At 39.9% G+C, this 133,347-nt stretch overlaps 4 protein-coding genes and 1 non-coding gene across 15 annotated transcripts; 3 read left to right on the top strand and 2 right to left on the bottom strand.

The window, feature by feature from the left end:
• Nucleotides 1-10,474: 10,474 nt before the first annotated feature.
• Nucleotides 10,475-10,592, bottom strand: LOC148881069 (U5 spliceosomal RNA). Its single transcript, XR_016106010.1, has one exon. It is a non-coding gene; the product is annotated as a U5 spliceosomal RNA (small nuclear RNA).
• Nucleotides 10,593-24,679: 14,087 nt separating this feature from the next.
• Nucleotides 24,680-90,046, top strand: LOC148881068 (serine/threonine-protein kinase BLUS1-like). Of its 11 annotated transcripts, none has more exons than XM_088963326.1 (24): nucleotides 24,680-25,080; nucleotides 27,032-27,286; nucleotides 27,398-27,522; nucleotides 29,033-29,077; nucleotides 29,402-29,483; nucleotides 29,596-29,664; nucleotides 31,205-31,375; nucleotides 31,459-31,524; nucleotides 32,372-32,440; nucleotides 32,532-32,603; nucleotides 32,732-32,790; nucleotides 32,888-33,166; nucleotides 57,638-57,774; nucleotides 57,978-58,069; nucleotides 58,255-58,314; nucleotides 74,971-75,087; nucleotides 87,156-87,257; nucleotides 87,339-87,390; nucleotides 87,487-87,542; nucleotides 88,346-88,410; nucleotides 88,487-88,538; nucleotides 88,607-88,683; nucleotides 89,435-89,552; nucleotides 89,709-90,046. In XM_088963326.1, the coding sequence occupies exons 1-22, from the start codon at nucleotides 24,916-24,918 to the stop codon at nucleotides 88,628-88,630; spliced, it is 2,214 nt and encodes a 737-aa protein (XP_088819452.1). In that variant the 5' UTR covers nucleotides 24,680-24,915; the 3' UTR covers nucleotides 88,631-88,683; nucleotides 89,435-89,552; nucleotides 89,709-90,046. The 11 variants fall into 11 exon arrangements, with proteins under 11 accessions (XP_088819452.1, XP_088819451.1, XP_088819450.1 ...); XM_088963325.1 differs by lacking the exon at nucleotides 88,607-88,683 and adding an exon at nucleotides 88,695-88,759 and having other exon boundaries at nucleotides 89,709-89,725; XM_088963324.1 differs by lacking the exon at nucleotides 88,607-88,683 and adding an exon at nucleotides 88,684-88,759 and having other exon boundaries at nucleotides 89,709-89,725.
• A 12,449-nt stretch (nucleotides 90,047-102,495) lies between these two features.
• LOC148881067 (AAA-ATPase At2g46620-like) lies at nucleotides 102,496-104,941 on the top strand. Its single transcript, XM_088963310.1, has one exon. The coding sequence runs from the start codon at nucleotides 103,045-103,047 to the stop codon at nucleotides 104,500-104,502; it is 1,458 nt and encodes a 485-aa protein (XP_088819436.1). The 5' UTR covers nucleotides 102,496-103,044; the 3' UTR covers nucleotides 104,503-104,941.
• Nucleotides 104,942-121,964: 17,023 nt separating this feature from the next.
• On the bottom strand, nucleotides 121,965-124,956 carry LOC148881066 (Rhodanese/Cell cycle control phosphatase superfamily protein). Its single transcript, XM_088963321.1, has 6 exons — nucleotides 124,746-124,956; nucleotides 124,488-124,534; nucleotides 123,929-124,021; nucleotides 123,589-123,727; nucleotides 123,388-123,490; nucleotides 121,965-122,231 (listed from the first exon to the last, which is right to left on the bottom strand). The coding sequence occupies exons 1-6, from the start codon at nucleotides 124,954-124,956 to the stop codon at nucleotides 122,117-122,119; spliced, it is 708 nt and encodes a 235-aa protein (XP_088819447.1). The 3' UTR covers nucleotides 121,965-122,116.
• Nucleotides 124,957-125,695: 739 nt separating this feature from the next.
• LOC148881065 (Phosphoenolpyruvate carboxylase family protein) lies at nucleotides 125,696-127,055 on the top strand. The gene has a single exon (XM_088963320.1). It carries the CDS (start codon nucleotides 125,696-125,698, stop codon nucleotides 126,803-126,805), a length of 1,110 nt encoding a protein of 369 aa, XP_088819446.1. The 3' UTR covers nucleotides 126,806-127,055.
• The last annotated feature ends 6,292 nt before the right edge of the window (nucleotides 127,056-133,347 follow it).

Genomic DNA, 133,347 nt, shown 5'->3' with positions numbered 1-133,347 from the left:
GGTAAAGAAGGAAAAAAAAACAGAAGAACTGTACTAGTTGTAAAGAGTAGGGTTGTTTTTCCTCAATCCAGATTCAGATTTCTATTCCGCCCAGGTTCAGCTGTAGAGAGTAGGGTTCGATCTGCTATCTTTAGTCAGTATTCCCGCTCTGATACCATCTTGACAGTATTACTGGCCAGAAATAAGAGGAAGAGAAGGGAAGAGAAGAAGAAGAGAGAAGGGAGAAGAGAAGAGAGGGTATTTGCAATGTAACAGTGTTGGCGGTGCTAGCCTTTATTATAATATATATAGGGCGGCAGAAATAACAAGGGAAAAGACCCTTGTGCCCCTAAGTACAATAACAGACATAACAGAAATGAAAAAACAAAATAAAAAACCACTTTAACTAGTCAAACAAACCCTAGCACCAAAACTAAATTATTTTTACAGTAACCATTTGACTAGTTATATTATTGTATTGTAAACAAAAACAAAAAATTCTGGATGGAAGTGCAGTTCTGTTATTCTCATAAAAAGTGAGGAGAAGAAGTTAGTGAACTGGAAAACATTCATTTACTTATTCACATTGTTAACCTTTTCTTTATTGTTTGTTGGGATATGGAATTTCTTACACTGTTTATGATACTTTGATCTGAAAAGCCAAATGACATATATTCATAAAAAAAAAAAGAAAAAGCCAAATGACAATATCCAATAAGGGCTTCAGCATTGATAAAATTAACTGAACAGTGGTAAAGTGTATATATCAATATACACTTTTCTTTATTCTGATCAAGTTGTGATCAGAATCATATTTGGATTACTGTGGCATGCCTTGAGTTATTTATTTTTAATGTTTATAAGGTTTACTGATATTGGAGTGCCATGGGTTATTTATTTTTTAAAATTCTGATGTGGTATTTGAGTGACAAAAACAGTAGATACGGGTTTTGAGTCCTCTCTCCCTGTCTCATCCCCTACTCCTATGATTATGTTGGGATAGATAGTTGTAATAGTTACAGCCAATTGCAGCAGAGGATGACAGAAGAATTTGGTGTTGGGATAGAAAAGGAACCTTCTCCGTCAAATCAATGATGCAGAGCCTTAGTTTTGGCATCCCCTCCTTCCCATAAAAGGTTATTTGGCCAAGAAAAGTCCCTTCGAAAGTGGTATTTTTGTTATGGACAGCAGCCTTTGGTAAGTGTCTTACCAAAGACAAGTTGATTAGGAGGGGTATTTCTTTGGTAAGTGTCTTACCAAAGAAAAGTCCCTTGTGCAATTCTGATAAGGAAATAGCTAGTAAGCCATCTTTTCTTACACTACTCAGTGAGCAGGCTTATTGGCATCATATGCTGGCCAATCTGCACCTGAAATGGGTATTCCCTAGCACCATTCTTGACTTCTTAAATGGCTAACACATTGATGAATGATGACCTTTCAATTAATGGTAAAATCATTGGGGGCGTGATCCTTGCAGCTGTCATTTGATCTATTTGGATGGAGAGGAACAACAGAATTTTTGAAGGAAAATCCTCTCAAACTGAGAAGTCATACACAATGTGTCAACTAAACTCTTCTATTGGGCAACAAGTTCAAATCATTCAACCGACTCTCTTTTTTGTAATTACTTCTTATACTGATACTTTGCATGTTCTCTCCTAATGTAAACCCACCCAGTCTCTGTAATGGGTTTACCCCTTCAACTTTCTCTATCTTCATGCTGTTCAATGATTTCACTCTCCTTTCTATCCACCTTTCCATGTGGTAGTGTTTTAAAACATGAGAAGTTAAAATAACCTTTCCATGTGGTAGTTATTTGACTTAAATAGCCTCCCAACAGGTGTCCCCACAAGGTATATGACACATAGCAAGTAGGGGTTATTACAAATTTTGAGAAGTTAAGTTTATTGAAATATTTTCAAAAATACATAGAGAGAAATCCAAATGAATAGGACACTCTTAAAGGCTGTTAAGAAACCATCAACCAATCATGTATCATAATAAATGCTTAAAGCAACTAGCATGAATGTACCAAATCAAAAATTGCCGCTAGAAATATTTTTTTTTTTGTAGTGTATTCTTAGTATGATATAATAAATGTTATTTCTTTTAAAAATATAATTATAATCCTAAAATGATTTAATGTACAGGCATTAAAACATGTGAAACTCCTTTACCTAAGATTTGATAAGAAAGATGTGGCTAGAGGTATACTTGTTAGTAAAGATCCTAAAAAGGTGGTGGGTGATGAAGCACTTGATCATGGATGGTGTGAGATATCCTTAAAATCAATAATGATTAATGATTTAGTTTTGTTAAGGAAATGTGGTAATACTTGTTAGTAATGATCAATCTTTATGTATTCATTTTTGTTGAACTTGACAGACTGAAGTTTATAATCCAAAGCGAAGGTCTTGAGTATGATGCATGTGCATATAAGCAATTGTTCAGATGCGATGAGGATAATTGTCAAATTATTTTTGGTGATGAAAAAATTATTAAATGAGTATATTGAACAAAGACTATTATTGATATTTTGTATAAATGTGTACAGGTTTTATTTGTAAAAACTCCTTTTATCATACAGGAACAGGTGAAACTAAAATTTTTAATGGCATTTACTTAAAATTCGAATGATTATTGTACGGCATTGGTTTTTGACACTAACCGTTGCTATAAAATTTTTATAGCAACCATGTAAAAAATCATGATAATTTAAATGAATTGTTAATACTTTATGCAACAGTTTTATCTAAAACCGTTGCTATCTCTACTTGTTCATCAATAATGCATATTTTATAGCCATGGCTAAAACCGATGCTATAGATTTTTGTAGCCACGATCAAAACTATTGTTATAGATATTTGTGGCCACGGCCAAAATTGTTGCTATAGATATTTGTGAAGGGATGAGAGAATTTCAAAAATTTTTCTCTCCCTTTCAACTAGGAATCGTATTCCCTATTTAGAAAGTCATATTTTCAAGGATCAATCTTGAAACAGATCTGAACAAAAGCAGTATGAGAGAATTATACCTGATACGGAGAAGTAATATTTCCCAATTGAGGTATTCACGCCCAATGAAGGATTCAAAGACTGCTTCGACTGAAGATGACGTAGTGTAGGATGGAGCAGAATCAGCAGAGTTCTTTTCCAATAACCTAGTTTTTTGCAAGAAATAGCAGGATGGCACGTGAGCACAACTTCCTATCAATCCTTTCACAAAGAACTGATATCAATATCAAATCTTGACTTCTCCCCTTGAACTGGAGATCGAACTGGCAAGGTAAGCAGTAGGAAAAAGGAGGCAGCAAGAAAGAATTCTGCAGGGTTGCTTAATTCTTTCTTCTGTGATTTCAGCACTAAAGACTTGTAGTGATCTGGTGATCTTGTGTTTTTCTAAAGGCTACCGCCCCTTCCTTCTTTGTAACCCTAAAGGATCAGCTCCCAATCCAATTAGGAGTTGCTGATCCAAATCTTATTTGGATCAGACATCCCTTTAAGTGATAAGGATAAACTCTTATCTTATCTGCAGATTAGATCAGCCTTCTCCTAATGTCATTAGGAGGTTTTCAGATCTAAATCACATTCAGATCTGGACTCTCTGAGTGGATAGGGTTAAGACCCTATCCTATCTGCTAATCCATCTCAGAATTCGCCCCATATTTAACTAATTAAACAGCCCAGTTCAAAATGGGCTTTAGGCCCATTAAGGTCAAGTGCTCACTTAGCCTTCCTATCTGTTGCCCAGTTGGGCTTCCTTATATGGCGTGGGACCCAAGCATTGATCTACACATCAGCCACATGGGTTCAGCCCAGCCTTTGTCACAAGGGCTGGCCAAATACACTGTTATGGATAGTGCACCCCTTGAAACCCATTAAATAGGCTCTATGAGCCCAACACTTACCCTAAGAGGTCCCTGGGCCAAACCACCTTGTAACACCCACAGACTGTGGGCAAATGCAAGATTAGCCCATCAGGTATTATTCTCAATGGTTTTACACTCAACCTCTCAGCCCATAATGATCATACACTGCTCGACAAGAGAGGACCTCTCTCTCGACTGCAAGGAACAGTGTTGCACCCTCTGCTTATATGGATCTTGGGAATTAAAACATTTTGCAAACATTTTAGAAACCATAATATATATACTTTTATATTTCATATAAATTATATTTTGCAAGACAAATCTCAACGATTGAAATCGGCTGCCAGAAGTCTTGGTTTCCATCAGAGAGAGTGCATCCCCGGTCATTACCTTTGTCCGACAAATGGGCTGATCCTGTCACTATGATCACCCACTCAGATGAATTCTAAGACTGTCCCAACATACCCAGGTTTTGACCCCCGCTAAGGATCTCACTGATTGGTACATCAAAGACAGCCCAATCCGGCACCTAGTGCAGTATCATAATCGAGTTTAGGGGTCGGGTGTAACTTTTCAGTTTTGCCCATTAATCTCCAAGGTCCAGGGCAATACTGAAAATCTGGTCCGGTTCAAAGATTCTTTGATCCTACACTGCATGTGCCTAGGGTCTCACCCTAGCAGCTGAGACAGGCCACCCCAACCGAGTTGGTGGCACATCAGTGTCAGCCTTATCAGGATAGGTCTCCCCAGACTGATCCATTGTCTGTGAACATTCTATACTAACACGAGTCTCATTAAGTGTCATGTTTAAGGGTATTACACAGAAACATACTAATGGAACATGAATCAAATATGTACTTTTATTCATTTACAATAAACCCATAATGTACATCATTCTGATTGAAGTTAAGGGCATACAAAACTGTCTAACAATTTGTAGCTTAGGCGGAAATCGTTGCCATAGATATTTGTAACAACGGTACAATATAAATCCGTTGTAATAAATTTTTTTATTAGCAATGGTTAAAACCGTGGCTATATGTATATTTTTACCCACGGTGTACAATATCCGTGGCTAAAGGTTTTAGCCGCGCCAGTATCCGTCACCGAGAAAAAACCGCGGCTAAACCATTGCTAGAGCCATTAGCAACAGTTTTTTGGGTCTTTTTGCAACAGTTTTGCCCATTTCTAAAGCCAAATTTTCATGTAGAGTTTCTTCCACAAGAGGGAACTTTTCCAAATTATTCATCACAAAATGACGAGTGTTTCATATATGAGTCATTGGTGTGGTGTGGTGTAGTTCAACAAGATAGTTTATTTAGGTTTTATTTTGGTTTGGAGGTTTTATTCATGTTAATAGTTTATTTAGGTTTTGATTTGATTATATTGAAACAAGAAACTTGGATAATCAACAAAATCATTCAGTTTTTCATTTGCCCATCATCAGACATGTTGCTTGCAGCACCCGGAGGAATGGACAATGAACATGTTGCTTGCAACACCCGAAGGAATGGACGATGAACATGATCTATTGCCTTGAATAATTGGATTGATAAATTGCCTCGAGTATTTGAATGCATTAATTTTGGATCAGTTAGAAGCTTGATATGTGGGAAATTTGACAGTTCAATTAGATTATGGATCATTCAATTGTTCAAAGTGAGGAAAGCGCTCATGGTCTTTTGCTTTAAATGATGTGCTTCATCATCATTATCGCACCAGATAAATTAGAGCTGATGAAATTTGCAAAAGTTTTGAAGGAGTCCAACAGTCTCAGTCATGAAAATAAAGTCAATAGAACATTTATAAAGTCTCAAAAAAGAGTGAAATCCCTTTAAAAAAGAGAACACGGTCTAAACATAACTGAATTATATAATGATGCAAGAAAAGCATGATTTCCCCAAATTCAAGTAACTGAACCTTTAATACTTTTCAAAATAATGGTTCAGTTACTTGAATTGTTAGGATTTTGGAATAAACACTACAGCTCATGGCCTCATGTTCCAAATCTTGTAAAAAAAAAAAGTAGCTGCTTTAGTAGGCATTAACAATGGAGCTTTAGTTAGGTAGCATAAAAATTGAATCGGTTGAGTTTCAAATCACAGATATACCAATTCAAAATTTAGCTTTAATATATCAGAAATAATGGAGTGCCCCAAATCGGATTAATTGAAATATTCCATAATTAACCGAAATATGTCCACTTTCTAAGTCAAAATATAAAACTTAGTACAAAATATACGCAAGACTCTACAAAGGAAAGAGCAACATAATAATTAAAACTAATAAAACAATCAATGTTTCTAAATGCATGGTTAGAACGTGATGAAGGGTGATTTGGTCTGATCTTGTAGTCCAGGGACATGTGTACGTGACCTAGCCTAGTGAACAGCTCAGCCTGACAGCATGACCGTGACTCGACGGGAGAGACACGCCGAGTCCAACGCTGGCCACTCGGGGAATTAAGCGACTCGCCGGGGACTAAACCTGGCCCATTTGTGACTCCCACCAAGTGTGGAACTTCCATCCCGAGGAAGAAGCACTCCTGGTCTTGGCTAAGTACCTCGGGCACCTCGGAGCAGCCTCACCCCCAGTGCCCCCTTGGTACCGGGACAGGCCTGTCCCAGACAGTCTGGTGCCCGACAACCAAGTGAGCTGTGGGGAGCACTGCCTGACGTCCGTACCCACCAGACCAGGTGGTAGGGCTCTAATCCCTTGCCAGGCGGCTTTCTGCCTACCAAGTGGCGTTCTATTTGCCGCCTCTGGGAAGCCTGACATGCTTGTCAGGCCCGTACCTGGCGATGGCAGTGTGTGGTGGCCACCTGTACCTGCCATGCCTGTCCTGGCGGTAATGGCCAGAGCGGTGGCGGTTATGCCAGGTATAACCTGACTCCAACATAAAAGAACCCGAACCCACATAGAGAAAAGGTATTGAAGCTTAAGCACTTTGAGCACTCTTACTCACTGTTCTCTTTGAGATTTCCTCCAGTTCTAACTTAGCCATCGGAGTATTCCCACTGGGACAATTCCTTGGGAACCCTTCACTTTTTTATTCCTCTCAGGTGCCATTCGTTCCAGTCAAAAGCCATGTCACAGCTAGCTAGAAATGCCCAAATCGTGCGGCATCAAAACGTTTCTAATCTTGACCACTCCAACTATATTTCATATTTAAAAAATGCCTACTCCATTCTTAATAATTTTAATAAAATCCTTTTGGAGCAAATGTGCTAATGAAACGTCACCATATAGTATTCGTAAATTTTCAACTTTTGGTACTTCTGTAAGATGGTGATCACACCATTTGAATAAAGAATAACCAAGGTCTTCCTGTAAATGCATAAGTGACAATATAGTTGTTAAACAATCTTAATAATATCTAATTATAATTTTGAATCTATATAATTAAAGTGTAATTTATAATCTATAGAAAAGCATGTTTGGATGGGTATTAGATTTTAATATGGCACAATTTGTTTGATGTATTTCACATTTCTATGTGGCACACTACGAGGTCTATTTGTTGACACATGAGAAACCATTTTACATCTCGCAACTTAAATATCATCAAATAGAGATCATATCTATCTTTTTTTACTTCAAAACTATCTAGATCTTTTAAAACAACCATAAAAAGTTAGGCAAACATTTTTAAGAACAAATTGAGGGACCCAGCTCAGTTTGCAAGGTCGTCTTTTACTCCAGACTCAGCTCAGTTGACAAGTTTCAACAGCAAGATGGCAGCGGTGGTGGAGCTCGGTTTGCAGGGTCGTCTTTTACTCCGGGACCAGGCTCAGTTGACAAATTTCAACGGCAAGACGACAGATGGTTGCAGGGTTGGGTTTCTCATGCTATTGATGTTGTTGAGGGTGATGGGGGGTGGTGGGGAGGGAGGGAAAGAGAGCAGCTCGCAGTGGAGAAGATATTTGGCCTCACATAATTGTTTTTCATAACTTTTGGCGTCCATCTTGCCATTAGAGGGTTTTCTTCCATAAGTTTCAAATTCGGGTGGTGAAGGTGACATGTTCCAATTAGATTGGTCCGCTTCAACAATGCCTACTTTTACAAAAGAGCTTGTTGAGTTCCATGGAGGGTTGCACAATTGCTAGTATCAAAAAAGAAAAATTTCAAAAATAAAGCTGCAATTGAATCGAGCTCTAATCAAATAATTCAATCTCGAATTTGAGGGTGGCAAATCCATATATTCTAAAACTATATAAGCTCGAACTAACCAGAATTAATCCACCAATCAAAATACATTAGCCATGCCGAAAACAACCATTTTTACACGATGGTGCCTTGAAAACACATATCAAAAATCAACCTAAGCCTTGATTTGATTTTAATTGGATAGAATAGGAATCCACACTAATTCAGATATCTTAATTATCTGAAAACATGTGCAGATTTGTAATCGTTATGCCAAATAATGGAATAATGTTCTAATAATTTTTTTAGTTGATTTTTTAATGATAGGAATTCCCTAAATGAGGTGTGACAAATTGTGCTGTTGCTGAAGCCTCTGCATTTTTCCTTTATAGCTCAAACTCTCATTCTTCTCTTATTTTGTATATCTAAAAAACTAGGTCGATGAATCCAAATTCAAATTAGTAGCATACTTGACCTGAACATGCATGAAACCCTGATGAACTCTTTCAACAGTTGTTAACTTTTCCACTTATCTCAGCAAATTTAAATAGACAAGTAGAGAATTTTAATGGTTTTATTGGAGCAGGATATATGCTTGAATTTGAAGTTAGATCTGCCGTAAACCTACAGCTACTGACTTTGCTGTAGATCCAATGAATGACCACGATGTATTATTTGCACATGTAGTGGTCATGGTCTCGGGTATTAGTAATGGCCATTCAATCCTTAGGATGCATTGGTAGAAAGCATATATAAAGGCCAACTTATATTTACAAAGCAAAGTTGATAGGCATTACCTCCATCATTGTAGTCAAGGCTTGGTGGCAATGGAAGCACACGTTTTGACAAAGAATTCTGGAGCCAGGAAACTCTGGATTGAGGGAGATTGTAAATTGGTTACTAGAAGACCTCACCCACCTCGTGAAAGACTGCATGAACATAGAACATTACATTCTAGTTTCTTTATATTTCTTTTGAAGATATTTGGGGAAGGGTTAATCTTAGATTTTTGTATTCTGTTTTCTTTCCTTTCTATGAAGAAAATAAAAACTACTGTCTACATTACATAAAATACTCTTGACATCCTGCCTTAGAAGCTCCACTAACATACTGTATAAGACAGTGATGTCAAACTCAAAGAGGATATTTAACCATTGGTTTAATCATTAACCAGCAAAAGAAATAGTAAAAAACAGGGATGCTAAAAAGCTCACTAGATAACCAGTTTACTAGTTCAACCATTGGGTTCGATTAGAAATTGACAAACTGGTGTTATATACAACTATCATCAAACATTTTCTAAAAAAGAAATGCACTTTTAGATAGAAAGTTAAAATTATGTGAAAGAGAAACCATCCAATGGCTAAAAATCTTTAGGGCCTGTTTGGTTTGTGCAAAGAGGGGTTTGGAATCAGAATTTGGAATGGCACATTCCAATTCCAGCCATTTGGTTGGGAAGAATCCGAATCACATTTCCATTCCTGGTGGAATAGCATTCCCCCATTTGAGGAAATGGTCATTCCCTCCCTCCTAGGAACGAGATCTCGTTCCAATTCCGATTCCCATCTGAACCAGACAGGCTATGGAAATAGGCCATTCTGATTCCAACTCTAATTATGGAAGCGAACCAAATGATTTTTTTTTTCCAATGACCAATGTGGGTGATGTTAGGCCAGGTTCCATGGTTCAAAAGAGACAGAGGTTTTAGGAAAATGATTTGCCATTGGTTTCTCAATCTCTAACCAACCTTCAAAAGCTCATATCAAATGAGCTAGAAATGAGGTTCTATGTATAAATGCATATAGGAGTTCTGGTTTCATTACATTTCTTGCCAAGGGAATTGAGCAGAGATTTGAAAAGATGAAAAAAAATCAATAATCATGAAACCATTCCTTTTATCTCCACCATTATCAAGCTGGCAATGGCCCAGTCAAAAAGAAAAAAAAAAGCCATTAACAGATAATGGAATTGTCTTTAACAGAGAAAAAACCCATTTGTTCACTTTAGGCTTCACCAGCCAATAAGGCACTTGTGATGACGAAATGTATTTAAGATTTTTTCTTCAATTCTGGGAAACCCATTAAAACTGCTGCTACTACAATTACTACTATTATTTAACTTGTTTGTAGAGTCATGGACTTGGAACTACTTTTATAGACTATCGTCTGATCCTGAAACGCCCCCCCCAATTGGAATTCTTTTGAAAAAGAAAGTTTCACTGAGCTTAATCAAAGAGAAAATGAACCAAGTGTTTTCTACCATCATACAGTTTGTGTCCCGCATTGAATGATATTACAAGCCAAATCCTCACACTCCTTGTTATAAAGAGCAGCACCAAATAAATGTTTTGGAGATTTGTGAGTGGTAAAGAGCTACGTCCATTTCATGCCAAATTATCAGAGGAAGAGGACAAGGTCATTTGTTGAAAAGTCAATGCAAAACCTAAATTGATAGTACTTAGGATGTTGGATTTGTTAGGGCCTTCTCAGAATAGGGAAGAACCCATAAAAAATTGGCGTATGCCACTGTGTCTGGCGAGCACACGGTATTCTCTAGTAAAATGTGAAAGAATAGTTTGCTTTGTGCTCATCGCGCGGTTAAACAAGTATTTTTTTTTTTATTTTTTTTTTCTGACAGATAAAAACACAAAATTATACCACTAGCAAATTCACGAAGTTCTTTATATCAGAAACTCCTTCAGTACAGGAGTTATAAACAAATGACTCTTGAATCAAGGTCTTAGCTTGTTTTGTAAACCATTAAATAAGTTATTCACTCTCCTAACTACCCATTGGGCTGAGACACGGTGGTTTTTGAAGCACCCTTCATTCTAAGTTTGCCAGATGTAGAATAAAGCTAACCCATACCAAGATAAAACTGAGTTGACTAGGTTTTTATCATTAATACTTTGGGATGAAGAATGGATATGTTGGAGCCAAAAAGAATGGAACAAGGTTTGGTGGGCCACATTCCAGTAGGGGTGTCAACTGTATTCGAAAGTCTGATTTTGAATTCGAGATTTGGCTCAATCGAATAGAATTCGAATAATTCGATTATAATAAATGGTCGAATTCGAATACCTTATTTATACTGTTTAAAAATAATCTGTCATATGAGATCTCTCTTTACTTTTCCATAAAGAATGCTTATTTTTGAACTCAGAGCTTAGTGAGTTGTCACTTCTCTCCCTACCCCAATTTCCGAAATCTTCATCTTCTTCCCATTGTAATTCCAACCAAGTTCCAACCAAGTTCCATATCTTATATCTCAACCATGAAGATAGAAATATGTTGATGATTTGGTATGCAAGCTTTGGGATTTTTTCTTCATTTTGTAGTGCAAATCAACAGTTCATTTGGATTTTTTTTAGTAGGTGAAGGAGATAAGTGCAACTGTGAACCCATGACTGATTTTGAGGTGATGTTATCGGGTCTTAGGTACTGACTTCCCTAAGACCCTCACCTCTCTACCTCTATTCTCAGTCTAGAAGAAGTTGAGAACAAGGATTCTCCAATTTCTCAACTTCAAGTAATACAAAAAGCACAAATTCAAGTTACAAATAGGGTGAGAGGCTTACCTCTCATATGTAACTTTGATAGCAATATTCTAGCAATCGAACTAATCAAAAGAGTAGTTGAATGGGCTCAATAGAGGCTTGATATGGACGAATGCTTGAGGATTTCGGGAAAATTTCAGGTCTAAAAAATAGATGGTGGTTTTGGGGGTTTCTCATGAGTGAAAGTTTTATAGAGGTTAGAAGTGTTTCTAGATCTCTCCTCTTCATATCCGTACCACAAGTTCTCTTGAAAGCCCCCCTCAGGTTTCCTTCCTCTTTTCAAAACTTGTGTTGGGTATGTATTTATAGAGGAAGGGAGAAGAAGAGGTCTAAAACTCGTGCAACTACAGTGCTTGGGATTCAACATAGATTTTTTACATAGATAGGCAAATATTTTTCAAAGAAAATTGTGCTCGGTCTTCTTCTTTGGTGAAAGGTTTTCTTTGATTTAAGAGTAGTTTTCACTGGTTTTGCGCATCCAATGAGAACTTGGGGCGTGCATGTCATGGCAATCTCTTATTTGGGCTATCAGTGGCAGAAAATATAAATTTGATTAACTTTTAAAAGTGGTTTTGTCTTTTCTTAGTTTTAAATAGGGGTATCTTTGGGCTTTTGGAGTCTATTAGGATCAATTTCACTGGTTCAAGTGTTTGAATGGGTTTGACATCAGCCATCACACTTTTGAGGTTTCAAATTGGGACAAATGAGGGGTAGTTCAATCTATTGCATCGAAATGGCATTTTCTTAACGGTTAAACAGGCAAATCAAGTCATGAAATTTGACGTGTTGGGTTTTTTGGGTCTCTGAACATAGTGGTAAGGTTTCATTAGCCAAATAGGGTTGGGATGATGGGGATCTATGGCTGACAAATTTAGATCAATGAGATTTGTTGAAATAGAATATTTGTTTGATGATGGGTCAAATGGGGGAACTTTGGGATGAAATTTGGTGGGTATGAACTTTTGAACATCCTGAATCTAATGGAAGTGATGCATATTCTATTAGAGGTGTAGATTGATAGATTTAGTTTGAGCCAATGGTTTATCAGTTAGCGAGATGACCCGTAATGGAATCTCACTTTTTTAATGGTTAAATGGAGGAGTATGGTCGAGAAATTTGATGTGTTAGGTTTTTTAAGATTTTAAACTCAGTGGTGAGGTCTAATCTGTCAAATGAAACTATGATGATTGATAACATTGTAGTTGGATGCCTTAAGGGCATCATTTCAAGGGTATTTTCGGCCTTAGAATAGTCAAAATGTCCATTTCCCAATTAAATTCAATATTGCGACATCTGAGGGTTTTTGTGCAAATCTTGGGGAAAACTGGAGAGTTTCAAACCTGAAATGCAGTTTTTGGGAAGCTGGTGTGAAGTCCAGTTAAGAGAGGGGGTGTTTTTGTGAAAAACTAAGCACAGGAGGGCGCCTCCTATCTGCTAAACCCAGAATGGCGCCCCTCCTACTGTATTAGCATATTCTCCTCTCCTTATAAAACCCTAGGGCGCCTCTCTACTCATTCTTTTCATCCTTAACAAACCTTAGCCACCCCTAACTGCTAAATTCTCACCTTCCATCCCTTCTAATCTCCACCATCCATTCTAAGGCACTCTCGATTTAGCATTCTAACCCTAGGGAGCCACCTAACTTCTAATCTTCACCATTCAGCCTTTAGTCATTAAATCTCAGCCCTATATAATATTGGGTGCCCTCTCCTTTTCTTTTTAGCCTTAGGATCACCTTAGAACAATCCCAACCCTCCATTCTAAACCCTAGGGTGCTCATATTTCTGCAAAAACCCAGCTGTCGCCCCCCTCTTTCTCTCTAATCCCAGTTTTATCCACCATTCTCTATAAAAAGGACCCCAAGGGCCCTGGAAAAGGGGTTGGTCAATTCACCCAGTTCACAAGGCTAAGGTTTCTTGAGGAGTTCAAGGGTTGTAGAAGGGAATGAAGCCCAGTTCTTGTTAGGAGGGGTTCCTACAAGCAGTTCAGCCAATCTTTAACTACCGCTACTGGATTTGATCAACCGTCTTTTTATTTTCTATTATTTCTATTCTAACACTCCTTTGGATTTAATTTTTGTTCATTTTGCATATCTGAATTCGTTTGATTCAAAGCTAAGGTGTCTCGAGGGGTTCGAGGGTTGAAGAATGAAAGGACACCCAGTTCTTGTCAAGAGGGGTTCTTGCAAACTATCCAACCAATTTGCAGCTACCGCCACTGGATCCGAATTTTGGATCACTTTCTTTTTGTTGTTTTCAGTACTCCTTTAATTTCTGAATTTTTATTTTATTTTTATATTGCCGCATAATCTTTTTTTTTTTGTATTTTCGATTTCATCTTTTGAGTAGCTACTTTTTTCTTGTTAGAATTTATTTTTAGCACAATTAATTTTTTATTTTCTATTTGCAATAATTATTTGTTGCTTTATTTAGTTTCCCTTTAATTAGTTATTTAATTGAACAATTAATTGTTAAATTATTTTAATTTGAGTTAAATTTCAAATCTGAATTTAAATTTTAATTTTAATTCAAATCTGAATTTAAATTTAAATTTTAATTCAAATCTGAATTTAAAGTTAAATTTTAATTCAAATCTGAATTTCAATTTCGAATTTCGAATTTCAAAAAAATAAATAATAAAAAGAAAAATAAAAAGAAATAAAAAATTTTAATATTTTAAAAGTTTTGCATTTGCATTCCAACATTTAGGGTTTGATATTCTAGAGCATGCATCATATAGGAAATTATCTTGTTAGTTGTGAATGTGTTAGGTTTTCTTTGTCTTATTATTTTAATTGCTTTTTTTGCTTAGTTTATTTTATTATTTTATGTTATATTGCTGAATTGCAACCTAGAAATAATTTTTCATTCATTGTAATTAGTTGCATTTGCTTTGTTTATTTTGTTTTCTTTTCGTTAATCCATTTAAGGGCAATCCAACTTAAATAAGATATGGTGGGGTTTCATCACCCTTCATTGGCCCTAAAAATCACCACCCTTCACGTGCGGTTCACCCTAAACCCTAATTTAAAATTTAGATAGCAAGATCCTTTAGGGAGCCTCACATTTGGTTCAAAAGTGTGTTAAATCTTAGGAAAACTTGTGATTACTTTTCATAACTAGCAGTTGGTGTCTAAGAAAAGAGGTTAAACGGCTAAGCCTAAGTGGGTTTTGTTGTTACTTAATTAGGTCCTTGCGAGATCAAGGAGAGCCTCCCACATCCCCACCTCTTACTTGGCTAACCAAAGGAAGTGGTGTAATTCCAAGTGAATCTAAGAGGATTCACATTGGTTGAACCAATAGTTTAGGAAACCTTAGGTCAGTCCTAGGTCGTATGGTTGATTTGCTTGCATTTTTTTTTAAATTTAAAAATTCAAATTTGAATTTAAATTTCAAAATCTAAAATTGAATTTAAATTTCCAATAAAAATTTAAAATTAAAAAAAAGAGAGAAAATTCAAATTTGAGTTTAAATTGCATAATTTAAATTTCTATTTTCAAAAAAAAAAAAAAGAAAAAGGGTGGTTAAAACAAAATAAGATAAAATGAAATCAATGGCCAGAGTTTGTGGAATGGGTAACTACTTCTAACCTGAGCCACGGATAAATTAGAACCATGTGTCTCAACAACTGGATAGGATTAATGGGATGGCCTAAAGACTTGATCAAGTCTTTACATTTCGTCAACAAAGTGGCCCACACCCAACCTTGTCATCCTATCCAACATGTTCCATCTGTGCAAAGCCAGGCCCATCATGTTAGCTAGTGCCCTACAGTAGGCCCATGTCAATCAGTCATTCCAGACCAAGTACATGCGGCCAATAGATTTTTCCAACCCAATGCTAACCCATTCTTTCACCTATATAACCCTGGGTAGAAAAATCAGCCTAATTTCACTTATAGGGCTCAAGTCTAAGAAACCACTTTGCCAAACTCAGTGTGAGTACAATGATTACCCTAGGACTCAATTGGCTCAACCATGTCAAACCTACACACAGTCCTAGCAGTACTGCCCATCTATCCATGGCCCAACAATTTCAGAGGCCACAAGTGCAGAGTCAATTCCAGTAGATATACCCTAGGAATCAACTGGCTCAATCTTATCAGGTCTACCCACAACCTCCTCAGACCCGCACAGTTGATAATCAATTCATGCAACTTCAGCAGCTGATCCTAAATCAGCAGCAGTCCATCGATAAATTAGAGAGCCAAATAGGACAGCTAGCCGAAGCCAAGGCGAGGAGAAAAGTAGGGCAACTACCGAGTCAACCGGTTGCAAACCCTAGAAATCGGCCACCGGGTTTTCCTCTACAACGTATTCAACCACTTCCTAAGAATCCTCAGCTTGAAAATACCAAGGCTATTACAACCTTAAAGCTTGAGAGGATTTTAGAGGACCCGTATGAGAAAAAAAGAGTTAGTGAAGAAGAAAATGAGCAAGAAGACCCTAAGTTGGGGGGGGGGGGGGGAAGAAAAAGGAAAGGAAAAATTAGAAGAAGAGCCTATAGTGAACCAACCCATAGTTCCCTTTCCAACTGCACTCACAGCTGGGCCAATGTGAAAGAAGAAAGAGACTCACAATGAGGAGAGTAGGGGAGTCCATATTAACTTCCCTCTTCTTGATGTGATCCAACATATCCTGGCCTATGCCAAGTTCTTGGAAGAGCTATGTACTCAAATGATGGAGCCACGATTGGCCCCACAAAAAGTGATGCTCTCGGTAGATGTTAGTGTGGTCCTCCTAAACCAACTCCCCCAAAAAATTAAAGACTCGGGTGCTCCACTCATAAGTTGTGCCATCTCTAGAATCACCTTTGAATGGGCCCTATTGGATCTTGGGGCCAGTACAAATCTACTTCCGTCCATTATTTATAACATGTTCAGGATCGACGAGTTAAAATCTACCTCGGTAATTCTGCAACTCGTTGATTGGTCAACCAAGACTCCTTGAGGTGCTATTGAGGACATCATTGTTAGGGTAGAGGGTTGTCACTTCCCATTGGATTTTATCGTTCTAGACATGACCCCAATTAAGGAACTGAACCATAACTTGTTAATCTTAAGATGTCCATTTCTAACAATGACCAATGGAAACATCAAATGCAAATTGGGAGAAATGGACATTTCATTTGGGGAGCAAAAAGTCTAAATAAATGTTTTTAGTGCCTCTAAGTATTCAAACCTAGGGGAAGATGAGTTCAGGGTAGATTTAGTGAACGATCTTTTAGATGCCATGTCTACCCCTTGGTTAGCCCAATTTGAGCCCTGTTTGTGTGAAGAAAGCGAGTCTAGGAGTGTAGATGAGAGAAGTGCATGAATGTGTCAGGCTGAAGACATTAAACTTACCGCTGGTTGGGAGGGAAACGAACGTAGTTTTCAGTTGATTTTTGTATATAGTGTTAGAGTTTTTTATTAGAGACCAGTTGGCAAACCTTGAACCCCTCACAAAAACCCTCTTGATTGTTCCCTTTGGCCCAAGTCCCTTTGCAACATCTTAGTTATGCCATTGAGGACAATGGCATTTAAGTTGGGGGTGAGGAGAGAGAGAGAGAGAGAGAGAGAGAGAGAGAGAAAGAATTGAGAAGCTAAGCCTTTAAATATGTAGAATTAAAATTTTACTGAAATTTTAATTTTTTTTCATTAAAAGAGATTCCCAAACAGAAAAAGTTGAAGAAACTGATAAAAGAATATTGAATTTTATAGAAATTGGTAGCAAGTGATAGGAGTCAAAATTGGTCTTATTTGAATATTGTCGAAACCGTTTAGAAATTGAAAAATACCCCCAAGTTTGCCCCTAACAGGATAAGAAGAGAAAGGTTGAGAATAAAAGGTCAGTGGACAAAAATTCTTCAAATTGTTAGAGACAGTGGACCACCCTGAACAGTGCTTAAAAAAAGGAGAATAAAAGGTCGATGGACACCCTAGACTTAGTAATCGAGTCTCTTCACCTAAGTTAAGTGTCAAGATTTGCGTCAAACGGGAAAGGGAATGCCAAAGACAATCACCTAACACATAGTAATTGGGTCTCTTCACCTAAATCAAGTGTCAAGATTCACGTCAAACGGTGGAAAGTAGCAATAAAAATAAGTGTGCATAGCAAGTTCAGGGGTAGAAATCCACTATCATAAATGATAAGAAGAATACCCGCCTGATTTTAAAAATCGATCTCAGCTTATCAAGACAGTTTGCAAATGAAAGGGTATATAATATTTTTAAGCCAAATTTTTGTAATATTTAAAGCAAGACAATTTTACCCCTTAAGCCCAATACGATCTATAAAAAGTTTGAGAATTCTGGAATTATGATACTTGGCTAATTTTGTTAAAGATGATCTTGTAATGGGAATGATCTATATACTCAGTGTAATTTTAAGGCTGCATTGCTAAAAGACTAGCAATGGTTAAGTTGGAGCTGTGATAACTCTATAGTTTGATGCTTTAAAGGCATCATTTCAAGGGTATTTTCGGTCTTAGAATAGTCAAAATGTCCCATTTTCCCAATTAAATTCAATATTGCGACCTTTGAGGGTCTCTGTGCAAATCTTGGGGAAAATTGTGAAGTTTTAAGGTTGAAATTCAATTTTTGGGAAACTAGTGTGAAGTCCAGTTGAGAGATGGGGTGTTTTTGTGAAAAAATTAGCATAGGAGGGCACCTCTTATCTGCTAAGCCCAGAATGGCACCCCTGTATTAGCATACTCTCCTCTCCTTATAAAACCATAGGGTGCCTCTCCACTCATTCTTTTCATCCTTAACAAACCCTAGCCACCCCTAATTGCTAATCCTCACCTTCCATCCCTTCTAATCTCCACCATCCATTCTAGGGCACTCTTTTTTTACCATTCTAACCCTAGGGAGCCACCTAACTTCTAATCTTCACCATCCAGCCTTTAACCATTAAATCTCAGTCCTACATAATATTGGGTGCCCTCTCCTTTTCTTTTCAACCTTAGGATAACCTTAGAACAATGCTAACCCTCCATCCTAAACCCTAGGGTGCCAATATTTCTGCAAAAACCCAGCTATTGCCCCCCTCTTTCTCTCTAATCCTAGTTTTATCCACCCTTCTCTATAAAAAAGACCCCAAGGGCCTTGGAGAAGGGATGGCCAATTCACCCAATTCACAAGGCTAAGGTTTCTTGAGGAGTTCAAGGGTTATAGAAGGAAAGGACGCCCAGTTATTGTCAGGAGGGGTTCCTACAAGCGATTCAGCCAATCTGCAACTATCGCCACTGGGTCTGATCAATCGTCCTTTTGTTTTCTTTATTTTATTTTCTATTATTTTTATTCTAGCACTCCTTTAGATTTAATTTCTATTCGTTTTGTAGATTCGAATTCATCCAGTTCAAGGTTAAGGTGTCTCAAGGGGTTTGAGGGCTGAAGAAGGGAATGATGCCTAGTTCTAGTCAGGGGGAGTTCCTGCAAGCTGTCCAGCCAATCTGCAACTATTGCCACTGGATCCGAATTTTGGATCATTTTTGTTTTTTTTTTGTTGATTTCAATACTCCTTTAATTTCTGAATTTTAATTATTGTATTGTTTAATTCCGAACCTTTAATTTCATCATTAATAGATTTTATTTTCTTACTTTTTACAATTCCCAATTCTATTTTCCTTTTTATTTATCCAGAACGAGAAAATAATAATTTTTCCCTCACTTCCCTATGGGTTCGACCCCTTCCTCACCATGTACTATGTTATTTAAGGTTACGCGTGTATTTAAAAAATTTATAAATCTCTAAATTGATATTTTGAAGTGGTTAACGACACGCTTCTAGACACATCAATGATGGATGATAATTTCTACTTGATGAGATTTGATAAAATAAGATTTAGGCTTGACGACGAGTCAAACGGGGGAATTTTGTGATGAAATTTGGTGGGTAGGCATGGATTAAGATGAGGAGTCAAGTGGATGGTTTTGATTTGAGAAATAAATGGTTAATTTAGGTTTTCTAATTCTAGTTGCAATGTGATTGTTTCCTAGTGATCATGAGGCAATTGATGTGTTGGATCAGGGCCATTAGAAAGGAACTTGATGTGATGAAAAGTGGATGTGTGACTAATTTATAGTTTACTAAGTCTGTAGGCCATATTTGATTGGACATTGATGTTGATATTGAGGTTTTCATTTATCCCATAAATTGTCTCAAAAGAGGAATTTTTTGGTTTGTAAAGTCTTAATTTGATTTGGTTGTAATTTCCAAGTTTTAGAGTCTAAAAGGAGGGTACGAAGAGGTAGGGTCAAGGGACTGAGCAAAATTAGATGCTGACAATGTGTTATTATTTTTAATAGAGTAAGGGAAAATCCCTACATTTCTCAGATACTTCACCTTCCAGACTTAAGCCCAAATTTTATGTTGTTCATTCAAGTAGCTCTAAGCTAGTTTTTTTAGTGGAACCAAATTAATGTTTTTCAAATTATTAAAACCCAAACCTCCATTTTGTTTTGATTGAGTTAATTTACTCCACATGCACCATCTATAAGGATTAGGGTTGGCTTGTAAATTCGCCCACCATAAACTTGTTATTTTTTTTTTCTATTTCATAAATTGTTTTCTAGGGGAACTTTATTACATTCATGGAACGAATAGGCAAGGATTGGATGACTGACTAGATTATGGTTTTCTTTCCTACTTGGCTTAAAGTCGAGGCTTTCCATTTGTTAAGTTTGGCACTGATGTTTTCTAGGATGTTGGTTAAGTCAATATGTTTGTTCCTAGGCCAACTCATGGGGACTCCAAGATACTTAGATCTTGAATCTAATGGTATCATGTAGAGTTGCCTAGCCAGACATGGATTGGAATTGATCAAGAACTTCCTTCAAATTCTCAATTTCATCCCTATGAGCCCTCATGAAAAGAATAATGTCTTCGACAAAAAAAAATGTGAGAAATGCTAGGATCTCCTTTTGACATTTGGGTCCCTTGGAACATTTTTTTTTCAGATTTTTCCATGGCTAGACGAGTTAATTAAGTGCTCATTAACAATTTTTATATAGTCTTTCATGGGTGGAAATTCTACTCCAAGTATCTGATATGGGATTGAGTCAAAGTGATTGGCAAGTTCTGCTCCTAGCATCTTACCAACACAATGCAACTCCTCCTTAGTCCTTACACTAACGAAGTAAATGCCATCTAATCCATTCATTTCTGTAACCAGGGAGATATGCATTGGGTCAAACCATACGGGACCCAAGTCAGCCCAAAGTTAGACTTTGTGATGCATCTAAGCCTAGGACAATGGGACCATCTTAATCCAATACTCCTTTTCCAGTTGGAGCTAGTTCTTTTGGCCTCAATTAGGTTTGTTGCCTTGTACCAACCCAATGGTTTTTAAAAAAAATGTTAAGGAATTTGTATTTTGCTATTTTTTAAAAGCCAAAAATTTGTATTTTTGTTCTTTTTTTTTGGATAGAAAAGAGTGATAGATCATTGTCAACATAATTTTAAATCCAACTACGACACTAAAAAATATAAAAACCCAACCCTTCAAGCCCTTTTTTCTTTCCAACTCATGAGCTACCCTATTTGCAGTCCTATTTACAAACTTAAAAGTCACTTGAGTAGAGCGAATTTTCTGTAAAATATCCTGACACAGGAACACAACATCTCTATCTCCTTCAACGTTTCCAGAGAACCACTGTGACCATCGGTTTTCAAGTCAATAGTTTGACCATCCGGGTCAAACAATTTAAGTGGTTTGAGGTATTTAACACTTGGATTGAAATATTAGTGTTTGCAGGGTATGAGAAAAGAGAGAGGTGAGTAATTGTTGGCTTAGAAAAAAAGAAAGAAAGGAAAGAAAGGAATAAAGGAAAGAAAGAAAGAAAGAAAAAAAGAAAAAAAGAAAACAAGGAGGGGAGAAATAAAATAAAGGAAAGAAAGAAAAAAAAAGGAAGGAAGGAAGGAAAGAAGGAGGAGGAGACTATATTCACCAATGACAACAACAAAAATTGCATCTGTTCAATGAGCTGAGCCAAGTACTAGTTAAGCTTTGCCTCTATATTAATAGAATATGCTTAGGCTCAAGCTCGAGCCCGGCCCGACCATCGGGCCTAGGTCTTGAGTCCGAGCCCGAGCTTCATATAAAGCCCAAAGCCTAGACCCAGCCAAAAATTTGGAAAATAGACTTTTCCTTTTTTATTCAATTAAAAACTTTTATTTATATTAAAAGACCTCAAAACCTAAAAAAATAATGTAAGATCTCACTATTACTTAAAAAAAGAGAAGAAAAATAAAGAAAAAATATTATATATTATTATATAAAATATATTTTTATTATATAATACATTATCAAGTCAGGCTAGGGCTTGGGCTGGGCTTTTTTGAGAAAGCCTGAGCTTGTCCCGTAAAAGGTCGGGCCTGATATTTTAGGCTTGAGCTCGAGCTTGGGTCCTGAAATCCTATCCAAGCCCAACTTAGATTGGGTTGGGCTACCCGACCCATGAACATGTCTAATTGTGATGTTTCTGTCCAACACTTTCAGATCTCTCTCATTCTTTGATTTGAGATTTTTGATATGAGATATTACTTCTTTCTTTCTATCCAATCTCTCTCTCTCTCTCTTCTTTTTTCTCTTAATCTTTATTTTAAAAAAATTATTAAACCTTGAACCATTGCTCGGGTTGAATGGTATAGTTGTTCGATTGCCCTGGTTAGTGGTTCTTTGTTGTTTTTGTGCAAAAAAATAAAAAATAAAAAATAAAAAATAAAAAGGTTCAAGGACAAAATGGAACCAGTGACCTATCTGGTTCATGGGCCAAAAGATTCGACTGTCCGATTCGGTCCGGTTTTCAAAACACTAGCTCTTACAATTAACATCTCTCTGTCTCTTTCTTTGACAAGGAATTGTAACACATAGAGATGGTCTTTGCACCTAGTCTCTTGTTAGATTAGGATTAATAAATCTCCTTAGGAGTCTTTTTTTGAAAAAAAGGGGTAAAGCTGATTAATAAATCTCCTTAGGAGTCTTAGGGGGACCAATTTATATGTGTAATTGTTCCCAATGCATGTTAGGTGTGAACATACACCAAAAAATTAAAACACATGTTGGGTATTGGGTTTACCCAAATGCTCATTTGGGTAGTTTGAAATTGGGTTGATCATGACCTGGTTTCATCATTTTCACCCATTAAAGAAACAAGTAGTTCAAAAGATGTAGGCCCAACATCAAGCCCCACCCTAGCCTATAGACCTTACCATACGTGCAAGTGCAAAGCCCGACTTGGTCCATCGTGACCCCTAGGGTGGAGAGAGAGAGAGAGAGAGAGCTTTATATTTATAAAAGTTCCGGGGGTAAGGATATAACCTTGCCCTTGGCTCCATGGTGGCAAAGAATCCCCCGCTATATAATCTAGCTTTGCCCTTGATGATAAGGATTGGACCATGTTACTAGCATTGACATAGCAAAGTATACCCGACTGTACCCCCTGGTGGGTCAACATGGGTCAAGTAACCTATTAGACTTCTTTCTTTCCTTCTTTCCTCCTTTTTGAAATTTCCTACAATTTTTGTTCTTTTACATGATATATATTTGAAAAAATTGAATATTTTATATTTTTAATTGAAATATATAATTCTATTTTTCATGCAATTAGAATAAAGTAAAAAAGTTTATTTTGAATTGGAGGGTCAAATGGGTTAAATGGGTGGATTAGGGTTAGAGTGGGTTGTGGGTTAATATGAGTGTGTTGGTACTTAATCCACACCCAACCCACCTCTTTGCTTTTTTTCTCCTTTTTTTTAGTGCGAAACCTACCCATTTGCCACCCCTACAGCCTTGGCTCACCATCCCTCATAGTTCCGAATCTTTCCTCAACTGTTACTTACTTATTTCTACTCAATGAAGTGGTAAAACCGTAAAAGTGGTTTGTTTGTCCCAGGGAGAAGACTATTTCTCCTCAATCAATTGATTGGATTTGTGTCGTTAGCAATCTTTCCAACCTTTATTCTTTGTGCCAACCTTAAGTCCTCACAAAATTGGTATATCTCTTTGACGTCTTCGTGTTGGTGGGGGGCTAATATGGAGTCTGGATCTGTTCCTGATAGTGTGCGCCTCATACCGACTTCATAGCATGTGTTGGCTGCTAAACCTGTTTATGGGCCGGATAGTTTGACGGCCCGGTCCAACCACGATCGGGTTTGGCCCTATTATCTAAGCCTGCCCAAATGTTCATTCAAACTCATCCCTGTTTTTACAATCTACACTCAAGCAGCGATCCGGTGACCAGCGAGGCGAGGGCATCTCTCCGAGCTCTGTCCTCAACTATCTCTCAGTAGCGTGACAACATCCCCATTTCTCCGAGCTATGCTCCAGTAGCGGCAAGCCAGCAAACAGTCCCCATTTCTTCGAGCTTTGCTCTTCTCCAAACACTCCCAAGTTCTAACATCAGGTCGACAACATCTACAGTGCAATGACTCAGATCTGAAGCGTTGGTAGTTTAGAAAATTGTCATCCCTGCGGTGAACTCAGATCGATGACATCTTCTCTCTCTCTCCTTAGTTCACCAACCCTGTGGTGAACTTAGATTTGAAGCGTTGGCAGTTTAGAAAGCCGTTGCCCATTGCTCTCTCTCTCTCTCACTCTCTCCCTTAAACAACCTCTCTCTCTCCCTAATTCGCCAACCCTGTGGTGAACTCAAATCTTCAATTGCAATGTTGGGCTTCGGGCTCGGGCCACGAACTTTTACGAGGGGCAGGCTCGGGTTTAAGATATATGCCCAATAGTCCGGCTGGTTTAGGGCATCAATATATTGCATTGATAGCCAATGAAAACCCGGTCCGGCCTATAAACAGGTCTATTGGCCGCACATCCGATCTCGGCTAAAGAAAAACCATGATTATCGGTTTTGGCCCCGGGCTACGACAAATTACGCAGCAGTTAGCCAAAGTGAACTCTGACAAAATTGGCACACGACTCGCAGTACTCGAGTTTCTTAGCAGACTCCTAGGTCGCCCTCACATTAATGCCAAACGAAGATTTTCTGAAGGGGAAAGAGAATCGTGACTCGTGAGTACAGAAGTACCGGACCGTCTTATTTCCACGTGGCAAGCATCCAACCACTAAGTACGGCATCCTATGTCATCTCCCCGACCGTTCGACCAGCCAAAACCCCCCCCTCTCTCTCTCTCTCTCAGACTCTTTTCCCTGGTGTGTCAACGGAAAGATACAAGTCATATACCGTGGAAAAGGGAAAAAAATAAATTAAAAAAGGAAAGAAAATAATTAAGGATTCTTGAAGAGTTCGCGGCAGAAGCTAAAAGAGAAAATAAATCAAAAAAGAAAAGGAAAACTTGGGGGTAGTTTTCCTTCTCCGACTTTTTGTTCCGGCTTCTTGAACTTCTTAGGGCGGTTGTCAGGACATTGGGAGGATGGGAAACGACCGAAAAAGCTATTCTACTAATAAGGATGATTACAGGCTCCTCGAACAGGTTGGCAATGGCGCCAGTGCTGTTGTTTATAGGACTATCTATCTTCCTCGTAATGAAGTTGTCGCTGTTAAGTGTTTGGATCTAGATGGATACAGTATCAATCTGGTTAGTATCCTCACTTCCTTTTACTCACTTTTCTAGTATATATACTTGCTTGATTAATAGTATCTTTGTTCAATTTTTGGACTTCTTATATGAAAGGTTCGATTCTGATGCATGGTTTGGGATTGGATTTGATTGTCTTGAGTTTCGTATGGGTGCGTCATTAATCTGGATTGTGTTCTTTTATTTGAAGTAATGAGATTTGAGATGGCAAGTCTAAGGCTTGATTCTGGAAGCGGATGTTATTGTGTGTGGGGGTGGGGGGGGAGGGGGTTAAATTGATCAATTTTGATTCAGACAAGGATTGTGGACGAGATCTAATATAGCCATTTTATAGGTTATCCAAGATATCCACTGTATCTAATCACTTAGACTTCTCTTTGCATATGTTCTATTATTTAGGCCTTTTCAGATTATCTGGCATAGTCATTATGTTTCCTTGTGTTTTATAAAGTGCATGAATCCCATCATTTCCACTTATGGTGAATTTCTGTCAATTATAATTCTGTTATCAGTTAGCTGCATTCTCAATACTGACAATTAAAAAAATTTAATGCTTAACACTTGTCAAAAGTCTTACATCATTTAGATATGCTTTCTTTGCTTATTAAGTAGGGTGTCATCTATGTTCCAACTGAGTATAAGATCAACTTTTGCCCTTGTATTTTCCGTGCATGGGAACTGTCTCATGTTATCCAACTTTCCGAAACATCAAAAGTGCATGAATCCCATCATTTCCACTTATGGTGAATTTCTGTCAATTATAATTCTGTTATCAGTTAGCTGCATTCTCAATACTGACAATTAAAAAAATTTAATGCTTAACGCTTGTCAAAAGTCTTACATCATTTAGATATGCTTTCTTTGCTTATTAAGTAGGGTGTCATCTATGTTCTAACTGAGTATAAGATCAACTTTTGCTCTTGTATTTTCCGTGCATGGGAACTGTTTCATGTTATCCAACTTTCCGAAACATCAAAAGTGGGAGAGGTTCCAAGATTTACTTTTTCCTGCAAGTTACTTGTCTTTGAGCATTCCTTCATTCAATTTCAAGGGTTCCTTATTGCAAGACTGGGTGTTCTAAGTGCAAGGGTATTTTGGTAAACCACACAATTTGGGAAGCCAAAATCTCTGGAGTTCTTTTTGTTGTTTTTCATCAGGGAATCGTTGGTGTTTGTAGTGAGGATATTGTGTTGCACACAATTGCCTAAGACTGTGGGTGGCAGTTATATGTAGTTATGGAAATAAAAATTGTTGGAGGATAAGAGAAGAAAAGAAAAGAGAAAGGGGTGAGGGAGAATGGGGTTGTCAGAGTTCGTCACTGATCTCAAGCCCCTCTTTCATTAACTTTTATATTAAGTGATAAAATCACAAAGGTGCCCTTAATTAGTAGGGATGACCATGGGCCAAGTTTATGTATGTATGTATGTACATACAAGTTTATGATACACACATATATCTACACACACACATAAGCATACATACCCCTTCCACACTCGTACCCTAATCCCGAATTTTGTCTGGTTAGAACTGGTTATTTTGGAGTCGCTTGGGGAATTTTGAGACCAAAGAACATACATACCCCTTCCACACTCATACCCTAATCCCCATGCTGGGTCAGCTCCACCAATTGACAATTCCACTAGGGACATTTAGATATTGCTCATGGAAAATATCTTAAGGGGGCATTAAGGGATCAATTGTACTGGGGTCAAGTACCTCAAGGAGAGCTGTAACTGATATTTGAGAGGTGACTAGCTGAGGCTAGCCACCTCCTGGGGGAGCAACATTATAAAATTATCATACTATGGTACCTTTTTTAAGCAATAAAATGAATTGATAGTTATCCATCAAAAGACAGATAAGTATGTCAAAAGCCAGAATTGAAAATTTGAGTAAAACAGGTGGTTATGTCCATGCTCAATGATGACTCTTTTGTCTTTGCGTGTTGTAGGATAATATACGTAAGGAGGCCCAAACAATGAGTTTAATAGATCATCCAAATATAACAAGGGCATATTGTTCATTTGTTGTTGATCGGAATCTCTGGGTGGTCATGCCATTCATGGCTGAAGGTTCTTGCTTGCACCTTATGAAGATAGCATATCCAGATGGATTTGAAGAGTCTGTAATTGGTTCTATTCTTAAAGAAACTCTGAAGGCTTTGGAGTACCTCCATCGACATGGACATATTCATCGTGATGTCAAGGTGAGGTCAAACTTCAATTTACATACCATCTTCAATAGCTGAATATTTTTCTGGACAATGTATTTTATAAAGATTAAAGACTAGTTGGTTTAGTAACATTTATCTTTCCAGGCTGGAAATATCCTTCTTGATAGTAATGGGGTGGTGAAGCTTGGTGATTTTGGTGTTTCAGCATGCATGTTTGACAACGGTGATAGGCAACGCTCAAGAAATACTTTTATAGGAACTCCTTGCTGGTGAGTTATCACCTTTTACTTAACAATAATCTGTTTTCAAATAATTTCTTCTCATTTTCTCTACACAATTCTTATTCTTTCTAGTCTAATTTACGATGGGCCATGCTAGCAGGAAAACAAAGGTGCAGTGGCATGTTTACACTTCATTTATACTAGGAACAAAAATGAACTTCAAAATGGTTTCCATGGTGTTTATTTTTCTGGTTTGACAATTGTAAAATAGCCGAGCAGAAAATTACATACTGAACCACAATTTACTAAAGAATTAAATTCAAATCATGTTTTCCATCTTAACCAACAGTCGATTAAGTCACTCTTCATTTGTTAAATGGTAGATTATAATATAGAAACAAGAACTGTTGTAAAATTATGATTTAGGAGGAATATGAAGGTAGCAAAAGCAGTGGTATTGGATCTGTTGTTAATAACTGACCCATTTATTATCCCAAATCTCTTTTTATAGATTTCACTGAATAGGTTAGCTTCATGCTTGATAATCTTGAATAGATGCAACAAAGTTAAAAGCATAAAAAAGGGGAATTTGGATTTAGCATTACCAAATTCATCATTTTTTTTTTTATGAATAACAATGACAAATTTATTGATGGATTGAATTTGAAACCCCTGTCCACCAGGGGACACTAATGGTAGGAAGCTATATCATTAGAAATGAACAATACAGAAAATCAAATCTGCTGCCTCACCCCAGGTCCTTGTGACATCCCATACAAGTTAAGGCCTTTGTATTGGTCAGAAGAAGATGAATTTTCATATTTTACACAAAAGAGGGACAATATGAAATTTTAATTATGTTTAGGCTGTTTGATTGGTGGTTGGTTTGGGAATCCGGGTCCATCTGGAATTGGAGGTGTTTTAATAAATGAAAGCGGAGTGATCATGGGCATGTACTCAGGCCCCAGTGGATTGTGTGATTCTGTAACAGCAGAACTGAATGCAGTGATTTACGGGATGCAGAAAACTATGGAGATGGGGCTAAGAAAGCTAATAGTTGAAGGTGACTCCAAAATAGTAATAAGTTGGCTAAAGCAGAATGAGAAGGCTCCTTGGTATTTTAGAAACAAAATCTAACAATTCAAGAGGTTCTCAAGGGATATGCAGCTGATAATTCAATGGACTCCTAGGTCGGCAAATGGTCTAGCTGATCAACTAGCAAAGCAAGGGGTGAACAGGGCAGTGCGTTTCTGGGCTCAGTTGTAAGACTGAATATTAAATTGTCTTTGTATTTTCTTGGTGGTAGCCGAGTCTGCCTTTGATTTGTACATTTCTCTTTATCTAAGTAATAAAATTTGGTGTTGATGTTGATAAAAAAAAGATTGGTGGTTGGTTTTGTGTCCCATTTGTTTTTGGAACACAAAACAAAACATGAAACCATGACTTGGTCTTTGACATGGGTTTATGGTTTTAGAACCAAATGTTATGGTTCCAGGACCCAGAAATAGAGGGATTATTATTTACCTGGTTTTGTTTCAATTGATCTTTTATTATGCAGGATGGCTCCAGAGGTGTTGCAGCCAGGATGTGGATATGATTTCAAGTGAGTATCATATCATCTACAGAACAAATAGCATGTCTATAGAATTTAGAGTTGTGATTTAGATGCCTAGTGCCTGTAGAAAGCCCTAGCTAATCAAGCCAAATTTTTTATCTGACAACAATTTAGAATTAATTATCATTGTGAAGCATTACATTCTTGATATAGTTTTTGATATTTCCAAAATCATAATGTGTGCCAAAATGTGCTTATTGTTTTTATACTACCAAAATTTTGCTTGTGTTTCCACCAAGCAAAAATCTTTACTTTTGAAGGTTTATTTTCTATACTTCTAGAAATAATTATTATTGTATAAGCATTCTACAGAGCTGACATCTGGTCATTTGGGATTACGGCTCTGGAATTGGCTCATGGCCATGCTCCTTTTTCAAAATTCCCTCCATTGAAGGTAGAAACAGTCATTATTCAGATTTTGAATTACATATTACAATATTGTACTTGGGAAGCTTTCACATAAAGTACTTAAACATCTGACTAATTTTTCCTATTCTTTTGCCAAGGTTCTCCTCATGACCATCCAGAATGCCCCTCCTGGACTTGATTATGACCAAGATAAAAGGTTCTCAAAGGTATCAGTGGCCTTTTTGGCTGTTTAGGATTGATTGTCAAATGTATCCTTCGCTTACAAGTTTTTCATCTGTCCAATGTTTGCCTCATCCATATGCATGGTAATGATGAGAATATAGGTCATGAAACTTAGTCTATTGTATGCTGTATAAGTTGGTTTACTTTGAGCATATGTTGTGCATGCACAGAATTCATTAATTAATTAAAAACAGAGAAAATTTCAATCATCACTTAGCAAACAGAGGTGCGAAATGCAGCCTTAAATGCTTAATACATATTACAATTGTGCCCAGTACAAATTGTCTCTATTCACCCCTTGTCTAGCTAAAGAATCTTCCATCCCATTTGCTGACCTCCTTTCCCAATAAATCCTTGCATCCTTATTTGTTGTCAGCCACTTGAACCTTTGATATTCATATTACAGTGTTAGGCTCCTTCAACCACCCAACTACCAATGGCCATCATAGCTGATTGAGCCCACACCAGATAGTTTGTTCCATCAAACTTAATGGTCATAATCTGGAAAGGGTTGCTGTCTGTCACGCTACCAGCCCCTACAAGTCCTTCCCCAATGGATTTGAACTTATTTCCAACATTCTTCATGCTGAACTAAGCATTTAAGAAAGGTATCACAGCCCGACTTCTTTCTGATAGAAAAGGATTTTCAAAAAAATATGCAGCAGCCAAGCCGTACACAATTTACTGTGACTCAAAACTGGCTATTCCAACAAGGAAAAACCCTAGAGATAATTTGGAGAACACAAGAAAACTCTAACCACTACTTCCAGAAGATTCTGTTGGTCCTCCTCTGGCTGTCGATCTCTAAATCAAACAGAAAGCCACCCAGAAAACATTTAGTGCCACCTTCAAACTGAGGTTTAACCACTAAACCCCAACTGAACAAGTATCTCTGATCCTTCCTGGTCACTGGGCAAAAACAGAATTCAGAAAACTGCTTGAACAGTGCACTGATCTCCACCGACCTCCAAGAATCAAGCGAAAAAGGTCTGAAACTCAAGCCCTAATAGAGTCTCATGTAGCCAGCTGGGTTAAGCATACATACCTAAGCCTAAACCTGCTCTAATACCAACTTGAAAAGGTTGCTATTAGCAATCTTATGTTTAGTACAAAACCTATTCAGAAAAATAGAAAAGAAAGAGAAGGAGAAGAGAAGAAAAAAATGAAAGGAAGAGAGAGCAGACTAATTAGGTTCTGCTGCCCCCCATTGCCTTTTATATATGATTCAATAAAAGAAGGTACAATGACAAAAATACCCCTGTTGACTATGACAGTTAAAAACCAAAACAGCAACCTGAAACAATAAAAAGAAAGATGGGTTGCATATAACTGCATATAAAAAGCATACAAAGTACCAACTAAGGGTTCTTTGCTACATCTCTACACATCCCAACAGAATATTCTAGCATTTCTCTCCTCCCACATCATCCAAAGCAAAGCTTCCCTGATACACCTCCATATGACTTGTGCTTTCATTTGAGAACTGAATAATATTCTAATTAGAAGATTTCCTGTTGTGATCAGTCTTTCAAAGAAATGGTTGCCATGTGCTTGGTGAAAGATCAAAGAGAGAGACCTACAGCAGAGAAATTACTAAAACATTCTTTTTTCAAGCATGCAAAGCCTCCAGAACTTTCTGTGAAGAATGTATTGACTAACTTGCCTCCGCTCTGGGACCGTGTAAAAGCTCTTCAGGTTGGCCACCTAACCAGTGTGCTGCAATGGTCTTTCTTCTTGTATGGTTGGAGTTTTGGTATAATGACCTCATGTTCTTGCAGCTTAAGGATGCAGCACAACTAGTTCTCAAAAGGATGCCTTCAGCAGAACAAGAAGCATTATCACAGGTTAGAAATACTTGGTCATAGTTATGGAAATGATTCTTTTGACATTTTGCTTTCTCTTATGTGTCAAACGATGTAAAATAGAAACTGAGCCTAACTTGTGTTTCCATTCGTATTAAATGGAAAACTTTGCTTTATTGGCATAAAAAAATAACTAATTGGGAGAAATTAGTTGTATTCTTTTATGATTATACATTCATGGTTCAATATCTTAGCAGTTTCTCCAAAATATCCCCAATATAGCCTACCTTCAAGGGTAATAGGTTTATGAACATTCAAGAAATCTCTATTTTTTATCATTAGCAATGATCAAGAAGATATTATTTATGAAATAAGAGATGGGTCTTATCCAACCAGTGGAGAAGGATGACATACAACCTCTATAATACAAAAAGATTCCTGTCCTGGAATTCATCCTGATAATTCAGATTTATCATTTTTTGGCAATGCATCTCCAAAATTTCCTTGCTTTTGGCTACATATCACAACTTATTATCTTCCACCTTTGGTTTCCAATTGTTGACATCTCCATATATTGCAGATATGTGGGGAAGTTCCAGTGGAAAATTTACTGGCAGAGTACCTTCAATAGTGGGGCAGTTTTTGGCCTTCACTTGTCCTTTTAGAATCTTTGACTTGTACCAAGTTACTCATTCTCTCGTTCTTCAGAAAACTATCTTAATCAACTCTGTGATAGTGTCACTCATTCTCTTGTTCTCTTGAATATACTCAATTTTAATTTTGTCATTCCTTTTTATATTTCCTAGTTTCATTATTTGACTCTTACATTTATGGGTGCTTCATCTTACAACCTTTTCTTGGGTGGTGTTCCATATGTTTTTTCTGTCAGAATGAGTACAAACGAGGTGTTAGTGCATGGAACTTTGATGTTGAGGATTTGAAGGCCCAAGCAGAACTGGTGTGTCATATTTTTGTTAAATGTAAAACTGTGAATAGGCATTGTTTTAATTAGAAAAATCTGGACTAGATTTCTCCTATCATTCTGGTAGGTTCAGGATGATGATGATATTCCAGGAATGAAGGAAGATGATGAAAGCATGAGGTTCTTTGTTGATGATAAGGTATCTTTGCTTCCTTACATTTTGAAACTATACTTGGAACTTCTACAATGAGCATTGGTTTTGTGATGGCTGTAATAGTTAGTTTTTATATCAAATAAGGTTATACTAAACTTGGTTATTACTGGCAGGATGCCTCTGCTTCTAGATGTTTGGGGAAACCAATTTCTACAAATGAGATTTATTGCAGGTATTCCTTTTCTAACCTAAATTTGTTTGTCCTAAATAACTATAATTCAGTTTTATGACAAATAAACAAATAACATTCCAACATACTTTTATTGCAGAGGAAGTACAACTAATGCTGAATTATCACAACCTCAATACTTGAACACAAAAAGAGAAATTTCAGAAAGTAATTTGCTTGGATCTGATCATCCAACTAAAAAAGTGAATGAAATAGAGGAATTAAGAAGTGAATCAATAAAGTCAGTCCCTCAAAAGGACCTGCTGCGTTTCCATTCTAAAAGTCAGACAGGCAAAAGTCGCCAAACACAGAGTGGACCACTAATGCCTGCTGTAGTGCTTAACCATTCTCCATCAGAATGGGGGTGTACCTCTGAAAGGTTTGTTGTGGATGCTGTTAATACGTCTTTCCTCTTTCTCCATGTTACAACTGTTTGAAGCATTGATATTGCAGAAAATCAAAAGAAAATAGAATTTTATGATTTTTTTTTTTTTGAATTGCAAATTCCAATTCAACTTCATAATTATCCTGGATTGATACAGAAGTTAAAAGAAGCTAAATCAGATATTAATTTTAAGGCTTAAAGACTTAAGCATGTCCTGAGATTTCAGAAATTGACTTGAACATACCCTGAGGTTTTAAAATGGATTTAAACATACCTTGTAACTCTTTTATCCTTTATTTTCCTTCAAATTTTCAAAAAGAACCAAAGAGAAGACAATGCAAATAAATTAGGCCTTGGGTGCATTTGAGAACTTTTATGGAGTCACTTGGGCATGGTATATTAGCATCAAGTGAAAAACTTGACTCTCATTAACATATGGAAGTCCAAAACCAAACTATAGAAGATCGATCTAGATTGGCAAATAAATTATGGTGCTTGTTGAGTTAACCCTTCACAGAATTGAGAGAAGTAGATAAATGGGGGATCTGAATTTTGTGGGCAAAATCTTTTAGATTTGAACTTCAATATAATGTATTTTCAGGAGCATGGATTGATGCCAGCTCAATGCAATGAGTTAAATTTGCTCTGCATCCATCTGAATTCTCATTTAGCAATTGATGTAAATTTAGATTCGTCTTCTCATGATCATTTACTGGGAGAAAAATCTTAGAACCCGACTAAATGAAGAGAATATAAATGCCAACAGTAAGAGAATACAAAGCAGGGGGGGAACCCCTACAAGTTACAAAGGAGGAAGCTTGTTGCTATACAAATGCTCCAAATACACACCAAATTTAGCTAGGCCATCTGCAGTATGATTGTGTTCCCTAGGAATCCAAACTAAGTTAACATTCAAACCATCCAAAGAATCCCAAGCTTCAGTCAGATAGTGATACAGTCTTCAAGGGCCCCCTTTTTTGTCTCTTAACCATTTTATTGTATTTGCTGAATCACCTGCAATGATCAAATTCTGAATTCCCAAATTCTTTATTGTCCTGATTCCGGTGAGAGCAGCCACCACTTCAGCCTATGTGGAGTCAGCCTAACCGATTGGATCACTAAAAGTCCAGCAGATATTGCCCCTTTGTCCCTTACTGTACCACTGATACCTGCAAGGCCCGGATTGCCTAAGGCACAACCGTCAAAATTAAGGGTTATCACACCTTCACTGATGGATACGGGATGCCTCAAGGGAGTTTGCTGGGGATGAGGCAGAAACAGAAAGGGGTGAATATCTCTGATTATATCATTGATACATTTACTGAAAGTCCTTTATACAGAGCTGAATTCACTCACCAAAGGATGCAAAGATAGTTCTGCTTTTATTGTCAAAGATACAGATGTTTCTTTCTTCCCAAACGCTCCACATTACTGCATGAGGCACTGATTGCCAAAAGAATTTACACCTTTTGCTAAGCCCTGTTCCTTGTCATTGATTCAAGTTGTCCATAATGTGTTTTGGAAAAGCCCAGCTGTACACTGCCATATTCAAGAAGTGGGACCATATCCTTTGAGTAAAGCTGCAATGAAGAAGAATGTGATCTGCAGATTCATCCTTGCTGAGACATAAAATACAAACATAAGAAGAAATGGAGCATCTTCCCAAAAGTTTTTTCTGTAGGAGATCACAAGTATTAACTTTCTTGAGACAGGCTTCCCATACAAAGAAGCAAATTCTTGAGGGGATGTGGCTCCACCAAATTTTCTTGTAAGGAAAAGAGGCATGCTGGTCTTTAGCAGTCAAAGCCTTGAACATAGACTTGGAAGAGAATTCTCCATTTGGGTGAAGGGTCCATATTCGGGTGTCAGAATGAGAGGGGGATATATAGGCATCTTTGAGGGTTTGGATTAAGGCTATTAAATCAGAAATCTGAGTCCCTTGGGGGTCTTCTGAGGTGGAGGTTTAAAGAATTTTCGGCGGACTGGTTTGGGAGGCAAGCAGAAATAGAGGCTTCTTGGTCAAGGGTGAGGTTAAACAGCCTAGGGAAAGAGGCTTCCAAGGTAGATTCCCCCCACCAAAGATCTTTCCAGAATTTAATTGTAGAACCATTTCCCACTTTATACATTATAAAATGAAAGAAAGAAGTATGAATGAAACATATACTTTTCCAAGGATTGGTGGCCTTTATCCTGTTCAAATGGAGATTGCAATCCCACCCGTTTGTATTTCATCCATATTTACTTGAGATGACAGCAGTCCAAAGAGCATTAGGTTCTTTCGGAAATCTACAGAGCCATTTGCCTAGGAGAGAAGAATTTTTCTCTTTAAGCTGTCCAATACCCAAACCGCCTTCCTCTTTTGGTCTGCATACTTGTTTCCAGCTGACTAAATGGTTTCTCTTTTCTCCACTACCTTCCCAAAGAAAATTCCTTTGTAGCTTCTCAATCTGATTTCTGACTTTGGTCGGAATTTGGAAGACAGAGAGAAAGTAGACCGGCAGATTTGATAAGGAGGCCTTTAAGAGAGTAAGCCTACCCCCTTTGGAGAGATAACACTTTTTCCAAGTCGATAGTTTCTTCTTGCATTTCTCTATCACAAGACTCCAAAAGTTGAGGAATTTTGGATTCCCTCCAAGAGGCATCCCAAGGTAGGTAATGGGGAGATTCTCCACTTTGCACCCCAATAAAGATTTGAAAATTTCTAGAAGTTCCTCTACCACTGAGTTGATAGCCACCATACTATTGCAGAAATTAACTCTCAGACCTGTGAAATCTTGAAATATTTGATTACAATTTTAGTGTTTGTGATGTTGGTTGTGGAGGCATCCAAGAATAGGATTATGTTGTCGACGAACTGTAAGTGAGAGATGTGATGTTTATTCCTACCCACTTCAAAACCTTTCACCAAGTTGAGAAGAATTGACTTGTCAAAGAGATAATTAAATATATCCATCACCAAAGTGAAAAGTAATGGGGAAAGAGGGCAACCTTGTCTTAGACCCCTGCTAGCCTTGAAATAACCTTTCGTTTCACCATTTATCAATATTGAAAACCAAGGAGAGCCAATACAATCTTTAATCCACCTGATCCAATTTATCCCATAACCTCTTAGCCTTAAGCAATCAAGAATGCTGTCCCAATCCACTTTGTCGTATGCCTTCTCAAGATCAAATTTCACAAGGACCCCTCGGTATCCCAGAGGATTTTCTGTCTTCCACACACTCATTTGCAATAAGAATGCTGTCCACAATTTGTCTTCCTTTTACAAAAGCTAACTGATTTGGGGAAATTAGATTTTCAAGGACTTCTTTAAGTCTGTTGGCTAGAACCTTCGCCAAAATTTTGTATATGCTCCCAACCAAACTTATAGGTCTAAAGCCTTTAACTTCCAAAACTCCCCCTTTCTTAGGGATGAGGCAGAGAAACGTAGAGTTAAGGCCCTTGTTAACAATGGTAGATGAATGGAAGTCCCTGAAAAACTCTATGAGATCCGACTTACAATTTCCCAACACTTTTAGAAGAAAAGAATAGGGAAGCCATCCAGCCCTGGAGCCCTATCTCCGTCCAATTAGCCTTCTTTCAAAGACATGGTCAGTCCTGAGTCTCCTGACCCGCTTAACTGGTTTTAAATGGTCCTTAAGTTAGTGGATTTCAAGGCTGTTGATATATGTTGTTGTACACATGTTTAGTACCACAAGGGTACTTTTGTAATTTCTTCATTTTTTATGTTGTACGACCATATAAATAATAACATACTGCACACATCTGCAGCATTCTTTTGGGCTCTCAGTCCTCTCGCCTCTCCTCTCTTTCTCTTCTCTTGTTCAACATGGTATCAGAGCTAGTCGTCTAGGCCTGAAGGGTGATGTCGAGCAAATCTGATTTGTTCATCTTCCAAAGTCGAGCAGTCAATCTCTTTATCTCCCAGCTGTATCCATCTGCTGTTCGATCTTAAGCGAGTAGAAGCCTGCCTGACTTTTCATCTTCCAGTGTAGAAAAAAGTTCTGGTTTATAGAGAGTTTTCTATCTGATGTTCAAAGAAGTCTACTTGACTTTTCATCTTCCAACATAGAGAAAGTTCTGGTTTATAGAGAGGCTATCATCTGATGTTCAAGAAGGTATTATCTACTATTCATCTGCTGTTCGGGTGCCCTGGTATTCAATTGATTTTTTTTTTTTTTTGTGTTACTTTGCACCCATTGATGGACTGTTGATGCCCTAGTATTCGACTGAAGTGTTCCTTTTTGTGTTACTGCTGTTCGGCTACCCTGTTGATGGACTGAAGTAGCTCTTTTTTTTACTTTGCTCTCATTGACTGTTCGGCTGCCCTGAAGTTGGCACTGTTCCAGGTCTACCGATTAGGTGTGTGGTGAACTTCACCTTGCTCCTTCCATTCTGTTGTGGGGTCGTATGATCTCTGTAAATCCGTAGGTCATACAGACCTGTTTATGTGCTGCAACAACAATGTTTGTCTTTTCGGATCCTTGTAAAACCGTAGGTCATACAGACCTGTTTACGTGATGCAACAACAGTGTTTGTTCTTGGATCCCTGTGAAACCGTAGGTCACAAGGACCTGTTTGTGTGCTGCAATAGCAGTCTTTCTAGTGGACTGAAGGTCAGGAAGTGCTTGGTGCCTTCTGTAACAACTCTGTGAGGCAGTGCTCCTTCTTTGGGTGCTGTTTTTTAAACCTGAAATCATGAGTGGTGAAGATCCATCCACATCTGGAGTTTCTTCAATGCTGAATGGAATGAGTGGGGGTGGTGACCTATCATTTCCTATGACTGTTGTCCCACTTGATGGTTTAAATTACCTAGAGTGGTCAAGAGGGATCAGGTTATACATCACTACAAGGGGGAAGATAGGCTATATTAATGGGAGAATTAAAGAACCACACTCTGGGAGTGTTGAATATGATAGATGGAATAAGGAGAACAGTATGATTATGTCTTGGCTCTTAGTCTCCATTCAATATCAAATAAGGAAGAATTTCATGTGGGCTGAAACTGCAAATGAGATCTGGGAACAAGCAAAATCTACATATTCAGAACTGCAACACTATGCTAAGATCTATCAACTGCAGGCAGAATCGTCTACTTGTAGACAGGGGAGAGGTGTTTATCAGTATATTACTCTGACTTGACTTTTGTCTGGAAGGAGTTGGACTATTACTAGAATGTTGATTGGAAGTGTGACGAGGATGCAAAATTGTACAAGAAACTTGTCTCCCAACAAATTGTACATGGTCTGAATCCTATGTATGAATCTATCAGTAGGGCTGTTCACAGGTCGGGTTGGGTCGGTTTATTGCGGTTTTTTCAACCGACCCGACCTGGTTGGGTTATCTGACATAGAAACCGAAATCGACCTGGTTGGTTTGAGTTGGTTTCGGTTCTAAGTTCATCCCTGTGATAATATCTTGCTAATTTTAAAAACAGTCATAAATTGAACATCATTTCAGCTCTCCTATGATAAAATGTAAATGAAAAGTTAATCACAAAAGTTGTTCATTAATCACTATTCACTAATCCAAAGTTTCCTGCAACCATTCAAAAACTAGGTGGCTCAGTGGGCTTTGGAACTTCATGTTTGAACTAGGAACTAAGTCGGTTCGGTGTGTGAAAACCGAAACCGACCCGAATCATCAGTTTAGGATTTTGCACAACCCTAAACCGACCCGTGCTGATGAAAACCCGCCCGACTCGGGTTGGGTCGGTCCGGGTTGGTCGGTTTGGTCGGGTTGGGCCTTCTTATGAACAACCCTATCTATCAGAGTCCAAATTCTCAGTTCTAAGGATCTTCCATCAGTTCAGAAAGTTTATGCTCTTGTACAATCTGAAGAGAGTAGACGGAATTTGATGAACAACCTTGGTGGGGATGCAGTTGTGTTGGCATCAAAAGGGGGTGTCTCTACTAGTGTGGGATCTTCTTCCAAGAAAGATCTCCAGAAAAAAAAAACAGAAGATAATGACAAGTTGTGGTGCACTCATTGCCAGAAACCCCGACACACTAGAGATACCTGTTGGGATCTTCATGGGAAACCAAAATGGGCTCAAGATCTGAATAAGAAGCAAGGTTCAGATGTGAATAAAAGGTCCGAACAACAAGGTACAAAGAAATACAACATGGCCAACATGGCTACTTGGGAGAATCAGCCCTCCATCCCTACTGTGACTCAGACACATCTCTTTGGATCTGACCCAAGGGAAGATATTATGAATTCATTCTGTGACCATTTAGAGCTCTATGGTAGAGCAATTCGTCAGATGGATACTCCTCCCTCAACCTCACTTGCATCTATGTCAGGTAACTCTACCACAGCTTTCCATGTTGCTTTTCACACCCTTGACTCTCCATGGATCATTGATTCTGGAGCATCAAAACACATGACTGGTACGTCCTCTTACTTTCAAACCTATCACCTTCTTTCTGGAAGAGACAAGGTGAAACTAGCTGATGGATCATACACTTCCATAGCTAGTCAAGGAACCATCTCTCTTCCCCTTGGGCTTACCCTCTCTGATGTCCTAGATGTTCCAAAATTTTCCATTAATTTGTTTTCTGTTAGTAGTGTTACTAATCCCTTAAACTGCTCAGTGACCTTTTTCCCTTTTCATTGTGTGATTCAGGATCTGGCCTCGGGGAGGACGATTGGTAGGGGACGTATGGTTGATGGACTTTACATGCTGGAGAATAAGGCTGGTCTTCATGTTATAGAGTCTATGAGTCAGTCTTGTAAGAGTCAAGTTTATTTATGGCATTGTCGCCTTAGTCATTTGTCTTTTGAGTCTTTAAAAGTTGTGTTTCCAGAACTGTTTAAGTTAATGTCCATTTCAGATTTCTCTTTTTAAACGTGCCAGTTAAGTAAACATTGTAGAACTCATTTTCTTCAAAGAAATAGTAAATCTGAATTTCCTTTTCACATTGTCCATTCTGATGTATGGGGCCCTGTTACTTTACCATATGAGAACCAGGGAGGAAGTACAAAAAATTATCCAAGATTTTCAGCGGATGATCTTCACTCAATTTCAGACTGAAATCCAAAATTTTCAATTAGACAATAATGCATTCTTGAATGGTGGTCTTGAAGAGGAAGTTTACATGATTCAACCCCCTGGTTTCCTGGCTCAAGGCAATGAATAGAAAGTGTGCAAGTTGAAGAAGTCTTTATACGAGCTGAAACAATCACCAAGAGCTTGGTTCAGCAAATTCCATGTTGCGGTTCAGCAGAAAGGATACAAGCAATGTCAATCAGATCACACATTGTTACCGGTGACTGGAATGATGAAATACAGAGGTTGAAGGGTTTCCTTGCCACTCAGTTTGAAGCGAAGGATCTAGGACCTCCCAGATACTTCCTTGGAATTGAAGTTGCTCGATCAAAAAGGGATATCTTCATTTCCCAAAGGAAACATGTCCTAGATTTCCTTCAGGACACTGGAAAGATGGGAGTGAAGCCAGTTGATTCTCCCATTGACCCCAACCATAAATTAGGTGATAGTCAAGGTGAACCTCTCAAGGATGTGAAACAGTTTCAGAGGCTTGTAGGGAGATTGTTATATCTTTCTATGACTTGCTCAGACATTGCTTATGCTGTTGGTGTCCTCAATCAGTTCATGCATGCACGTAGGTCCACTCATCTTGAAGCGGTAAAAAGAATCCTCTGATATTTAAAAAAGTTTCCTGGTGCTGGCTTGTTATTTCAAAGGCACGGGCATTTGAAAGTTGAAGTTTATACAAATGCAAATTGGGCAAAGTGACAAAAAGTCTACTAGTGGCTACTGCACCTTTATAGGAGGGAACCTTATTACATGGAGGAGTAAAAAGCAAAATGTGGTGGCTAGATCCAGTGCTGAAGCTGAATATCGTGCAATGGCTCACGGAGTAGCTGAAAGTATGTGGATAAAGAATCTGTTGAGTGACTTGGGTTTCCCAGTGGACAAGCCTATGACTCTATCTGTGATAACAAAGCAGCTATAAACATTGTTGCTAACCCAGTGCTACATGATAGAACAAAACACATCGAAGTTGACAAGCATTTTATCAGAGAGAAAGTCATCACATGTATGTACTCCCTATGTCAGCTCTGAGAACCAACTTGCAGACATCTTTACAAAAGGGCTACACCATTCTAGACATCATGATCTCTATGACAAGTTGGACATGATTGATATCTATGCCCCAACCTGAGGGGGAGTGTTGACAGATGTTGTTGTACACATGTTTAGTACCGCAAGGGTACTTTTGAAATTTCTTCATTTTTTATGTTGTACGACCATCCTAGTATAAGTAATAACGTACTACACACGTCTGCAGCATTCTTTTGGGCTTTCAATCCTCTCACCTCTCCTCTCTTTCTCTTCTCTTGTTCAACAAAGGCCTTATAATTAAGCCTATTATTTTGTTAAAGAAAAGTTAAGACACATCTAGATGTATCTTATTATAAATTTTACTTTCAATACTAATTCCATGTTATCTGTCATAGATTAAGAAGACAAGAAAGAGAGGAGAGACCTATGAACAGTTTGAGAGAGGCTGAGTGTATGGGCACCTACACAATGAATTTTATTGGAAAATTCTTTTCTAAGTGCAATTACCAAACTACCCTTACTTCCTAATTGTACTAGATTTTTTACAGCTCCTAGGGAAGCCTTGTTCACCAGTTTCAGCCTTCCAAACCAAACTACCAACAGCCTTTGGAGGAGCAAAGTAAGTTCCAGTGATAGAGATCATACAGAAAACATCAAAACTTATAGGAGGAAAAAGTTCCCAGAGATTCCAAGGCTTTGGTTCTTATTTGGCACAATTATGGCTCAGATTCTAACTGGGAGCTATAATAAATTCTGGGTGTTTTGAGTTAGTAATCAAGTTTAAGATATAGGAGTATGTTAGGTGAGTGTTTTACAGCAAGGATATTTTGGTGATATAGTTGTAAGAAGTCACTATTTTCAGTTTAAATTAGTACTCCTAAGCCAACTGAGAGTAGGATTCCTAATTAGAAACAACCAGCTGCTATTTTAGGTTCTAAATATGGGTGTATTGGTTGTTTCCCAGGACAGTGAAAAAAATATAGAAGTTTATTTCTTTTTGTGGATGTGTGATGCTTCCAAGGTTTGGGTGTGAGGTCTTAACCTTCTTGGAGTGATTCCTAGATCTCTTTCTTTTTAAAGTGCTTTGCTGTTCTGCATCACCCAGTCCACTAACATAAGTGAATACTTTGTTCACTGTTGTTGGTGTTATTATTTTATCTTTGCTGTTAGTGTCTTGTGTCAGCCTAGGATGCTGTCAGCTTGTTCTTTTCTTCTTTTAATTAGTTTATTATCAGGGTGTGCCACCAGGGGTATAAATGTAATCTCCCATTTATTATTATGTTATATCATTATAAATAACAAGCTGGGCGCCTCCAGCAACACTTTTTGACTCGCAAACCATTTTCTCTGTCTTCTCTTCTCCTCTCTCTTTTCTCTCTTTCCAAGAAAGAAAATATGGTATCAGAGCAAGGTTCTAGGCGATAGGAGTCCTTTGTTCTCTTCAGAATCACATTCATCCACCCAGTTTTCTGATTTCTTGGATAGCGAAGGCAAGAAACCCTAATCGGACTGTGTAGAACAACCTGTTCCTGTTTCTTCTGGGTTCTTGGTCGTAGCACCAAGGTAACCCTAGTAAGAGACAACTGATACTGTGAAGACCCTGTTCTCTCTTTGGCCATGCTGTGAAGGCTTTTTTCTTTGGATTTGCACTTTCGAACAGGTGCTGTATAGGGGTGTGTGATTGTTCCTGGACTGTTTAGTGGCTGCTGTGCCTTTCAGTGGTGTTTGGTTTTATGTTTAGTGCCTGGACTGAGACTGTGAAAGGTACTAGTTCAGTGGGGATTGGTCGTGTGCATCTGTAGATCAGTTTCTTGGCTTGTAGTTTGTGTTGCTCTCAATGGCAAATGATGACTCTATCTCATCCGGGGTTACATCAACCCATGGATCAACTGGTATGGGAGATGAAAACATGATGTTTCATATGCCAATTACTCCTTTATATGGCTAAATGGCCTGAACTACCTGGAGTGCGCTAGGGGTGTAAAACTGTATGTAATAGAACAGCAAGGGGAAAAGCTGGTTACGTAAATGGAAGGGTGAAAGAACCCAAGAATGGGACTGCTGAATATGATAGATGAGACCAATAGAACAGTATGGTGATGTCTTGGCTTCTCGCATCTATGGAATCTGATGTGAAGAAGAACTTTATGTGGGCAGATACTGCTAATGAAATATGGGAACATGCTAAAACCACTTATTCTAAGCAAAGACATTATGCTAAGATTTACCAATTACAAGCTGAATCCTCAACCTGTAAGCGGGGGAGCCGTAGTTTGTTAGCTTATTACTCAACCCTTACTTCAGTATGGAAGGAGTTGGACCACTATTAGGCTATAGAATGGAAACATGATGATGTGTTAAGGCCTATAAGATGCTACTTTCTTAGCAACAGGTTTTTGCCTTCTTGTTGGGGCTAAACCACGTATATGAACCTCTTAGAGTCCAAATTTTAGGTAGTAAAGAGTTGCCTTTAGTTCAAAAGGTGTATGCCCTAGTCCAATCTAAGGAAAGTAGGAGAAGTGTGATGGTTACAACTGAGGGGGAGCAACAGGTGGCATTGGCTACAATGGGTGGTAACGATATGGAAAAGAAAAGTGACTCCAAGAAGGTTGATGATAAGGAAAAGTTGTTTTGTACCCATTGTTGGCGTTTTAGACATACACGTGACACATGTTGGGAGATCCACGGGAGGCCAAAGTGGGTTGTGAAGAATCAAGAACAGGGTAAAGTGTAGGGTTAGAACAAGCCAAACACAACACATAATGCAGCAAATGTGGCAACCCAAGATACTCAGACTACTGGTACTACTTGGGACCACTTCACTAGTTCTGACCCCAAGGAAGATATCATAAATTCCTTCTGAAATCACTTGGAGTCATATGGTAGGGCTTTGCGACAGATGGACAATTCAGTTACTGGTACTCCTACTTTTTGCGTCTACATCAGGTAATGTGGCCTCTGCCTTCCATGTCACCACTACCATTGATTCCCCTTGGATCATTGACTCAGGGGCTTCTAACCACATGACTGATAAGCCAAATCTTTTTTAGACTTACAGCCTTTTGTCAGGAAGGGATAAAGTGAGGCTTGCAGATGGATTATTCTCTTCCATTGCAGGCCAGGGATCAATATCCCTTCCTCATGGCCTTAACCTGAATAATGTGTTACATGTTCCTCATCTGCTTATCAATTTGCTTTCCATTAGTAGTATCGCAAGATCTTTAAACTGCAATGTAAACTTTTTTTCTGGTTCATGTGTCTTTTAGGATCTAACATCTGGGAAGACAATTGGTAGAGGAAGCTTAGTGGATGGTCTCTACATTCTTGACAACAAGGCTGGTCTCTCGGTGTCATCCTCAGAGTCATATACTCAGTCAAATAAGAGTTAATTTTTTTTTTTGTGGCATAGTCGATTGGGTCATGTTTCATTTGAAATAGTGAAGTCTTTGTTTCCTTTTTTATTTAAGTCATGTTCAGTGTCAGATTTCTAGTGTCAAACTTGTCAGTTGAGTAAACAATGTAGAACACATTTCATTCAAGTAATTAAAGATCAAGTTTTCTTTTCCATATTGTGTACTCTGATGTATGAGGGCCTACTACTTCTAAGGGCGGGTATAAGTATTTTATCACATTGATTGATGATTTCTTCCGCTATACATGGGTATTTCCCATGTGTAGCAGAGACGAAGTTTCAAAGATTTCTCCCGCTATACATGGGTATTTCCCATTGAGCAATCGACACCTTCATACTCCTAGGAGGTAAGTCCAAATGAATTGGGCCCTAGTGCACATGTTGATACCCCTACTCCCATTTTGGTTGTGGATGACCTTGATATTCCTATTGCTCAAGAAAGGGAGTCAGGTCATGCACTACTAAATACCCCATTACCCAATATGTTTCCTATGATCACATTTCCCCCTCGTACTGATCCTTCCTATCTGCAGTTGATTGCATCATTGTACTTATAAATGTTGCAGAGGCCTTAAAATACCCTGAATGGATAGATGCTATGAAAGAGGAGATTAATGCCCTCCATAAAAATCAGACTTGGGAGTTGGTGGATCTTCCAACGGGGAAAGACCCAAGGGTGAGTTGTCAACTAGCATTGTAAATCTAGGGTTTGTATGAGAAAGGAAGAAAGAAAGAGAGAAAGGAGAAGAGAAGAATGTGTCGAATGGTGTGTTCTTGTTACTGTTCACACCCTCAAAAAGCATTTTATATTTTGAAACAAGAAATTACAAAGAGGTCCCTATTGGGCACCCAAATACAACAACAATACAAAGAGAAAAGGTAAAGACTAAAAACACCCTTGCCTAAACTTTCTCAGCACTCCCCTCAAGCTGAGGATATATGACAATCATGCCCAGCTTGGCAATGTTCTTAGCAAACACTGGGTGGTGAACACCTTTAGTGAGGCAGTTGGCTAATTGGTCTTCCGATCTTACAGAAGGAAGGCAAATCTCTCCACTACCAAAATTTTCTCTAATAAAGTGTCTGCCCACCTCAATATTCTTTGTACGATCATGTTGAATAGGATTGTGGGCAATATTTATGGCTGCTTGATTGTCACAATACAATCTCATTGGGATATTCGCTTGGATGCCCATCTCAGCCAATAAGGTCTTCAACCAGAGTAGTTTAAACACTCTATGAGCCATTGCCCTATATTCTACCTCAGCACCAGAACGAGCAACCACAAATTGTTTCTTATTTCTCCATGAAACCACATTGCCTCAAACTAATGTACAATAACTAGATGTTGATCTTCTATCATCAATGGACCCTGCCCAATCTGCATCTGTGTATGCCTCAATCTTTAGATGGTTGTGGTTGTGGTTGGAATACAACATCCCTTTACCAGGGCATCCCTTCAAATAGGATAAAATTCTATTAACTGCTTGCATATGAGAGATTCTAGGTTCATGCATATATTGGCTAACCACTCCAACACCATAGGATATGTTAGATCTAGTCAAATAGAGATACAAAAGGTGACCCACCAATCTCTGATATACCCCTCTGTTTGGAAGAACTTCTCCTTCAGTAGCACTCAACTTGCGGTTGGGATCAATTGGAGTTTCTACAGGTTTACACCCTAATTTCCCAATTTCATGAAGCAAGTCAAGTACATATTTCCTTTGTGATAGAAAAATTTCCTTCTTAGATCTTGCAACTTCAATGCCAAGAAACTATCGGAGATCACCATGGTCTTTAATCTCAAATTTAGAAGCAAGGAAGGACTTTATTTGGGAGATACCTGTGATATCGTCACCTGTCACAACAATGGCATCAACATATACTATCAACATTGTTACTCTTCCATCAACTCTTCTAATGAATAAAGTGTGGTCTGCCTGAGATTGAGAAAACCCAATCTTTAAGATAGCATTTCTAAACTTGTCAAACCAAGCTCTAGGAGATTGCTTGAGCCCATACAAGGACTTCTTTAAGTGACAAACTTTTCCGTCACTGTTAGGAAAGCTCACCCCAGGTGGTAAGTCCATATACACTTCCTCTTGTAAGTCCCCATTGGGGAAGGCATTATTCACATCCATTTATCCATTTGATATAAAAACCAAGAGTAATGGGTAGCAAGAGAAATGATCACACGAATAGAGTTCATTTTAGCAACTGGAGCAAAGGTTTCCAGATAATCAATGCCATAAGTTTGTGTATCCTTTGGCTACAAGTCGAGCTTTGTACCTCAATTGAGCCATCTACCTTGTGCTTAATAGTGTAGACTCACTTACACCCAATAGGAGTCTTATCCTAAGGACAAGGAACAACCTCCCAATTCTGGTTCTTTATTAGGACCTCCATCTCTTGATTCATAGCTTCCTTCTAGTGAGGGGACTGCATTGCCTCTATAACACTGCGAGGGATGGAAACAAAAGAGATGGTAGAAATATATGCACAATAGGAAGGTGAGAGAGCATCATAAGACACATAGTTAGTAATAGGATATTTGCTACATGCCCTCTTCCCTTTTCGAATAGCAATAGGAAAAATAATAGAATTATCAGGAGGTTTAAGATTACCTGAGTCTGGGAGATCATATTGTGATGGGCATTCTACTTCAGGAACCACCCTCTTACTACGCCTAATGAAAAATTGCTGCTAGAACCGAGGCTGATACATAGGAGGAGGAGGAAAAGGAATACCATCGTTACAAGGAAGAGAGGGAGGAGGAACAAAAGAGACAGGGACAGGAAGGCAAAAAGAGTCCGATCTTCACTTGCATTCTCCCCTGAAGAGAAGGACGGGATGATTGGAAAAAGGAGGAAGACTCCAAAAAGGTAACATCCTTGGAGACATATCTCATGCTAGAGAGAGAATCAAAGCATCTATGGCCTTTCTAGATAGGAGAGTAACCAAGGAAGACACATTTAACTTACTTAGGATCAAACTTATGTCGGGAAGGGCTCATATCATGAACAAAACAAACACAACCAAAGATTTTAAGGGGGAGATTGAAAAGACGTTCATCAGGAAAGAGAAGTTGATAAGGAGACTAAAGATTAAGGGTCCTTGAAGGAAGTTTGTTGATGAGATACACAGATGTCTCAATAGCATCACCCTAGAAATGGGTGGGAACATGAGTCTGAAACAGTAAACCTTGAGCAACTTCAACCACATGCTTATTCTTCCTTTCAGCTACCCCATTTTGTTGTGGAGTATGACTACATGAACTCTGGTGAATAATGCCTCGATCTTCAAGAAATCTATGCAAATGATGTTTAAAGTATTCCTTGGCATTGTCAAATCTTATTATCCTAACTCTTTTCTCAAACAGTGTCTTTACCATATTCATGAAGTTTTGAACCACCATAGGAACTTCATCTTGACTTTTCATTAAGTAGAGCCATGTATACCGACTATAGTCATCAATGAAGAGGATGAAGTATTTATACCCACCCATGCTAGGGATAGCATATGGGCCCCAAAAATCAGTATGAATCAAATGAAAAGCAACATTACTCCTTTTACTACTTGCAAAATATGTGGTTCTACACTGTTTTGATAGATGACAAACTTCACATTCAAAGTTCAACTTTGACACTGAGTCAAATAAGTTTGGAAACAAAAGTTTTACAGAATTGAAAGGCATATGACCAAGACGACAATGCCATAATTTCAAAAGACTCATTTTCTCATTTGAACAAGACTCACTCTGGCTTGATAATCCATGCTCTGAAGGTCCATCAAAGAGGTAAACTCCATCAGCTTCATGCCCACTTCCAATCATCTTCCCTGTGCTTAGGTCTTGAAAAATACAATGGGTAGGAAAAAAGGTCACTGAGCAATTATGGGATTTTGTAAGAAAACTAACATAAAACAAACTTTTATGTAATTGGGGCACATGAAGAACCGATTCAAGAGAAATATTATGAGTGAGTTTGACTTCACCTTGACTCGAAATAGGGGTCTGAGATCCATCAACAACAACAATCTTGCCCTTCCCTGGGGTTAACTTATATGAGGTAAAATGTGAAGGCATACCAGTCATATAGGCACTGCCCTCGGAGTCTACAATCCAAGGACTAAAAGATGTGGAACAAGCAAGTGCAGTACCTGTCTTGGCATATGAACTAGATGGATTACTAAGTCCATAACCAGATGAGGAGGATGTACCACCCATTTCCAACTACAACAGTAAATTCCTAAGTTTGTCCATGAGTTATGAACATTAGAAGGTTGGACATCATTACCAACTGTAGCCAAGTGAGCATTTCCCTTCCTCCCGGTTTTGTACTTTTCTGGTTTTAAGTGAGGATTGGGCTTCCAACACTTTTCCTTAGTATGTCTTGGCTTCTTGCAATAATCACAAACCACATCCTCAGCCTTCTCAATAACATGGTGCTTTCTAGTATTTTTCTTGGATCAAGATGACATAAAGGCAGAGTGATCAATCATAGGAGGTTGCATCATGGCTGTCCTTCTCCTCTCTTCCCCTTGTACAAGGGAGTACGCGGAAGCAAGAGTGACAATGTTGGCACTAAGAATATGTTGCCTAGTAAAATCAAACTCTAGATTCAAGCCAACCAAGAAATCAAAGACTCTATTCTCCTCTATATACTTTCGATATTGCTCACCATCTTCAGGGTCCTTCCATACAAGAGTCTTTAGTTGATTCATTTCTTCCTAGATAGACCGTAGAGAAGAGAAATACATAGTCACAGATCTCTCCCCCTGACGCATACTGCAAACTTCCCTTTGAAGCTGGTATACTCTAGTAGTATTGTTAACTTGGGAATAAGTGCAACAACTCTATCCTAAATATCTTTGGCCATTAGAAGAAACATGTAGTTTCGGGCAATATGAGGTTGCATTGAGCAAATCAACCATGACATTACAAGGGAGTTATCTTGTTCCCACTTTGCATCTTTTGGATCTTCCAGATTTGGCTTCACCTTCTTTCCCGTGATGAATCTCGATTTACCTCTCGCAGTGATTGTAAGTTTAGCAGATTGGGACCACTCTAAAAAGATGGTTCCATCAAGTTTAACAGTGGTTATCATACCATTGGAAATGTCCGCACTTCCCGGGAACACACTAGAAACCATTTGTACATCCTTAGATGATTCCATAATCTATCAAAACACTTTCGCATCAACCAAAAGGTGCCCCAAGTATTTAACCACAGCTAAGGACCCAAGAAACTAGACCACCACACGGTTAAGAAGCAAAAAAGGGCAAAAAAACTAAGTTGGCGCCAAAATAGAGGGAGAAGAAAATCTCCCAAAAGTTATCTAGAGCTTAGAAAAATATGGGACCACTTCCCATTGCTCCCAAGGTAAAAAGCGACCTGAATGGTTTAGGTTTTGCAGCAGGAAAACTGATTAAACAAAGTGTATAAGGCTCGACATCAGGTCTGGATTTTTTGCGATTTTCTGCTTGAAAAATCTATTAAAAATCATAGAAGCTTCGAACGAAGACAAGAGCCATACCAAAGATCTAAAATCAGGGTGAATAAAACCATATATGATTCATGTATTGCTGCCGACACCTATACAGACTGCTGACATCATCGAGCAGCGGTTTGACGTCAGTAGTTCATCTCATCCAAGAGTCAACAAGAAAGGTACTCCCAATTGCCTTAACCTTGCTTTGATACTAAGTTGTCAACTAGTATTGTAAATCTAGGGTTTGTATGAGAAAGGAAGAAAGAAAGAGAGAAAGGAGAAGAGAGGAATGTGTCGAATGGTGTGTTCTTGTTACTGTTCACACCCTCAAAAAGCATTTTATATTTTGAAACAAGAAATTACAAAGAAGTCCCTACTTGGGCACCCAAATACAAAAAGAGTACAAAGAGAAGAGGTAAAGACTAATAACACCCTTGCCTAAACTTTCTCAACAGGGTGTAAGTAGGTGTTTACAGTTAAACATAGGGCGGACAGGACAGTTGAAAGGTACAAAGCAAGATTAGTAGCAAAAGGGTACACTCAAGTCTATGGGGTTGACTATAATGAAACATTTGCTCCAGTAGCTAAGATGAACTCAATTCGAGTTCTTCTATCATTGGCTGCTAACCTTGATTGGGAATTGCATCAACTAGACATAAAGAATGCCTTTTTAAATGGTGACCTGGAAGAGGTGTACATGGTTCAACCCCCAGGATTTTATTCCTAGGGAAGTGAAAATAATGTGTGCAAGCTGAGAAAGTCTCTTTTTGGTTTAAAACAATCCCCCAGGGCTTGGTTCAGTAAGTTTCATATGGCAGTCCAACAAGTAGGATTCAAGCAATGTTAGTCTGATCACACTCTCTTTGTGAAGAGATGTCAAGAACATATTGCTGTGTCAATAGTAGATGTGGATGATATCACCATTACAGGAAATTGGAGCTAAAAAATACAAAAGTTGAAATAGTTCCTATCATCTCAATTTGAGGTGAAAGATTTGGGTCCATTAAAGTACTTTCTTGGAATTGAAGTTACCCGCTCAAAAAGGGGCATGCTCATTTCTTAGAGGAAGTACACCCTTGATCTGTTACAATACACATGCAAGTTAGGTGCAAGGCTAGCAGATACTTCTATGGATGTCGACCATAAATTGGGTGGTTGTGATGGTGAATCTTTGCAAGATGTGAAACAGTTCCAAAGGTTAGTGGGAAGGTTGTTTTATTTGTCCATGACCCGTCCAAACATTGCTTATTCAGTTGGGGTTCTGATCCAATGCATGCATTCCCCTAAGAAACCACACATGGAAGCAGTAGAGAGGATTCTTAGGTATTTGAAAAAGTATCCAAGAACAAGTTTGCTATTTAGTAAACATAATCATTTGAAGGTGGAAGTCTATGCGGATGCTGATTGGGCAGGTGCTGTGGATGAAAGAAACAAGTGGGTATTGCACATTTGTGGGAGGAAATCTAGTGACATGGAGAAGCAAAAAACAAAGTGTGGTAGCAAGGTCAAGTGCTGAAGCAGAGTATAGGGCTATGACACATGGGGTGGTTGAAGTACTTTGGCTAAAATTTTTCTAGGGGAGCTTGGAGTAACTATTCATAATCCTATGTCTCTTTACTGTGACAACAAGGCAGGCATAAGCATTGTCAGGAATCCTGTCCTGCACAAGAGGACCAAGCACATTGGAGTGGACAAACTCTTCTGTTGAGTGGGCTGATTTATGTTGGGCCGATTTATGTTTAGTTTGTTTTCTTTTAAATTAAGAAGTTGTTGGGCCTTGGGCTCATTAGTCTTTTATTTTTAAAAGAATTGTAAGTACTTAGTTGAGTTGCTGCCCTACTAGGAGCATCTTTGTAATATCCCATATTTAAGTTAATTATAAATAAAATGAGGGGCTGGCGGCTAGGGTTATGAATCATTATCCTAGTCGACCTTCTTCTCATTTTCTTCCCTTTCCTCTGTCTATTGCTGAAACACCCAACTTTCTCCTCTTCCTTTCACAAGAAGCTTGGCCGAAATCAACACATAAGGCTTACTACTTGGTATCAGAGCAGGTTGAAGGTTCATGAAGAGATTCACTCCTACAGCCCTAGATCGCTCGACTGCATGGAGATTTAAGAGGCTGATCGAAGCTCTCAGGTAAGCCCAGTTTTTGGATTTTCTTGATGGATCTGTATGCCCTGTACCTGGTCTAGAGTTTCTTATCAGAATCAGGAAAAACTGGAGAAAGGGGAATAGTCCTGATTTTGTTGGACTCTTCAATTTTGACCTAGGTAGTGGCGCTCTAATTTTTTAGGGTTCCTCTGGGTTTTTTGTAAGGGGCAATTCAAGTTCCATGTGGTTTGGAGGCTTCTAGAGAGGGCGGTTGCTTTTTCTCTCCCTTCTCCCATCCCACCGAAAAGGAATCTTTCGTGGGAAGAAAGTCCAGGACACCAAAGGAGTGCCGTTGGTTCCAGAAAGTATTCTGTTTGTTCTTGTTGCATTTTTTGGTTGTTTTCTATACCTCTTTTGAGACACATGGAGGGTCATAGAGTTGAATATAAGCTCAGGAATGAAATGAGACCAGTGGGAGGAGGTGTTGGAGACCCCTTCGGAGCTGGGACCATTACTACAGTTAGGTTGGATGGTACAAACTACTTGGAATGGTCCCAATCTGAAAAAGATGGCCATTGGGGCTCGTGGAAAATTGGGGTATATTACTGGTGAAGAGGTGAAACCCGAAACTGGCAACTCCCGTTGGGTGCAGGAAAATTATATGGTAATGACATGGTTGTGTAATTCTATGTTGCCACATATAAGTAAAAATTTTTTATGGGCAAATACTACTAAGGAGATACGGGATGGGGTTGCAAAAACCTATTCACAAAGGGAGAATGTTGCTAGGGCTTATCAATTGAGAAATCAAATTATTGCCACAAGGTGGGGAGATAGATCTGTTGCAGCCTATTTTCCACCAAGGATGCAACTACCTATCAAAGACATTTAGAGAAGTATAGGTTGTTCGAATTCCTTGCTGGCCTTAACCCTGATATGACGTTGCACGACAACATCTTCTTTCTAGGGATAGTGTCACTCTCTCCCAAGCATATGCCTTTGTGTCAGGAGAGGAGTGCAGGAGGGATGTAATGATGAAAAATCTCAATTCTGATAAGTCTGCTATGGTAAGTGTTGTAAAATCTAAACAGAATGGCAATGAAAACAAAAAGGAAGAAAAAAGGGACTTGGTCTGTGACTACTGTAAGAAGCCTAAGCATACAAGAAACACTTGTTGGAAGCTTCACCCACATCTTGTGCCGTCCAGATTGAAGAATAAGAAAGGAAATGCGCACATGGCAATTACTGGTGATACTCCGGCCCCCCCTACTACAGCTGCTTTGGAGTCCATTGCAGCTACTGCAGTAAGGGCCGAGTTTGAGAGGTTTGGGTTACTTTTGAATCAGAGGGATACAACTAGTACTAGTTCAGCCGTAAGTGGACAACAAGGTACAGGTAGCACAGGTGGAGCTCACTCTACCTCCTTTGCCCACACAGGTAGTTCACATGTCACTACAAACCATGTTTCTGCTTCAGGTAAGGAGAGATCTCCTTGGATTATAGACTCTAGAGCCTCAGAGCATATGACCCATTGCTCCACTATTTTCTCCTCTTATCAGCTCTATTCTAGCAGAGATAGGGTCTCCACAGCTGATGGATCCCATGTTCCTATTGCTAGGAAGGGATCTGTCAAGATTAATGATTCTATTTGCTTACCCTTTGTCCACCATGTTCCTAGATTGAGCACTAATTTGTTATCTATTAGTAGTTTGACTAAGAATCTGAACTGCTCAGTGATTTTTTCTCCTGAACACTGTATTTTGCAGGATCTGGATTCAAAGAGGATGATTGGGAGTGGTCGTGAAGTGAATGGAATCTACCTCCTGGATGCTCTCCCTCTTCACCAAAGCCATCATGTTTGCGGAGATAGTGAGTCAAAATCTATGGGTCAGATTATGCTTTGGCACAACCGTCTGGGTCATTTATCCTTTTCTTCTTTGAGTTGTTTGTTTCCAAAACTGTTTTGAGTCTGTGAGTCTGTCAAGTTTGAAGTGTGAGGGTTGTGAACTTGGAAAGCATTGTAAACACTCTTTTAAACCCAGTAATAAAAGATGTTCTTCTCCCTTTGATGTTATTCATTCGGATATATGGGGCCCTTATAATGTTCCCTCTATGGGCGGCTATCGCTATTTTCTCCTATATGTGGATGATTTCTCTCGATATTCTTAGATTTACCTGATGAAATCACGCGATGAAGTACCATCCTTGGTGAGGCAATTCCACTAGATGGTACTAACACAGTTTGTGACAAGAATAAAGATGTTCAGATCTGACAATGCTAGGGAATATTTTGAGAGACATCTTGCCTCATATCTGTTGGAGTATGGTGTTGTCCATTAGAGCAATTGCTCCTACAGTCCACAACAGAATGGTGTTGCAGAGAGGAAGAACAGACACATCGTTGAGACGACAAGAAGCATGTTGATCATAGCCACAGTTCCGGTTCGTTTTTGGGGTGATGCAGTTCTCACGACAGTATATCTGATTAACAGAGTGCCCTCTTATGTACTCGGATTCAGGACCCCATTCAACCTTCTTTTTCCTCAGGGGGAGATTTTTCATATTCCTCTAAGGGTGTTTGGATGTGTCTGCTTTGCACATATTCATGGCCCTTACCGTTCGAAGCTTGATCCCAAGGCAAAGATATGTGTTTTCCTTGGATATGCAGAGAATCAGAAAGGGTACTGCTGCTATGATCCAATCTTTGGGAACCGGTATGTTACTATGGATGTTACATTTTTTGAATCTACGTACTTCTTCTCAAAGGATCCTTCTCAGGGGGAGTGTTTTGGGGAAGTAAGTCAGCAGTCTATCCCTCTCCCAGTTCCAGTTCCTGTGTCTACTCCTATGCTTGACCACCACCCAATGTCACCCACCTTGCCACCTTCTTTGCGTTCCATTTCACAGCATTACTCACGGTAGAGACTCCATAAGGCGGTTGGTTCCACTACAGCAGAACTCACACCACTTCCTGTCGATCCCTTGGAGACTCCAGATTCGGTTGATACGGATTCAGGTATTCCTCTTGATCCCACTATTTCAATTCCCATTGATCCTATTGATACTGTTACAGATACTTGTCCACAGATGGAAGTATAGAGAGGTACAAGGCAAGACTTGTTGCAAATGGGTACACACAGACCTATGGCATTGATTATCTGGAGACATTTGCGCCAGTTGCAAAGATGACCTCTTTTCGGATACTCCTTTCTCTTGTTGTCTCATACTCTTGGCCCTTGTTTCAATTGGATGTAAAGAATGCTTTCCTAAATGGGGATCTGCAAGAAGATGTGTATATGGATCTTCCAACTGGTTTTTATGATAATGTTGAAAATTGAAAGGTATGCAAGCTGAAGAAGTCACTATATGGCTTGAAACAATCTCCCAGAGCATGGTTTGATAGATTCAGAAAAGTGCTGATTGTTTTTGGCTACACTCAAACTCAATCTGATCACACCTTGTTTGTGAAGCGCAGGGGATCTTTGGTGTCAATTCTAACTGTTTATGTGAATGACATTGTTGTCACTGGGAATGATCTGAGTGAGATTGATAGTCTGAAGAGGAACCTGTATAAGGAATTTGAGATTAAGGATCTTGGAGAACTAAGATACTTCTTAGGCATTGAAGTTGCAAGATCGAAACATGAAATTTTTATCTCTCAAAGGAAGTATGTCTTGGACCTTCTCCAAGAGACAGGGAAGCTTGGAACAAAGGCAGCTAGCACCCCCATTGATCAGAACCTTAGAATCAGTGCATCAGAAGGTGAACCAGTGAAGGACCTTGGGAGATACCAATGACTTGTGGGTCGGCTACTATACTTGTGTATGACAAGATCGGACATCTCCTATGCAGTAAGTATAGTGAGTCAATACATGCATGCTCCACGAGATCAGCACTGGAAGGCAGTTGACAGGATCCTTGCATATTTGAAGGGACATCCAAGCAGAGGCATATTGTTTACTGATCATGGACAACTGAAGCTAGAGACTTATACAGATGCGGATTGGGCAGGATGCATTGATGACAAAAGATCAACTTCAGGAGTGTGCACCCTAGTTGATCTTTTGTCATGGAAGAGTAAAAAACAAATAGTTGTGGCAAGATCAAGTGCAGAAGCGGAATATAGGGCCATTGCAATCAATATTGCCCATAATCCATTCCAGCATGACCAAACTAAGCACATTGAAGTAGATAAACATTTTATCAGAGAAAGGGTAACTTCTGGAGAAGTTTGTCTTCCATACATTTTTTCTGATCTACAGCTTGCTGATGTTCTCACAAAAGGTGTTGTGAAGAATAAGTTGGAACATGATCTACGCAAGTTGGGAATGTGTGACATCTATTCTCAATTTGAGGGGGAGTGTTGAGTGGGCTGATTTATGTTGGGCCGATTTATGTTTAGTTTGTTTTCTTTTAAATTAAGAAGTTGTTGGGCCTTGGGCCCATTAGTCTTTTATTTTTAAAAGAATTGTAAGTACTTAGTTGAGTTGTCGCCCTACTAGGGGCATCTTTGTAATATCCCATATTTAAGTTAATTATAAATAGAATGAGGGGCTGGCGGCTAGGGTTATGAATCACTATCCTAGTCGACCTTCTCCTCCTTTTCTTCCCTTTCCTCTGTCTATTGCTGAAACCCCCAACTTTCTCCTCTTCCTTTCACAAGAAGCTTGGCCGAAATCAGCACATAAGGCTTTCTACTACTTCATAAGGGAAAAATTGGAAAAGGGAGAAATTTGTACTCCTTATGTCAACTCCAAGGAGCAACAAGCTGATGCCCTCGCAAAGGGGCTTCTATACTCATGGCACAATGAGTTGTGTGACAAGTTGGGCATGATAGACATATTCAGCCCAACTTGAGGGGGAGTGTTGTTAGTGTTATTATTTTATCTTTGCTGTTAGTGTGCTGTCAGCCTAGGATGTTGTCAGCTTGTTCTTTTCTTCTTTTAATTAGTTTATTATTAGGGCGTGCCACCAGGGGTATAAATGTAATCTCCCATTTATTATTATGTTGTATCATTATAAATAAGAAGTGGCGCCGCCAGCAACACTTTTTGACTCCAAACTATTTTCCCTCCCTCTTCTTCTCTCCTCTCTCCTCTCCTCTCTTCTCTCTTTTCTCTCTTGTCTCTCTCCAAGAAAGAAAATATTCACCTTCCATCCTTTCCAAATATATCCCTCTGAATTTTCTTAAGTTTGTTTGCAAATACGGTAAGAGGAAGTTTTGATTTTTTTTCTCAATAGTCGAAATGGTTTTTTCTCTTTATTTTTGCAATTATTGTAGTACATTATGGGAGGCTATTTTGTTTTGAGTATGTGTTATTATAGCATTGATACCATATATGCTTCAAATCTGAGAGTTGTGGACCTGTTATTATTAGGTGTGAGATTGAAAGTCAACCAGCAAATGAGAAGGGTAAGCATGACATACGGAGAGCACCCAGCTTTAGTGGTCCATTAATGCTTCCAAATCGAGCTTCTGCAAACAGTTTATCAGCTCCCATAAGATCATCAGGAGGTATTAGAGTTCAGATTGACATAAGAAAAACTAATATTTTTTTTCCATGTTGCTTAACCTTGCTAAACATGAAGCTCAGTTCTTCAGGATAGTATGGCTTTTCTTGCCAATATTTTATTATCAAAAAGAAAAATGTTACTTAAGAAGAACCAGTACGTAAACTTTAGAAAACTTCTGTTACTTATCCTCTTTTCCTCTTATAGGATTCAGAGATTCTTTGGAGGAGAAGAAGACCAATGTGGTGCAAATAAAAGGCCGCTTCTCAGTAACATCGGAAAACCTGGACCTCATAAATGTACCTATAATTCTTTTAATATGTTTTTCCTAAATTAACTAATTCTTACTAAACTAAAACATACATGTAGGATATTCTATTAAGTACAGTTTCAAGGACTTCACTTGTGAATAATCATTCTGTGTCAACATTTTTCAAGACTGTAGCAGCTTTTCTTGTTTTCATGTCAGTCTTTTGGTTTTCAGGGATCATCTCTGAGGAATTCTGCTAGTGTTGGTGATTGGAAAGATGATTCCAAGCAGCTGGTTAGTGTACCTGCTGAATTTATCACCAATTTTCTTAATCCTATTGAAGTCTAGTTTAGTTGGTGTATGACAGTTTATCAATTACTCCAGTTTTGGTTGTTACAATGCCTTGGCAATGTCAGAATGGTTATATTCGGTAAAATAAGCACATGGGAAACTAACTAACCAAAGTTGCATGTTATGTCTTGTACTGATACTTAGTTTGATAAGCTCTGGTCTTATCAGATTACAACTGTATCCAATCTGAGCAGCTCGGAGGGTGCTCAAACCTCTTACAGAGAATTAACTCAGAAAGGAAGAGACAGAAGGGAAGGGAAGAAGGGAGTATTCTCCAATTCATTCTTTGATCAGATCTGGATAAGGCTATATATAGCCTTTTTCCCTGCATACTGGTGTCTAACAACCTAGGTGACGTTGCCTCCTGGTATATATCTGATAGGCAGTTTCCTGGGTTGGACCAATCTGGAGTCAACACTGTTGTGAACTGAATGGTTGGGTGGGGCTCAGTGCTGGGTATCTGCCTGCAGTGTTGGGCCTTGGGCCTTTATCAATCCCATCCCCTTTAAGAGGCACCTAGTCCTCAAGGTTGAAATGAGGGTACTGCTGCTGTACTTTAGAGAAATCCTCCCATGCAGCATCTTCAGGATGCACAGTGTTAGAGCTAGCAGAATCAGGGTAGATTAGTCATTTTATTTCTGTTAAGTTATGTGCTTATGTGGCAGTTTTAATAGAGACTTCCTGTCCCATACTTAAGTGGGGGGCAGTTTAGTCTTTGTACAACTAATTAGAGGCTAATTCATATTAGGGTCGACTGATAGGGTTTATGCTATCAGATTCGAACTACTTAAACACAGCTGTCAAAACATGCTACCAGAGCCATAAACGAAGGAGAAGAAGGCTGTGGCTTCAAGATTTCCATCCTGCGACTTCAAGTTCTCTCTCCTTTTTTTTTCTTCTCTGGGCTGTGAATCTGAGGTACACAATCTGATAGCTGAGGCATCTGTTATTTATTTTTTGTTTTAGGACTGCCTCAATCCCTATTACAAGTATTAGGAAGGTGCGGCAACCCTAGGATATCAGCCTAATACCACTGTCACCATGTGTGACAGCCGTAGTCGTGTGGTGGTGCTTGTGGTGTTTACCCTCTACTGAACAATTTCAAGAGGGTTTGTGTGTGGTTGCTTGAGTGCTGTGTTGTTGTAATGGTGCCTAATATTTCTGGGATGTTAGTAGTGGTGGGAACAGAAAAAAAAATTTGTGCTGAAAGGAGTGGCTGAATACCTCAGCCTAGTAGCTTTCATCAATGTTCTAATCTGGATGGTAGCCGAATCTGGTCAAAACATCCAGTTCTTAACCTTAATTTTTGTCTACATCAAGTTGTTGATTGTGACTAATTGTGAGATTGTTATCAGTGTGTTGTAGTGTTGCCTTGACAAAAGTATTTGGTTGGTGACTGAGAGTTCAACATTAGAGATAGCAGTGGGGGACATAATGGCAGCAATGGGAGATGGTTCTAGTGATCAGAAACCGGGTGTGGTGATCCCTCCGACTATTTGGGTGTGCAGATGACCTCCATTAAACATAATGGTGAGAATTATATGCCATGGGCCAAGTCATTGGAAGTTTTCCTCAAGGCAAAGAGGGAAGTGAAACACATGAAGGAAGATAAACCATCAGTTGACTTTCCAGGGGTTGATGACTGGGAAGAGGAAAATGCCCAAAAAATCATGACATGGTTATGGAATAGTATGGAACCCAAAATAAGTGTCAACTTTATGTTCTTAGATACAACTAAGGGCATATGGGAATATGCCAAGAAGCTTTATTCTGGGCAGGATAATACTACAAGGGTATATCAGCTCTATTAGGAGTATTTCGATCTGCAACAAGGGAATAAAACCCTAGAAGAGTACTATGCCAGTATGAAGAACCTTAGAAATGAACTCAATGTCTATCATCCCCTCACTCCAGATGTTAAGGTTCAGCAACAACAGAGGGAACAACTAGATGTCACTAGGTGCTTAGTGGGGTTGAAATCAGAATATGAACCAGTTAGGGCCCAAATATTGAGAGGCTCTACTCTTCCTACACTTGAGGAATTTTTTGCACGGCTTCGTAGGATTTCTTTGGGATCTACAGAGAATCCCACACAGTCTAACAGATCAGCATTTGTGATAGCCAGAGGAGGTGAACGTGGTACTAGAGGGGGAGGGCATGCCTCCCGAGGAGGTCGTGGTGGTTCCATATTTGACCGTGGTGGTAGTCGTAACTTAGGGTGAGGCCGTGGTAAAGGAAATAGTAACTCTACAAGGAAGTGTACCCATTGTGGCAGGGGCGAACATTCAGTGAATTTCTGTTATGAACTCCATGGCCCTCCTTCTACATGGGCTAATCATGCAATAGCTGGTGGAGTTGATGTCAGTGGTAACCAACAAGCAGATCTAACACCTTCCACATCTACATTTGTTTCCGGGAAGGAGATGGTGAGTGTACCGCGTGATGAGTATAAGAGGTTCCTCTAGGCTACTTCACAGCATACTACAACCACCCTTGCCCACTCAGGTATAGCTTGGCTGGCATCCAAACCCTCTCTTTGGATTTTTGATTCTAGAGCCTCTGATCACATGACCGGGACTCCAGGTGTGCTCTCTTCCCTCTCTGAAACTTCCACATCTCAAACTGTTACCCTTGCCAACAGTTCCTCTTCTCCCATCTGTGGTGTTGGTAATGTTGACGTGGCTTCTCTTTCTTTATCATCTGTTCTATATGTCCCTAAGTTTCCCTTCAATCTTATGTTTGTTACTAAATTAATCAAGACTCTTAATTGCTCTATTACATTTTTCCTTTCCTTTTGTGTTTTTCAGGATCTCAAGATGGGGAAGAAGATTGGTGGGGGGCATGAGGCTGGTGGATTGTATTACCTTGACGGTGGTGGATCGTCAGTTGCACTTCAAACTTTACTCACTCCTCTACAGTGGCATTGTTGACTGGGACATCCATCTCTCAAGGCACTCAAGATACTGGTTCCGTCTTTGAGTCATTTGTTGTCTTTATAGTGTGAGTCGTGTTAGTATGGGAAACATCGTCGGGTTCCCTTCAGTCCTAGAGTTGATAGTCGTATGTTGAGTCCTTTTGCTTTGGTTCATTTAGATGTTTGGGGTCTGATTAAAATAGAGTCTTGCAATGATTGCAAGTATTTTGTCACTTTTATTCATGATTGTTCAAGGATGACATGAATTTATTTAATGAAAGAAATGAGTGAATTATTTTCCATTTTTCAAAAATTCCATGCTGAAATACGTACACAATTTGGTGTTCCAATCAAAGTTCTTCGTTCAGATAATGGTCATGAATACTTTCTTACTTCCTTTCAATAGTATTTAGAATAGCATGGCATCATTCATCAAACTTCATGTGCATCCACTCCTCAACAAAATGGGGTGGCTGAACGAAAGAACCGTCATTTCCTTGAAACTGCTCGGTTTATTCTTCATTATATGAGTGTTCCTAAACAATTTTGGAGTGATGTTGTACTTACTGCGTGTTTCCTTATTAATCGGATGCCCTCCTTCATTCTTCATGGTCGGTCTCCCTTTTCTATTTTGTTTCCCACCTTGTCTCCCTTTCCATCAACACCCCGCATCTTTGGTTGTGTGTACTTTGTTCACAATCTGAGGCCTGGGATAGACAAGCTAGATGCACGCTCTATTAAGTGTCTTTCTTGGCTACTCTCGGACTCAAAAAGGGTACAAGTGTTACAATCCCATTAATTGGAAATGTTATGTTTGTCCTGATGTCACATTTTTTGAGTCTGTCCCCTTCTTTTTAGGACATGAAGCATTGGTGTCTCCACCTTTGCTTCCTCTTCCTCTTCTAGTCAGTGATCCCGTTCCGGGTGTTCTAGTTGGGGTTGACCCTTCACCTCCTCCAGTGCAGATCCCTATTGAACGACCATCGATCCGACACGTGTATACTCATCGACAGACACCGACTCCTCCTCAAGCTTCTACCTTGTCTGCGGATCTTGTTGTTGCTTCTGTCCTAGAACCTTCAGGACTTGATCTTCCCATTGCTTTACGGAAAGGTAAATGTAGTTGTATCCTCCATCCCATTTCCAATTTTGTTTCAGTCTCTTGCCTTTCCGCTTCACATCGCCAGTTTGTTTCTCAATTGTCATCTATTTCTATACCTAAGAATGTCCAAGAGGTTCTTAGCTCACCTGGGTGGTGGCAGCCAATGGAGGAGGAACTCTCTGCCCTTCAGCATACTCAAACGTGGGAGCTCACTACTCTTCCTCCTGGTAAGCATGTTGTGGGTTGTAAATGGGTGTATACTGTTAAATACTTGCCGGATGGTAGTGTGGAGCATCTAAAGGCCAAATTTGTTGCTAAAGGTTATTCACAATTATACGGGGTGGACTATATGGAGACCTTCTCTCTAGTGGCTAAGATTGGCTCTGTCCGTGTCTTAATTTCCCTGGTAGTTATGTATGATTGGCCCTTGTTTCAACTTGACATTAAAAATGCCTTCCTTCATGGTGACCTTATGGAGGAGATATATATGGAGCAATCACTAGGGTTTGTTGCTAAGGGGGAGGATGTTAAGGTGTGCAGATTGAAAAATGCAATTTATGGGTTGAAACAATCACTTCGTGCTTGGTTTGGGAAGTTTAGTGAAATGGTGAAGAATTTTGGAATGAAACAATGCCAGGTTGACCGCTCGATGTTCAACTATGATTCAAAAGTCGAAAACATTTTATTAGTGGTCTATGTGGCTAATATTGTCATAACTGGTAGTGACAAATTGGGATCGATAAACTAAAGGTCTTTCTACAAAATCATTTTCAAACAAAAGACCTTGGGACATTGAAGTATTTCTTGGGTATAGAAATTGCTAGATCAAAACAAGGTGTAAACCTGTGCCAAAGAAAATATGTTCTTGATCTGTTGGATGAAATAAGACTATTAGGTGCAAAACTGGCTGAAACTCCCATGGAGCCAAATGCTAAGTTGAGCAGTGATACAGAGGAAATATTTGATGATCCTGGAAGGTATAGACAGTTAGTGGGGACGCTGAACTATTTGACTATCACGAGACCAGACATCTCCTTTGCAGTCAGTGTGGTGAGTGAATTTATGCAAAACCTTTGGATACCTCACTGGGATGTAGTTCTTAGAATTGTAAGGTTCTTGAAGGGAGCTCCAAGCCATGGGTTATTGTACAAACCAGGAGGAAGACTTGAGGTAATTGGGTATACAGATGTAGATTGGGCAGGCTCTCTGTTTGATAGAAGATCTACTACAGGTTACTGCACATTTCTTGGAGGTTATCTTGTGACATGGAAGAGTAAGAAACAGACGGTTGTGGCAAGGAGCAGTGTTGAAGCCGAATACAGAGCCATGGCACACACTACATGTGAATTAGTATGATTGAGGAATCCCCTACAAGAAATCGGGTTCTCCATGGATAGACCTATGAAATTGTACTGTGACAATCAAGTTGCACTCCACATCTCATCTAACCCTGTTTTTCATGAGAGAACAAAGCACATAGAGATTGATTGCCACTTTGTGAGGGAGAAGGTCCTTACTGGAGAGATAAGCACAGAACATGTGGGCTCAGGTGATCAATGGGAAGATTTGTTTACAAAAGGCTTAATCTCAGGGAGAATGAATTATATATGTAACAAGCTGGGATTATATGACATATATTCTCCAGCTTGAGGGTGGAGTGTTAGAGCTAGCCGAATAAGGGTAGATTAGTCATTTTATTTCTGTTAAGTTATGTGCTTATGTGACAGTTTTAATAGAGACTTCCTGTCCCATACTTAAGTGGGGGGCAATTTAGTCTTTGTACAGCTAACTAGAGGCTAATTCATATTTGGGTCGACTGATAGGGTTTAGGTTATCAGATTCGACTGTTCTTCTTCTTCCTTCTTCTTTCTCCTTTACTCTCTACTGGTTCAGACTACTTAAACACAGCTGTCAAAACACACAGGTTCTTCCAAGAGATGAGAGCTTGTTTAATGATATTCTTAACCATCTTGATATTTGGAGGTGGGTGGCAGATTCAGCTTGAGGTATAGCCAGTCCCCTACAGAAAATCCCAACTTCCCGTGCTTTCTATCATAGACCAACTCCATTCTCTGCTGTGTTCTCAACAAGTGATGCTTGAGTGATTTAAGAACCTCATCTCTAGAGGTGAGTTGGAGGTCAACTTCTTCCATTGTTGAAGATCCCTTCTCGTAAGGAAGCAAGGTTGGAGCACTTGTTGACATAAGCCTGAACTGCCTTCTTCATCCCCTTCCAGAAGTAGTGGGCTGCTATGTGCCTATATGTTCTGAGAGTGAGAACTCCAGAGTGCCCCCCCCCCCCCTTCCCTGCAGCTGAGTCATGAAATAACTTTAACAATTCTTCAATGTGAATCGACTTATTGGGTATTACCAACCTTCCATTAAAAAATAGGGTGGAATTAGACACTGAATACCCTGGAGTTTGAACTGGATCCTGAAGCCATAGGTCCTTAGTTTTCACTAACTTGGGGTCTTGTTATGCTTCGGCTCTGAGTTGATCCAGCAAGGGATAAACTGGGTTGGACAACCCTGTTAACTGAAACTCCTCAGCCCTAGAAAGGGCATCCGTTACTGCATTCGAAGGCCTGGGCTTGTATTCGATTTTGAAGTCATAGCCAAGCAATTTATAGGCTCACTTACGCTGATCCGAGTGAAAGAATGGTAGGATCCATCCAATGGACGCCAAGAAGGGTGCGGAATGGAGGGCGAATTTCAAAAAAATTTCCTACCTTCTTCCAACTGGGAATCATATTCCCTAAATTTAGAATACATTATTCAATGATCCTACTTGAACCATAAACAAACCAGATCTGTACCAAAAGGAAACAGGAAGGATTATACCTGATCCGGAGAAATAATATCTCCCAAAGTTGGTGTTCACGCCCAAAGAAGTAACCAAGATCCGCTCCTGCTGAAGATGACATAGCTGTGGATGGAACGGAACCGGCAGGGTGTGTCCTACACACCGGATTTTTCACAAGAACCCTCTGGAAACCTTGAACACCAAATCCTTTTGTCTTTCTTGCAAGACTATTGTCAAGAACTGCTTTCTTGACTTCCTGTTGCTGCAAAGATCCAATCTTCCAACAAGGGTTGGCGGCGGCTGAAAGAGGAGAAGTCCAGGGACGAAGAGGGCAGAACTGTCTCTTCTCTCTGGAGTCTGTGTGATGTGTTTCTTGCTTGCTCAAACCCCCTAGTTCGAAATCTGATATTTTTGCTAGAGTTTTCTCCTCTTTCTTCTTGATTAAGAAACCTCCCCATATTTTGGGAGTTATCCCAATCCAAATCAGTATTTGGATAGGGCTTAATCTTAATCCTATCTGCAGATTAAGTTATTTAACTCCTGATCTTATCAGGAGGTTACCAGATTCAAATCTAATTTGAATTTGGTCTCTTAGAGTGGATAAGGTTAAAGACCCGATCCTTTTACTAACATTAATATCAGATTCGCCCCATGAACTGGTGATCATATCAGCCCAGTTCGAAATGGGCTTTTGGCCCATTAAGTGTTCAGTGTTTAACCAGTTTCCAACCTGTTGCCCAGTTGGGCTTCTTTGTATGGCGTGGGACCCAAGCATTGATCTACACACCAGCCACATGGGTTCGGCCCAACCTTTATTACAAGGCCCAGCCGAATTCACTGAAAGACTCAGTGACCCCCTTGAGCCCATCACATGGACCCTATGGGCCTAACACTTACATTAAGTGGTCCCTGGGCCAAGCCATCTTATAAAAACCCAGGGACTGTGGGCAGGTGCAAGATTAGCCCATCAGGTAATATCCTAAATGGTCTTACACTTAACCTCTCAGCCCTTAATGATCAAGCACTGCCTGACAAGAGAAGACCTCTCCCTCGGCTGTAAGGAACAGTGCCGCACTCTCTACTCACATGGATCCCGAGAATTAAAACCTTTTGCAAATCTTTTGAAACCGTACATATACATATATATATATATATATATATATATATATATTAATTTTGCAAAACAAAATTCCAGCGATTGAAATCAATTGCCGGCAGGTTGGTTTCCATCAGAGAGAGTGCATTCCCGATCATTACCATTGTCCGACAAAGGGGCTGATCCTGTCATTATGACCACTCACTCAGATGAATTCTCAGACTGCCCCAACATGTCCAGGTTTTGACCCCCACCAAGGATCTCACTGATTGACACATCAAAGACAGCCCGATCCGACACCTAGTGATGTGTCATAATCGAGTCTAGGGGTTAGATGTAACTTTCCAGTTTTGCCCATCTGTCTCCAAGGTCTAGGGCAATACTGGAAATCTGGTCCGGTTCAAGGGTTCAAGCAATCCCATACTGCATGTGCCTTGGGTCTTACCCTGATGGCCGAAACAAGCCATCCCAACACTTGGTGGCACATCAGTATCAGCCTTGGCAGGATAAATCTCCCCAGACTTATCCAATGGCTGTGAACATTTAAAACTAACACAAGTTTCTATAAGTGTCCAGTTTTAGGGTCTTACACAGAATTATACCAAACAACATGAATCAAACATGCACTTTAATTTATTTCCACTAAATAATAAAAGTACATCAAATCCGATTGAAGCTAAGGGCATACAAGACTGTCTAACATCGAGCCCAAGACACACTGGTCCAGGAGGTGCTTAATACTCTTGTGATCTGTCCTGACTATGGATGGGTGGCCCAATCAGGGCTGTAAACTAGCATATTGTCAGAAAAGATGAGTATAAATCTTCATAGGAACGGCTTGAAGATTTCATTCATCAGTTGTTGAAAAGTGGATGGGGCATTTGTTAAACTGAAGGGCATAACTACAACTTTATAGTGCCTTTCTGAGGTTTGAAATGTGGTGTTGTGGATGTCATTGGGGTGGACTCTAGTCTAGTGGTATCTTGATTGTATGTCCAAGTTGGAGAAGTAGTTGGCCTAGCCTAGCACATCAAACAACTCCTCAATTAGGGGAATTGAAAACCTGTCATTGAAAATGATTTGGTTCAAAGCCCAATAGTCTACATAAAACCTTCACAACCCATCCTTTTTGACCAAAAATACCGAGGAAGAGTAAGAGCTGCAGCTGGGTTGGATCTGCCCTTTTGTTATCAGCTTTTGGACCATCATTTCAATTTCCAGTTGTTGGTAATGGGGATATCAGTACGGCCTCACGTTGGTGAGCGGGGCATCAAGCAACAAAGGGTTTCAATGATCATGGGGTCTGGTGGGGGGGTAAGTCCTCAGGTTCTTTGAAGTCATCATTGTATCCTTGTAATAGTTGATGTAATTGGGCTTGGTTCTCAGCTGAAAGCATAGGACTAGGTGGACCTGAGGTGGTTATGATAGGCTCCAATGAGAATGACCCCAAGGACGTGTATGGGTCCCCATGTTTTGGTAGGATTTAAGTAGGGCTTGGGGAGATTATGCACCCAATTGTGATGGTTTAGAACTTTGAACCCAGCTAGGTGGCATTGGTGGTCCTGGTCAATTTGGCTCAATCACATATCACCAAGCTGAGTTGACTAAGCCAATGGATCCCTAGGACAATGTCTGCCCCTGAGAAGTCCAGTGGGTAAAGGTCCACGTGGAATACATTCCCGTGAATCTTCAACTATACCCCATTATATACCCCCTTGCATTGGATTTTTCTTCTATTGGCTACATGAACTACAAAAGGCGTCGTGAGTTGAACCACTAGGTCCAGTCTCTTAGAGAGCAAGTGGGAGATAAAATTGAATGTTCCCACTATTTATTGGTAAATTACCCTCATGGTCTGTAGGAATATTTCATAGTACTCGACTAGAGGAGTTTCCATCTCATCTTGGTTTTTGTCCTTTCCTCAATTGGATTTGGCTCTTCACTAGTCTCATCGACTTGAAGTAGAAATATTTGTTGGGCTTTACATTTATGCTCTGGAATGGATAGTTCATAACAATTGTAGCGAAGGCCTTTCTCCCTCCAGGTTTGCATCTCTGACCAGGGAAGTTTCTTGAAGGGTAGCACTACCATGGGGTTGAGCTTTCCCAGATTGGTCTCAACTTTAACAGGGGTGTCTTAAGGATTGGCCCCAGAGGTTTGGGAACCCTTTTGAGCTTGTTCAGTCTATCCTTTTGGAGCTTCCACAGATTGGTATTAGCACACCATTCTAGTCTGCTTGATCCTGGATGAGGACTCATCAAAGTCCTCAAAGCCAGAAGGTCCAAACGTTACACATAGGACTTCAGTAAAATCGAGCCAAGTGAGCTGTGGATGGGTCTTATGGTACCGTAGGTACCAAACTATGGCTTTGTTGGGAATGGTTAGACAGGGGTGTTTTTTGCTCATTTTCTCCTTTTTTGTACTCTCTATATTTGGGCACCCAAATAGGAGCCTTCTTGTAATTATTAATTTTCAATTATAAAGTGAACTTTTGAGGGTGTGAATAGTGAACTTCACACACCCTCGACACATCCCTTTGTTCTTCCTCTTCTTCTTTTCTTCTCTTCTTTCTTTCACTCTCTTGAAACCCTAATTTCTGCAACTTGGTATTAGAGCGGGTAGAAGCATCTGGGAGTTAGTTTTATGTTGATCTCCTACCCAAAGGCAAATTGCTAATGTTAGACTGCCACCGGATGACATCAGCAATCCGTACAGGTGTTAGCGACAGTCTATGAAACAAACAAAGTTTGATTCGCCCTGATTTTAGAAAAGTTTTGGTATGACTCTTGTTGTTATATGAATTTTTTATGATTTTTGGTGGATTTTTCAAGGAAAAAATCGCAGAAATTCCATATCTGATGTCAAGCCATGTACAACAGGTTTAATGATTTTTTTCTACTATAAAACCTAGACCATTCAGGTCGTTTTTCAATTTGGGATTGATGGGAAGTGGTCCCATAATTTTCTGAGCACTGTGTGATTTTTGGGAGATTTTTTTCTCCCTCTATTTTGCCGCCAACCTAGTTTTTTGGGTCTGGAACCTCGATTAAAGTGTTGGGGGTCCTTTTTGGTTGGTGAAAAGGTGTCTTGTTAGAAAATGGAATCATCTAACGATTTTCAAATGGTTCTCGATGTGCTCCTAGGAGCTACATATATCTCCAGTGGTATAATAACTATTGTTAAGCTAGATGGAACTAATTTTTTAGAGTGGTCTCAGTTTGCTAAACTTACCATAACTGTGAGGGGTAAACTGGGATTCATCAAATGAAGGGAAGTGAAGCCGAGTCCTGAAGACCTAAAATTTGCAAGGTGGGAACAAGACAACTCCCTTGTTATGTCATGGCTGATTTGCTCAATGCAACTTCGTATTGCCCGAAATTACATGTTTCTTCCATCTGCCAAGGATATCTGGGATATGGTAGTTACTACTTATTCCCAAGTTAACAATACTGCTAGAGTGTATCAGCTTCAGACAGAAGCTTGCAGTATGCGTCAGGGGGAGAGATTTATTGCTATGTATTTCTCTTCTCCATAGTTAGAAATGGATCACTTGAAAGCTCTAGTTTGGAAGGACCCTGAAGATGGTGAGTAGTACCGGAAGTACATAGAGGAGAATAGAGTCTTTGATCTGGCTTTAAACCAGAGTTTGATTTCACCAGACAACACATTCTTTGTGATGTTGTTTCTCTTGCTACTGCTTACTCTCTTGTACAAGGGGAAGGAAGCCGAAGAACCGCCATGATGCAATCCTCTATGAGTGATCATTCTGCCTTTATGTCATCTCGATCCAAGCAAAATACTAGCAAACATCCCAATGTAGAGAAGGTCGAGGATGTTATTTGTGAGTACTGCAAGAAGCCAAGACACAGTAAAGAAAGGTGTTGGGAGCTCAATCCTCATCTAAAACCAAAGAAGTACAAAACCGGGAAGAAGGGCAATGCTCACTTGGCTACAGTTGGCAATGATGCTCAGTCCTCAGATGTGCTTGACTCCGCTAATGTGATGGACAAACTTAGGAATATATTGTTGTAGCTAGAGAAGGGTGGTACATCTTCATCATCTAGTTTTGGACTTGGTAATCTATCTAGTTCATATGCCAAGACAGGTACTGCACTTGCTTGTTCCACCTCCTTTAGCCCATGGATAGTAGACTTTGGGGCCAATGCCCATATGACTGGTATACCTTTACATTTTACCTCATATAAGTTAACCCCGGGGAAGGGCAAGATTATTGTTGCGGATGGATCTCAAACCCCAATCTCGGGTCAGGGTGAAGTCAGAATCACTAATAGCCTTTCTCTTGACTTTGTTCTACATGTGCCTATGCTACAAAAAAATTTATTGTCTGTTAGTTCTCTAACAAAATCCCACAATTGCTCAGTGACCTTTTTTCCCACCCATTGTGTTTTTCAGGACTGGAGCACGGGGAAGACGATTAGAAGTGGGCATGAAATGGATGGAGTCTACCTCCTGGATGGACCTTTTGAATGTGAAGTTTGTCATTTATCCAAACAATGTAGAAACACATTTTGCAAGCAGTAAAAGAAGTAATGTTGTTTTCCATTTGATCCATACTGATGTTTAGGGCCCATATCCTGTCCCCTGTATGGGGGGCGGGGGTACAGATATTTCATTCTCTTCGTTGATGACTACAATCGATATACATGACTTTACTTGATAAAAAGTAGAGATGAAGTTCCTATTATTGTTCAAAACTTCATCAATATGGTCGAGACACACTTTGAGAAAAGAGTTAAGGTAATAAGATCTGACAATGCCAAGGAATACTTTGAACACCACTTGCATAGATTTCTTGAAGACATGGGCACTATTCACCAAAGTTCATGTAGTCATACTCCACAACAAAATGGGGTGGTTGAAAGAAAAGACAAGCATGTGGTTGAAGTTTCTCTAGGCTTATTGTTCCAAACTCATGTTCCAACTCGTTTATGGGGTGATGCTATTGAGATAGCTATATATCTCATTAACAGACTCCCATCAAGCATCCTTAACCTTCATTCTTCTCAACTACTCTTCCCTAATGAATCTCCTTTTAATCTACCCCTTAAGGTCTTTAGTTGTGTTTGTTTTGTTCATGATATGAGTCTTTCCCGGCGCAAGTTTGATCCTAAATCCATTAAGTGTGTATTTCTTGATTACTCTCCAGTCTAGATAGCTGTATATCTCATTAACAGACTCCCATCAAGCGTCCTTAACCTTCATTCTCCTCAACTAATCTTCCCTAATGAACCTCGTTTTAATCTACCTCTTAAGGTCTTTGGTTGTGTTTGTTTTGTTCATGATATGAGTCCTTCCTAGCGCAAGTTTGATCCTAAATCCATTAAGTGTGTATTCCTTGATTAATCTCTAGTCCAGAAAGGTTATTGATGCTTTGATGCTCTCTCTGGAAAGAGATATGTCTTTAAGGATGTTACCTTTTTGGAATCCTCTTCATTTTTCCAGTCATCCCGTCCTTCTCTTCAGGGGGAGAATGCAAGTGAAGATCGAACTCCCTTCTGCCTCCCTATTCCTACCTCTATTCCTTCTCCTCCTCTGTATTGATCTCGGTCCTAGCAACAATTTTTCATCAGGCATCGTAAGAGGGTGCCTTCTGAAGCAGAATGTCCATCACAATCTGATTCCCCAGACTCTGGTAATCTTGAACCTCGTAACAATCCTATTATTGATTTTGACCTTGATCTTCCTATTGCCATTCGAAAATGGAAATGGACATGTAGCAAGTATCCTATCACTAACTTTGTCTCTTATGATGCTCTCTCCCCTTCCTATTGTGCCTATATTTCTGCTATCTCTCCTGTTTCCATCCCTTGTAGTGTTACAGAGGCAATGCAGTGCCCTAATTGGAAGGAAGCTATGAACCAAACCAAGAAATGGAGGCCCTAATAAAGAACCATACTTGGGAGGTTGTTCCTTGCCCTAAAGATAAGATTCCTGTTAGGTGTAAGTGGGGTTATATTGTTAAGCACAAGGCAGATGGCTCAATTGAAAGATACAAAGCTCAGCTTGTAGCCAAATGATACACTTAGACTTATGGCATTAATTATTTGGAAACTGTAGAGAACACTGATGTGGGCCTCACAGCTGTTGTCACCATTGTGTTCGTAGGACAGTATGTGTAATTATTTGTTTCAGTTATGGTAGTGTCAGTTGGTGGTCAGTTTGTTATTTCAGTTTTTTATTTGCTTTATTTGTCATGTAAGTACTAAGGGCAGATCTGTCCTTTTCCCTATGTACTGAACATAACCTATAAATACTAAGAGAGTGGCGGTGGCAGATCATTCTGAATCTGTCCCTTCTTTCAACCTTTGTTTTCTCCAGTTCTTCTCCTCTCTTTTCTTCCTTTCTCTTTCTTTTCTTCTACTTTTCCTAATCTGAAATCTATTAGGGTTCAAGGCTGATTGTAGTCTTGATCGTCTACTTGGTATTAGAGCCTATCTATCTAGGGTTTCTCATGTGAGTCTAGTCCAGCCGACTACATGAGAACTATCTAGGGCTGGAAGTTTATGAAGAAGTATACGTTGGCTGATTCTTGGAGGTTACCAGAAGAGGTTTGTAGCTGTTGAAGACTTGCCACGGCTTGTAGAGTGTTGGTAATCAGGAAGAATCAGAGAAGGCTAGGGTTCAGGCAACCTTGGAAGGTAGCGAACAACATTCTCTGGGTAAGTCTTATTTATTTTCTAGAGACTGCTATCAGTCAAGATAGGTTGGACCTATCTAGAAGGAGCGGCTGAACTGTTTTAGGGCTTTATCTCTGTTCTAGGGTTTGACATTAACCTTGCGGCAAACCATTCTATTGGGTTGAACTCTTGTTGTCCTCTTGGAAAGTGCTTGTTTTAGGGTTTTCTCCCAGAGGTGATCAGTTTTAGGGTTTCACATTGACCCTACGACGAAACCTAACTGTATGGACTGCTTGGAAAGTGCGGCTGAGCAATTATTTCAGACCTATGATTGAAACCCTAATTCTGTTCCAACATTTCAAATTGCTCTCTAAGTTGGTTTCAGACCAATATTTTGGTTTCGAGCTCTTTTAGGGGGTGAAAACTTGTACGAACTGCTTGGTACTGTGATTGCCGATTGGTTTCAGATCAGATTTATATTGGTTCCATGCATATACTGTGGTTGTCGATTGGTTTCAGATCAGACCTGCACTAGTTTCATGCATATTCTATGATTACAGATTTTTTTCAGATCAGACCTGCATTGATTCCATACTGATTTCTGATTGTGATCGACTGTCCAACTGCTGTTTTCTGTTGTAGTGACCCTAACAGTTTGTACCTACTGATTCTTCACCAAAGATGGAGCTTAAAAATCGGGGAGAAGGTAGTTTTGGGAACAACAATTATGGTAGTATATCTAAAACTAGGTTTCAGATTACAACTGTGAGATTTGACGGATCGAACTATTTGGAATGGGCTCAATCAGCCATGATGGCTATTGGGGGAAGGGGAAAACTGGGCTACCTCTTGGGAGATGTGAAAGAACCTTCCAAGGAGGACCCGATGTACACCAAGTGGGTTCAAGAGAACTACTTGGTTATGGCATAACCGTGTAATTCTATGCAGCCACATATCAACTGAAATTACTTGTGGGCCAAGACAGCCAAGGAGATATGGGATGTTATGAAAGAAACCTATTCCCAACCCCTTAATGTTGCCAGAGCCTATGAACTGAAGTGTGAAGTGAATAGTCTTAAACAAGGAGAGAAACCAGTTTCTCTCTACTTCTCTACCTTGAAATCCCTGTGGCATGAGATTGATCACCTAGAGACTCTTGAGTGGGGGGAGTCCCAAAGATGCACAGACTCACAAAAAGCAAGTTGAGACAAATAGGGTGTTTGAATTTCTGGCTGGCATGAATTCAGAATATGACATTGTGCGGCAACAGATACTGACCAGAGATAGTGTGACCCTCTCTCAAGCATACTCCCTGGTGCATAGTGAAGAGATCAGGCGGAAAGTCATGATGCAACCTCGGCCTCTTTCCCCAGCCCTGACAGCTGTTAAACCTAAGTCAGGGGGTGATCCAAAAAGGGGCAGGAAGAAGGAAGATAAACAGGACTTGGTATGTGAACATTGCAAGAAACCCAAGCACACAAAAGATACTTGTTGGAAGCTGCATCCTCATTTGGTCCCAGCAAAACTAAGAAATAAGAAGAGTAATGCTCATGTGGCTGTGAATACTAATTCAGCATCCTTGTCAGGCACAAAAGGCACACCCCTAGAGACCTTAGCTGCAGTTCGGGCTGCCCTAATACAGTTGGAAAAGGAAGTTGGGAGTTCAGCTCAGCCATCTCAGTCACCAACGACCCCTGCCACATCTTCCTTTGCACATTCAGGTACTCGAGCCTCAATCTACCATGCTTCACCTCCAGGTAATACTGAATACTATTGGGCAATAGATTCAGGTGCATCCAACCATATGACTAGCTTGCCGTCATTGTTCACTACTTATCACTTGTCCTCCGATAGAGATAGAGTATCCATTGCTGATGGCTCTCTTGTTCCCATTTCTGGCAAGGGTGACATCAAGTTATCGGATACTATCTCTTTATCTTCGGTCTTGCATGTTCCTAAGCTTGATACTAACTTGCTTTCAGTCAGTAATATTACCAAGCATATGAACAGTTCAGTAACCTTTTTCCCTGACCGATGTGTTTTTCAGGACTTGGAGACGAGGAAGGTGATTGGGACTGGCCGTAAGACGAATGGGATCTATCTGCTCGGAGAGAGTTCTCGTTGGGAAGAGCTGGTGGATAAGAAGTCCTTTGTTTCTCAGTTTGTGAGTCCAGTTATGCTTTGACATAACCGATTAGGTCATTTATATTTCCGGTCCTTGAAGAGTCTGTTTCCTACTTTATTTGAGTCTGTTGAGTTGTCAAAGTTGAGATGTGAGAGTTGTGAGCTTGCCAAACATTGTAGAACATCTTATTCTTTGATTAATAAAAAGAGTAATTATTTTTTTGATATTGTGCATACTGATGTTTGGGGAGCATATCACATCCCTTCTATGGGTGGGTACATATACTTTCTGTTGTTTGTTGATGACCATACCCGTTTTTCTTGGGTCTACCTTATGCGTTCTCGAGATGAGGTTCCTGATCTGACCCAAAACTTTCATCAGATGATTCTAACCCAGTTTGGAGCCAAGATCAAAGTTTTTAGATCTAATAATGCAAAGGAATACTTTGCTAAGCCATTAACCTCTTACCTTCTTCATCATGGAGTTATTCACCAAAGAACTTGCCCTCATTCACCACAGCAGAACGGAGTTGCCGAAAGGAAGAATAAGCACATCTTGGAGGTGGCTAGAAGCATTATGTTTACCTCCAATGTACCTATTCGCTTATGGGGTGATGCCGTCCTCACGACAATATATCTCATTATTCGGGTTCCTTCCCGGGTTCTTGATATGAAAACCCATTTTTCCCTTCTATACCCAGACGAGGAGTTGTTTACCGTTCCCCTTAAAACCTTTGGTTGTACCTGTTTTGTTCAACTTCTCGGGCCCCATCATTCCAAGTTTGACCCTAAGGCCTCCAAATGTATTTTCCTCGGCTATGCACAAACTTAAAAGGGTTATTGTTGCTATGATCTTGTTTCGGGGAAGTTTGTCTCCATGGATGTCACCTTCTTTGAGGAGACACCCTTTTATCCTAGGCTTTCTCCTCAGAGGGAGAGTAGTGAGAGTGGGGATTTGGGTCTTTTTCCCCAAGGGGAGCGCAGTGGGAGTGGGGCTGTTCCTTTACCTATTCTACTAGGTGATGAAGGCTGTAATGGTGAGGGTGGTCAGAGGGATCAGGAGTTGGGAGTCTATCACAGGTGATGCAGGCAGGTTGATCCCAGTCATCGACAGTCCAGGCTAGCTCCAGTTCCTTCTGTGGCTCCAGATCCAAGTATTACAGTCCCAGAGCCCACTGAGACACCTTCCACTGTTCCTTTACCTCCTGCGGATGAACTTGACCTCCCTATTGCCGTCCGCAAAGGGAAACGACATTGCACCACATCTACAACTCACTGCATTTCCCAGTTTTTATCCTATGATCACCCATCTCCCTCTTACCAGTCTTATCTCACTTCCATTGCCAATGTCCCTATTCCAAGAACAGTGCAAAAAGCCTTATTAGTTCCAGAGTGGAAAGATGCAATGCAAATTGAAATGGATGCCCTATTGAAAAATAATACTTGGGCACTAGTTGACCTACCCAAAGGAAAGAAACCTGTTGGAAGTAAATGGGTATTTACTGTGAAGCATAATGCTGATGGATCCATTGAAAGGTACAAAGCCTGGCTAGTTGCAAAGTAGTTCACCCAGACTTATGGTATAGACTACTTGGAGACCTTTGCCCCAACAGCCAAGATGACCACCATCCGAGTTCTATTATCCCTTGCAGCAAGTCATTCTTGGCCCCTGTTCCAGATGGATGTTAAAAATGCTTTTCTGAATGGAGACTTACAAGAAGAGGTCTACATGCAGTTGCCTCCTGGATTCTATGATACAGAGACATGCAAGAAGGTTTGCCGACTGAACAAGGCATTGTATGGTTTGAAGCAGTCACCTAGAGCATGGTTTGATAGATTTAGACTAGCCCTTGGAAAATTCGGTTATGTACAGGCCCAGTCAGATCATACACTGTTCATTAAGAGGGTGGACTCCTCTCTGACCCTGCTTGCTGTGTATGTGGATGATGTTGTAGTGACAGGAAATAATAGTAGTGAGATTTAGTCCCTCAAACAGCTCATTCATCAAGAGTTTGAGGTGAAAGATCTTGGTACATTACAGTACTTTTTGGGTATTGAGGTTGCTAAATCTAAACAAGGGATCTTTATCTCTCAGAGAAAATATGTTCTAGATCTGTTGGCGGAAACTGGAAAGTTAGGTGTTAAGCCTGCTGATACACCCATTGAACAGAATCACAAGATTAGTGCAGAGGGCAAGGAGCCTCTTGAAGACAAAGTTATGTTCCAACGGTTGGTTGGAAAGCTCCTATATCTCTGCCTCACTCGACCAGATGTCAGTTATGCAGTTAGTGTTGTCAGCCAGTACATGCATTCCTCTAGAACTACTCATCTTCTTGCGGCAGAGAGAATATTAGCATACTTGAAGAGATGTTCGGGTAGAGGTATACTGTTCAAGAACAATAATTACATGAAGGTGGAGGTCTATACAAATGCCGATTGGACTGGGAGTGCTAATGACAGGAGGTCTACCTTGTCTCTTGGAGGAGTAAGAAGCACAGTGTTGTTTCCCGCTCTAGTGTTGAAGCTGAGTACAGGTCAATGGCTAACAGAGTGGCTGAAATCCTATGGCCGAGATCACTACTTGAAGAGTTGGGTGTTGATTATGAGAAGCCCTTGATGTTGTATTGTGATAATTAGGCGGCTATTAATATATCCCACAATCCGGTGCAGCATGACAGAACTAAACACATTGAAGTTGATCGACATTTTGTGCGAGAGAGGGTCTCATCACAAGAAGTATGTCTCCCATATATCACATCCAACATGTAGCTCGCAAATATCCTCACCAAGGCAGTACCAAGGAAGATGTTAGAGGCAGACCTGTCCAAGTTGGGAATGATAATATCTATTCCCAACTTGAGGGGGAGTGTAGAGAACACTGCTGTGGGCCCCGCAGCTGTGGTCCCCACTGTGTTCGTAGAACAATGTGTAGTTATTTGTTTCAGTTATGGTAGTGTTAGTTGGTGGTCAGTTTGTTATTTCAGTTTTTTATTTGCTTTATTTGTCATGTAAGTACTAAGGGCAGATCTGTCCTTTTCCCTATGTACTGAACATAACCTATAAATACTAAGAGAGTGGCGGCGGCAGATCATTCTAAATTTGTCCCTTCTTTCAACCTTTGTTTTCTCCAGTTCTTCTCCTCTCTTTTCTTCCTTTCTCTTTCTTTTCTTCTACTTTTCCTAATCTGAAATCTATTAGGGTTCAAGGCTGATTGTAGTCTTGATCGTCTACTGAAACCTTTGCTCTCGTTGCTAAAATGAACTCTATTCGTGTGATCATGTCTCTTTTCACCCATTACTTGTGGCCTTTATATCAAATGGATGTAAAGAATGCCTTCCTTAATGGGGACTTACAAGAGGAAGTGTATATGGACTTACCACCTGGGGTAAGTTTCCCTAACAGTGATGGAAAAGTGTGCCGCTTGAAGAAGTCTTTGTATGGGCCAAAACAGTCTCTAAGAGCATGGTTTGACAAGTTTAGGAATGCCATCTTAAAGATTGGTTTTTCTCAATGTCAAGCTGACCACACCTTATTTATTAGAAGAGTTAATGGTAGAGTAACAATGTTGATAGTATATGTTTATGACAGTAGAAATCACTATTTGTTGATTCAGTCAAGCTTCTTGTGAGAGAAAAAGGGGGGAAGGTGAAGATTTCAGTAGTAGAGAAGGAAGGAGAAGAAGAAAAAAGTAGGAGGTCAACTAGAGTTATGAGAAAGTTAACCCTAGCCACCAGTCCCTCATTATATTTATATCTAACTTAAAGATGAGATATTACAAGGATGCCCTTAGTAGGGTGGCTACTAAAATTGAATAGTCACAACTTTAAAAAATAAAAACTAATGGGTCTCGGCCCAACAACTTCCTAATTAAATAAAAACAAACTAAAGACAAACCGGGCCACTCAACAAAACAAACCGGCCCACCCAACATTCCCCCTCAAGTTGGGAGTAGATGTCACACATTCCCAACTTGCATAGATTATGCTCCAGCTTGTTCTTTGCAACACCCTTTGTGAGAACATCAGCAAGCTACAGATCAGAAGCAATGTATGGAAGACAGACTTCTCCAGAAGTTACCCTTTCTCTGATAAAATGTCTATCCACTTCGATGTGCTTAGTTCGGTCATGTTGGACAGGGTTATGGGCAATGCTAATTGCTGCCTGGTTATCACAGTATAACATCATGGGTTCTTCTGCCTATACACCAATTTCTTCTAACAGAGAACGAATCCATAGAAGTTTTGAAACTCCATGTGCCATGGCCCTATATTTGGCTTCAACACTTGATCTTGCCACCATTGTTTGTTTCTTAATCTTTCATAAGACTAGGTTACCCCCAACTAGGGTGCACACTCCTGAAGTTGATCTCCTGTCATCAAGGCATCCTGCCCAATTGACATTTGTATAAGCCTCTAGTTTCAACTATCCATGATCAGTAAACAATATGCCTCTACCTGGATGTCCCTTCAGATAAGCAAGGATCCTGTTAACTGCCTCCCAATGCTGGACTCGTGGGGCATGCATGTATTGACTTACTACACTCACTGCATAGGAGATGTCTGGTCTTGTCATACACAAGTATAACAGCCGACTCACAAGTCATTGATATCTCCCAATGTCCTTTACTGGTTCACCTTCTGTTGCACTGATTTTATGGTTCTGATCAATAGGGGTGCTAATTGCCTTTGTTCCAAGCTTCCCTGTCTCTTGAAGAAGGTCCAAGACATACTTCATTTGAGAAATAAAAATTTCATGTTTTGATCTTGCAACTTCGATGCCTAAGAAGTATCTCAGTTCTTCAAGATCCTTAATTTCAAATTCCTTATATAGGTTCCTCTTCAGACTATCAATCTCACTCAGATCATTCCCAGTGACAACAATATCATCCACATAAACAATTAGGACTGACACCAAAGATCCCCTGTGCTTCAGAAACAAAGTGTGATCGGATTGAGTTTGAGTGTAGCCAAAATCAATCAAGGCCTTTTTGAATCGGTAAAACCATGCTCTGGGAGATTGTTTCAAGCCATATAGTGACTTCTTAAGCCTGCATACCTTTCCCTTTTTAGTATCATTGTAGAAACCAGTAGGAAGATACATATACATTTCTTCTTGCAGATCCCCATTTAGGAAAACATTCTTCACATCCAGTTGAAACAAGGGCCAAGAGTATGAGGCAGCAAGGAAAAGGAGTATCCGAACGGAGGTCATCTTTGCAACTAGCGAAAAGGTCTCTAAATAATAAATGCCATATATCTGTGTGTATCCTTTTGCGACAAAGTCTTGCCTTGTACCTCTCTATACTTCCATCTAACTTATATTTTACTGTGTAAACCCATCTGCATCCAACTATCTCCTTACCTTCTGGTAGGTCCACAATGTTCCATGTCTGATTCTTAATTAAAGCTTCCATCTCTTCCAACATAGTTGTCTTCCACTCAGGTTTGGAGAGAGCCTCACTAACACCCTTGGGTATAGATACTGAATCAAGAGAAGAGAGAAAAGCACGGTAGGAAGGAGAAAGTCCACTATAGGATAAGTACTGTGAAACACAATGAGCAGTACACTTTCTCTTCCCTTTTCTAAGAGCAATAGGGAGATCAAGGTTATCGGTAACAAAGTTAGTAGGATCATGGAACTGAATAGTAGTGGGATCAAGAGGAATACCTGAATCCATATCAGTCGAATCTGGAGTCTCCAAGGGATCGACAGGAAATGGTGAGTTCTGCTGTAGTGGAATCAATTGCCTTGTGAAGTCCCTATCGTGAGTAATGCTGAGAAACAGAGCGCAAAGGAGGTGGCAAGGTAGGTGGCACCGGGTGGTGGTCCAGCACAGGAGGTGACATAGGGACTAGAACTAGGAGAAGGATAGAGTGTTGACTTACTTCCCCAAAACACTTCCCCTGAGAAGGATTCTGTGAGAAGAAGTACGTGGATTCAAAAAAGGTGACATCCATGGTAACATTTCGGTTCCCAGAGACTGGATCATAGCAACGGTACCCTTTCTGATTCTCTACATATCCAAGGAAGACACACTTCTTTGCCTTGGGATCAAGCTTCGAGCGATGAGGACCAAGGATGTGTGTAAAGCAGACACACCCAAACACCTTGAGAGGAACATGAAACATCTCCCCCTGAGGAAAAAGAAGGCTGAATGGAGTGCTGAATCCAAGTATACGAGAAGGTACCCTGTACTGTTATGAGAACTGCATCACCCCAAAACCAAACCGGAACCATAGATGTGATCATCATGCTTCTTGCGGTTTCAACAATGTGTCTATTCTTCCTTTTTGCAACACCATTCTATTGTGGACTGTAGGAGCAACTGCTCTGATGGACAACACCATATTCTAACAAGTACAAGGCAAGATGTCTTTCAAATTATTTCCAGGCATTGTTAGATCTGAACACCTTTATTCTTGTTCCAAACTATGTTAGTACCATCTGATGAAAGTGTCGCACCAAGGATGGTACTTCATCGCGGGATTTTATTAGGTAAATCCAAGAGTGTCGAGAGAAATCATCCACAAATAGAAGAAAATAGCCCATAGAAGGAACATGGTAAGGACCCCACACATCCGAATGAATAACATCAAAAGAAGAAGAACATCTTTTATTAGTAGGTTTAAAAGAATGTCTACAATGCTTTCCAAGTTTACAACCTTTACACTCTAGACTTGACAGACTAACAAACTCAAAAAGTTTTGGAAACAAAGAACTTAAAGAAGAAAAAGACAAATGGCCCAAACGATTATGCCAAAGCATAATCTAACTCACAGATCCTGACTCACTGTCCCTGCTAACATGATGACTCTGGTGAGGGGGAACATCCAGGAGGTAGATTACATTCACTTCACGACCACTCCCAATCGTCCTCTTTGAATCCAGATCCTGCAAAATACAACGTCTAGGAGAAAAAATTACTGAGCAATTCAAATTCTTAATCAAACTACTAACAGATAACAAATTTGTGCTCAATCTGGGAAGATGAAGGACAGAGGGTAAACAAATAGAATCATTAATCTTGACAGATCCCTTCCCAGCAATAGGAACATGGATCCATTAGCAGTGGAGACCCTATCTCTACCAGAACAAAGCTAGTAAGAGGAAAAAATAGTGGAGCTATGGGTCATGTGCTCTGAGGCTCCAGAATCTATAATCCAAGGAGGTCTCTCCTTACCTGAAGTGGAAACATAATTTGCAGTGACATGTGAACTACTTGTGTGAGCAAAGGAGGTAGAGTGAGCTCCACCAGTGCCACCCATACCTTGTTGTCCGCTTGCAGTTGAACTGGAACTAGTTGTATCTCGCTGGTTCAAAAGTAGCCCATACCTCTCAAGTTCGGCCCTTATTGCAGCAGCTGCAATAGACTCCAAAGCAGTTGTAGTAGGAGGGGCCGGAGTGTCACCGGTAACTGCCATGTGTGCATTTCCCTTCTTATTTCTCAATCTAGCCGGGACAAGATGTGGGTGAAGCTTCCAGCAAGTATCTCTTGTATATTTAGGCTTCTTACAGTAGTCACAAACCAAGTCTCTTTTGTCTTCCTTCTTGATTTCACTGCCACTTTGTTTAGGTTTCACAACACTACCATGACAGACTGATCAGAAATTTGGGTTTTCATCATCACATCCCTCCTGCACTCCTCCCCTGACACAAAAGCATATGCTTGGGAGAGAGTGACACTATCCTTGGAAAGAAGATTTTGTCATGCAATATCATACTCAGGGTTAAGGCCAGCAAGGAATTCAAACACCCTGTTCTTCTCTAAATGTCTCTGATAGGTAGCTGCATCCTTGGTGGTTTCCCAAGCAAAGGTCTCCAAATGGTCAATCTCCTTCCATAGGGTCTTAAGGGCTGAAAGATAGGCTGCAACAGATCTATCTCCCTGCCTTGTAGCAATAATCTGATTTCTCAGTTGGTAAGCCCTAGCAACATTCTCCCTTTGTGAATAGGTTTCTGCAACCCCATCCCATAATTCCTTAGCAATATTTGCCCATAAGAAATTTTTACTTATATGTGGCAACATGGAATTACACAACCAAGTCATCACCATATAATTTTCCTACACCCACCTGGAGTTGCTAGTTTCGGGTTTCACCTCTTCACTAGTGATATACCCTAATTTCCCACGAGCCCTGGTGGCCATCTTTGCAGATTGTGACCATTCCAAGTAGTTTGCACCATCCAGCCTAATTGTAGTAATGGTTCCACCCCCGAAGGGGTCTCCAGCACCCCCTCCCACTGGTCTCATTTCACTCCCGGGCTTATTTTCAACTCTATGGCCCTCCATGCTTCTCAAAAAAGGTAAAGAAAATAACTAAAAATTGTAGCAAGATAAAACAAGACACCTATTGGAACCAACAACCCTTCCTTGGTGTCTTGGGCTTTCTTCCCACAAAAGATTCCTTTTCTGTGGGATGGGAGAAGAGAGAGAAAAGACAAACACCCTCTCTAGAAGCCTCCAAACCATGTGGGACTTGAATCGCCCCTTACAAAACACTCCAAGGAACCCTAAAAAACTAGGGCACCACTTCCTAGGTCAAAATTGAAGAGTCCAGTAAAAACATGACTCTTCCCCTTTCTCCAGTTTTTCCTGATTCTAATGAAAAACCCTAGACCAGCTACAAGGCACATAGTTCCATCAAGAAAATCCAAAATCTGGGCTTACCTAAGAGCTTCGATCAGCCTCTTAAATCACCATGCAGTCGGCCAATCTAGGGCTGCATAAGAGAACAACTTCAAGAACCTTCAACCTGCTTTGATACCAAGTAGAAATCACTATTTGCTGATTCAGTCAAGCTTCTTGTGAGAGAAAAAGGGGGGAAGGTGAAGATTTTAGCAGTAGAGAAGGAAGGAGAATAGAAAAGAGTAGGGGGGTATATCAGAGATTGGTGGGACGCCTTTTGTATTTTTATTTGACTAGACCTGCCATTTCCTATGCTGTTGGAGTGGTTACCAATATATGCATGAACCTAGGACATCTCATATGCAGGCAGTTAACAAAATTTTAGCCTACCTAAAAGGATGCCCTGGCAAAGGGATGTTGTATTCCAACCATGGCCATCTAAAGATCGAGACTTACACAGATGTTTATTGGGCAGGGTCCATCGATGATAGAAGATCTACATCTGGTTATTGTGCCTTAGTTGGAGGGGGCAATGTGGTTTCCTGGAGAAGTAAGAAATTATCTGTGGTTGCTCGTTCTAGTGCTGAGGTAGAGTATAGGGCAATGGCTCATGGAGCGTCTGAACTACTCTGGTTGAAGACCTTATTGACTGGATGGGCATCCAAGCAAATGTTCCAATGATACTATATTGGGACAACCAAGCAGCCATAAATATTGCTCACAGTCCTGTCCAACATTATCGTACAAAGCATATTGAGGTGGATAGACACTTCATTAGAGAAAGAATTGCTAGCGGAGAGATTTGCCTTCCTTTTGTAAGGTTAGAAGACCAACTAGCTGATTGCCTCACTAAAGGTGTTCACCATCCAAAGTTTGCTAAGAACCTTCCCAAGCTAGGCATGATTGACATATATATGCTCAGCTTGAAGGGGAGTGTTAAGAATGGTTAGACAAGAGCGTTTTTGGTCATTTTCTCCTTCCTTGTACTCTCTTTGTATTTGGGCACCCGGATAGGGGCCTTCTTGTAATTATTAATTTTCAATTATAAAGTGACCTTGAGGGTGTGAACAGTGAACTTCACACACCTCTCGACACTTCCCTTTCTTCTTCTTCTTCTTCTTCTTCTTCTTTTCTTCTCTTCTTTCTTTCACTCTCTTGAAACCCTAATTTCTGCAACTGGCTTAACCATTCAAGTGTATGGATGTAATGGAAACTCGCTGGGTTGCAGGGGTCTTTTGCCACCACCTTTGGCATTCTGTTGGGTGTTGCTGCTGCTCAAACTTTCCTTACTTCCGGAGGTAGACAATTGATCAATTTGGGTGATGATAGCAGACAACATCTCCTTAATTTCCTTGAGATCTCCAGTTACCTTATGGAGGTTGGCTTCTATTTATTTGACTCTACCCTCCATTGCACCCGCCACCCGATTTGGTGACTGGCATTGGGAGGCAGGGCTCTGATACCAGTTGATATGGGCTTATCAGATTACAACTGTATTCTATTGAGCAGCTTCGAGAGTGCTCAAACCTCTTATTGATGTGGCCTCCTGGTATATATGTATCTGATAGGCAGTTTCCTGGGTTGGACCAAGGTGGAGTCAACACTATGGTTGGGTGGGGCTGAGTGCTGGGTACCTGCCCGCAGTGTTGGGCCTTGGGCCTTATCATATTTTTACATGTTATGCTCATTTTGAGAATTTGACTGGGCATTGGTTTCATGATTGTAACCACTGTAATATCCATTTTGGATAATCTATCTACTTTTGGGACTTTAGTGGTTCCTTCTATACTTTTCCACTGATTAGTCATTCAGATCAAAAAAGCCCCATAGGCACATGTTTTATGTATTGGTTACAACGTCATAGAACCTGCTCTCCATGAAATGTATACTCCTTGCTTTGCTTGATGCTTTTAGCGCCAAAGTCTGCTCAGGTATTTGATTCTATTGCTATTAGAAGTCTCAACGGAAGAAGAAAATTGGGTTATTATCAGTGGCTGTTCCTGGCTTGAGAAAAAAAGCTAACATTAACTGTTTTCCTTTCAAAGCTCCCTGTCAACTAGTTGTTAACTAGATTTCACAAAAGGTAGCAGACCTCTACTCAAGCTTTTTGCTCAAGTATAATGTTGATCTACTTGGGTATGTTTTTCCCTATCATGCTGTGCCAAATTGTGTCTGGTTATCACTGTACAGCCTTGAAGTGGGCCCTTAACTCTCATATAAGAGTTTCGGCAACAATAATTCAGTAACACTTGTACCATAGCACAATCACAATCACAAGACTCAAAATTTCCATAAACAAATTGTACAATAATTTGAAGTGGGCCTTCAACTTTTAGATGCTTATGATTTATATAAAAGATACTTTCTTGGAATTTTCTTAAAATAGCAAAGAATACATTCAATCGCCTCTAAAGTCTGTTGTATGGTAGTTCCTAAACAACAGTCAAGGGCCTTGGCAATATAGGCACACTATCAGGGAAGTAAGGCTGCTGAGATGGATGTGAGTGGAAAACTAGAAAGGATAGGATTAGAAATGAAGTCTTTCAAAGGAACTCAGGAATAGCTCCTATAGGTGATCAAATGAGAGAAAGTAGGCTATGATGGTTTGATCACATGCTATAGAAGACCATCAACAGCACCCATAAGAAGTGATTTGTTGCTAGTTGAAGGGGCTAGAAGGGCTAGGGGTAGGCAAAAAAGGATATGGGTGGAATTAGTAAGAAATGATTTAAGCGCCAATAATTTAACAATGGAGATGGCATTGAACAGAACAGATTGGCGAAACAGGATTCAGGGAAGTAAGGATTGGATGATGATAATGGTGATGATGAATCATGGAAGTAAGGCAATTGGGAGTGACTTAATCTTGTGTTCAAAATAAGTGTCAAACAGACTAGCTAATTAGTTGGTCAAACAAGGGACACAAAGGGAACAACTGTATTGGGGAACATCTTTCAGGGTTGGGTCTATTGAAAATTTTAAAAGGAAGGAATCCCATGGGATAGGTTGCAGGGGTTGATCTAACTCTTTCAAGGGGTTTGTTAGAGAATATCAATCTATTCAAGGACCTCACCTAACAGCTTAAGCTTTTAGGTTGAATGGTTCTTCGAGATGGTATTGGAGCCACTTTGACCAAGTGGTCTTGAGAGGGTTCTAGGACATTCTTTTGATATCATTAATTCTTTTCATCATCAGTAATTTTTCTTTTCATGTTACTGATAAAAAAAGAAAAAAATCCAACATCCATGAAAAAAAAAAAACGTTTAAATTCTGAATGAAGAAAATGCAGTCATGGGACATGTATGAACTGCTAGAGAAAGAATATTCATTACATGTTACTGAACAAGGATATTCAGTGTCGCAGTGTGTAATATTCTTTCTTATTCTGTTGCATTCTAAATATTCCTTTTCAGACTTCCTTTTTAGTCTCTTATCTTAGAGTCTTAACCCATATCCAGAGAATTTTTCCCTGTTTCTTTCAGCCTGTCAATCCATCATCCAGGGAATTAAACAACAGTACTATGCCTGCATCACTTCTCATGCCTCATCTTCAGAGCCTTTTTCAGCAGACCTTATACCAACAGGTTAAAGAAAAATTATTTGAGTCCTCTATTTCGCTTTATAACTATATTCCTCTTGAATAATCTTTTTTTTTTAATTAACAGGATCTTATTATGGATCTTTTGAATAGCTTCCAACAAGCTGAGGTAGTAGATGGTGAGTGAAAAATATGTCTAAATATGTTCTTAGTCATGTTAATCTATGATACAGGTATTTAACAGGTTTATTTAAAGTACTTGAATTGTCTTTCAGCTTTTCAGAATGCAAAGGTGCCCCCACCACCACACAATTTAGATAATGATGCAAATGTGAGTGTTTCTCTCTGTTATAAAGATGATGAGATAGGACTTATAATGGTGTTATTTCTTTCACTGTTCATTGATACGTATAGCCTGCATTTTGCTCCACCAAAAATTAATTAGGGAATGCCTTGAGGACTCTCACATGACTTCATCTTCTCCACCTATTTCTGAGGAATCAAATACAACCATAGAATAGTTTGATACTATTCCTATGGTGGACTGAAGCACAGCAAAGATTTTTGGCTCTTTTTGATTCTTCTATCTTCGAAATGTATATTCAAAATAATAAAAAAAAGGAAGAAAAAGAGATCCCTCAAAATAACCAGAACCAACCACCCAACACTGGTCACCCCGTGTTGCTTAATGCTTATTGAGAAAATTGTTTTCTTGGTAAATCTGCTACTTGTACTTATCCTGTTCCACGTTGTAATAGAATTGCTGACTCTTTATACCACTACCCAATGTTGGTCTCAGCTATCTGGTGTCTTGGGAGGGTTGGACTGGATGAGATCAAATCAGCCCCCCACAAGACTGTGCCCCACAACGTCCCACAGCACATCTCTGCTGTGTATTGGGAACATCTTCCGATGATAGTACCAGAGATGATGATGTCATCATTGGGAGATATTCCTAATACACGGCGGGGATGTGCTGTGGGACGCTGTGGGGCACAGTCTTGTGGGGGGCTGATTTGAACTCGGACTGGATATGGAACTAAACCTTTGGCATCACATTTTTCTCTTGCCATAGAATTCTTGACTGTATATTCTTTTTTATTTACTAAAAGTCTTCACCTGTTCTTTTGGCAGGTTGAAACAGCTGCTTCCAAAAGAGAACGGTTATTACTTGCAAAAATTTCAGAACTTAAAGCACGGTAGACCATCATAATATACCAAGTAGCTAAGCTTTCACTCCATATTTTTACTTATTTGCTTAATTTTTCTATGTAGGATGATTAGTTTAACCGATGAACTGACTACTGCAAAGTTGAGACACACACAGGTAAAGTGTACCTACTTCCTTTTGCACTGAAGTTTGAATAACAAACTACCCTAATATTTGTGATGCAGATAAATAAATCCTACACCAAATAACTTGAATTTTCTATTATGGATATGGTTAATAGTATTCACGGTTTTTGAGTCAGGTAATTTCCAGGATCTTTGCAGCTTCAGCTGGTCATAGCCTGAACTGACTGTTCCAACCAGCCAACCTCATCTTAGGTTAGGACAGATATTATTGTATGCCCTTAAATCATAAGACATAATGCTCGCTCACTTACAATTATGGTATGCTAATCAATACCTAGCGAAGCCCAACCTGGATTATTTATGAAAATTAAATTCAGGGTGCACTTCGGTAGAATGTTTAGAGTCCATTTTCTGGGTGGATCAGGTAACAAGTTGACTATTAGGTTCTTGGCTTCTAAGTCAACCCTCCTTCCTAGATTGCATCTTGCTAGATTGAACCTTAAGGCTGTGTTTGTTGCAGTGCAAATTCATTTACACTGATGCAAAACTATGGTAGTACAAATGATTTGGGTGCAAGTTTTGATTTATTTTTGCTTCAAATTTGACCTTACTTTGTTTGGTTGCAATGGAAATGAAGTAAAATAAGACCCAAAGTAGAATAAAGTAAAATCTAAAACAAAATTAAAAATTTTGCATTTTTTTCATTTGCACTCCCACACATTTGTACTGGTGCAAATAAAATTGCACTGCAGCCAAACACAGCCTTAAGAATATTTTGTTCCACTTCATTTAACATGCTCTGCATGTACTAAGAGCAGGCAATGGGTGCCTGAGATGATTTTTAACATCTAAAATAGCACTCGAACTGCATCATGGTACGGGATTAATAATAATTCCTACATGGCTTGATTTCTCTGCAATTTCCAGTTGCAACAGCACTTAAATGCTACATGTTGTCCGGAAGAAAGAAGCAGAAGAGGATAAAGAGGCTTCTCAAAAATTGAAGTTTGAAACTGTAGAAAGAGCAATAACCACGTAGATTTAGGTAATAGTGTTTCTTTTATCAGTCATTTTTTTCACATTGACATTCTTCTTTCTGCTAACCTGTTGCTTCTATTACCTGTACCAGTAAGAAGCAGATGTAGGCATCTTAGTTTCTCTGATCATACTTACCGACTAATTATTGAAGGATTTTCTGCAGACGATCCACAGCCTCCCTGGATGGAAAATAATAATAGGAAGGGTAAATGAGTTTCTCGAGAAAATGTTTTTTGCTTTTATTCATTTATGGATTACAAGTGAACTCATCCATCGGGGGCGATATTTTTGAATTAATCGCCAATTAGGAATGCCAAAAGTTTTGGCGGTGGTGGAGAATATGCTTCTTTATTATCTTTTAGATGTTATGAAGTTATGATTTATAAAATTATGATGATGTTCGATTATATTTTTTTTTTCTTCACAAGTACTGTTAGGTATGTTTTTCTTATTATGTTTTATATTTTAATAATCTCGCCTTTTCTGGTATCAGTACCGTCTGAATCAAACAGGTTTGTAATTCTAATCTTGACCCATACTAAATGCACACTTTAAGGCTCAGTTCGAAAGTAGTTAAATGCAAATATGTAGAGCGCAAAATCTTGTATTTTATATTATTTTGTATATATTTATACTTTTTTCAAATTAAGCCAAAATACAGTAGTATTTTTTTCTCGGTGGCTGTAGGCCCCGTGGCTTAGGTCTCATCTGAGAGTGTTTTTTCTAAGTCAGATTTTTTAGGAAGGACAAACTTAGAGACCTAGCTACCACCGATGCACATAGCGTGCCCCACATAACATTCCAACCATGCAGTGGGAGAAAAGCATCTCCCTGTGACAGGTATGGTAGATGTTTCCATTGCATGCTGAGATGTTCTCTGGGGTGTGTGGGGTTTACTTTCACATTATAGGATATGAATGCTAGGAATATGAGTGCTTATTCCCTGGTCTCTACATAAATTTGAAAAAGAAACATGAATTTCTCATTAATAAGAATCAAATTTTCATTGACCAACTTTTTCTCTCTCAAAATCCAGAAAAAAAGCACCCCCTAAATGTCACATTTCTAAACTTGGGAAAATTTCAGCTACTGTTTCAGCAGTTATCAAATGCCATCTCGAGACTTAATTAAAGAGTTTAGGAGTTAGGAGAGATGCAAAATTGATTTTATTGGTGGACTATGTCATGTCAATGGAAAAAAAAAATATTAATTAATTAATTGGTGATCGTGGAGGAAACCCAGATGAATTTACCATATATTCAAGGCGAATATATATGGGTTTTCCTTGCTGAAGCCCTTGGGCCCTTGGCATAACATCGTTTTCAGACTTGCCTGTGGCCTGTGGGCTATGCTTAGAAAAGTCTGTGATAATGAAAGTGTAACTAAAGAGAAGACAGAAGAGGCTCACGTCGAGTAGGTGCGTGCTATACATTGACTACAGATCGGCAAAGAATTAATGGTCGCCTTTTCAGAGTTTAGACGTTAGACCGAGCGAGTAATATAGAAATAGAGCAAATGAAAGCAAGAACTCAATTTCAATTTCAATATGGCTTCTTGGTACGTCCATACACTACTTCATACATTTGTAGGCAAAAGAGATTAGATGTAGATGGAGCTAGTCCAATGATGACGGAAGAAAACCACAAAAAAAAAAAAAACACCAAGGCTATGTTTGGTTTGAAGGAAAATGTAGGGAAAGGAAGGGAATGACAGGAAAACCAATACAAGGGTCATAAAAGTTTTTCTACCTTTTCCTTCCTTTCCCTACATTTTCCTTCAAACCAAACATAGCCTAATTGATGATGGACAGTACAGTTTCAAATTGCAATAACACCAATCTCAAAACCCTTGGTCATGGTTAATAGTTTGGTTCAAATTTCAAACAAAAAGGCTGCTAAACATGGAGACTAATTCATATTAATTAATTATGCGCAGGTGTGTCCTATCTTCAAGGAGTTCAAATCAGCCCCCCACAGCACATCCCCACTGTGTATTGGAAACACCTCTTAATGATGACATCATCATTTTTGGTATTATCATCCGGAGATGTTCTCAATATACAGCGGGGATGTGCTGTGGGATGTTGGGAGGGGCAATCTTGTGGGGGGCTGATTTTATTTCATCTTCAAATTAATCAAACAAGCTTTAATTTTTTTTTTTTTTTGGCATTGTTTGATAAAAATTTAAAAAACAAAAAGACTTATATGAACTTAAAAATCAACTTTCAGTTAAGTTATTATAGATAATTTTTTTTGGAAGTGGCTCTATCAACGCAATTCAATCAGCATACAAGTCCTGCTAAACGGGTTCTAATGGATCATCTGAAACGTTATGAAATTCATTTGAATTTTTGTTTTCCAAATCGAAGGTGGCGCGAGATTGCTCCATGGTAGAATAAAGTAAATTTAGGATCTGTTTGGTTGTGGAAATAAGGATTTGGAATGAGAATCGGGATTAGACATTCTGATTCCAACTGTTTGCTTGGGTGGAATTGGAATCCCATTCTCATTCCTAGTGGAATGTCATCTCCCATTTAAGGGAACGGTCATTTTCTTTCCTTCTCTTGGGAAATGAAGTCTCATTCCAGCTAGTTTCAATTTTCATTTTGGTTTTTGTTTGAACCAAACAAATTATAAAAATAGACCATTTTGATTCTGATTCTAAATAATTTAGATTCCAATTCCATGATAAAACCAATTTTAAATTTAGCCCGCGGGCTTGACCTCGAGCCTAAAAGCCTGACTCGATTTTTTTTGGGTTGGGCTCGGGATTTGTCAAAAAAGTTTGCCCCAACTGTTATATAGCTTTTAAACCCTAAATTCCTAAACCGACTAACCCTTTCCTATTTCCCTCTTTTCATTGTCTATCTTCTCAATTCTCATTCTCACTCTTAAACTCTCAGGAACAGGCAAACTCAGGCACTGATGCCACCAAAGAACTAGGTCATCTCTCTCTCTCTCTCTCTCTCTCGTTAAGTTTGCCCACCTTTCCCATTTCCCTCTTTTCATTGTTCTATCTTCTCAGTTCTCATTCTCACTCTCAGACTCTCAGGAACCGGTGAACTTCGGCATCGACGCCACCAATGAATTAGGTCCTCTCTCTCTCTCTCTCTCTCTCTCTCTCTCATTAAGTTTGCCCTTAATCATCTTCATCTTTAGGAAAATGAAAAGCAAACAACAACAAATTTACAATCTTGGGGTTTCAGATAATCAAGATGCCTCCACATTCAAACCCATTCAGATTAATTTAACACAGATTTGGTTGAATAACTTTAAAGTGAATTGAACTTACTAGAAATGGAAAAGAAATTGGATAACCAAATCTGCCATGAATAGAGGAAAAGCTTTTGCATACGTGGATTCATACTTTTAATGTTAGTTAAAAAGGTGTGAGACTGCTGAGAAAAGAGGAAAAACATAACTCATTATGTTGGGCTTAAGCCTAAATTGTAAGTCTGTGGCCTGAAAAAATTCTGTTAATAAAGAATAAAATCCCAACCCGATCCTAATCTAACCCTGGCAGAAGAATTTGAAACAGGTCTATTTTAAATGCATCATTACGTTCCCTGGGCAGAAGAATTTAAAACATTTTTTTTAAACAAAAGACATAAATCAACAGAATTAAAAGAAGAGATAGCAGAAATTTCACTGTCTACTTTCACTTTACAATTATATTTACAGTGTATGCGTGGTTGTGTTGTACTGTTGTAGTTGGCTGGGCCCTAGCAATCAAAACAGTATGCAACGTAACGCCCCGTGCAGTTAGGATGTATAATGCTGGCTGGGAACATAGATATATGATGACGCTATCACTTTGTCATCCAATGAATGTTAAATAAAATAAATACATGTATGCTTTTCTGTTATTGCACCTACCCCCTCTTCAATTATTTATCGCTTGTCTCTTGGCTTGCATCATAATGGAATGATGATGAGCTAAAAAACGTCTAGCCACCTAATTTTTAAAACATTGTTTCCAGCTAATAAAATTCTTCTAATATATATAATAATTGTTTATCAGAAATTCTTTATTAACACATTACTCAACAGTCACTGCAAATTTGAATAGAAAGCGATTCAATATGGGTGGTTCACCTTTATATTGGAATTCGCTAGACCCCTTGTCACACTAATTAATAATATTGGCATCAAACCTCTCATTATTAATTTATTATTAGATTAGCTAGGGTACATCTTACTTTCATTTTTCATAAATTCAGTAAATGAAGAAATCAATTTTTTTTCAATCATGAATCATGAATCGGTGGAATAACATTACTTGCTTAAATTATTGTTAAGATGCTAGTTAAGCTGGGGCTGTGGGATTTTAGGTCACCAGTCATCAGTCAAGGAGCTGAAAATTGTAGCATTATTATGATGGGCCATCAAACGAGGTGATTTTGGAGGGCCCAAAGTGCCCTTTGCTATAGTCTAGCTATGAATTAGTGCTTTAATTTTTTTTTTAATAAGAGAATAATGCTTTGATAAGAGTATCAAAGGATTAATTCAATAAATTAAAGCATTAAAAAACTGAATTAATGCTCTAATTTAGGTCAATATGATTTTTATGTTAGTGGCGCTCCATAAATCTATAACAAGAAAAAAAAAGGACATAATTAATTATTGTAATCAATACAGTGAGAGTTTGGTTGTCTACTTGTCTATCTAAAAGATAGGTGGGCGTGCGGATGCCCTAATTTATATTACACAGACTCCAGCTGGCGTTGCTGAGTTGCTCGCCAAATGCAGTTGCCTGTAATAATTGTATGTATATATGTAGGTGCTAAGCTGGCAAGGGTGGGTTGCAATTTGCAAATGCAAAGATGCTGGTGTGGGTTCAATCAGCAATCCCCTCACACTCAATACAGATACCAGCTAGCTGGATGTTGTATGGTTAAAGGTTGCATTGTTGCTTGTGTTCGTTAAAAAAAAAAAAAAAGATAAATGCTTGTAAAAACGTTTTAAATCTTAAATAATTAAAATGATCAGTCTCGCCCTCAAAGTATGCAAGATAAAAAGGCTATTTTAAATAAATTAATTAAATTAAAATAATGAAAACAGCTTTTATATAATAATTTGAGAACAAAAATAATCTTTCCAAACTTTACAGGGTCTAAAGTAGTTTTTGATAAAATTAAAAAGGATTGTAAGAGTGAAATCTAGGTATAAATGGGGGATGCATATTTCATAAAATAGACAGAGCAAAATAAAATCCGGGAGCCGGAGATTTCTTTAGACCCAAAAAGGCCAAGAACAAAAGGGAGAGGTTTGGTCCCAAATCCCAATATTGTACTGCACTGTTAAATGATAATGGTAATGGTAACGAACAACAGGACACTTGTATGTATTTCCTTCTCCCTCTCCCTCAGCCCAGTACCTCGATCCCTTCATAATAATAATAATAATTATTATTATTATTCATTTACCTTTGACCTTTCTTAATTGTATAATCTATTTCTATCCAACCTTTATATTTATCTTTATTAATAATAGAGAGGCTGCAAAGCACGGCGCACTCTGGCACTGCCAGAAATCGGTCGGATTTCCTCCTCCTCCTCATAAGTCATAAAATTGGCCCTCATCAGTGATCACACCCGCTTCACATTCAGTCTTTCTCTTTCTCTCTCCAGACTTTGACTGCCTATTATTAAGTCTAATGAAATCGACAATCATTAGCATCTACCGATCCAACGCTTCCGTGAATATTATCAGTATCAGGGTACATGCATTCATGCAAGCATGGCACTATTATTATATGACAGTGATGGGTGGCAATTCCTGGCCGTATCGGAAATGTATAGTGTATCGGAAGGATAATTTTAAGAAATGTATGCGTATCCAACAAAAATTATGATACGTATAAATATGCTTGAAAACACTATAAATATTTTAATAAATCATAAAAGTACATCAATAACACTAAATATAAAACCTCAATGAGGTGCATATACATTAAATTAATATACTTTAATGGTTTTATGACAAAATATATTGTTGTTAATTATAATTTCATTAAAAATCTTATATTTAACTATAATTTATATATTATGACTCTTAAGTTTTAATGTTTTATGGGATGGGAAAAACCCAACTCTCCTATCCAACCATAAAATATGCATTGGCACAACTTCTAAGTGAAAATATAATAAATAATTATTTATTATTTATTTCAAAAAATTATAAAAAATAAATAAACATTATATGATATATTAAAAAAAATAGTTATTAAATAAGAAATTTTAATTGCTTTGTGGATATGATAAATCATACATAAAATTATAATATATTCAATCATTCTGATTAATTGATAAAATATAATTAATTAATTAATTACTTTTTAATTCTAAAAATATAAAAATAAAAAAAATAATTATTAAATAAGAAATTTCAATTGGTCTGTGGATATGATAGATCATCCATAGAATTATAATATATTCAATTGTTGTGATCAAATGATAAAATATAATTAATTATTATTTATTTTTTAATTCTAAAAATATAAAAAACTATGATTTTGAATGTAAGAAATGTATATCAACATAAATTTAAACATCCAAGAAAAAGACATCACAAGGATATTATACAAAATTGAAAAAACTTACCTATTTTTGCTATATTTTTTCAAATTTTGAAAAATTTTCAAAAAAATTAACAATTCACACTTGTTTCTTACAAATTTTTGCAAATCTAACACTCTAGGAATGAGGTTTGGAGTTTTAGAGTCATTTAAGGGGTGAAAGAAAGCTTATTTCAGGGAAAAGAAGTTTGTTTTTCCCCTTTATTTTTTTTTCAGTTTTTGGCCATATCTTTTTTGTCAATATGCTACTGATACGCCCCGATACACCCTCGATACACCCCTAATACGCCCCGATACGATCCGATATGGGTCCGATACGCATGAAAAAAAGACGAGACGTCTGATTTCCATGCGTATCCCATATCTTATTTTCAAAGATACGATACGCCCCGTATCGGGTGTATCGTATCGAAATTTTAAACCTTGGTATAGAAAAAAAATTGTTTTTTTGGATATTTAGATAAAGTGGATAAATAATTTTTTAACTAAGGAGAAAGTTGTTAATAACTGAATAAGATAAAAATATCCTTTTTAATAATAAGTTTTTATGACTAAAACGATCATTATCTTATTTACTTTTATCTAAAATTTTAAATTATCAATGATAAATTTTTAAGTATTTCTTAAAAAATATTTGTCCTAATAAATACTTTTACCTAGATAAATAACTTATCCAAAACCAAAAGGAGCCTGAATTCAGAGTGCCCCCACAACGTCCCACGGCACGTTCCAGCCGTATATTGAAAACATCTACCGTATATCTGAGATGTGCTGTGGGACGATGTTGGGTGCTCCTTGTGGATGATTTGAACCCTACCGATTTGACTAATCTTAATGGCCCCACCCCTTTACACCATATACCTTACCCACACATTTATACATGGACTGAAATGATACTCAGGGAGAGCGGAGGACCCACCGACCCAGGACTAGGAACCACGTACTCTCAAAATATCTCCACCACTAGATGATATTCCAATCTTTTTTTTTTTTTTTTTTTTTTTTCCATAGCTGAAACTGCCTTGTCTTGTATGCTGCTTGTAAATAGCAGCCACACATCTATCACTCATAGATTAAAGTTCAATTTGGCTTTTTAAAGGAATAAACCGGCCTCTTCTCCACGGTTGATACTAGAGACAGTTGTGAGCAGTTAGGTATGTGTTTTGTATAGTTTCCGTTTATTCATTAAATATTATATAAAAAAAAAGGAATAATAGAATTTGTTATTAACAATTAAGTATTATTAGTCACTACATCATCAAAATAGTGAATAAACATTTATCGGTTGGGAAAATGTTAAAATGAATATTTTTTAACGAATCTTCCTTCAACGGTAGGTGTGCACATAAATTGAAGCATACTTTTACAAGTTTTTATGCGTATAGATCAGTATGATTGGACTAAATGCTGAAGTGGCGCTTGTGGCTAGGGGTGTCGATTGAATTGGATTTGGTCTTATCCAACCCAGTTCAATGTGAGTCCATTACAAATGGACCAGGTCCAATCCAATCCAATGAATAATTTGGACCATTTTTTACCGATCTAATTCAATGGTTGGACCATTCAATTTGTTCAAATTCATTTTAATTTAGATTGGTTTCAACCCAAACCTGGTCCATTGACACCTATATTCTTATCTTATATCAATGGACCAGATATTGGCTTAATCCAACTAAATTCAATATAAATTTATTACGGTTGAACTAGGTCTAGTCCAATCTAATAAATATTTTGGACCGGATTGGTCCAATCCATTATGTCTTTTTGGTCCGTCCAATCCGTCTGAATTGATTTTGGATTAAATGGGGTCCGGTCCAAAACTGGTCCATTGACACCCTTACCTGTGGTAGCATTTATTGAACAAATGCCCATGGCTCCAAACATCGCCTAGATCTAACTCTAACTCCAATTCTGTCCTTAGTGTTTTAATTTTAGGGTAAATTACATATAGGTACCCTATACTACCTTAAACTTTTAATTAGGATACTTGAGTACCTTGGACTTTTAAAATACTCTTATCCCATGAGGTTCTCATATTCAAATTTTTTGATGATGACATTCTCTAGTGATGATTTTACTCTATAAAATAATCTAAAAAATACACGATGAAAATGGTATTTTTAATGCTTAACTGACGAAATGCTAATCGACGGACGTAAGTATCTACTTTTAAGAGTTCAAGGTAGTCAAGTATTAAGTTCAAGTAAAGTGCATAATACCTATATGTAATTTACCCTTAAATATAAACTTATCCTATGATGAGGGTGAGATCCACCGTCCACGTAGACGTAGGGTGAAAATGTGTAGGGCTAGCAACTCGCAACTTCTTATTGTAGGTGTCCAGCATTCCGCCATCTAATATGTCTAGTCATCTACAACTTGTTATTTGGAACTATGTCTACCTCTATTGTTTTTCCCAACAAATTAAATGGAGATAAAACTGCAGACTTGTCAACTTCCTAACTGACACAAAACCTCATTTCAAATTTAGCCACAAATCATATACATATCTTGCTGTTCGGTCATTCGGTGCTCTATTTTTTCTTTTTCTTTTTTCTGTTTTAAATAAAAAAGAAATAACCTCCTCTGTTTTTTTCTTAATATCTGGGCCAGAAAATTAGCGCAAACAATAGTGGTTAATTATAAATTATAATTGAATAAGTCAATAGTTGAAAATCCCACAGACCCAAACACGACCCGGTATCTATCTTTCTATCTTGTGGATAGGACATGATAGTTGGTTCAAGTGTGGGTGAGATTGGCTCAACGACTCCACCCAACATCGTTATTGTGTGTGGTTTTTGTATACATGCACCATAATGGACATGATATTATATGACGAGATGTAGGTTGCTTATTTGCTTCGACTAACAACAATGGATCTCTCTCCCAGCTGGATGGCGAGAACCCCACTGCCTAACAAGGACAACCTCGACCACGCATGTAAAAGACTAAAAGCTGAGACTGAGTTAGACATGGATTCCATAGTAATGGTGTTAGACGTACGCTATGGTCTACTAACTAGTGCATGTCATGGGGATTTGGGATAAAAGATAGCCAGCAAAAGGGACGGAAGTTGGGAAAGTTGCCTAAATACTTAAAACAAAACAGAGGTTGAAGTTGCCCAACAATTCACTTATCATTATTTTAATTTATGGATGTAAATGGCGTAAGGATAAGGCAAGTGGTTGTGGAATAAAGGACCTTTAGCTAAGACCTCTCCATTAGAATAGAATAGAATAGAATAGAGTAGAGTAGTAAAAAACTTGTTAATTAATTATCAACTGTCGTCACCTCTCCATTCTCCATTCCAACCAAGGAATTTTAAGACTTTACGTGTTAGGAGTGGCAGTTTCAATTTTTCATTCATGAGAGCATATTGGCATCACAATCGTCTCAAAAAGACCTCCTTAGATAATACGGCTGTGGACCGGTGGCCCGTGGTTGTGGCCTTGTTGGGGCCCAGAATAGAAGAATAGCAGAACCGGGGACGGGGAGATACAAGTGAGAATTGATTAACATTTGACACTTGGCTTGACCTTGACCTGTTCAGTTGAGAGATCAGAACGTTGAATGATTTGGCATTTGGGTAATTGGGTTGGGTGATATCTACTTAATATGACAATTCTATTGCCAATTCGAAGCTTTTCTTTTATACCGTTATTACCCTCTACCAAATGAAGCCTCAAGGAAAAGGGGGAGCATCCATCAATTTTAAGGATAGTTCTGCCCATCTGAAATTAAAAAGAAAACAAAATAATAATACTTTATTGTATAAAATAAACATTTAATTTAATTATTTATAAAATCTGAAATAATCAAATGGCTGTTCAAAGTTGACAGCATATATAAACTGGAAAACCAGGAGGAGGGGAAATAAAAGAATAAAATGAAAAGATGGCATTTTCATGAATCATGACCATAGAAGGGGTGTGGCTGACTGGCTGTACACGATTTAAACACGGGGTGGGAAATAAGGAAGCTTTGCTGCGTTACGTCAGCATTTCCAATTTTCTTTGTTCCCTTCCAACATTATTCTTTTACATGCTAGTAGCATTAGCCATTAGTCGGGTCATTTTTTTTTTTTTTTTTAAGAAGGGTAAGGGTTGACGGTTTGACGCCTAACTGCGGCCTTGGCTTCCCTTTTCTCAATTCCACCAACTAGTCAACTACAACCCCCGTCATCTTTCTCCGTTTATTTACAAATATGCTACATATGATATGATTGTGTTAGAAAGATGCTTTGAACTTACCATAAGCGAGTTGCAAGGACATTCATTGAAAGCAAGATTTTAAAAATTGATCCCGAATCAAAACCGTTTTGATCACCGTTTTTGGGTCGATGATTCAACCATTCGGTTTGAATGAATGACCCGTTTTCAACTTAAAAATAATTAAAATAAATAATGGCAAAAGGATCCATGATTCAATCACCTGAATGAATGGGGGACCAACCAATTCAGTAATTTTTAGCTAATTGCCCAAATGAGTCCTGGGCTTAACAGTCTGACCACTCGGGTCAACGGGTTCAAAAACACTGGTAAGTTAGATTCCACATCCAGCTTTTGGCTTCCACCATCTTATTTCACGTGGGAAATAATCCCACAATTAAGTTATAAAATTGAAAAGTGAAAACCACAACAATGTGGGATTGGCCCTGGAATGCGGGTCGCTGAAGTCATTTCCCTCTTATTTATTTATGTGTATCAATTGAGAGTTCAAATCAGCCTCCCACAAGATTGTCCTTCATAATATCCCACAGTACATCCCTGCCATGTATTGAGAACATCTTCTAATGATGACATCATTATTTTTGAGATTTTTATCGGAAGATATTTCAATATAATTTAGTGGGGGTAGGACTGTTCACGGGTCAGGGTGGATCGGTTTATTGGTGCTTTTCCAGCCGACTCGACCTGGTTGGTTTACCTAAAAATGAAATTGAAATCGACCCAATACTAAGTAAAACCGACCTAGTCGGTTTGAATTAATTTGGGTCGGTTTTGTGAATGATTCTTTTGGTGTGAACAGTAAAGAATTCAAGTTTAAGAAAGCAAAGGCTGGATACCTGGAAATTAAAAATGATTAAATGGATTAAAACTGATATTTTATATATCAGAACTTTTATATATAATATATATATTTCTGAAATATATATATATATATATATAATATCTGAAATATATTATATATATAATATATATCTAAATCGGTTTGGATCGATTCAGCTTTGATTTTCACACATAAAAATCAAAACCAAACCAAACCATTGGTTTATTTCTTTTATAACCCGAAATTGACCGGTGCTAAAGAAAAATCAACTAACTCGGATTGGATCGGACTGAATTTACCGGTTTAATCGGTTTGGGTCTTGTGCATTAGTGGGGGGCTGATTTGGTCTCAACAATTGAAACCCTAAGCTCAGCATCTATATGCCTTAATTTTGGCGTCAGAGAAAAAAAAAACAAAAAACAAAAAGCGTATTTCCTTTTACTGAAACTTGATAATTTCTTTGTTCACAATGTAACCTTCCACTGTTCCACGGTTCCGAACGCCCCGTGACAAACTCTAAATATAACCAACCACTCGAGGGATTGACCAATTCACAAATCAAAAAAAAAAAAAAAAACAGGCTGCTTTACTTCTCTCCCTTTTTTCACTAATTTTTTTCCTTCCTCTTTTCTACTTTTGCTTTTTTATCCCTTTCTTTTATGGTACGATCATTTCATTATTTAGTTATTTAATGCTTCTCATTATTACCACTGTACATGCATTTCAAAAAAAAAAAACCACTGTACATAGAGCTTCTGCAAGATTAAATGCCATCTTTCACCCTATTTACTAAAAGTTTCGATTCCTTATTATTTAATTAATACATATTCAGCAGCAAAATTATGTGATGAAATTTTGTTAATATATATAGTCTACCCTTTTAGCAAATACTTTACTACTTTAGTTTTAGAATAGGAACTAGGATCTCCTCCTCACACAGCGCCCATTACATTGACCTTACAGTCACATCTCACCTTGTTGGGAGCATCTCCCGTAATAATGAATTTAAGGATTGGAAATGTTTTTGATTTGCGACTAAGATATGCTGCGAAGTCGATATTTGCGGTCAAGATATGCTGCGAGTTCGGTGTGAAACGCGCATTGTGAGAAATAGATCCGGATTCTCAGATTATACGCAGACTGCCAGATAAAGGAGGGAGTTTACATCTACGCCCCACATGCGCATCTCAACGTGCAATTTTGGGAGTTGTTCCTAATACACGGTTGGATGTGCTGTAGGGCGTTTGTGGGCCGCGCTCTATGGAGCGCAGATGTGAATTACGGGGAGGGGGGGGCGGAATGAACACGGAATTTTAGTAATTAACTTCAAATGTAGTGTTATTATGATAACTCTCCGTGATTTCATCAAAATAAAGTCCAATAAATCCACTGCTGGACCGGTAGTGAGTAGAGAGAAACCAGGCAGAAATAGAAAGCCCGGGCACACCCTGCACTCTGCCTTCCCAGAATAAAATATTCTTCAATCCCTCTCTCTCTTTCTTGCCTTTGACCGATTAAAATTGCCGGCAAGAACCGCCGAGACGGCGTTAAAAGGAAAGGATTGGCACTTCATCCATTACCCATTACCCTCTGAAACCGCTTCGTTATATCCCTCCCTCTCGTTCTCGGCCAATAAAAAGAGGAGAGTTTTATAGATTTTCATTTTACCGTCCTGAACACAACCACGATTGATTTCTCCAACAACCGGACAATCGAAACTTTTCTGTCTCCTCGAACCCGTAAGTTGTTGCAATGAAATCATGATTTTTGCTTCTAAGAGGAAAAAAGGTTACATAGAAAAGTTTATTGTCGAAGTTCTCATCTGAGGGAATCTCCGACGACCCAATCGGAACCTACCAGTTGCCGAAATCATGGTTCCAACTAACCCATTTATTCTTGTGTTGGCGGTCGCCGGTGTCTTCTTCGTCCTTCGACTGGTTTTGTCTGGTACGGCTCTGTTATTTCTTTTAAAGAAATTGTGTCAATCGATAGAAGATCGGTGTCACGTCTATCAGTTCTACAAAGTTCCCGAATTCAACCAAAGCTACCAAGAGAACCAGCTTTACAGAAAAGTTTCCACCTATTTAAGTTCATTAGCCTCAATAGAAGATTCCCATTTCGCTAATCTCTTCTCCGGGAAAAAGTCAAACGAGATTGCTCTCCAACTCGATTCCAATCAGACCGTCCAGGACACTTTTCTCGGCGCCAGAGTTTCGTGGAGGAGCGAAGAAAAGCGCGAAGGGAACAACACCATTTGCAGAACCTTTGTTTTGAAGATCAGAAAAGAAGACAAGCGCCGAATTCTCCGTCCTTATCTCCAACACATCCACTCGGTCTCCGACGAGATCGAGCAGCGGAGAAAAGAGGTGAAGCTCTACACGAACACGGAAACAGAGCATCGTCATGGACGGTGGAGTTGCGTCCCATTTACTCATCCATCGACTCTCGACACCGTCGCCATGGATTCCGATATCAAAAATAAGGTCAAGTCCGATCTCGAATCGTTCCTCAAATCAAAGCAGTACTATCACCGACTCGGCCGAGTCTGGAAGCGAAGCTATCTGCTGTATGGACCGTCGGGTACAGGAAAATCGAGTTTCGTTGCCGCCATGTCGAAGTTTCTCTGCTACGACGTTTACGATGTTGACCTCACGAAAGTCTCCGACGATTCGGACCTGAAAATTCTCCTATTACAGACCACCATCAGATCGGTCATTGTCATTGAAGATCTCGACCGATTCCTTAGCGAAAAATCAACGTCGGTGAGTTTGTCCGGGGTTCTGAACTTCATGGACGGGATAATCTCGTGTTGCGGGGAGGAGCGGGTGATGGTCTTCACCATGACCAGCAAAGATCACATCGAACCTACCGTCTTGAGGCCCGGAAGGATTGACGTTCACATTTATTTCCCTCTATGTGACTTCTCAGCGTTCAAGACTCTGGCCAACAGTTATTTGGGATTGAAGGATCACAAGTTGTTCCCTCAAGTGGAAGAGATCTTCCAGGGTGGAGCAACTCTTAGTCCGGCCGAGATCGGAGAAATCATGATCGTGAATCGGAGCTCGCCGAGTCGGGCGTTGAAATCGGTGATCACCGCGTTGCAAACCAACAGCGAGGGAAGAGGAGGGTCCACGAAGGTTGGGAGGAGGTTGAGCGAGAACGCGTCGGTAAACGGACGGCCGGCCAATGAGTCGGGCGGAGTGATCTGCAGGGAGAGTGTTCACACGGTGAGAGAATTCCGTAAATTGTATGGTCTGTTGAGAATCAAAAGCAGCAGAAAGTCAGGCTCAGGACCCTTCGACCTGGGATCGGGGGAGAAGGAAGGCTGACATGGCAATGGTGGAGTGCCACGTTTCAATAACCCATACGTGTGGGTTTTGGCGCGTGTGACTGCACGAGTCAGCTTAGATATTCTGGTGCCAGGCCCAGGTTCTTTGCTGTGTTTTTTTGCCCTCCGATTACTCTGATGATTTTTTTTTTCTTTTCTTCATCTCGGGCGGGGTTTAACTTTGAGATGTTCATTAGCTGGATTGCTCCTCTACTAGGCTCAAGTTTGACAAGTGCAAATACAAATATGTTGGGTGCGAAACAAAAATTGTATTTGCAATGTACGTATTTGTGTTTGCACTCTTCCCAGATTGCCTGGACCTAAACCCAAATACTCAAATGCCCTGTAAATGAAATGAAATGTTGGCAATGTTAACCTTTGATAGTATCCTGTTTACGTGTAAATTAATTAATTTAGTAAAGAAAAGCAATGTTTCTAAAGAAGCATACACATTGATTTTTCTTTCATCAGTGGTTCCTCGACGACCATACTGAATTTTGTCTTGTGATAGATAGGTTTGGGATTGGGAGATGATATGATGTGAATGGAGCCCATATTCGATAGCCACACATTAGGTGGAAGCAAAGCATCTCCTGCTTAATGGGACAGTTAGGAGTTAGTAACTTAGTACAGACACCCTTTCGTTCGTATGCACGTTAGTTAGCTGGCTTGGGCCCAAAAATAACTCAATTTGATGTTGATGATGATGTCTTGATCATATGCCAAATTCTTTTTTATTCTTTAAAAAGACTTATACAGTGAGTGGAGCGGGGACGGGGTGCGTGGTGCACGTCCAGTCCGTGCTTACCCTAAATAAATAATATTATATAATTCAGGCAAGGCAACATCAGATGGGAGTGGGAGCGATGTGAGCCGAGGATGCAGTAAGTAATTAAAATCTCGGCTTCCAAGGGAAGAAAGAAGGAGCCGCTCCGTCACCATGGCCTTGGCATTGGCCTTGAGACTTGAGTGGTAGTTTTCAGTTTTCCGGTGGTTTGTATGGATATGGATTGTGCAGCTAGGGCGTATTTTGTTTATCTCCACACTCCCGATTATTGCTGGGGAAAAGATGCAAAAAGAGACTACTTACTTGTTGGAGGTTAGTTGCAGTAGAATGTGGTGGCCGTGGGCTCTCCATACACAATTCAGACCATTACAATCGTTGTTCCTGTTTAGGTCACAAATGATGATGATGATTGATGGGTGTGGATTTGGCTCTCCAATGACATTGTGACACTTGGCACCTCATGCCAAATAAGTGCAACCCCTTGACAGATAAACAGCTCGAGTTTGCCACAAGCAGCTCGCCACCATGCAGCACTTCACAAGCAGCTCGCCATCATACAACACTTCATAGGCAACTCGCCACTAGGCAGCTTGCCATCATGCAGCACTCACAGACAGCTCGTCATCTTGTAGTCTAGCACCTCAGAACAACTAGGCAACACTCGGGACCACTTTGACAACAACTTGCCTTTGTTAAGTTGATGGTGTCCCACCAAGCGCGGCCTAGCAAGAGCTGGTAGCCTGGCCCTGACACGAGCTGGCAGCTTGGCCCTGGCGCAACCTGGCCCTGGCATGAGCTAGCAGCCTAGCCCTAGCACAAGCTGGCGGCCTGGCCCAAGCACCGACCTGGCGGCCTGACACAAGCACCAACCTGACAACCTCGAGGAACACACCTCCGTACCCCGCATTTTACGGGATTGTGACTTGTAACGGCTATATCAGCTCACCCACTCCCCAGTTCTGACGGGAAGGGACAATTTTACCGTTTGATGGCATTTCACCCAACTAACACGCAAGTCAGTCCCATTACCCCCCAGGGGCGAAGGTATGATGCAAAAAGGGATGGGTAACCTCTGCTCTCTAGCTCTCTCATTCTCTTATCATCTTCAAGCTCTCTACTACTATGTTGCGCTAACTTAGCCATCGGAGTGACCTCACCGGGTAAACACCCTCGGGTTCTTTGATTTGGTTCTCATAGGTCCCTCATCTCCCGCCATTTACAAAGATGAGCAGACCATCGCCAACAGGTAGTAGCCAGTTCAGTTCCCATCGTTACTGGTAGCCAGATCACCTCCTACCGGTAGTAGTCGGGTTGCACTACACTATGGAGCTCGCCATCAAGGTAGCTTACCTCTATGTAGCTCATCAAGGTAGTTCACCTCCAGGCAGCTCATCAAGGTAGCTCACCTCCAGGCAACTCATCAAGGTAGCTCACCTCCAGGCAGTTAATCAAGGTAGCTCACCTCCAAGCAGCTCATCAAGGTAGTTCGCCACCAGGCAGCTCTACTTCAGCCTCTGAGTCACCGGCCACATGGGAGCAGACGAGATGACGAGGTACTTAGCCAAAAAATTGACACATCACGAAAAAATGATACGTGATCGGAACCGATTACATCATTTGGCGCCACCTGTGGGAACACACTACAAAAAGTCAAGTTCTCATCCTACAAAAGCTAAGTTCTTATCTTACAAAAGGGCTAAGTCATCTTCTCCCTGAAAGTTAAGTCCTCCCCTTTTTAGAAACTGAAGCTCTCGCTTTATAGAAGACCTAGTCACCTCTACGGCATGGGCAAAAGTTCAGGAACAGACTACAGGTCCCTTCCAAAGCCTAAGGACCACAAGAAGACCCAGTTGCCGCTTCGGGGTGGGTGAAATTCAGGAACGGACTACAGGTCCCTTCCAAAACCTAAGGGCCACAAGAAGACCCAGTTGCCGCTTCGGCGTGGGTGAAATTCAGGAGCGGACTACGGGTCCCTCTCAAAGCCTAAGAGTCACAAGAAGATCCAGTTGCCGCATCGGCATGGGTGAAATTTAGGAGCGGACTACGGGTCCCTCCCAAAGCCTAGGGGCCACAAGAAAACCCAGTTGCCACTTCGGCGTGGCAAACTTCAAGAGCAGACTACGGATTCCTCCCAAAGCCTAAGGACCACAAGAAGACCCAGTCACCTCTACGGCATGGGCAAAAGTTCAAGACCAGACTACAGGTCCCTCCCAAAGCCTAAGGGCCACAAGAAGACCCAGTTGCCTCTACGGCATGGGCAAAAGTTCAAGAGCAGACTATGGGTCCCTCCCAAAAAGCCTAAGGGCCGAAAATGCCAAACTGACAAGGACCTAGGCGCTGCATAAGACCTGGATACCTCACCAACATAAGCAAACTACTTCTAACACCTAAGGTAAAGACAGCTCGGGTATAAACCCTACGATGTCTATTTCACCTCGGTTACCCTTACTCGCTGCCAAGATCGGTAACTCAGTAGTTCGGGGTAACTTGTGCAGTTCGGAGCAAACACAATTTATTCTTTCAGTAATCCCTAATTGCCAACTCGGTAGCTCGGGTAACCTATATTTTAAAATTTCCCAGCTCGAAACTCACTCACACTTGGATTATTTTTGCACTCAGAATTACTTAGAAAATTGTATATTTCGTTAGCAAAAAAGTCCACCACTTTGATATCTTCATCACTCTCCTCCCTGGGAGAGTCGGACTCCTCATCTGCCACTCAGGGTCTAAGCCGGTCATCGAAATACCACCGAGGTTGAGATCGTGGAATTTATGCCAAACCAAGTACCGGCACAGCTTGAATCCATATCAATAGGAGTCCGAGCCGTATTCGACCTGTAGGGCCTTGAACTCCAGAGACTCTTTGAAGCTCTCGATGGCCTTGTTCCTTTCTTCCGCAATGGAGGCCTCGAGGTTCACGATCTCTCGCTTAAGCCGCGCCTTCTTCTCAGCCAACAAGGAGATCTGCCCTTCCTGGGTCAAGATCAGCTCCTTCTGGGCCTCAGCCCCCTTCTTCACTCTGAGCACCTATCCCCGAGTCAGGTCCAGCTCACGGTGGAGTCTCTGCACCTCCGCCCTAGCCTCACGAGCTTCCTTTATGTGGATCGCTAATTGGTAGGCCAACGCGTGGCCAGCAGAGTTAGCCTACCAAAAGAAAACTGAGGTCGGTAAAAAAAAAAAGAAAGGGGGAGAGAGGGGAAGAGAAAAGCGGAACGCTTACCACCATGCTGTGACTTCCGACTAGCCTCAAAAGCCGGCCTGGGGACATCTCTGCCCACTTCGCGATTTCTTCTTGAAAGACAGCACCCCGACTTTTGCGCATGGCCTACACGTGGTCCATGATACTAGGGGCAAGCTCCCTCGTGATGAACCTCGCCCATGACCGCCTCAGGGGCAGCAGGTCAGGCCTCTTCCTGGGGAGGCGCAGTGGAGACTGGCTCCACAATTACAACTTCAGGAGAGAGATCATCCTCCTGGTGTGATCTCTTTGTGGTCCTCTTCTTTCCCTTCAGGGAGCTCCTCAAAAGGCTTTCTGCATTGACCAGCATAATAGCTGCAAAAACAGAAAGTAAGATTAGCCACGAACTAATCAGAATCTTAAAAAGGCAAAAACCAAGGCAACTTACCAGGATTCAAGTCGGCCTGCATGAGCTTGTCTTCAACAAGGTAGTCCGAGTAGAGGAAGCCGATATCTGCCCAAGACTTGAGTGTCTCCCTTGTCTTCAGGTCCAGTCTAACACCAGGAACCTGAATTACCAGCCTTCAATGGGTTGGGAAAGGCCACCCCTCAGAGCTATGGACTACAAAGTAATCCCGTTTCCAGGCTGGGATCCTGTTGGGGAGTTCGTGTAGCAACTTATAGCCCGGGCGAGGAGACAGGTAATAGGTTCTCCTATGCTCGGGAAGAGCACAGGAAGAATTTTTCTTTATTGATAAAATGGTAGAAAAGATATCGAGGTTAAGGGAAAGACAATACCCATAAAAAAGCAAAATGGTCCCTACTATGTTGCGGATGAAGTTTGGGTGTAACTAGTCTATGGTAATGTCAAAGGACTTCAAAACCTCTACGATCAATGGATGTAAAGGAAGGCGAAGGCCAGCCACGAGCTGCTCTTCAAAATTCATGATCTCGTTATGATCGTGTTCCCAGGGGAAGTTACCCGAAGGAAGACTATAGGAGAATTCTCTGGGAATGTTGTAATAATATACTAAGGCCTGAAGCTGGTCCAAGGTCATTGTCGAAGGGCCAAAGTTGTCCGGCACCTGACTTCGATGAGAAGTGGATGCCTGACTACCCGAGGCCTGTTGAGCTTCCCGAGGTGCCTGTACCTCGGAAAGGCCAGAGACCACCTCTAAACCCAAAGCAGCCCCACCTCGGCTACCGACTTGAGCCGAGGTACCCGCCTCAGCCTCATCAAAAAGACTATCAGAACAGGAAGAAAACATGAAGCTTAATAGAACTGAAAAGAAAGGTGAAGGGAGACTCACCAAAGAAAGATGACCAGACTGGAAGAAAGTGGCAAACTAGAAAATCCGAGCTAAAGAAGCTGAGCATGACCTCGAACCAAAGACTAGTAAGCTTGTGACGAAGGAAATGAGTCTCGGGCCCCCCTATTTATAGCCACTGTATCGGAGAAGCAACGTTCAAGATCAAAGCAATCTGGCAGTTCCTAAGAAAACTAGCTGCACGACCCTCGAGATTGAAATCAGTTTAGTGCGTTTTTTGGCATCCGCAGAGCCAATAGATCGCTTGGCATCCGCACATAAACTGCACGCGACCCATCTGACAGAGCACCTAGACTTTGAGCCAAATCCACTTGGCGTATCATGAACTCCCCGAACAAGGTCAAGACCCCTAGCTCAAGGAGTGGGGGGCAATTGATGGAGAATTTGGCTCGACCTCGTGACAGGGAGACACGTGGATATGACTCAGTGTAAGCGACAACTCGACGTGATCAGATCGACACATGAACATGACTCAACATGAGTGACAACTCAGCATGAATCAGTAGGCAGGTACCCCAAACTAAAGTCACTTTGAGCTAAGATCGTCTCGGCACCTGATCGCGATAAAACAAAACCAAGTTCGCTACAAATCGTATCCAGACCAATGGATCACCTCGGTCCAGGGGCACTTCGGCATACGTGTCAGGGCAGACCTAAGGAGTACGAGCTCGAGGAACTCGCTACCAGTTAGCTCGCCATCTAACAGTTTGATATCCTACAGGCGACTCGCCTATCATTTAGACCTCCGAATGGCAACCTTGAGGACCACAGTACTCTGTATCCTATAGGGTTGTACCTCGTAACGGTCACATTAGTTCACCAACTCCCCAGTTCTAACAGGAAAGGACAGTATTACCGTTTGATGGCGTGTAACAGTATTACTGTTGACGACGTGTGATAATATTACCATTTGATGGCGTTTCGCCACCTAACATGCAAGCAAGTCCCGTAACAGCTAGGATCCGGTAACTATTCCACCAACCCGCATAGACCTCAGTATATAAAGACTCCGCCCCCCAGGGGCGAGGTATGTTCTATTATTATTGTTGTGTGTATAATCTTCATTCTCTAGCTCTCTCACTGTTATCATCTTCAAGCTCTCTATTATCACTGTGCTCTAACTTAACCATCAGAGTATCCTCACTGGGTGAGCCACCCCAGAATCTCTGACTCGTTTCTTTTAGGAAACCCAATTTCCACCGTTGTTGGCAACCAGTTATATCCAGCAGGGAGCAGCCGGATTATGCCACATCAATGATGATGATGACGATGATGAGAGAAGTTATGCAATTCACACACCCAAGAGACTCCCTCTCTCACTTCAAAAGAGAGAAAAAAGGAGGATTTGTACTGCACTTACAACCAAAAACCAAAATAGCAGTTGCATCGTTTTCCTACTGTAGACTCCCTCTCTAACTTAACCATCAGAGTATCCTCACTGGGTGAGCCACCCCAGAATCTCTGACTCGTTTCTTTTAGAAAACCCAATTTCCACCGTTGTTGGCAACCAGTTATATCCAGCAGGGAGCAGCCGGATTATGCCACATCAATGATGATGATGACGATGATGAGAGAAGTTATGCAATTCACACACCCAAGAGACTCCCTCTCTCACTTCAAAAGAGAGAAAAAAGGAGGATTTGTACTGCACTTACAACCAAAAACCAAAATAGCAGTTGCATCGTTTTCCTACTGTAGAGTGCTTAACCCGTGGTTGCATTTCTTTTCTCTCATCATTGCTGATGATCGGTCGGTTGATTCTCAGTTTCTCTGAGATGTCTACTTTTTGGCTTTACTCTTTTGGATTGCCGGTGGCGGTGGGTGCATTTGTCTAATGTCTAGTTTGTGAGCAGCTGTAAGCCCGCTGGCGCTTCAATCCAGGAAATAACACTGACAGCCAATGCTTTTTGGGAAGAGAATGCCTTTTTGAAGACTAGACTAGACTAGAGTTTGGCTCTGATTCGAGATGCGATTTTGATCGCAGCATTTTCTTGCGATTGCCCAAATCCCAATACCAATAACACAAGGGATATATGATATCTCAGGTAACAGGTTCAGGCCAGGCCAACAGAGCCGAGCACAAGACAAAACTTATGAAAGATGATCCATATATTTATCTGTGTCCACCTATATCCCTTCCTTACTCAACTCAACCCAAGTTCTAAAATGCCAAGTAATATTTTAGGCAGACAATAAGAAAGGGGAGTCTACATAAAGCGAGGGCTACTGGGCTAGGCTAGCACGACATTAAGCAAGAGTTTATCTATCTAATTCTAAGATAAAGCAAAAATCATTATGTGCTGATTGTATAAAAGTCACCACCGCCTACTTGTATGATTAAATTGTCAAACTGACGATTCTACTCTATAATCCTGCACCAACACGACAGACTACGAGTACGTATAATTAAGGAAGGTGCTGGGTGCTGGCCATGGGTTAGGGAGTACACATCTCCGCCACACAGCGCATTCCCGCCGTGTATTGGAAATATATCTCAATTATAACATCATACATTTTAGTATTATCATCAGGAGATATTCCTAAAACACGGCGAGAATGAGCTGTGGGGCGGAGATGTGAACTCGGGGCGGGCTAGGATGGAGAGGAATGAGAGAAGAATGTCTAAGAGCCTTACAACTTACAACAAGCAAGCAGTGCCCGAGTTTAGCCAATCTGCCAATGCAAGTAATTTGGTACAAGAGCTGGGCTCACCCCGTCTTAATAGAAGCCCAACAGGTTTCAATTACGTTTGGTCCCCACAATTTTGTCCCCGCCTTGCGTTAACGATTTACAATGTGAACCCAACCCGAAAAATAGTTTAATGGGCTTGAATCATATAAGGTAAGCCCATTCCACGTGCACTATATAGCCTCCCTATTGCATTTCTCTTCTCTTTTCTTCTTCTCTTTCTCTCTCATGTTTCTTTTACTGTTTTTTTGGCAATTTCTAATTATCTACTGGTAATTTGATTTGAATGTTGTTGTTGAAGTCTTATAGAAGTTACTTTCGAGTTTTTTTTTTTTTTTTTTATATATACAATACCAAATTTATTTTTAGTTTATTCATTAAACAGTATGTGTTAAAAAAAAGCAGCCTACATTTTAGGTGGTATTTGCCATTTTGTGACAGTTATCATATCTAAATAAGGAAAAAAAATCCTAAAATCTCTCCTCAGGTTTTAAAAAAAAATTCTAAAACCTTCCCTCCATTTTATTTTAATATTTAATCATCTCATATTGAATGGTTGTACCTTTAATTTTAGTAGAATAGGAGAAATATCAAGATTACCCTTTAGCGGGCGTTCTTTTTTTGGATTTTGAGAGGAGGGAAAGTAGGTCAATGGAATTTTGGTTCACATTGACGAAGAATCCCATATTCTTTTTTTAGATTAATGTGAGGATCAGGGAAAGTTTATTTTCTTAGGCATCACTTACCCAGGTAAATGATACCCATCTTCTAGATGGTAAATAACTTTTCCACCTAGGGGGAAAGTTTCCAACACTTGAATGGGACAAAAATGCCTCTTTTAATAATAGATTTTTATGACTAAAATGGTCATTTCCTTTTTTACTTGGGAAATAAAAGAATATAGATAAATACACTTACTTGGATAAATGTTTCCCAAGGAAAACTTACCTAGGTAATTGTATTTACCCGGGTAAATAACTTAACAGGGCCTTAAGGGTTTTTGATATTTAAATCTACTACAAAAAAAAATGTCTTCTTTTTTTAATGTAATCAAATTAATAGCATTACGACGAACAAAACCATTCAGTTCATTTTGGCTCCAATCAGAGGTTGTAATAACGTGTTCCAAAGTTTGATGTCTTCTTTTTTTTTTCTTTTTTTTTTTGAAGATTTTAGCCTTTGGCATCAAGGAATTTAAAAAATTGTACATAATCGTTGCATACTTGCAACAGCAAACAAAACGCAATACCAAATAACCCTCATGTGATATGGATTTCAGACTAAAACTGAAAAATTATAACTATAACCGTATTGGAAAACATTTTACATTAACATGACATCACAACACTCTAAGTACACGTTTAGTTTTTTGGGCATTTATGGATGGGTCATTTATTGTTTTAAACGTTTATTTATACAAATTTACTATAAATGTTTCTTGTTTTTGTTGTTTGTATTGATATAGGCGATTTGGCCCTCTAGTGACGTGAATGAAACATGGCACCTCAAAACAATCAGATGACATTTCAGTATCACTTAAGCAAACCTTTGGAGCACCTCAGACACCTCACACTTGCCCTGATGACCTCAGTAGACTGAGTTGCGAAAAGCCTGACAAGACACCAGGTCGGTGTAAGAGGCGACATGCTTCCGCTAATCTGACCCGAGTTCAGCTAGTGACCTGCTTGATGTGTTGGGTTGTTGGGAGGGTTAGGATCCATCATATGGATGGCCGAACCAAGCTATATGGCTAGGTAAAATTTCAAAAATTTCGTAATCCTTCTAAGAATCGAATTCCCTATGTTTTGAAAAACTGCATTTTTCATGATTGATTTTGCACTGAACCGAACCATATTTGAAACCAATCAAAGAGGGAGATTTATACTTGATATGGATACCACAGACGCATATCCCAAGGTGGAAATTCATGCCCAAATCAGTCCTAGTACTAGCCTCCACTGAATATGGCGTAGTGTATAGGTAAAGTTAATTCAGCAACACAATTTTCAGGAAAACTGCAACCTAACTGTTTGAATCGACCTAGGGAAATTGAGCCTGATATCCTTTGAATTTTTCTTGCAAAAATTAGAGGAAAAACTGATCTATATAAGTCCTAGATAGCTAAGGTCGAACTGGAAAAAACTGGGAGACAAAAGGGTGCAGAGAGAACAAAAAATTACAAAAATATAAAGCTATCTTGAATTGGTCCGCCCCCTCCTCTTTTATAATATTTATGGAGCTATCTCCTAATCTAATTAGGAGATAATCCAGATTTAAATCAAATCTGGATTCCAATTAGAGATAAACTTTATCTTCTTATATGATTAGGTGCTCCATACCAAGATCCAAACCCAAATTCGCCCCCTGTCACATGACAACAACTTAACCTGTCATGTCACAACTTAATTAATCATATTAATTATGGGACTTAGGCCCATTAGCTATAGGGTTTATGACTCAAGGGTATTGCATGACCAATTTAAGCCTAATTTGTATGGTGTGGGACCCCACAATGATCTCACATAAGTCCATATGGGTTTAGCCCAACCCTTGTGAAAAGGCTTGGCTGAATTCACTAATAAACACAGTGAATCCCCTAAACACATCACTATGTGTTCAATATGATTCCAACATTTACATTTAAATGATCATTGAATTTAACCATCCTATGAAGACCCAAGGATAATGGACTTAAGTAAGATAAAGCCCATCAGGTAATCAGCCCTTAATGATCTCTTACACTTAACCTCTTGGCACAAAATGATCAAACGTTGCCCGATAGGGAATGATCTCTCCATTGGCTGCAAGGTGAAGTGTCACATTCTTTGCTCGGATGGATCCTAGGAATTAAAACATCTTTCATAAAACATTAATATATATATATATATACAGATATATTGAAATCCACTACCAACAGTTTAGGTTCCTATCAGAGAGAGTAAGCCCTATCATTCACTTTGTCAGACAAATGGGCCGATCCTATCACTATAATCACCAATTCAAATGAATTCTCAGACTGCCCCAACATACATAGGTTTTGCTCATCAATCTCCAAGGTTAAGGCATTACTAGAAAATGATCTGGGTTCAACATTTCAACCAAACACACACTACATGTGTTTTGGGTCTAACCCTATCAGTTAAGACAAGCTGCCCCAACTTCTTTGATAGCACATTAGTGTTAGCATTAGTAGGATAAATTCCCTAAGTTTATCAAATGGTTGAAAACATTCTAAACTAACACGAGTCTCATAAGTGTCCACTTTAAGGGTAATTTCATAGAAACATACCAATATCAACATAAAACAATAATGTATTATTATTCATTTACACTAAATGTATCTATACATCAATCTGATTGCAGCTATGGACATACACTGTCTAACAGACGACCTCCTCTACAAGTAGGTTATCGTCTCAAACTTCCCCAGGATCACGATACCACGTCGGAAGAGCCAGTTATCACCCCACCCGCTTTGGACGTGATTGAATAAACACTACCCGCTTACATAGAGCCCATTTATGGGAGTGAAACCGCCTTCAAACTAGACGGATCGGAGATCTCAGATGCACTTCATGAGCCTCATGGTAGCTAGCCTATATAAGAGCATCCCCACTCACAGAAGAGGTACATGCGATTTAGCTCTCACAGTTCACTAGCTTTGTAATTCTCTCACTTTTAGCTCTCTCAAAGCTATCCGCTGACTTAAACGTCGGAGTGCTTACCCCCGGGTAAAGCAACTTAGACACTCTGATAATCACTTTCTTGCAGCTTGACCAAGTGACCTACTCAGTCCGATGTCCGAGTTACTTGCTAGTAGGGAGCACCAGATCGTGCATCATCAATTAATGTCGTTTGTGAGAACGCTACACAAAAACCATATTCTCACACACTCTAACTACATCTTTGATGACATCTTCTAGCAACACCTCGTCAACAATGTCAGCAACAATACACACATTGATGGAGTAGTCACAGGAGTAGGACCAGCATGCCATATGCACTTAGGTCCCCTCTTTTACTCTCGGCTTCTGAACAAAGTGTACAAGCAGGATCAATCCTAATGCTTCGTTTTGCCATAACTGCAACAATCGATAAAGAGTTAGACATGAATCTTCACATAAAAGTAATCATACAAGGTGGCAGAAATTTGCAAGACCAAATCTTCTTCCATATAACAGAATGTGCATCGGTAAATGAGCTTGATCTTCTTTTCTTAATCAATTCCATGTAAAGTAACCATACAAGAAATATGGTTTAGTGGTGTCAAACTGTAATAGAGGAATCTTGCAAATGTGATCAGTACTTAAAGGGTAAAAAGCTCCATAACTTCGGTGCAGTCCCAATCTCGACTTTCATTGGCAAACAACGAATTCACTGTAGAAGAATCTGGGTCATCAAGATTATGTGAAGGTCGAAATCCTTGAATAAAGGGAACCAAGGGGTCATGGAGTAGAAGAGTTGTAGACAAATAGTAGATTGGATTGTTGGCCATAGTGGATTTAATTAGAGTGAGGCGCCCAGCATGGGAAAGACATTGGGCCTGTCATTCACTGAGACGGGGTTGTAGCTTGTCCATGATGAAATGAAGTGTGGTTTTGCTACCTCTACCGGGAAAAAGTGGATCGCCTAAATATTTGTCAGATTTCTGCATTTCCTTCACTCCCAAAATATGATTAAATCTCCTACGAAACCGACGGTGGACGTTAGGACTGTAGAAGATGGCTGATTTAGAATAATTCACAAATTGCCAGACCACCGACAGTATTGATCAAGAACCTTCATGATATTATCAACTTCCTTCATGGAAGCTTGACCAAATATAATGAGTTTGAATTCCATGAATTTGATGGGACTCTAGAAGCTGACTCAACATTCTGGAGAGTGTCTCAGTAACCAACAAAAATAAACAAGGGGATAGAGGACATCTATGACGGATTCCTCTTGAGGGTTGAAAGTAGTTGGTGGGTTCCCCATTAATCAAAACAGAGATAGCTAGAGTGGAGATACACATGTTAATCAGAGCCCCAAATTCATCGGAGAAGCCCAATAAAGGATCCAACCCGACCTTTTCTCTTCTTCATTGTATGGATAACTTCTTGCGTAATGATATAATTATCATGAATATATTTGCTTAGGAAGGAAGGCATTCTGAAAAGGTGAGATGACATTTTGGAGCAAAGGCCTCAGCCTATTTGCAAGTATCTTGGCTACCACTTTATAGAAAACAGTGCAAAGTCTAATGGGCCTATAGTCCAAAGGGTTCTCTGGAGATTCTTTTTAAGGGATTAAAACCAGTAAGGATTTTATTCATTGAAGGTGGAAATTGCTTCTCAATAAAAGCCTTTTGAATGGAAAGGCAAAATTCAGGCCCAACAACATCCCAAGCTGATTGATAAAAGAGTGCATGTAAGCCATCTGGGTGGGCCTGTAGCCTTTAATGGGCCCATATTGAAAATTGTCTCTCTAATCTCTTCATTGGAGGGCACTGCACATGTATGTCACATTTTAGAGGATCTTGACAGGTTACTGACAGAAGGGAGGCCTTAGTCCGATGACATTAACAAACAAGGGATATCTTTTAGTCTATTTTGAAAACATTCAGTCATTAAGAGAAATTTAAGGGGAGGTTTAAGTCCTTTACCCAAAATATTAATAAGATTTCTCTCTCTTAAAATATCTCCTCTAAGCCATTAGAAAAAGTATCATATTATCCCACTCCCCAATCAATACCTAAATTCTCTCCCCTCCCTCTTCCTTGACTTAGTGGACTCTTAGAATAGTAACAACTTTACAAGTGGAATCTTCATATGCTTCATCTCTATAGAACAGCTAATAATTTGCACAATGACAACTTTCTTATTCATTGAAATACCAATTGGATCACCAACTTTCAAGTTTTCCGATAAAAGGAATTAATACCCTAACTGTACTTCGAACAATATATCTCCTTTGCATTCATAATCGTTGACACACAATTGTTATTTGTTAGTAGGGCTGGAAATGGGTAATTTTTTTCTAACTAAAACTATTTAGGGGCGGAAATGGAGATTGCCATTAGACATCAATTCAGATCTGGAGTTCTTCCCATTGCATCCTAGCCCTATGTATGTTTTTCGGGCCCAAGTTTTAGATTTTTCATTGTTGTTGGTAACTGCCGAGTGCCGAAGGTGACATTTTTTTTTTTTTTTTGTTGTAGAAATGTTTGCTAGAAACAGAAATTGCCATTTGTATGAGATGTTTAGGTGTTGGGTCGGTTTTTACAAAAACATTGGCTGTTGGCGTCGGGTTTTACAAAAAGATTGCTCGCCGACGTCTTTCCGTCCATCTACCAGCATTTTCTTGCAGGAAAAATCCCAACAAATAATCAATCCCCTGATTCTCTATTCTGGTCTCCAAGTCAGACTGTAGATATTCCGACCCGGATCGACCCACTTTCTATATGTTATTATTGAAATAATTATTTGTTATTACAATTTATATATCTATATAAATATATTAAGCTGAAATGTGTAGAATGAGGGAAATGGAATCTAACATTATTTGTTGCTTTTGTTTTTATAGAAATTATAAGAATGTCACTTTCTATCAAATCTTTTTTTTATTTTTTTTTATTTTAAATTACAAAAATGTCACTTTCTATCAATTCTTTCTATTTTATTTTTTTCTTTCAAATTATAAGAATGCCATTCTCTCCTACCAACTCTCTCTCTCTCTCTCTCTCCTTATAAATTATAAGAATGCCACTCTCTTCAACTGAGGGATACCTCAGCTCGGCATCTCGACTGCTAGGGGACCTGCAACCAAAGGTAGTTGACTTTGAGTCGAACCGAGCTTGAACTTTTGAGCTCAAACTCAAGTCTAATTCGAATAGAGTTCGAGCTAGACGACACCTCGACCACTGACCACTGAGGGAGACTTTAACTCAGCACCTTAGTCACTGAGGGAGATTTCGGTTCAATGCCTCGACAATTGAGGGAGACCTCACCTCAGCACCTTGTCAACTAAGGGAGATCTTAGCTCGACACTCTACTAGGGAAACCTCAACTTGACATCAGCAGCTGAGGGAGACCTCGATTTGGTACTTCAACAATTGAGGGAGACCTCGATTTGGTACCTCGACAATTGAGGGAGACCTTAGCTCGGAACCTTGGCTCAGCACCTCAGCTGCTTAAGAGACTTGCAATCAAAGGTAGTCGAGCTTGAACTTCCGAGCTTTTGACTCGAGCTCGAACTCAAGTCTCTAATTTGAATCAAGCTCGAGCCTGATAGTTTATGAGCGAGTCCTACAATGCAGGGCCCCTTTCGATAGTTATTGATTATTTAGAAAATATTGAACATTATTACATTTTAAGAAATTTATTGATTAATTTATGTTGAAAAATAAAGCATAATTTATTTTTTAACTTTTTTTAGAATTATTGAATTTTCAGATATATATTATTAAATTTTTAGAAAACTATTTATAACTATTATATTTTCAGAAAAATTACTAGTTTGTTGATTATTTTTACAGGAAAATAAAAGATAAATCATTATATTTTCATAAACTTATTATTAAACTTGTTTCCATTTTCAATCAATAAATGAAAACAAATTATGCAGCAAGAAAACATAAATTACTTCAAATTATTTATTAATTTTGGTTCAAATAGATATTGAGTTTTTCGTGCATCACACCGATCCCTGCTAGTATCTATAAATAAAACAAGATTGTGTAGTCTATCCTCATGGACCTCATCTAATAGCTTTTAAGTTTTTTTTTTTTTTTTGGAGAAGTACCAATCAGCTCATATCAGAATTTGCTAGGCCCAAAATACAGGGGGAATGCATCCTGACCATGAATTGATGCCAAATTCACGGGCAGGATGTGGTTTATAGGGGGTAGAGGGCTAGTTGTAGGGGGGGGGGAGCTGGAATTCAGAAATCTGCATCGTGTGTTTCCGTACTTTTCCCTTTTTTTAAAAATATTAAACTCATGTTTGGGAGTGGTCATTTGATAAATAAGTGCTTATTGACAGTTTGTGAAAAAACATTTATTTCAAATAGGGGTAGTGTAGATCAAATAAATACTTAAAAAAATCTCAAAATTTTAAGTTTGAGAGTGTTTAAAAATAAGTTATTTAGGCCAAAACTACACTATTAAGCACTTGTTAAAATTTGGAAAATAAGATCAAAATAAGAGTTTAATTTAAAAATAATGACTTATTTTTTAAGCCCAAATTTCTAGCTTTTATTTTGCTTAAACAATAAACCCTTGTTCCATTTTTTTCTATTAACACTGTTCTCATTTAATTTTTATAATTCCAATAATGCCCTTCAAATGTAAAAGCGTATGATTTAGGCCATCGACTGTTTCTTCTCCTGCAACCAGCGGCGTAGCTTTGGTTCTCCTTGGCCGAATCGTTCCAACAGTGGAGATCTGCTACCAACGGCGAAAATAGTTCCAGATCGATTTGTGTTTTCGTTACAGTGGTGGAAATCTGGGTTTCAGATCAATTTGGTACCAGAGATCGAACTAGGTTTTCAGCTCCAGTTGATTCTTCTCATCAGTCTGCTACCAGTGGTGGAGATCGAATTAGATCGAACTAGGATTCAGGTCTGATTGCTTCTCATCAATTTACTTATGCGGTTATGCCCATTCAGTATCATTAGGGTGTAGAGATACTCCCCTCATTTTACTCATCTCAGAAGTCCTTGAATACCTAGGTATATTTTAAAAATTTGAAAGAAAATAAAAGAAAAGAAATAAGCACTTGAAAAAAGTGAGTACCAAATGCAAACAAGTGCCTATTGAAATAAACACTTATTCCAAATGCAAATAAGTCAATTTCGGATTGAGCGCAACCCAACCTTCTTCTCATCCCTTAAAACCTTATAAAATTTCTCGATTTTAAATCTTAACTCAACTTTTACTATATATATTAATCATATGTTTCATTAGTATTTGTTTGTTGACGTTTTCTTTTTTGACACACAATTCAGAAAAAAAAAAGTGCTAGAAATGACTATAGTTTATTATAAGTTATGGCTTACGATAGATCTTTCCTGGGTGAAAAACAACGTAGAGGAGATGAAGAATAAAAATTTCAAAAAAAAAAAAACATAAAATAATGTTATTAAGGTTTTAGTCTTTCTGATTAGGATTAAGTGAAGTGATTATCTCAAAAGATATACATCTAAACAATGTATGCTATATATTACATATAACATATATTTATATGACATGTATTATAGAGTCAGCTCAGGTTGGGTGGGGTTGGCTAAGTCAACCCTAACCCAACCTGAAGTAAAATCGGGTTAATGAATTTTAACCCTAACCCTAATCCAAACATCAACCCGACCCAACCCAACCCAACTTTTTCGAGTTGGGTTCGGGCCAACCCAGCCCAAGTTGCAGCCTTACTTAAACATAAAAGAAATAAACACTCCCAAACTAAGCCTAAATGCTCTTAATTAGTACAACCACACTTCTTTCTCTCGACTAATATTGGAATGGAATTGAATTAAAAACACTCATTGAAGCATGACTACAACTTGCAATAAGCGTAACATATTCATAGCTTCCAAATACAGATTGACGTTTGAGGAGATGCTCTAGCAGGGGAAGAAGGGTAGTTTCTCCAAAGCACCTTCAGGCCTCCGACTCTGCCGGTAATCCTTCTTTAAACCAAGAGTAAAGTCCGCCTTCTAGATGGAAAACATTGGTATATCCATTGAGGACAAGCAAATAAGCAGCTATCAAGGACCTGGACAAAACAATGTTAACCAATCATATCTTCGAATTGGATCATGAACAAAGAAAAGAGATTCCAAGCACTTGGTGTGGTTTGCATAAGCAACGCCCAAGACATGCTACGATAAGATACTGGGACTTGTATAATATCTGTATGTTCTGTGTTAAAACAATAATTACTTATGGTTATGATATATACGAAAAGCTTAAAAAGATGTATTACTTTAGGTTTACTCAATTGGGAAGATGGTCAGATGATTGAAATTTAATATATTTGTCCATTAGTCTTACACACTAAAGGCCCCAAGTTTGATTCTGGGAAGCAACAATTTTTGTTTACTAGGTGGAGGCATATTTTGCCAGCATTGTTTGGAAGTGTAATTGTCAAAATCTTATGATGTATGACATGATTCAAATCATGAATCCAAGGGGTTTACATTCAAATCTAATGCCTAAATCATTCTGTAAAAAATTTACCATTATTGTCTGAATTTAATGATTTACATGATCCATGTGATTTAGATCAATTCAAGGGGTTCTTGTTTTAGATACCCTTACTATAATATGATTTATTTAGGCTATTTAAGACCAACTTAGAAACTTCATTGAGTACATTTTCCATCATACATAGGTGAAAGAGCTATTGCATGTGAATAAGTTGACTTCAAGTCAGATTGGATTATATCATTTTACACTTATAATATACCACTGGTAAACTTTATTGTATCAAGTAAATATTGCATATATGACAAAAATGAGGAAAAATCACTTTTCTATGTGCATATTTAACAACTTTTTGTTATGTCTGTTTTTTTAACCTTTGAAAAATTTATTAAAAAACAGAATTGATCTTAGAAGTAGGCTAGGGTGGTTGAAAGAAAGACACTCTAGAACTCAGAAGAAACTAAGAGAACTAACCAAGGATATGTTTGGATAAGCTTCTGCTTTGGAATTTCTAGCTATGCACGTATGCATACCCTCTGAAAGTATACGACATTTTCTGGTACAATGTATGCTTATTGAATGGAAGGAGTTTCTTTTTAAGCTTATCCAAACTGCCCTTTGATATATACTTTATTAATAACAATCTTCAAAACTTATTTTTAACATTAAGGAAATAAAAGATGAGAGTGAAGCCTGCTAATGTCAAAGAAGTGGAAGGAAATTACCTTGACTGTTGACCTTCAGGAAGATTTTGTGATGGTTTCAATGTTCCTCCAGATGAGCAAGCCACAATTATTTTTGAGTCTTTATCTAATTTTTCCTCCACGACTGTTAGCAGACATCAATGTTTGGTTAGTTAAAAGCTAAAAGTATTACAAATCCTAGATGACACAAAAGCACAACAAAAATACCACATAACCTCATACGTTTTAGAAATTCAGGGTTTTCTTCCGTGCCAGCAAAGATGCCAAAGAATGCAAATGCAGCACGCCTAGCAATATCCCACGCTGTCCACTCCCTTATAAGTCTATAAATTTGTACATTTATGGCACCTGGAGGATGAGCCTGGATAGAATAATAAATAGCATGAGATAGCTTGTAGGCTCAACGGAAAACAACAGAAATAGCTATTGCTCAATATCCATAACTAATTATTGAACAAATCAATTCGAAGAGATGCATCCAGTTGATAGACGCAACAAAACAGGAGTTGCTCAAAACCCATAACTGTTTATTGAATAAACCAATTTGAAGTGAGATGCTGACCTCTTTAAATTCTGCCTCAGGGCGCACATCAAGGATGACAAACTTGTTCTCTTTCTGAAGGCGCAAGGCTTCTTTTACATCTACACTCCTTACCTGCAGAGAATGTATTCTGCTTCAAGTACAGGCTACACTCAAATAGGAAGAGTTCAATTTCTATACAAGAAGAATGAGCTGGCTAGGTATCGCTGTGTTGGAAGGACAACAAAATTACGTAATACTTGAACACTAATGTTTATTTAGGATTTATTTAAATTGGTATTAACAAAACGATTCCTTCAATTAGTTTTCAAAGTATTCTTCTTAATTCTGACTAAATTTCTTGTAATATAACTTTGATGGCAGTTTGATTATTTTGTCAGGTTCTTTTTAACTCAAAGTTTTTAATTTATGTATTTTAATTTTTAGTTCCAGATACTCTGTACTATGGTTATAATTTTCAATTCATAAATTTATTTCCAAACTTGTAATTCCAGTATAGATATTCCAGTACTCTGCTTCAAGAAAACCTAAAAGAGCAGCCATCAAACATTCACAGGAAACGGAAGAGGCTTAAAAGTACCCTTTTCTGAAGCAGATATTCACGTTTGATCTTCCAGTCTTCTTCGGCTACTCACACCCCATCCGCACAAAAAAGAAGAAAAAATGAAACAAAGAGAAAAAGAGATTAGCTAAGTACTCAAACCCAATCGTTGCACTTGCACTGTAATTTTCTCTAATGAAAACAGCACAAGAATTCGGATTAAACCAAATGAAATTAGATAAGAGAAACAAGAAAAAAAAAAAGAATATGAGATTTTAAGGGTACAAGAGAAAATACCAGGGGATTTTGGAGGTTTTGTCGCGGCACTCCGAATTGTAAGAGTAGAGACCGAGCTGGAAGAATCAGTATCTCTTACTCTCATGCAAATATATCTAGTATTAAGTTTTGATGAGGAGACGAATGGTGAAGCGTGGAAATTGCAATGTAAGGAAGAAGGGAGACAACAAGAAGATGGTGATTGGGAGATAGACGAAATTACAGGAACCATTATTCAGGGTTCCAGACAGAGAGAAGAAGAGCTAACGTAATAACTCTGGACTAGCTTCTATCTTTTCTTTTCTTTCCCCACTTCACTCCAAGCTGCTAGTTTTTACTCAGCTGGATCGATCGTCGACGTTTAGCCACTATATTTGTTCTCAGCCTTCTTCCTCCAGGGCTCCAGGTTCCAGCTGCTAGCCTGCTACCTGCTGCTGCCGCCTCTTCTTCTGTTAATGAGGTGGTGGGCCAGGGTAAGATTTTTGCTATTCTCAGAATCTGAATATGTGGCGGAGATTTAAAACGATCCACCCCATTGCGGGAGTTCAATCCTACGCCGTCGTGAAGAGCAAGCAAATAAGACGTGGAAGGTCTCGAAAATTTAATATCCAGTTGGGATGATGTTTTCTTCTTCCTCATCTACATTTTTTTAGTCAAGTCCGTCCAGGATGTGCCAGTCCAGGTGAGCGAGTGGGAGACTGGACTGGAGTTGAACTGAACGGACCCCAACTCCCAAGCATGTGCACCATGTGTCACATGCACTTCACTTACGCACGTGACACGAAGCGGCATTAAGTGTGATACCCTCATGAGTTGAGCCTTGAGTCCTTTACCCTTCCCCTTCTAGTTCTACTGTTCTAGGTTTTCTACTCACTAGTCACTATTTCCTAGTCGGCGGTCACTACTCAGTCATAGTACCCCCAAGCCAAAGAGAAAGAGGAACATCAACAAACGGAATTGCAACATCAATCATGGCCGCCTACTCCGCCTGCAACAATTCTCTACTCTTCAAACTCGAGAAACCCTCTTCTCCTTCCTTGTCATTCAATCTCACCAAAACCACAATCTCCCCCTTCAGATTGTTCTCTTCGTCAACACTTTCACACCTCTCCTCGACAAGAAATTCCCGTTTCACCAAATCGCCCCTCACCCTCAAAACTCTAAACCCTAAACCAACAAAATCACCACCAACTACACCAGCAACCACCACCTCCGATCTCTCTCCCACAGTCGACCTCATTCGTCCCAAAACCCTAAAAGCCCGTCTTGCGGAAGGGGAAACCCTATATGGTATGTTCCTCCTTAGTTTCTCTCCTACAATCGCCGAGATTGCCGGGCTTGCCGGCTACGACTTCGTCGTTGTCGATATGGAACATGGCCACGGTAGCATCTCCGACGCTCTCCCTTGCCTCCATGCTCTGGCGGCGGCTGGCACTCATGCGATACTGCGTCTGCCAGAGTCGTGCCCGATGTGGGCGAAGAAGGCCTTGGATCTGGGGCCACAGGGGGTCATGTTCCCGATGATCGACGGCCCGAAATCGGCTAAGAAGGCGGTGTCCTTTTGTCGATTCCCGCCGGCGGGAGTGCGGGGATCGGCACATACGGTCGTAAGGGCATCGAGTTACGGCATGGACTTAGGGTACCTGGACAACTACGGGGAGGAGTTGTTGATCATGTGCCAGGTGGAAACGGAAGAAGGGGTGAAGAAGATAGAAGAGATCGCGGCCGTCGATGGGGTGGACTGCATACAGATGGGCCCGATGGATCTGAGTGCGAGCTTGGGGTATCTGTGGGACCCTGGAAACAAGAAAGTGAGGGAGTTGATGCGAGTGGCGGAGAAGAGTGTGTTAAACTTGAGAAACAAAGGTGGGACTGGGAGGGCGTATTTGGCGGGTTTTGCGATGCCACACGATGGCCCCGATGAGCTTAGGAAGCGTGGGTACCACATGATTTCTGGTGCCGTAGACATAGGATTGTTTAGGACTGCCGCCGTGGAAGATGTTAGGAGGCTTAAGATGAAGGGCTCAGATGATGAGGACGAAGATGGCAAGGACAAGGATGACAAGTACTGGAGCGAGTAGTGATATACTGATATTGGTTCTCTTTTTTGTCATTTTTTCTTTTTCTTTTCGCTACTCTGTCTTTTTTTTGTCATTTCTTTTTACCCGCGGAATCGGTCTCACCATTTGTAAATTCATGAATGGAGCTTTATGTGTGCCTGAGTTTCAAATTGGAATCTGATCACCTCTGGCTGTGGGAGCTCTGCTGATGAGAGTGATAATGTAATCATCATCAATAATCTACTTAGCTGTTACTCTGTGCTAGTCTTAATATAGAAGTGAAGTTACATTACATCAATAATCAGCTGAAACGGCCTACCTAACCTAATGCTCTGGATTCTCTTCCTTATATGGGCGACGAAGAATAAATTACTCAACACCCACCGAGTGGCGAGTGGCCTTCGCCACTTTCCTATAGCTTATCTTTCAAGTTTCCATTTGGGTGGGACAATTTTAGGTTGCATTTAGGCTTTGCAATGCAACTTAAATATGTACTTGCATATAAATACGGTTTACATTTTAACATTTGGGACGATTGTAGCATCTTTCTCTCTCTCTCTCTCTCTCTCTTTTTCTCTCTCCCTGTGTGTATTTCTTGTTATTAATGATTTTATACACCAAATACAAGGGTCGGAAGAGGGCTTGTGTGACTTATTACATAACTTACATCCTGATGGAGCGCAATCTGGCTGGTTCTAATTGTCAACGATATTGTCTCTGGCTGGAGCAGAAGGTGCCTGAAACGGGGAAGAAAACGAGTATCTCTGGGGAGGAATTTGGTGAGATGTTCCGAAGTTCAATTTAGTATCTTCTCAAAGGCAAGATAAAAAACTAGATGGCGTAAAGTTATCACATACCTCATTCTTGGGGGGAAGAGAGCATTTTATAACCATTTCACGCACTCACTCCCAAGCTCCTGTCAGGTCGGGTATCATTACCTCTGCACTTCTACTAGTTCGGGTGTCATCACCTTTGTTGGGGCAGACAACCGCCATTGCTCTCTTTGTTGGAGTCGTTTCTGTGACTTGAGGTGGCCGTTGAAGAGCGGCTGTCAAGCGTCAGATCCTAAGTCAGTCAGGTGTGCCGCCTCAGGATACGGACTCCTTTGGTGTCAGGTACGGTTGTTCAGTTCGGCGGCGTAGAGCCGAAGTACTAGAGTGGTGTGCGAGGTGAAGTCTTGAGTTCGGGTAGAGGTGTGGCCCGAACTGCCCTGTGGCAGGCCAGTTCGGGTTGTTGCCTTTTGCGCTCCTCGTAAGGCTCAGGGTCAAAGGGGGAGTTCGGGCTCCTTTTGGGGAGATCAAACCGATGGTTCCTCCTCTCGGAACTCGCGCCTTGAGCATACTGCCGTGCCGATCTGTTGCTTCTGCCACGTGTTGGGTGGTCAAGAGGTTGGGCTAAATATTCCTTCATCAATTGCCCTCCACTCCTCGCGCTAAGGGGTTTGCCCTGGCGCAGGAAGTTCGCGAGGTGGCGGGTGGATTTGACCCGTACTTTGAACCAGTTTACTGATAGCGCGAAGTGTGCATTCGTCAGGAGATTTCCTGGTTTCTCGAGTGCCAAAAAAGTCAATGAACGCGCCAGTCCATCTTTAAATGTTGGGAGACGTGACAGCGCGCGTTATTTCAAAATTTAAAAAACGCGTGGCTAGGAGAAGTGACAACAGACATTATTTCAAATTTGAAAAATGCGTCACTGCCTTCAATGCGGGGAGACGTGCACCGGTGCTACTTCAGTTTCAAAAGACATGCGACCAGTCATGTCTCGGTCTTAAGAAGCGTGCGGTTAACTTGATTGTGGGCCATTGGATTTGCTTCGACTAGAATCGTCGGTTTTCGGTCACTATGGGTAAAAATAGTGGGGGACCCTAGTCGCTTTCCATTGCCATTCTCTTGCATTTGCTTCTTGAGCTCGCGTCCAAGTTTTTTTAGCTTGCGTCCAAGTTTTTAGCTCGCGTCAACCTTCCATAGTCTGTTTGCTTTTTCTAGGTGAGTCAGTGCTTTCTTCCTGGTATTCTTTTCCTCCCGATGTCTAGCTCGGACAGCTCAGACAGTTCTTCGAGGGGGTCAGATGCAGGTTCTACGAACCGAGCTACAACCCTTGACAGTCTTAGTGAACCCGAGGTAGTGCTCGAGGAAGAGTTTGAACCTGTAGGCCGAGTTGCCTCGGGTAATTTGGCGTCCTCCTCCCGTCGAGGTCAGACGTTGGACAAGTTTGGGCCCTCAACCATGACGCCTGAGGGGCTTTACTCCCTTATCACCTAGTTTAACCTGCCTAGGGAGTATACCTACTTTATACCCTTGGGCGTGGGAACACGGTCCTGACGAGATCGGGATATTCCGAGAGCAGCTCGCCGCTGGGTTGTGCCTACCTTTCCACCCCCCTCATCGTCGAGGTTATGAACCACTTCGGCGTTACCGTTGGTCAGCTCCACCCAAATTCTATCCGAAATTTGGTTGGGACTATCTCCCTTTTCTACGAACAGATTTTGCCTTTAGACCTGGAGATCTTTTCCTCCATCCTAATGCTCAAGAAGCAAGCAGGTCCCCTTCGCGGGCGTAGGCAGGCGTACTACCTATCTCCTAGCCCGGGTTTCAAGCTTTTACACGATCTTCCCAACAAGGTCCCGGCGTGGAAACGGGACTACTTCAAGGTGCGAAGTGTAATGGGGTGGCCGTTCCAAACCGGGTGGGGGATGGTTGCCCCCGATGCCGGTGTTACGATAAATAGGGAGACGGCGAAGAGCCTCCGGGAATGGACCTGGCTTGGGCTAAAATGCCACCATTATCTGACGGAGGCCAAGCTCATCCAGGCCGGCCTGAGTTCGGGTAGGTTCCTTGCTCAGAGGCTTGCCTTTTGTTTTGCTTTCCATTCTTTCGTTTTCCTGATGCCGATCTCTTTTTGCAGGTGTGATGGACGCAGAGAAGACTCGTGGTGGGAACCTGTTTCATGCCATGACGAGGAGGAAGCGAGTTTCCAAACAAACTCGTGCCGAATTGCCCGAGATGCGGAGCCCGAGGTACCAGGCTACCCGGTAGTGGATCTACCCAGGGAGCCCAAGATGGCTCCTCTAGTACAAGAAGTGGCAGGGGCCCCTTACGCCGAGGCTGCTTATACGGGGGGCTCCTTACATTGAGACTGCTTACACGCGAGCTAGGCCTTCAGGCTCGGGAGGCCAAGGTGAGTCCAGGAGCGTGTTGTAGCTGAACCACGCTCTTCAAAAAAGTAGGGAGGCCGTTTACCCTGAGGAGGTCACGGTGTGGACTGAGCTTCCTTTGAACCATGTAGCCGGGCGTGCTGCCTCTTATGCCATAGTGGTAAGTCAGCGACTTCCTATCGGGCTCCTTGTCATACTTTTCTTGCTATTGTTCTTTGAACATTCCCGTTATTTTCCCTTTTGGTAGGTGAACTCCTCCATCCACGCCTTAGCAATCCAAGCAGAAAGGAGCTCGAGGTGGGCACGAGCTGCTGAAGAGGCTTCCCGCAGTGTCAAAGCAGCTTCTTATGCTACACAGGCCAGGTTGGCGAGGTCTTAGAGAGACACTGAGGCCATGGGAGTGGTGGTGAAGCACATGACGGACCTGAGGCTGGACTTGCAGCATCAGGTCGAATACCTTCAAGAGGATATTAGGGAGAGGACAGAGATCTTTTCTCAGGGCATCGAGGATGCCAAGAAGAAGGCCATTGAAGACTATATCACCTCGCCACGCTTTGACGACTTGATGATGGGCTCGTACAGAAGAAGTTTTAAACTGAGCCGGTGGATGATCAGGAATATGTACCTCGAGCTTGATGGTATCGACAACGGTAACATATGAATTGAAACTAATGCGACGGGCCAAAAACGACTCGACCACTACGGATTCCGACCCAACTGCCCATGATATGGTAAAAACGGAATGGAAAGGCAAAAAACGATTCTATGCGCAGACGTGAAAGCTCTATCGGTAGAAGCATTGTAGCCTATTTTTATTTAGAGAGGAACGATTCCCTCATCTGAGAACCGCCATTCACGCTCGAAACGGAGAGAACCTAAACAAAAACGTATAAGTGAGCGTACCCCAAGGCTCTCCTCTCTCCCCCATTTTTAGCCAACACCATCCACCACTGTTGTTATGGTCAAAGCAAAAAATCTGATGAATAGAAGGAAAGGAGATCAGAAAGATACGCAGACGACTTGACTATAGTATTGGTCGGATGTTTCCGTGAGCAGTAAGCGGCAGATCTCCCCTTATTTTGGGAAAGCTGGTGGCCGCGTGTGAATTCTTTCAAGGCAAGGGGCGGCCTGATTCGTTCGGTAGATCCGGTCGAGGTGGTTTTCGTTTACCAGCGCGTAGGTAGTCTAAGTTCCTATGACCGAGTCTTTCTGGCCCCTGTGAACATCTTTTCTTAATGTATTAAAGAGGGCCTCTCTAACCGGTGAAAAGTGGTGGGTGTCTACTAACGGCCATTCCTGGCTCGGCTCCGATAACGCAATTCCGGGAGGAGTCGGTATAAGGGCACTGGATCCCTTCGGACCTGGAGAACGTGTGACGCTGGGTCAGGGTTTGGTGAACCAACTGGTTGCTCCTCTAGTTGAAGTATCGGACCCCTTTTTCGTTGCCTAAGTTACACCTTCGGAATACCCCAGAAGGGAATTTTGCTCTACTCCCCCCAATCTTCACTTTACGCCACGCCGACTCTCCATCATGGAATTAGACCAAGGGGAATCTCCATAGGAACTAGTCCCTAAGATTTCGCACGTAGGAGATCGAGACACAGCCCCAGGGCTATGGGGAAAGATGTAGATCGATCGCCCTACATAGACAACTACATAGAGGGTATCTACAAATCTATATATTCTTGGATTTCGTTTCCCCCGTAAGATCAATATCACAACCAATGAGGTCTGCAAGTTTCACATCTAAGTAATACCCGATCCGATAGTTTACGATATAAATATCTATCTATATATTTTACAATAACATTCTAAGAAAAGATATTAATAGATATTGGTAGTTGTCCAATTGTACCCGAACAATAATATTCCAGAGGGAAATGCACCTAAGATCAAATATTTCGAGCCGACTTCTGTGGAAAATTCAGACTTTCTTTTTGATGCTGCGATCACATAAAAACATAAACTTTGAGGCTTGGCAATTGAATCATGAGCCGGGATCATAAAGAGCATACTTCGAGTAGGAAGTGGAATTAATACAATGGATTTAGAAGCATCAAACCTCTCTTGTTCGGAAGAATCGAAACAAATCGAAATGGTACCAGCTCTACTTAATAATAGAAGGATTTGGCAGAAATATGTAGAATTGTCCCTCATAAAAAGATTATTCCAGAATAAATGGGCAATAGTTAGGAGAGGTGCGCCAGCGGCGAGCAGAAGCAAGGTTATTAGATACTGAAGGAAACCCCGGTCAGAACCACATGTGCAAGTTTCCCTGCATGTGGCTAATCCATGATAACTTCTTCGGATTTGCGTGAACTAGCGGACCGATCACTAAGTGGGGATCCTCCCTCCAGCATGAGCGAACCTGCAAACGGAGGAGCAAGTTCAGGCGCACGCTAGGGCGTCGCAACGTGTCAGGTTGCTCAAAGCCCAAGAGCATGCTCAGAAAGAAGCAACCCTTGATAGCTGCGCTAACGAGCGGCACTAACGTGCAGCCAGCAAGCAACGGTTGGAGCCGCTCGATCTAGCATGCTAGTGCGCGCAATAGTTTTTCATAATGCTCGCGCAGGGGCGCCCAGCTTCAAAACGGCTGCGCTAACGCCCTGCAAGAAAACGGATGCAATAAGCAATGGATTGAGCGTTGACGCGCGGCTTGTTGCGCATCCGTTTTTCATCATGCTGTTAGTGCAACGGCTTGAGCGCATCAGCGCTCAAGCATGCGAAAGCCGGAGTGCGCATTAGCGCACTTACGTTTTCTCGCTTGTTGCCCTGTAGTTTTTTTCGCAGGTTAGGAATGGACGCCACTATCCCAGCCCAGATCCAACCAGGTTCTATTGATCATGTCCCCTTCCCAACAGTTGTACCTTGCCTTGGGGCGTCTTTGACTTTACGAGAGCCAGAGAAAAAAGTCTTTCTCTTCCCGTCCCGGGTCATACTCCGGTGCATCCACAGAAGAGGAAATCGCAATGCATCTTGCTCAGCAGGCGTAGCTTGGAGTGGGAGTGTAGCAGGGGTAAGGTAAGGAAAGTGGCCGCCAGAGAGGAAGCCAAATTGGCCTATTGAGCGCAGCTAAGCTAATATGCGCCGGAGAAAGCAGAGGTAAGCTCTATTCGGCCCGGAGCATTGATTCCCCATAACGAATAGGCTAGCTCTATCTCTCAATTGCCTATCCTGTGCTCGAGAAGGTCCCCCAGTTCCTCGGCAGCACCTCGAGGTGCATTTAGTTGTCTTACATGAGACTCGGGATATTCCCCACTCCATGGCATGGCATGGCACCTTTCGCTCATCCATTCCTTCCGCCCGTCTAGAAACGGTGCCCTTTCTCATTATCATCTACCGCCCTTTCTTTCCTCCGGGCTATTCACACATGAAGATCGTCATATATATGCTCGACTTCGGTTCCGGT

The sequence above is a fragment of the Nelumbo lutea genome, chromosome 1 (genome assembly GCF_056320005.1).
Source record: "Nelumbo lutea isolate HS-2025 chromosome 1, American lotus-T2T, whole genome shotgun sequence".
Classification (NCBI taxonomy): domain Eukaryota; kingdom Viridiplantae; phylum Streptophyta; class Magnoliopsida; order Proteales; family Nelumbonaceae; genus Nelumbo; species Nelumbo lutea.
This window is presented reverse-complemented; position numbering and strand designations above follow the sequence as displayed.

Bases quoted from the DNA above. Each gene is read 5' to 3' on its own strand.
- LOC148881066 (XM_088963321.1), bottom strand. From the start codon at position 124,956: ATGGTTCCTGTAATTTCGTCTATCTCCCAATCACCATCTTCTTGTTGT. The intron at 124,022-124,487 runs GTACTTTTAAGC...CATTCTCTGCAG, and splicing joins AATATCTGCTTCAGAAAAGG to GTAAGGAGTGTAGATGTAAA. The intron at 123,491-123,588 runs GTATGAGGTTAT...GTCTGCTAACAG, and splicing joins AAACCCTGAATTTCTAAAAC to TCGTGGAGGAAAAATTAGAT.
- LOC148881065 (XM_088963320.1), top strand. From the start codon at position 125,696: ATGGCCGCCTACTCCGCCTGCAACAATTCTCTACTCTTCAAACTCGAG.
- LOC148881067 (XM_088963310.1), top strand. From the start codon at position 103,045: ATGGTTCCAACTAACCCATTTATTCTTGTGTTGGCGGTCGCCGGTGTC.
- LOC148881068 (XM_088963322.1), top strand. From the start codon at position 24,916: ATGGGAAACGACCGAAAAAGCTATTCTACTAATAAGGATGATTACAGG. The intron at 87,543-88,345 runs GTGAGTGTTTCT...TTCTTTTGGCAG, and splicing joins ATTTAGATAATGATGCAAAT to GTTGAAACAGCTGCTTCCAA. The intron at 88,411-88,486 runs GTAGACCATCAT...TTTTCTATGTAG, and splicing joins ATTTCAGAACTTAAAGCACG to GATGATTAGTTTAACCGATG.